The 121,717-nt window shown below is 36.3% G+C and overlaps 17 protein-coding genes and 1 long non-coding RNA gene across 25 annotated transcripts in view; 8 read left to right on the top strand and 10 right to left on the bottom strand.

Moving 5' to 3' along the window:
- Positions 1-4,138: 4,138 nt before the first annotated feature.
- On the bottom strand, positions 4,139-5,719 carry LOC117619498 (AT-hook motif nuclear-localized protein 22-like). Its single transcript, XM_034349471.1, has one exon. It carries the CDS (start codon positions 5,127-5,129, stop codon positions 4,188-4,190), a length of 942 nt encoding a protein of 313 aa, XP_034205362.1. The 5' UTR covers positions 5,130-5,719; the 3' UTR covers positions 4,139-4,187.
- Positions 5,720-16,733: 11,014 nt separating this feature from the next.
- Positions 16,734-17,871, bottom strand: LOC117617158 (probable calcium-binding protein CML23). The gene has a single exon (XM_034346436.1). It carries the CDS (start codon positions 17,547-17,549, stop codon positions 16,932-16,934), a length of 618 nt encoding a protein of 205 aa, XP_034202327.1. The 5' UTR covers positions 17,550-17,871; the 3' UTR covers positions 16,734-16,931.
- A 483-nt stretch (positions 17,872-18,354) lies between these two features.
- LOC117617315 (brefeldin A-inhibited guanine nucleotide-exchange protein 2-like) lies at positions 18,355-28,301 on the bottom strand. The gene is made up of 11 exons (XM_034346653.1): positions 26,715-28,301; positions 25,342-25,659; positions 24,783-25,128; positions 24,282-24,704; positions 23,908-24,194; positions 23,301-23,574; positions 21,538-22,037; positions 21,133-21,454; positions 20,622-21,003; positions 19,814-20,499; positions 18,355-19,270 (listed from the first exon to the last, which is right to left on the bottom strand). Exons 1-11 carry the CDS (start codon positions 27,893-27,895, stop codon positions 18,662-18,664), a joined length of 5,328 nt encoding a protein of 1,775 aa, XP_034202544.1. The 5' UTR covers positions 27,896-28,301; the 3' UTR covers positions 18,355-18,661.
- Positions 28,302-30,908: 2,607 nt separating this feature from the next.
- LOC117619008 (pentatricopeptide repeat-containing protein At1g01970) lies at positions 30,909-33,950 on the top strand. 2 transcript variants are annotated; one of them, XM_034348825.1, is made up of 3 exons: positions 30,909-31,587; positions 32,361-33,240; positions 33,431-33,950. In XM_034348825.1, the coding sequence occupies exons 1-2, from the start codon at positions 31,105-31,107 to the stop codon at positions 33,150-33,152; spliced, it is 1,275 nt and encodes a 424-aa protein (XP_034204716.1). In that variant the 5' UTR covers positions 30,909-31,104; the 3' UTR covers positions 33,153-33,240; positions 33,431-33,950. The 2 variants fall into 2 exon arrangements, with proteins under 2 accessions (XP_034204716.1, XP_034204717.1); XM_034348826.1 differs by having other exon boundaries at positions 33,336-33,447.
- An 842-nt stretch (positions 33,951-34,792) lies between these two features.
- Positions 34,793-38,115, bottom strand: LOC117620235 (LOB domain-containing protein 18). The gene is made up of 2 exons (XM_034350377.1): positions 37,477-38,115; positions 34,793-35,394 (listed from the first exon to the last, which is right to left on the bottom strand). The coding sequence occupies exons 1-2, from the start codon at positions 37,828-37,830 to the stop codon at positions 34,972-34,974; spliced, it is 777 nt and encodes a 258-aa protein (XP_034206268.1). The 5' UTR covers positions 37,831-38,115; the 3' UTR covers positions 34,793-34,971.
- A 7,536-nt stretch (positions 38,116-45,651) lies between these two features.
- On the top strand, positions 45,652-48,402 carry LOC117620236 (LOB domain-containing protein 19). Its single transcript, XM_034350378.1, has 2 exons — positions 45,652-46,071; positions 47,876-48,402. The coding sequence occupies exons 1-2, from the start codon at positions 45,751-45,753 to the stop codon at positions 48,242-48,244; spliced, it is 690 nt and encodes a 229-aa protein (XP_034206269.1). The 5' UTR covers positions 45,652-45,750; the 3' UTR covers positions 48,245-48,402.
- Positions 48,403-51,581: 3,179 nt separating this feature from the next.
- LOC117619840 lies at positions 51,582-59,408 on the bottom strand. 2 transcript variants are annotated; one of them, XR_004584628.1, is made up of 4 exons: positions 59,344-59,408; positions 53,167-53,362; positions 52,937-53,062; positions 51,582-51,832 (listed from the first exon to the last, which is right to left on the bottom strand). It is a non-coding gene; the product is annotated as an uncharacterized LOC117619840 (long non-coding RNA). The 2 variants fall into 2 exon arrangements; XR_004584627.1 differs by lacking the exon at positions 51,582-51,832 and having other exon boundaries at positions 52,297-53,062.
- LOC117619839 lies at positions 53,792-56,245 on the bottom strand. Its single transcript, XM_034349884.1, has one exon. The coding sequence runs from the start codon at positions 55,996-55,998 to the stop codon at positions 54,070-54,072; it is 1,929 nt and encodes a 642-aa protein (XP_034205775.1). The 5' UTR covers positions 55,999-56,245; the 3' UTR covers positions 53,792-54,069.
- A 1,486-nt stretch (positions 59,409-60,894) lies between the features above and the next one.
- LOC117619019 (65-kDa microtubule-associated protein 4) lies at positions 60,895-66,485 on the top strand. The gene is made up of 13 exons (XM_034348837.1): positions 60,895-61,020; positions 61,855-61,947; positions 62,102-62,299; positions 62,415-62,669; positions 63,066-63,275; positions 63,380-63,535; positions 63,671-63,830; positions 64,071-64,222; positions 64,549-64,636; positions 64,987-65,060; positions 65,181-65,255; positions 65,379-65,619; positions 65,842-66,485. The coding sequence occupies exons 2-13, from the start codon at positions 61,873-61,875 to the stop codon at positions 66,312-66,314; spliced, it is 2,157 nt and encodes a 718-aa protein (XP_034204728.1). The 5' UTR covers positions 60,895-61,020; positions 61,855-61,872; the 3' UTR covers positions 66,315-66,485.
- Positions 66,486-68,257: 1,772 nt separating this feature from the next.
- On the top strand, positions 68,258-73,832 carry LOC117618254 (AT-hook motif nuclear-localized protein 4-like). The gene is made up of 6 exons (XM_034347853.1): positions 68,258-68,387; positions 69,002-69,564; positions 71,887-71,957; positions 72,663-72,794; positions 73,124-73,279; positions 73,540-73,832. Exons 2-6 carry the CDS (start codon positions 69,045-69,047, stop codon positions 73,675-73,677), a joined length of 1,017 nt encoding a protein of 338 aa, XP_034203744.1. The 5' UTR covers positions 68,258-68,387; positions 69,002-69,044; the 3' UTR covers positions 73,678-73,832.
- Positions 73,833-82,750: 8,918 nt separating this feature from the next.
- On the bottom strand, positions 82,751-85,929 carry LOC117618847 (protein cornichon homolog 4-like). The gene is made up of 5 exons (XM_034348593.1): positions 85,660-85,929; positions 84,785-84,966; positions 83,584-83,706; positions 83,414-83,481; positions 82,751-83,041 (listed from the first exon to the last, which is right to left on the bottom strand). The coding sequence occupies exons 1-4, from the start codon at positions 85,729-85,731 to the stop codon at positions 83,448-83,450; spliced, it is 411 nt and encodes a 136-aa protein (XP_034204484.1). The 5' UTR covers positions 85,732-85,929; the 3' UTR covers positions 82,751-83,041; positions 83,414-83,447.
- A 2,007-nt stretch (positions 85,930-87,936) lies between these two features.
- Positions 87,937-90,663, top strand: LOC117618730 (proteasome subunit beta type-1). 3 transcript variants are annotated; one of them, XM_034348436.1, is made up of 7 exons: positions 87,937-88,120; positions 88,242-88,349; positions 89,420-89,501; positions 89,674-89,803; positions 89,884-90,026; positions 90,123-90,209; positions 90,298-90,663. In XM_034348436.1, the coding sequence occupies exons 1-7, from the start codon at positions 88,074-88,076 to the stop codon at positions 90,370-90,372; spliced, it is 672 nt and encodes a 223-aa protein (XP_034204327.1). In that variant the 5' UTR covers positions 87,937-88,073; the 3' UTR covers positions 90,373-90,663. The 3 variants fall into 3 exon arrangements, with proteins under 3 accessions (XP_034204327.1, XP_034204329.1, XP_034204328.1); XM_034348438.1 differs by lacking the exon at positions 88,242-88,349 and having other exon boundaries at positions 88,053-88,120; XM_034348437.1 differs by lacking the exons at positions 87,937-88,120; positions 88,242-88,349 and adding an exon at positions 89,172-89,297.
- A 147-nt stretch (positions 90,664-90,810) lies between these two features.
- Positions 90,811-92,996, bottom strand: LOC117618731. The gene is made up of 7 exons (XM_034348439.1): positions 92,760-92,996; positions 92,586-92,642; positions 92,325-92,450; positions 91,910-91,976; positions 91,666-91,758; positions 91,329-91,442; positions 90,811-91,244 (listed from the first exon to the last, which is right to left on the bottom strand). The coding sequence occupies exons 1-7, from the start codon at positions 92,903-92,905 to the stop codon at positions 91,191-91,193; spliced, it is 657 nt and encodes a 218-aa protein (XP_034204330.1). The 5' UTR covers positions 92,906-92,996; the 3' UTR covers positions 90,811-91,190.
- A 912-nt stretch (positions 92,997-93,908) lies between these two features.
- LOC117620391 (ATP-dependent DNA helicase 2 subunit KU80) lies at positions 93,909-98,648 on the top strand. Of its 2 annotated transcripts, none has more exons than XM_034350576.1 (12): positions 93,909-94,017; positions 94,337-94,429; positions 94,510-94,561; positions 94,741-94,872; positions 95,421-95,824; positions 95,904-96,190; positions 96,326-96,521; positions 96,636-96,842; positions 97,075-97,242; positions 97,337-97,651; positions 98,157-98,287; positions 98,411-98,648. In XM_034350576.1, exons 1-12 carry the CDS (start codon positions 94,003-94,005, stop codon positions 98,469-98,471), a joined length of 2,061 nt encoding a protein of 686 aa, XP_034206467.1. In that variant the 5' UTR covers positions 93,909-94,002; the 3' UTR covers positions 98,472-98,648. The 2 variants fall into 2 exon arrangements, with proteins under 2 accessions (XP_034206467.1, XP_034206468.1); XM_034350577.1 differs by having other exon boundaries at positions 93,953-94,017; positions 94,290-94,429.
- Positions 98,649-99,141: 493 nt separating this feature from the next.
- On the top strand, positions 99,142-99,787 carry LOC117620060. Its single transcript, XM_034350153.1, has 2 exons — positions 99,142-99,263; positions 99,390-99,787. The coding sequence occupies exons 1-2, from the start codon at positions 99,176-99,178 to the stop codon at positions 99,722-99,724; spliced, it is 423 nt and encodes a 140-aa protein (XP_034206044.1). The 5' UTR covers positions 99,142-99,175; the 3' UTR covers positions 99,725-99,787.
- A 532-nt stretch (positions 99,788-100,319) lies between these two features.
- Positions 100,320-105,332, bottom strand: LOC117617064 (peptidyl-prolyl cis-trans isomerase FKBP53-like). Its single transcript, XM_034346311.1, has 12 exons — positions 105,171-105,332; positions 104,716-104,789; positions 104,178-104,410; positions 103,694-103,830; positions 103,071-103,380; positions 102,452-102,679; positions 102,063-102,299; positions 101,353-101,596; positions 101,073-101,160; positions 100,952-100,993; positions 100,793-100,841; positions 100,320-100,707 (listed from the first exon to the last, which is right to left on the bottom strand). Exons 1-12 carry the CDS (start codon positions 105,181-105,183, stop codon positions 100,626-100,628), a joined length of 1,737 nt encoding a protein of 578 aa, XP_034202202.1. The 5' UTR covers positions 105,184-105,332; the 3' UTR covers positions 100,320-100,625.
- Positions 105,333-118,392: 13,060 nt separating this feature from the next.
- LOC117618253 lies at positions 118,393-118,851 on the bottom strand. Its single transcript, XM_034347852.1, has one exon. It carries the CDS (start codon positions 118,849-118,851, stop codon positions 118,393-118,395), a length of 459 nt encoding a protein of 152 aa, XP_034203743.1.
- Positions 118,852-119,684: 833 nt separating this feature from the next.
- The window catches only part of LOC117619855 (glutathione S-transferase zeta class-like), a 3,735-nt gene continuing 1,702 nt past the window's right edge, over positions 119,685-121,717 (top strand). The window contains exons 1-7 of one of the 3 annotated variants that reach the window (XM_034349905.1): positions 119,685-119,835; positions 119,929-120,028; positions 120,214-120,270; positions 120,469-120,554; positions 120,744-120,815; positions 121,119-121,172; positions 121,290-121,365. In XM_034349905.1, coding sequence (XP_034205796.1) covers positions 119,812-119,835; positions 119,929-120,028; positions 120,214-120,270; positions 120,469-120,554; positions 120,744-120,815; positions 121,119-121,172; positions 121,290-121,365 — 469 coding nt within the window. In that variant the 5' untranslated portion in view covers positions 119,685-119,811. Of the gene's footprint in view, positions 119,836-119,922; positions 120,029-120,213; positions 120,271-120,468; positions 120,555-120,743; positions 120,816-121,118; positions 121,173-121,289; positions 121,366-121,717 lie in introns of all 3 variants that reach the window. The other 2 variants (XM_034349904.1, XM_034349906.1) reach the window with 2 other exon arrangements.

Genomic DNA, 121,717 nt, shown 5'->3' with positions numbered 1-121,717 from the left:
TGGATGTGCTTCTCTATAAAATCACTTAAAACCACTTAAAGTGATTATATGGAGAAATGATTCTCCATACAAGTGATTTTGGACCTATCTGAAATCACTCGCAAATGAATCCTAATTAAGTAAATATTTAAAGGAAACTATGGAGCAAGAGAGGCGTAATTTACAAGGAACTCTTACATACAACGGGTTTATTTGTCGAAATAATCACAATAATTATGAGATTTGTATACAAGAACTTTTCATCATTGAGCATTTGAGGTTTAAAGATCTTAATGTTTTATGTAAGCAACAATTTGTCCACTTAAATTTCAAATAACTTGAAACCTTAAGTTAGAATGTGCCTTTTTTTTTTGGCAATTGGATTATTCTCTGTCCCAAGTCGCATAAAACGTAGCTCTTTTTGGCTTATAGTGCAACATATATCTTAGCTCTATAAAATTAGGGTAATTAAGGATTCTAATTTGATGCCTTGTTTACGTGGTTCAAGTCTTCTTGAAAGGCATTCCAACCTTTAAATTGTAGGACCAACCTTTAAATTATAGGACCAAACCTTAAAAATAGGAAAAAAAGACAATTCTAAAGAGCTCACATCTCTTGTAGAAGATATTGTTAAGAAAGGACATAATGTACTTTTCACGAGGTAAAGAAAAAAAAGGGTATGACTCTATACATGACACCTGGAATATTGTTCCTTAATTTTGGTAAAACAATACATGCCAAGATGTTGAGGATTATCAACACAATTATACTATACATGCTTTATTAATTCATTCCTAACTTTTTGCATGGTTAAGTATGTTGTTGGTAAATGCAGAGTAAATATTTTTTGTTTCATCATTCAATTGAGAGGATTCGGACTTGTGACATCTTCCAATATTAAAAAGAAAAATAATTCATTATATGAAATTTTGATCTCAAAAGGTTCCCATATGTGCACAATGTTAGATGGTTTCGACTTCACTATTATGTAGTAAGTTTCACATAATTGTTATTAGAGTTCACTACAACACACCCAATGTACTAAATAATTGATTCATAAGATGAGGGGTCTTCTAAGCAGACTTAAATTCTAGTTTAGTGATTTTTTATTATAGTTAATTAATGATGGGACCTAGCACCACTTTAGGGTTATGGTGAAGGCTGGGGAACCTTAACTTTAATTAAACATCATCATCATCCACAACTCCTCGTAACACATTGGAACATGTATAATTTTCTCTTTAGGAAGTGTCAATCATTAGAATATAATAACAATTCAACTGAAGACCCGCACCAATATCCATCGTTTCATGATTGATAATTTGATAGGATATGTAGATATATTTGTAAGTACATAATAATTTATCACAATTAAAATTCCAATCAAGGTAAATAGTAAGTGGGATATTATTTGTCTTTTCTTTAACACATTAAAATTCCACACTGCATAGAAACATGATTAAGGTGATGACACAACCAGGGCTTCATGATATAGAGGATTAATATTTAATACTAAACAACTATTTCCTTCTTAACATCAAGTTTCCTTTAACTTATAAGCATACCCGTTTAATATGAAGAGAGAAACATGCCCTATTGCCTTACCGATAATCTATATCAAGATTCAACACTCATCTCATCAGATGAGATCGGCTCAATTCAAGGATGTTGAACTAATTAACAATGGGGAGAGTGACCAAACTCCTTATAAACCTTTACAATATTTACTCATTTTCCAATGTGAGACAATTCTTCATATCTTCACATCAATAACCATGAACCGAACACGGGTTTACATATATGCATTCCAAGAACTTATCAAACTTAACCACTGGGATTATCATGATTGAACCAAAGGAAGGTCCTAATGCATATTTAAGTTACTATATGGATCCTAAAAGTTAAAGCTGATAGGAACTATATAGACCAATCCATATCAAAGTTAAGACAATAATAGGTGTTAAGTATCACACGTGCATGAACACAATAGAAGCAAGTAGATTCTGAAGCTATATAACGCACGTATGATATATACGAACTCTGTTGAGGCTAACGAGGAAAATAAGGTTAAAGCCTGCTGTGTTTTGGATCATGAAAAACTGCAACAGGTTGAAGGTCTTATAATTAGCTTTGATAAGCTTTTAAGGCGACGTCGAAAAGCAGAAAGCAAGAGGACAGAAACAGAATATTGACACTTTGTATACAAACTCATCAATCAGATTGTACTTTGAAGAAAGTGATGCTCGTCGTTATGAACTGGAAACGATTTATATATATATATATATATATATATATATAAATTCTCTTATGTCTACTTCCGAATGTTATTAATGTAATTTCTTCATTGTTTACAACTGCGGATGAAAGAATATATATATATAAACTTGAATTGTCTCAAGCACAGTAGACATGCATGGTCCACCTAATAATCACCCCTCAAATTGTATAAGGTTTAAATAATTTATAACGCAAATTTATACACAAACAAAACTTGCACGCACAAGGGCAAAATAAAGGCTATATATCAGCTAAGATTGTGTTGCTATACACAAATCTATAGAAAACTTCATCTTATCTATACTCGTCATATCTTAAATATTTTAAATCTATATTTGTGAGATTCGTGTACAATCTGTAAGGAATTTTGGTTATTGTTTATAGACATATATAAAAAGATGGAATACTAAATTGTGAATATTATGGAAGGACAGATTCCTCCTCTGAAGAATCTAAAGATTCCACAACCACAATCAAAGAAAAAGGCCAGTTCAAAAAGAAAATCTATATCTATATATATATATGTTTCAGTTGCACCTTGAAGAAGAAGTCCTCTTCCTTATAGATTTCTTTTGGGAATAAAATAAAAAAACCAATGTCTGCTAAAATTCATCAAACCAAGATCTAGAGGAAAAAGAAAAAGCAATAATTAAATTAGGGGAGGAAAATAAGAAGTTAAAATAAACTAAAAGTCAGGCATATATATATCTATATCTATATCTATAATGTCCACTAAGAACATGACTAGATCTTTTATGCACCAAAAATAATTAGGGCAGAGAATCTGAAAAATTGTCTAATCATGTGTAGCAGAGCTATAATGTCCACGAAGAACATGACCGGATACTCTCTTATCGATGAAGTGCAGAAATGTCCAAATAGAGAAGTAGAGATAGCTAGCTAGGGTTTCGAGGAGCATCTCAATATTTGATCGGAACATCAAGACAAAAATAAGTACTGTTTTTCGTTTTTTATGAAATTTACTGACCTCAATTTCTCTCAGCTGCTTGATTCACTCCGTTCCTTTACTTCTGAGGAGAGAGAGAGAGAGAGAGAGAGAGAGAGAGAGAGTTTAACGCTTGCTTGAGTTGAGGTCAGTTTTGTTCTGGTTGTTGCCTCGAAAAGGAGCTTTAGAGACAGAGCAGTGCACGTGTGACCCTGTATCCAATGTCCTTCTCGGTCGACCTCCATAATAAACCCTAGCTAGCTAAATCACTGAGTCAGAGATTCAGAGAGAGAGAGAGAGAGAGAACCCTATATTCTCTTGAGGAAAAGACGTTTTCACCAACCTCTTGAAACCGTCACGAACTTAAAAGTTAAAACAAACCTCTTTAATTTCCACAACATCAGTAACTGCTACAAACAATAACAATGAACACGATGATTTTTATTTTATTTTTTAAAAGAGAAGATGTAGGGAGAAGAAGAAGAGTTGTGTATTCTATACAAGCAAAACCTATAAGAAATCGAGAACAAACATTAATCTAAGAAATCCAACCACACACCAAAAAAAAAAAGAAGAAGAAAAATTGAAGGGAGACAGCAGATAGAGAGAGAGTGAAATGGAATGCCAACCTTTTTGCATAACTTGTTGATGCTTCATCTCTAAGCTAGCTACAATCACTTGAGGTGAATTGGAAGTAACTATTCCACTAGTAAAACCAAACACCCCCCCACCAAAATCCATCAAATTTTTCAATCCAAACACCCATGTAGATGAATCAATTCCATGACAACTAATCAACATCTTTAATTAACTAATTCATTAAACATCAACTAAATTTTATAAAAGAAGAAGAATCGAAAGCTGTTTAATTTGGAAAAAAAAAAAAAAAAAAGAAAGAAAAAGAAAGAGGGATCCATCCATCCGTCTTAGATTAAGAAAAATAAAAAACACAGTGAGCTTCTTTTCTTGCTTAGCGATCAGTCAGTCAATAAGGAGGGCGTGCTGTGCCCCAATATCCCTCAGCAGGCAATTGGCATGAATTTAGTAGACTTTGCGGCATCCCATGAAAAAGCGACGGTGCATTAGGATCTTGCAATAGTTGCTGTTGTTGCTGCTGAATCGACTGCTGTTGATGTTCTTGCCCACCAACCCCGGGAGACCCGAGGTGTCCGCTTCCCGGCACCTGCCCTGCGGCAGCAGGCTCCTCCTCCTCCTCCAGAGGCAGCCTCTCATAAGCTGCATTACCAAAAGACGCTGCCATGATCACCACCGGGCCCGATGCCAGGAGCGGGCCCACAACCCCTCCCCCGACCACCTGGCCCTGCACGCCGGCCAGGTATATAGTCAAACCTGAAGCAGCGGGCGGGGCAGGAGGGGGCAAAAAGGACCCGGAAAGCGACAGAATTTCAAACCTGCCGTGTAAGGTGACCACAGATCCCGGGGAGGCCGGTTGTCTTATAGTGACATTAGTGACGGTTCCGCTGCCGCTGAGGATGCAAACTCCTCTTTGCCTGCGCCTGGCAAAAGTGGAGACGCTGTCCATGATATCGCAGCCGTTGGCGACTTCCATGACGTGGGATCGGAGAGCATTGGCGCTGTCCCGGGTTATGATGATGGGGGGCTTGGCCTTGTTCTTGGAGCCCGCGGGGCGGCCCCGGGGTCTCCTCGTGATCTCGCCCTCCCCGGCACTGGTGGAGCCCAGTTCCTTACCTTCCAAGGAGGTGGTGGCGGCGGAGGTGTTCTCATCGCGATCGCGCTTGATGCCGCGGCTAATTAGGCCTCCTCCACCGCTGCTGTTCTGCTCGTCTTCAGAATTGTGGTTGTTGTGGTGGAGGTGGTGCTGGAATTGGTGGTGAGGATGTAAGTGGAGATCTCTAGAAAGAAAAGAAGGAGGCAGTGGACGCCCATGTGCTGCTACTGGATCCATATATTCGTCTATATTTTTCTTGCAAACCTAATTTTGAGCTCAGGAGCTAGCTCTCTCTAGCTCTTATATATGCAATTAAGCAAAACCCAACAACAAAAGATATTTGAGGATCGAGGGAGATAGATATGGAGGGCTTGTTCTATTTACTTTCCTTTTTTTCTTTTTTTTCCTTTACTGTCTTTTTTGGGTATTTGGTGAGGAAGAGAATGGGGCTACTAATCTTCGCCAAATTGAAAAGAAGGAAAAGGGAAAGTCTTTCTAGGGCATACCCACCAAATATTCAGCTGAAAGAGCTGAACAATCAACCATCTTTCTTCCTTGTACGAAATTACTCTTCTTCTTCTTGTTCTTCTCTTCTCATCATCATCATGTGAGTGAGTTTGCTTAACTTTGTAGTCGGTTTTGGTTAAGAATTTGGGAGGAATTAAGAAAGGAAGATAGAGAAACAAGTAAGAGAGTAGAGAAACAGAGAGAGAGAGAGAGAGAGAGAGAGAGAGAGAATTAGAGTTGTGGGATTTTGGCCATGGCCTCTCAAGGGAAGAAGGTGGTAGTGGTGTTAGTTTTAGAACTGTTGGGATTGAATGAATGAATTGAGCTTTTTGGGGTTTCGATTGATGAGAAGACTTTTGAGAGAGAGAGAGAGAGAGAGAGAGAGAGAGAGAGAGAGAGAGAGAGAGAGGCTGTTTGATTTTTGGGTTATGATGTTGGTGTGCCTTGCTGGATATAATATTTTAGGGTTAGGTCTGGAGGAATTTAATCGGATCGATGATGTGGTACCATGGATTGATGGATTGATGGGTTGATGGATGAATGAATGGTTGATGATGACACCCTCCTTCAATTAGTTTTGGTAAGACAGCGTGCGCATGGACGGTGTGTGGGTCCCACCGCCCTGCTCTTTGTCTCTTGCTCTCACTCACTCTCCCTTCCTCGGGGGGCCCCAACACCGGAGCCCCATGCTCTCCCCTAAGCTCTTTTTCTTTAGTAATTAAATTTGTCTTCTTTTGCCATGACTATGAGTCCATGGTTAATTAATTAATTATAAGCCTGCGCTCACTAGCTCATGATTTTTCTAGCGATCTTCTCTTCTTTGCTCAATCTCCTAACCTTGATTTATTGCTTAATTTTCATGTGCATATGCTCAATCTCCTAACCTTGATAACAGGCAGGCAATATATCTTTCTTCTCTCCTGCAGTCTGCATATGCCTTATTATATATATCACTAGTCTCACTCATCGATGCAGAATTTAATTAAAAACCAGGAATGAGAAACACATGCCTTCACAAAGAAACTAAGCTCATTTCTTCACCCGGTTATTTACTCCTGCTTTATTTCTCTTAACCCCTTTGTAAATTGTAAACCCAACAAAAACCTACTTCTCTCTTTAATTTTGAGCTTTTAAGACCTAATCAGTTAGCGAGTTGCAAAACTTTCAAGACATTATTTTATAGTCTATTTCGTTTATCACATGATAAACAGATATATACAAAGTGTTATGAGACTTTTAATAATTTATTCTCGGCTACAACAATACATGTATGAACTTCGAGCATAAATTAATTCATTCATTATAGCAAACTTTCCATCCGCCTACACAACCAACCAGGTGCTTTTAATTAATTAACAACTAACACCATCTAAATGTAAGCCTAATGTAAGGAAGAAAAAAAAAGGTTATAACGGAAAAGGAAGAAGACTGACTGCATGTGAGTCATGTGACACGTAATTTCTTTCACTGGAAGAAGCAGCAGCAGCAGCAGCAGGCCGGGGTGAAGTTGTCATTTCACTGCGGTTGGGGAGTCGGTCTCATGGGAAATTGAAGTGGGGCCCGCCCACGAGCAATTGGGGTCGGCGGAGGGGGAGTCAGGGCGTGTCCTACGGGCGACCCTCGTTCGTTTTGATCCTCCCTCCCTCCCCTCCATCAGTTGATGTCTTTTCAAGTTTCTGATTTTTGTGATGACGTGGCTCTCCCCGGCTCCTTCTATCTTCTCTTCCAATCCAATTATTAGTGACTTACCTAATTGATTAATGGCTTAAATGTTAAAATGATTCATATGTTTTATTTCATAGGCCAATTTAGTCTCTGTGTTATTAATTTGGCTAATTTGGTATTTCTGTTTGTATATGTTAGTTAATGTGGTCCATTCCTTTAAAAATATTAATTTTAAAAAAAATTGTAATTGATTATGAAATTTTAAATTCAAACTGAAAATTCTCTCTCTCTCTCTCTCTCTCTCTCTCTCTCTGAGACAAATCATTAAGATCATCATAGCCGGTCACCGTAAGCTTGACGGCTCTACCGCCAATTGATCATCCTGGCTGCAGCAAAAGTCGACGACATTCAGACCAATGGATCGGAGAGGAAAGAGAGATGAAGGGTGGAGTATGAGAAAATCTTAAATATAAGATAGAAGAAAATTTGCAGCAAGAAAAGAGTAGGCATCGATTCTACTAAGAACCCTTTTTTTTTCCTATAGGAATCGAGACCATTGGAGGTTGAGGTTGTGTGGGTTTTAATCATTTTAGCATTATTATTATTTGAGTTTAAAATTTTAAATTAATTTCAAATGTTCTTTTTTTAGGTTTTAACATAATTTTGACAGAAAGGATCAAATTTGTTAACAAATACAAACACAGGGACTAAATTGGCCAAATTAATAACACAAGGACTAAATTGACCGATAAGGTAAAACACAAGGACCATTTCAACATTTAAGCCTTGATTAATTACCATCAAGCCATTTTGTCGTTATTCATGCCCTTAAATGATCGGGGCATCTTATAAACCAAAACTTTCGTTAGGACAAATATTCCAACAAATTTGTACTTGCTATATAATTTCATTCAGATCTCTATTCAACATGTTTATTGAGAATTTAATATGGTACGTACATAGTAAATTTATCGAGAATTCAATATGGTAATACTAGAGTAAACATGTAAAATAATAGCATGTCATGTCATGTTGTATTCAAACTTTTGATATTTATTACATATAAAGGATAGCTTTGTTAAATGTGTTAACATACCAATAACAAAGTTGCATTACTAACCACAACTAAGTATATCAACTCATCACAAATATATACCGTCTCCGTCACCTGTATAATATTTCACTAAATCAAAGACTAATTGGTATGAAAACATATTTGTTAAGATTGTGACAATGTATCAAAAAGTAATAAAAGCAGTAACAGTGAAATCAATGGAATTTTAAGCCATTATATGATAAGCTGCATTGGAAACCATAACAGTTAAGTATAGTTACTTACTTGCATGATCTATATACAGTTAATTTATGCATGTGATTCAACATTAATTTAGGGTAGTCAATCCCAACATGTCAGCTAAAACACTAGGATATAATTGACTTTAAGATCATGAGACTTTTTGGATAAGTTCGAATTTGATGAGTTCTTTACGGTAGATTTTTGGTTAATGTGAGAATTTGAAGAAATTGGAAAGTAACCTAGCTAGTACAAGGACTTATAAAAAGTTGCCAATTAATTTTTGAGTTGAACTTAAACTTTCTTTTGTAGTATTAGAGTCAAATTTATCAACGTATGAAATCGAACGGTCATACATGTTTCATGTTTTAAATTTATTATAATATCTCTCTGTCCAAATAAACGTTTCATATAGGAATGGAATTAAATCGATGATCACAACCAACAAGAGTCGTTGATGAACAAAATTGGATTTATTTGTATAAGTTTTTTATAGGTGATCACGGCACCGTTGGATTGTTGGCATGTAGTGAGGCTCTCTCAGTTGCTGACGCAAGCGTCGAACTCAGAAACACGTGCATGGTTTTACACTTGATCGATCGCAGCTAACTTGCTTGCTTAAACTTGAATCTCTTTCGCGGAATGCAAGGAAACCAAACCTTCCAACCAAAGTCATGTCCCCATGCTTCATGCTTCTCCACATCCATACATGTCCATATATACATGGTAATGATATTCCAAATTTTTTTATTTCTTGAGGAAACAAAAAAAGAAAAGAAAAGAAAAACTATAATTGTATGCAAGATTTTTGTCTTTATGTTATAGCAAAATTGGAATGGGTTCAATCTAAATGATATCATTTTGACTGAGCTATATGGTCAGGAAAGTACATAAGTATAAAGGGTTTTTCTTTTGATGAAACATGTGTTTGTTTTTTATTTTTAATGTTTTTGGTTAGAATTAATTTTGGTTATAAATTGATGATGAATTGGGAAGCAGCTGCAGTGATGCAATTAACTTGAAAAAGTGAGGGCCATTGGAACATAAATGATATGGGAGACAGTTTGACTGCATCGTCAATGGTGCTTGGTGTAGGTTGAATGGCAAACCACAGCGTGTGGGCGTGAATGAATATGAGAGAGAGAGAGAGAGAGAGAGAGAGAGAGAGAGGCCTTTTTATGTGCTGGAGAGGTCGAATGAAATGAAAGCTCTTTGTTTGGTGTTTTGGTTTGATTTGATGTTTTGAGTGTGAGTGAGAGAGAGAGAGAGAGAGAGAGAGAGAGAGAGAGAGAGTGATCATTTTGGTGTGGGGGTGTCACTGTCTCTCACACGCGCTCAATCTTCATGAATCAATCAAACCCCCATTTCATTGCTCTATGTCACTCACACTCTTTATAAAAACAAATTTTTTTTTTTAATCATAACCTAGTTGTATCGTACGAAGATATTTAAGGTCATTTTACAATATTGGGTATTTATGTGCGAAACAAAGAGTACTAGATTTGTACTTGTGTAGGTAACTAAAAATGTGAGGGCATACTATAAATCTAGATATTAATGCAGGTTGATATTATAAACAATTTTATTGAGGATAGTCTAAACAGCGAGAGTCTACGAGAAAATGAGTTGGAATTAAGATAAGTCAAGGATTTAACTCTCTAATTCATTGAGAAATTAAAATGTATATCATATACGACCATCGCACGTATTGAGTATAGTAATAATACTACACTTCGGTTAAATATGGTAATCTCATGTATTCTAACTTTACTTTCGCCTTCACATCTCTTAATTTAATGACTAAGATTAACGGTGGCCAGAAGAATTACTCTAGCTCTATTATTTTATGGACAACATTAATGTTAGCAATCTATCAAGTCAAGCATAAAGTTATAAACACAGAACAAGCCAAATCATTTGGCAGCTCAAAGTCCACTTGAGATGCTAATACAGCAAGGAGTTGGTTAATACCAGCTAGTGATCAGTTAAACTAATTATAATTGTAGCAGATTAGTTATCTGTTAAGCTCTGGTTTGAGAGGATTAGAGAAGGGACGTTGGCTACAATATTGTGTTGGTTGAACTATTGAACGAGAAAATATGTATGTAATTAACCAGTTTTTCAGTTATTCTGAAATTCTAAATCCTTTTCAGTTTGACTTCTCAAAAAATATTTACATATATAATTAAGTTTGACTCTCTTATTTAAGAAACGATAGTGTTTTATGATGTCATATTCCACGCAAAGAATAATTCATATTAAAAGTATGTAACTTATCAGATTATCTGGAAAGAGAAAATTTGCGTATAACAAAACTTAATTATATAGTTTAATTTTTTGTCTTTCCCTACTTGTTGTTCAACTCAAACCTGCAAAAGTCTTAAAATTTCTTCATTATCTAAATTTCAAGATGGGATAAGAGATATGTGACACTGGATCCATTACTTGTCAATGTACTTTTCGTATATATGCCGATACAAGCTGTCATTCTAACCCTTAGCAAGCTTATAATGAATATCAATGTCAATCTGGTTCTACAGAGAGAGAGAGAGAGAGAGAGAGAGAGAGAGAGAGAGAGAGAGAGAATAACCAAAGAAACAGAGAAAGTTATTGGCCAAAAGAGAATCTAAATGTCTCTCCCTTTAATCAAATTCAGCCAAGTCCTCTCCTCCCACTCTTTCTCTAAGAAACACCCCTTAATATTAGAAAATTATTTGTAGTGATCTAACACCGCAAACCATCCCTCTCTTTCTCACAAGAAACAAACAGAAACTTAAAACTTTTATTTTAAAACAAACCATCGTTTTCTTGAGGCAGTCAACGGCGCATTCAGCAACACCAACTCTAAAATTGTTAGGTATTGAAACTTCAAATTAATATTCTCTTCATCTCCAGTAACCCTTCAAAGTCCATTAGCTAGATTCAAACACCTTTTCTCATGCTTCATTCACTTATTATAAGCAAGCTTCACCTGTCAAATCTTGAACTAATTTAAAATTAATCCATATTTACTTCCATGCACTTTGAAATTCAAGTTTTGGTTCATTTATATATATAAACGAACCCAGAAGCAGACACATCATAGAATGAACACTACGTATCACATCACATCACTTTAATTAAATTATATTTGCAAGTGCAGATATTAATGTTACAAATATATTTTATGTGTCAACTTTACTTCCATGATGCATATATCCTTAGTGATAATTTACTTTAAACTAATTTAAACTACAAAAATGAGGATTCAAACTCGAGTGTAGAGTGGGAAGCATATCCGCTCTAGCCAATCTGACTAAGCCCATTATCTGTGGGTAGTACCTCAATTTAAGGAATTGTTTGTGTCATAATCTTAGCTAGAGTAGCTTGGTCCTAGACCAAGATTCTTGGGTTCATACGTGAAGTGCAACCAAGTCCAAAGCAGCGTTGAGTTCACGGGGTTCATTGAACACAATCTTAAAAATTCAGAAGAAAAACAATTAAGAAACGATTTATTTGTTGAAATTGGTGAACATACATATGAATGCAAGTTAAGTTTTCAAGAAAAACATAGTCTTCCCTTAAGAGAGTAGAGTAGAAGAAATGAAAGTTAGCTTAGCTAGCTTTGGCTTTGTCGACAGTACAAAAATAATATAATTAAATATTGTGGTGCTTATCTTAATCAACTCGAACCCTTTTATTAAACTATAATTGAACCCCATTATCTAAATCCAAATAAAAAATTATGTTATTAATTATAAAGCTAATCCATAAAGAACCCTATATATGGACCACTCCAAAAAGTAATTAATTAAATAAAAAATTAGTATCACTTCCAATCTTCCATGTGAAGGGCACCTATGGGGCTTCGAATCTGCCACAATGCTGCATGTTCTCACTCTCCCACAAGCCGCTTTTCACTCGAAGTGGCTTGAGATTGTTGCATCGTTTCTTGGCCTCGATGGAATTGAAGGCCAATCCAAAGCCAATTGAGACTTTTTCGGTTAATATTAAACTGAAATTAATGGAAATTTGCATTGAGCATTGGGAATATTTTAGGGCCTAAACAGCCGAGCAAAAACTGAGGTTGCCATGTGATGTAGATGGCGATGGATTTGGAATCAATAGAAATTATTTGTGGTGGTCATCTGTTCACCTGCTTTTTTGGCCTCTTCGAAATGAATTTAAATCTAGAATTGCAATTGGCTTACAATAATGTCAACGCTCTAACTTTGTTAGGGGCTTTGATATGATTGGTTTGGTTGCTTGCTTGCTTGCTTAATTGGTAGATAGATAGGGGTTGCTTCTCTATAAACTACTATGCTCCAACAATTTTATGATTTAATACACCCTTTGTGGGGTGCTAAGTTTTGGAACCCATTTCAAAATAATGGCTTTCTTTAAAGCAACCAACTAAGAAGCATTTTGGCATATATATGGCATTTTAAGAATCAATTTGAAAAGCAAACTGAGTGAGTTAATTCAGTTGGCTAGGACAATGATTCAACTCTTTTTACATCCAAGCTCGAATTCCCCTTCTCGTGAATTAGAGTAATTTAGGCTATTACTTACTTGTATTATAAAATATAAAAAAATCAATATACATGGTTTTGTTTTGACACAATAGGCTTGGATCCAAATCTTTGGTCATTCATTACACCACCAAAATGGATTATAAGAACATTATCCACCCATGATATAAGTGAACTTTTATATTATTAACCAAATAAATTAATTGGTATATGTATATATGTATGTATATATATGTCTAAGTCAAAAAAATATGGTCTCCCACATATTTGGAAGTGCAACTAAACATTCTACCCACAAGTTTGAGATTTTGGTAAGATTAATAATTAATTAGACAATACTAGGAAGAAAAAAAAAGTAATTTATAATCTTCAGTTTAATTTAATACCCACATAAAAAATTGTCCCCATATATAATAATTCACTGAAAAATGGATAAATCAAGTTGGGATACAAAAATTATGGCTCTAGGATGTTTTGTGATCAGACCTACTAACTTAAGCTATCCAAGAACAAGAACAAAATTGTCTTGATTGACAAGCATATATATTTAATTTACTGTTTGTATGTGATGAGCAAACATACTCAAATAAATAACTGCAAGAATTATATTTATGTTGGGATTGTGGGTTACATGTCGACTGTACTAAAAAGAAGAGTTTGCCTGAACTCTGAAGATAACAGCCATCAAATCGTGACTATATTAAAATGAACAGGCAGTTTACGCCTATAAGTTTTTTGTGTATTTAAGTATCCCCAAAGCTGCAATTAGGGTTTTGTGCATGATTATATTTGCTTACTTTTATCAGTTCGAAAGTTCTAATCGGTTTTGAGAGGAGAATAAAAGAAAAAGTTTGCCCAAGATGGGAAGAGAAAAACATATATATGTCATCACATGATGAGAGAGATAGACATAAATGATCCATGTCTATCTACAAAAATAGTCCAAATCTGTCAAAAATTTTCTAGAAGAATTAGCAAATTCGGCTCCCAAGAAGTGCCAATTCGTGAGGTTAATGGACATGAAAAATGCCCAGAGGTTTTGACACAAAAGAATATCCTAGCTTTTATTTCTTCATCAAACTATCTAGGAGTTTGCTGAAGTTCAAGTTCTCAGGTCGAAATAAATGCATCAATAAGCCCCGGTCGTTCCAAAAAACCAAAAAGCCCTGGACCAACCTTACAAGTTACAACAGGTATTTCAGATCAAAATTGGCCCATCCCATGTGTACAGGCTTTATGAATGGCCTAGTGCGCTGTATTTCCTTGATATTTTTGCCCAGTCAAATTGGCCCAAATAAAATATGCATGGATTAAATTAGTGGAGTCATTCTATAGTGAGGGTTTTATCTATGGTTCTTAGGTGAGATCTTATGTATTAACCGTCATATCAGGTTAACTAATTTGATCTAACAACTAACCAATTTGATCTAACGATTAAGAGATAGGACCTCACCTAAGGGCTAAGGCCCTCACTATAGAATTCTTGTAAATTGAGTCAGTGCATAGAGTAGAACACATGGGCCAACCGTTCATTTACTGTTTCAATTCTTGCATATGAACCTCTATCCATCATGTGACAGAAAAGAAACACCTCTATCCGTTGTGTATGAACTTGAAAGAGTGGATTTTCAGGCATATATCACATGTCACTTGGAAAAATTGGGAAAGTCTTCAAATCTTTAATCTTTCACAGTAGCACAATTCTGATAGGATTTCAACTTAGGATATCTTGCCTTGAAATTTTGGAACAATTGCCTCCATGAAAAATTCGTAAAAAATCCACACAATGATCTTAATGTCTTAGTTTTCATCTCTAATTGACCTTGTGCTAAAATTCCTCCAAAATGTCGATTTTCCGTCAAACACCTTTTAAGCGCACAAAAAAGCTAAAAATAAGGAAAGTCATAATAAGCCTTTTTTAATCAATTTGTCCTTTAAAAACCAAATATGAAGGGTATAAAAATAGAATAAATAATGCACATATAAAATAGCCATAATTCAAATTTTACTAGTCCTCAAGCAAAACAAAGCATAATAACAAAGACTCAACACAAACAAGCAACTAACTTCCCAATATTATTGATCTCAGAGATAATCACCAACCGTTAGCTAACTTCCAAGAAATAAGCAACAATAACTCAAGACATTATCAAAGGGTTAACCAAACTTTAATTGAACAACTTGAAGTGTAGCATGTGAAATAGCCAACATTAATACAACCCACAATTTAAGCTTCACAAAAGTTAAATAACCAAATAAAAACATGCTTCAACTTCAAATCTCACCAAGGATATTCACTCCAATAAAAAACACTTGAAATTTGACTGGGTATTGTCACTCATATATATGTGAGAAGAATCAAAGCAATATAATGTACTCTCATAATCTAAATAAAGGCACAAGACATGGCTAAAAGATCTCATGGAAAGATATCTATAGTTTAAAATATTTAAACCATTAACCATAGTCCTTCCACACCTATTCTCCACATGATTGTGGGCGAAACTACCACTGTAGCCCAGTGAAGTTTTGGGGGTAAAAAAATATTAAACCTATATATTTGCTTTCTTTCAAATATAGCCCATTGTGTATTAACCCATTAAAGTCCAAAAAAAATTCATTTCTTTATGAATTTAGTTCCATGGCAAATAAAATACACATTAGAATAGGTACACTTTCAATTATATTGTTGAATATATTTTTATTTTGATAATATATTGTTTTTAGTTACATTTAATATGTATTTGTTTTAAGTTAAAGTTTATTGGAAATCGCAAGGAATTTGTAGCTCAAATAGTTAAGACCATTTATCGTTGTCTAAGGTTTGATTTTCCCTCCCCCAATATTACTTGTCTCCAAAGATTTTTTTTTAAAAAAAAAAATTATTGGAAATTAATCAATTGACATTGAGCTATGAACTAGTGTGGTTTATATGATTTAATATATATTTTTATTTCTACAAAGACTATAGAAATTGTAAGTACAAAACAACTGATCATTAAATTTTTAACTAATAAATATAGCTAGTCAACCCATTAAAAAATTTCTAGTTCCGCCCTTGCACATGATGAACTATACTTCTCCTTGAATCAAATAGTACTTTCACTAAAGTTATAACAGAGTTTAGAGTTATGAGTGAAACAAGAAAAGGATATAGAAAACGACAAAATCTAATGAGTTCATAGAGCTTTCCAACTTTTAATTAACAATCTTGCACTTGAGAGATACAAAATTCAAAGCACTTTTTGAACTTAAGCATATATCTTTGAACTTTCGAATCTTTCTTTTGAATACACTTGTTCAAACTTTGGGAAGTCTACACCAACATCCTCATAAAATATGGACATGCTTGTACGAATTCTTGTATTTGGCTATGTCATTTTTCTGAAGGTATTTTACATAAATTACACTTTGATTTGTATGGTGTAAAGATCCCTCGACGATATTCTTTGTAAGGTTTTTGTTTGTTCAAAAAAAAAAAATTGTCAAATGCCCTTGAAGTTGAAGAGTGGGTTTTTACTGTTAAATGGTATATTCTAGGATCTTTGGATAAGGATTCAAAAAATATGTATGACTTTGGTTGAATGAGTTTTTTGGTCATTGGTTGGCAAGTCCAAAAAAAGAAGCTGTGAACATGGTGATTAATGAAGCTAAGAAAAAACCGTATATTCTATGGTCTTATCAATTCAGGAAGAATGCCGTCTAGCATTGTTTTGTTTTTTTCTTGACACATCACACAAGATAAGAAGCAACCCAGGCTATATGCTTTCTAAAACCCTAGAAATGATTGAACAAAAGATAGAGAGGACCCACGCTACGGACAAAAATTGTGTCGAACAAGAGAGAGAGAGAGAGAGAGAGAGAGAGAGAAAATGAGAGGGCATAATAATCTGCCAAAATTTAAAGCATATCTGTTACACAATCAACCCTTTTTCTTTGGAAAAAGATTGAACTCTTTACACAAATTAGATATATGCATTCTAAAATTGATCCTGGAAATGATTGAACTCATCTTCTTTCCTGCAGCTAGCGTGACTTGATCTGACTTAATCCTATTGATCTTCAATTCACATAATTTCTTGTCATCATCAACCTAAATTCTTCAAAATCCACTGCTCCATCTCCATTCTTATCAACCCCTTTGATCATCTGTCTGCACTCTCTAAGACTGCATCTTTGGCATCCAAGGCTAACCAAAACCCTCTGCAACTCCTTGGCTGAAATTTTCCCGTTCTTATCAGTGTCAAAAATAAGAAAAGCATCCATGAGCTCAGAGTCTTCTTCCTCATTTCTACACTCACTATTCTTATTCTTATTCTTATTAATTTTCCTTGACCTATCAATATTCACAGCATTCATGAACTCTTCCAAGTCTATAAAACCATCTCCATTGCAATCCATTTCTCTCACAATTCCTTCAGCTTCCTTTGTGGCAATGGACTTCTTGTATCCAAGGCATGAGAGCACTTCACTGAGCTCAAGAGGGGAAATTTTCCCATCCCCATTTGAATCCATGACCTCAAACACTTGCTTGAATTGCTTAGAGACTTCCATGGCTGCAAAAGATGAGGTTGCAGGCACATCAAAGCTCGAAGAAAGTTTCCCTTGCTTTCTGGTTTTCCTGCACCCACTGGTTATCCTCCGCAGAGATGAGGCCAAGCAAATTCTGATACAACTCATAATGACAGAGAGTTATAGGCTTTGCAGAAAGGAAAAAAAAAAAAAAAAAGATCAGTGGTGTTGAGCAGAGCAGCAGTGAGTTGATTTTTGCATGGCTCTTTTTGAGTAGATAGCCCTGCAAGACCAAGACTTCGGCTCTTTCTTAGATCCTCATCTATGTATATGAGAGAGAGAGAGAGAGAGAGAGAGAGAGAGAGAGATTGTATGTATATCTATAGCCTATGGGGAATCGGACCAAGTCTGTTGAAGCTTTTGGGGTTTTATTAGGTCTTGCTGGGTGGATGCCAGCTGAGTTATGATTCTAGAGAAGCCGGCATATATAGCACACATCACTCTCACCGCTTTATATTACAGTCCTTGGCTTGGCTCCTGTGGTCTCCGCAAATTGAGATCTAATTATTTGACTCTGGTTCTTGTTTTGTGGCTAATCAATACGTTCATGTATTTACTCCAAGTAAAGGTAGCAGTATTAGATGATCTTACTAAAACCACTTGAACTTCTTCCCTCCCCAACTTGTTATGAAAGTCTACTAAAACGCGCCTAATCAAAGTTATCTCCATATAAAAAATCTATAATCAAAGTAATGTTTTCACAGCCGGCCACCAAAAGATGTCATGTTTAGTAATGGTTGAGACAAGTTCTCGTATCATAAAATAAATATATCCAAAGCAGAAAAACAGAGTTCCTTTTTTCTTTTTCTTTTTTCGTTTGGGGAACTGAAGAATCGAACTTTGGATCTCTTTCCAACATTGTGAAAGAGAAAGGGAATGGGCTTTCTTGAATGTATAATACGGGCAATTTTCATTTTCAGAAAAAATAGTTGGTTCTCAATTTCATTTTGTTCAAAATCGAAAAAATATATGACAGGACAGGCATACAACATCAAAACTCCTGAAGAGATGTTTAAATTCTAAATGGAGCTGTACTTCTCGGATAGACTACAGAAGGTTCACTGGCCAACCAAATCCGAAACATTGCGCTAACTCTTCATACACTATCAAACTATATTTCTGATAACGAAGAAAAGAAAAAAGAAAAAAGAAAATGAAGACTACAAGACTTGGCATCAAATTATCATACATCTCAAATTGCATGGTCCTGTCTCACCTGCTCAACACGATCGAAGCAACACAGGCCCCACCGATGAGCGCAGCATGTCACTGAGGGCAATCTGGACCTCATTTGACCCGTGTTCACAACTTATCAAGCTTGAAAGTAGGGGGAAGAATTCAGACAAGTTGTTTTCAAATGAGGTCTCTCCCAAACTACAGATAGTCTGGAGAGTTGCCACAATAAGTGGGGCGCGTTGAGCTAGTTCTCTCCGTCTCCCAGAACCTAGAGGAATTAGCCAATGGTGGTGCCCACTAGATGATTCGGATACCTTTCCAGAGCTGGCAGCTTCAATATAGAAATGTAAAACCTCCCTGCAAAGGTCCACGATGTAGGACTCAACCTCCTCCTCATCATAACCTGGAGGCCTATCCTCTACAAGATTCTGCAAGAATGTGAGGCATATTTGGTAAGATTCATTCTCAATACGCAACAGTGGAGGGTCTTGCATTTGGGTCATGGAGCCAAATTCTTGTAGCCTTGCCCGTAAAGTGGTATCAGTGTTAATCTTGTGAGCATGAGTTGCCACATCATGCAAAGCATCAAAGAGGACTAGCGTGTTTTTCGCTGAAAGGTGAGATCGATACATGGTGTAGATCTCCATCACTGCCTGCCAGATTTAATGAGAACATGCAAACTTCAGGAAACGTTATTGACATGATAACATGTAAATATTAGAAAGATGCAATTTAATTCATGTAAATACTAGTACACACTAATAGAGCGTTTTCTTTGTACTTTCGATTGACAAATCAGAATTAACAGAACCAATTTGTATCGGTTACATTTGATAATCGTACTTCACCTAGATGCACCTTCTCCCTTTTGATACAAGTGTCGGTGGGATCAATCCTCAAGAAGTGTCGGTGGATGTATGCATGGTTCCTATTGTTTGTTATTTTGTTCCCAAACAAAAAAAACTTGCTGTTTCTATAATTCAAATAACATAATTTTCTGAAGTATGTCCACAGAAAATCAAGTTCAACTAATGAAAAGAGACTAGAGTTCAGGCCAACTCAAACATAACCAACAGCTGCACATAATCAATGTGACTTGGCTTTAAGAAGCATATGAAAAACAGCATAAATACACAAGAAGTTTGATGAAGCCATATATTTGTAAAAGGAAGGTGCTTAATAATTGTAGTAGTTACCTGAATCAATAAAAGTTGAACAGCAGCTCGGCACTTAACATCAGATATGCCAGCATAAAGGTAATTTGTCCCCAGTCTCTCTGAATCATCATCAGGCCTACCAGACACAGTGGACCCTCCATTATCTTCTCTACTCAAAGCAGGTTCATGGTTTCCAATGATGCCATCTCCACTTAGAATGAAAGAAAAATCAGGAAGCGTTGAATTGGCTGCTTCTTTTAATGATGAAACCACTTCTAGCCACTTTTCATCTGAAAAGAGATCCCCTGCATTGCTCATCAATCGCACAAATGCAGCAATACCTATACCAGCTAAGCTTTGGTGAGGTCGTCTAATAAAACTGACTAGAAGCACCAAAACTTTCTTCAAAAGCGGATTAACAGTGTTATAAAATTTGACAAAAAGATCAACTACTAATTGTAGTGCCAATGTGCATGTCTCATAGAGCCAGGCATCTTGATCAAGATCGCTGATATCACCATCAATCCCTTGTCCTGGTGAACCTTCCCCAGAAGGATCAATAGCATGTCGCACATAGTCAAATATTGGAAATAGCACTGAATCAAAAACCCTTTCCCACAAAGGTAATGAGAAAAGGTGACCATGGTTACGTAAAGTTTCAAACAGCACTTGTAAGGCACTCTTCCTGATTTCAGGCCTAGGGTCAAAGCTAAGCTCGGACAAACCTGCAGAGAGACCAAAAATGAATAAAAATATTTCCCAATGTGGTTTTTAAAAAGCTTAACAACATAACCAAAACGTTTTGCAACATTACACTTATAACTACCAATTTATGCTGTATCCTTACCAGCCAGTAGAGGGAACCAGAAATAGAGATGGTCATCCTTATCTGGCATTTCGCCATTTTCTTGTTTTCCATCTTTCCCTGCTTGAGGTGAAGATGGAGAGATTTTTCCAGAAGCTTCCTTGTCCTTATTTCTTGATGAGGAACCAAGACCTCCATCTGCAAGTTTTGTAGCACAGAACCGAAGAAAAGCAATAGCATTAAGGCTAATGTCTTTGTTGAATCTACTATTGGTGAATGCAATTAGGCAATTCACGCAATCGGTAAAAGTAGTGGTTTCAGTCTCGGTAATGTATGGAAAGTAGTCTCGAATAATCTTCTCAATTATTTCGAAGGCCAAGAGTACAATGTTTTTGTGGTCATCATAAGCTGCGGTAGTGAAGACCTGAAAAGAATCAAATAGTAACAAGTATTAACAGTATGCAAGAAAAATAATTCATGAATCAAATTAATAATTATCCCCTGTAGAATAAAATATATCCCCAAAAAGAAAAGATAGGACATATTCCAGTACCATGAACATGCTCTTCCATCCAGATTTAACATTGTTGACCCGAGATAAAACCATTTGTGAGACACATCTGATGATTAATTCACGTATTTCCACTGCACTACTTTTACGCATAACAATGACAAAAGGTTTCATAAACTCATTCTGAAAATTGTAATTAGCCAACTCTTCTCGGTCCAAGAATTTCATTGACAACTGGCGTAGAGAATCCATAGCAAAAATTGCAATAGACAGGTTTTCAGAACAACCAATTGTCACGAAGAAATTGGAGAGCACATGCCAGATGCTAGACCATACAAGCCTGATGCGGTTCATGTTATAATGCCTGTTATAAGAAAACAATTGACGTCAAACTCTACAATTTTGTAACAGAAAGCAAATAAATAAGATTTGAAGGGTGATCCATACGCAATCTCAACAATCTTTGTAAGGCTGAAAACACGAGGATCAGATGCTGAGCGCAATTCTTCCATAGAAACCTTGCAAAGAGCCCTGACAAAATCTATAATCGCCTCACTGTTTAGCTTTTGACTCCGTGTGAATATGCGACTCATTTCACCAACTTGTTCTAACATGTTTAAATTAGAAACCAAATTGTTCATCTGTTCGGATGTGACCATCCCAGAAGCATTCCCACCAATACCAGCACTATCATATGAACCTCTCAACACAGCAGAAGCTGCATACTGCATCCTTCCTGGCCCCTTCTTTTTTAAAACAGGAAGGATAGTTGACTTAGCTTGTTTTGACTTTTCTGACTCATTCTGAGGAAAAGCAAAGAATGTTGCATCAGGAGGAGCACCCTCTCCCAAGAGATGTAGATGTTCAAACCGGGAAACACATGTCAAAATATGCTCCCAAGCTTCCTGTAGGTAGTTCCCATCTTCATCTGCAATTGTCACTATAGCCTATAAACAATATGACCAAATAAAACATCAGATCCATCTCAAGGCTTGAACTCCTGAGTATACTGCTGAATAGGTAAATTTCTATAGGTCAGTAAGCAGGTCATGAAATAATAGTTCTGCAATACTATTAGATGATAGCACATGATTAACATAGTGACAAACATATTACCCAGACCCCTGGGGCCCTGTCACACAATCGAAATCAGAGATGTTTTATTCACCATGTTAACATTCATTTCACACATAACTACATAAGCACATTTGCGACTCTCTAAGCACTCTTCTGCCAGTCATGCAAAGCGTCTGACTATGCACCTCCAGCTCCAAATTACAAATGTATTCCCTTCCTTTACTGATTCATTCTCGACACAGCACAGCCTCTTTATTCTAGCTAAGATACACCATTTCGCTTTTGGTTTTCAAATTTTTGTTAGATACAGAGAGTACATGGGAGAAAGGAGGGATAAAGAATGGTGGAGGAAGGGTGTTGGGAAAGAACTGACAACAAAACGAAATATACCACTCAATTTCAGAGTAGTTCATCTATTTGGAATAGAGGAGAAATACAAGTATACCATCAGTGAGCTACCATCCTATAATTGTTTCCAGAGACTTCATTTTTAGCTTTGAACAATTTTTTTTGAGAAGGTTTAGCTTTGAAACAATTCAAAGACCACAATATAAACCTATATGCCCAAGAATCACACAAGATATACCATTCAGCCTTCAATAATTAGACAATTGGCAGATCTAAAACAAGCAAGACTAGGTTAATCAAGTTTTTAGCCAACATAAGATATCATTTTCACTTGGGAAATTATTCTTACTGGATCGAAAGCAGACTGTCAAAAAATAACGGATAGACTCAGATGATAGATGATGTGAGATGTCTGTCATTGTTCAAGTCGACATATTAATTCCTCACAAACTGTTAATAGTATTTCTTTTGCATTACATATCTACAAGGACGACAGGTTAAGCATGAGAAAGCAAAACTAAAATAACTTCACACCCAAAAATTGACTCCAAAACAAAGGAAACAGAGAGACACACAATTAGGGTGGGGGAGAGGGAGAGAGAGACAGGGTGTGAGCGAGCAGTTCAAAATAGTATCGAGGTTAAAAACAACGATAAGTAACACTATATTCCCCTATAAGACTACTTTAAAACATCATCCTGATTAAGAAGGAAAAGTAACTAGTACAATATTTAAACTTTCACGTCCTGTACAGAAACTATGGTAGCGTAAAACCATATACCAACCTTAATTGCATCTATATTTTTCTGCTTGATATCAGCAGGGGAGTGGAGGGAAGTAAACTTTGCTAGTGAAGTCACAAAAGCATCTCTATGGGTCTTCATGGACATTACAGCAGTAACATGAATGGCATGACGAAAGCCTTCGAGACACAGAGAAATAACTACTTCGTCGTCACTTTGGTCAAGTGGAACACTGAATGCAGCCAGCATAGGAGCCCAGCATACCTCAACCATAAATCTAAGAATTACCACATCCGTTGCAGCATAATATACTGACCTACAAGACAGCCATACAAGTATAAACTAAGAATGAAATCTAATAGATAGTTTAGTATAGATTATGTAATGCAAGCATCATAAAGAATTCAGATTAAAATTCCTGAAAGATAATATGTCTACATGTATTTTGCACTTATTTTCACATAACTTGGTCTAGTCAAACTTCCGCTATGCCAAGCAAGGATTAACAATCCCCGGTAAAATAACTCCTAAAAACTAATAGTTAAACTCCTATGGCCTTTGAAGAAATTATGGCCTGATAAAAGAGGAATGGCAAAAGTCATTAAGGAAACCAAACATTTGATATCAGTTAAGTTCAGTTGGTTCTTACTCAGATTTGCGAGCTTTTTCTTTAAATTGTTCTTGCATATGCTTGATAAGATCATCACTGGTCTCTAATTCTTCCCCCCGTTTGCGGATCACAATATTCAAGATACTGTCCAAGCCCAAAAGCCGGTTTGGGTTCACTGACTGTATCTGCTGGGGAGCCAATTCATATTCTTTCATTTTAATCTCATTTCTTGATATTCGTTCAAACAATGACCTCAAGTACTCCTCAGGTAGATCCTTTCCATCATCTATGCCGCGATTGTTCCTTATAAAATCATCAGCTGACATCTGCACGTTTTAATGGCCAGAGAGAGAGGAAGATCTATCAGCTATCTGTTTCAATCATCTAATCAGATCAGGTATATGTGAACTCACCTTGTTCTTCACCATCGGGTTATGAGCGTCAGTATTGAGCAGTATCACCGAGTAAGCAAGGACATAGGCAGTGTCAGCACTAGTAAAAGCCTTTGGATTACATTTGCAATAGCACTCAGCAAACTTTTCCATTATTCTATCGATCTTCTGTGCCTCACCAGGCAACCTAAAGCCTTGAAGAAAGGCCCTGATTGCCTCATCAAACTCCAATCCTTGAAACTCAAAGGAATCCACATAAGCATGCATTACTTTTAGCGACAAGTCTTCTCTTTCTCCAAGGTAATCCCCAATCAAAGTCTTGTTCAAGCCAGATGCATTTTTTAGAAAAGCAGCTATCTCCTCAGGTGAATCGCCCACCTTGTTTGCATTTATAAGAAACTCAATTCCTTTCTTAGGTTTCCGATTGAAAAGAGATATACCTTCCTGCCACAAAACATACATCAGATTCCAAGTTCAAAAGCCCAAAGATGAATCTGATGGCATTCCAGACAATTTGCTTACCTGAAGTTCCAGCTTGTAAGCTCGTCGTTGCTCAATCGTCAAAGCATCAGAGGCCTCACTAGAAGCTTCAGAATGAGTGTCTGATCCTTCAACAGGCTCCTCGCTGTTCCCATTTGCCATGGGAAGACCTCCTGATTCAAGACTATTCTCAGTTGCGTCAAATTTCTTGTTAGAATGAGGATCTGGAATGCGCAACTGTTTGTTCATCCAGTCTCCAATTGACCTCAAAACACCAACCAAGCACTTCATAGCTTCAAGTTTCATGGTTGCCTCCTGTGGTGGTAATAATGTGGTGGCAACACCAGGAGGGACACCTTGGGCAGTTTTAAGAAGGCCATTAACCATCCTGGAAATATCAGGGCAAAAAGAAAAGAAGGAAAACGCAAAAACTGTTAACATAAGACCAAGTAATTCACAATGCTATGAGGGTGTGGAAACAATGCAGGACAACTGCTATCGAAATGGATGGAACTAGATATTATTATTAGTGTTCAATGCTTTAGAAATTTGAAGTATTGTATATCAGGGAGTGGAGTCTACAGGACAGAACATGACATACCTCTCAAATATGTTTGATGAATTGACATCACAATCATAATTGATGAATATGTCTACCAAGATCTGGGAATCAACACAGAGCTTCTCAAGAAACCGAAGCACTATCATCTTCTGCTGAAAATTGGGTTGCGCAACATTTTCCAAAACTCTGAGAACAATCATAGGAAAAAATACTCCAATCTCTGCTTTCAACCCAGCTCTAAATCTTGACACCAGACTAATGAAGATGGAGCAAGATAGTTGAAAAACTATCATAAGAGTTGAAGCACTGTTCTTTAACAGTGACAGACACAAGTATTGCTTAATCGCACCTAAAAACCTGTTCCACATCACAAATTCATCTTTATGGATTTCAAAGTAGGTGAAAAAAAAGCTAAATTCAAGAATATGAAGAAGACAAGTATGGAGAACGTAAGTTTTTTTCACTGAATTCAAAGCATTTTTTTCAGAGAAACAGAACTGAATTAAAAGATATGAAGTGCTTTTTTTGTTCAACAAAAGAAAAGAAAAAGAATATTAGGAGACTTTGTGAACATTATTAAAACTGCTATACCATGCACATGCACATGATCACACACCAGAAACCAAATTCGCAGAAAAGACCAACATGCACAACAGTTTGATTTGCATTGTCAGGAAACTAAACCAAGATCTATCAAACAGCAACATCCGTGGATAAACCACATTAAACATGTTTTGCACAAATGTGTCTAATCTGGGGATCCACTTCAATACCTCCAGACTTATACCAATTCATTTGCATCAGAGTGGAGGCGACATATCTGCATTATGAGTCTGCAAGCCTGGACTAAGAAGCCAAGTATCATATCTATCCACCAGCCTTAATTTGCATCCAATAACCAGTCTTAACTAAGAAGCCACCATATCTATCGACCAGCCTTACCAGCTACACATTGATATATTGTGATTCTACTACTCCTCACACCCTTGCCGTCTAAAGTTCTATGATCATGCTAAGTATCACTTTAACTTATATACTTGGGAAACCAATTTGAGAAGATTTGGCATTTTTTATTTTCATGATAAATTTTTCATACCTGTTAAACATTTACATTCCATCTCGATTTTGAGCAATATTTTCATTTGATAACAGTACTACATCAGTCTTTTTAACTGTTAATGAGATCAAATCCTCTTGCACCAACTAGGTTCACTACCAAACACTAAAGCCTACATTCCCTATATAATATATATCTCCACAAAATTGCAAACATAGCAGTCGTCATAAGTGCTGTACTTCACAAACATAACAAAATTACAACCAATGCAGCTCAAGCATGATAGATAACAGTAAACCCAAAATAGCAACATCTAAGCATAACCATTTTAGCAGGAGATGTGGTAGTGAGGTACCTTTCGCTGGTCCTAAAGACAGCACCGGCATTCTCCAACAAAATCTTCAAAAGCTCCAAAGCCACAATCTTTCCCTTCATCAACTCCGGATCTGCCAATGCCTCCTTAGGCGGAGTCTTCATGGACAGCTTACACAGAGCTCTAAACACCAAAAACGCATCTCTTCTCAACTTATTCCCAATCTGAACTTCCAAATCCTCATCTCTCTCCAATTCTCCATCCGCCAATTCACCTTTGCGGCCCTCCAGCGCGGTCTTGTACATACTAATCTCCCAGTACTTGGCATCCAACATATCCTTATCTGTTGAGTCCAACAAATCGGCAGGGTTAGTGGTCTCCACTGTGGTCGTTTCAAATGCCCCGTCGTGCCCACGAAGCGACACCTTGGTAGGCGTTGTTGGGTTCAAAACTCCATCAATGTCTGACATAATCTTGGTGATAAACCCTTGCACGAACATTGTCATCGACCCGTCCGCATCGGATTTCTCAATTGGATCCATCAGCTCGGCCACCACGATCGGATGAATCGGAACTGTCGAAGAGTCTGCCTCCATTCTTCTGAACACAATCACCAGCATCTGGATCAACGACGCCTTCGCTGTCGTCTGATTAACAACATTCTTACTTCCCAGATAGATGTCGTAGCAGGTCCTCACTATCTGAAGTAAGCAATCCCCATGAATTCGCAGCGATATCGACGTCACCGCCGACAGCAGCGTCTTCAGCACCAGAAGTTCCATCTGATCGTCCCCCAAATCGTGGCATTTGCACACGGACTCGATCAATTTAGTAAGCAACTTCGCCTCGGCGCCGCCGCCGGAGGCGTCGGCCTCACCGCGCAGGTATCCATGGGCGATAAGCTTCTGGATGCAATCGACGGCCGGATCAGCGATCTTCAGTACGCCGGAGCCGGCGGCATTGATGATGGGGCTGAGAATGGACTCGGAGTCGGCGACGGAGTACTCCTCGGAGCCTCCGTCGTGGAGAGGACCCGGCCCGGACGATTCCGGGTCGGAATTGGAGTCGGGTTTAGACTTAGATGGGTTGCTGAGCCGCTCGAGCACGGCTTTGCATTCGCTAGCGAGCTTGGCGTGCTTGCGCCATGAGGCGTTCTTGATGATCTTATCGAGGGCTGGGGCCACCACCTCCCTCAGACGGGAATCGGCTTCCGAAGAAGCCATTCCCGAGCTGGCTACGACTGGTGACTCAGTGAGCCGGATCTGGAGAAATGGCTAGGGATTTGAAGCTTCAGAGTGTGAAGCCAGCTGAGGAGGGTTCGTGACTCGGTGAGCGGGTTGAATCAGTGGCATAGAGAGCTTCACAGAGAGAAGAGATAGAGAGAGCAGTGAGAGGGAGGAGGAGGAGGAGGAGAAGTTGAGATTTGGATCGCGTTTTCTCATGGAGGGGAGGTCCAATGGTTGGATTTTTAATGACGGAAATGGCCTTGATAGCTGAGGGGAACGGCGTGGAAGGTTCGTTGAATTTGATGGGTGTTTTTGGTATTTTGTTGGACGTTTGACAAATGAGATTGATCACTCTGTTTTTAAATGCTGTTCTGTGGAAGCTCTCAGTATTCAATCCAATAAAATGTTCTGCTTTGGACTTTGAATCAAAAATTAATTTTTCCTTTTTTCTTTTTTTACTTTTTTTGTTTGCAAATTGGAAAATAAATAAATAATAATTTCTTTTTAAATAAATGAATTATCAAATCTAGGAAATATATATGAGCCGTTACTTTCAAATCTAAAATTGACACTTCTGAAAAGATAGGTGTCGAGTTCAAATCATATATGTAGATGAGAAAGGCGTTGAGCATGGTAAAAACATAATAGATTTTAGAATTTAAAAGTTTGTTACAAAGATAAAGAAACTCAAGATTTTATAAACTATTTTGCAAAAGTAAAATTTCGCAATGTGAGATCCTCAAGAACAACCGAAGCTTGTAAGGCAAGGCAAGGCATTAAATTAAATTTATTTTACTTTATTTTATCGATTTCCTATGATTGTTGATGGGCCATGAGTCAATGTCTTGCTTCTAAAATAGAAAACACATAAATTCACTTTTTTCTTTTAATTTGGATCTTGAAAATGGTGCCGTATAAGGGAAAACAAAAAACACTTACAAAAGCTTTTGTTGTAAATAAATTTCATTTCTCAGGCATAATGTAATACAATCACATCGAGTATAATTAGGGAAACAAAATATATTTTTTTTTTGGTACAAACAAAATTAAAATGAAGATTCTCTGCAGATCTTATAACCAAAAAAGTTAAAATTTAAACGATAACCAAGTGAAAGAAAATATATGGTTCCATTTATATTGTAGATTATTGAAATGCCAAAATCATTTTCTTTCATGTGGCGAGTGCTGACACTATCTTATGCTTTATTCTTTGATGTTGGCATATGTAAATTGATGGGAACATTATAGAGCAAAATTTAGAATCAAAATTAGTTATGTAATTGTAATAGTTATACACTTGTATTGTATATATCTACAACAAGACAACAAGAATGTTATGTTTTTATCATATTTACAATAAAAATTTGGGTTGCATATTTTTATAATAAAGATTGATGCTTTGCCTCTTTACATCAACTACCCTCCTCACACTTTTTTTTTTTTATAAAAAAAATGTGTAATTCACTTGATCTTGTAGTGCGTTTGGATGAGAAAATTTAAAAGTACAAAGGAATTTATAAATGATGAAAACCTTTTTTTATAAATAAATTATAGGATTGTATTCATAATTCTGTCCAAAAAGTCACTAGCCACAAATGATCATTACAATAACGAAGCTATCTAACATTAAAATTAGGACAGTGGTCAAGTAACCCTTCTCGTGTTTAGCATATTTTCTCGTTTTACATGTTTGTACTTGATTTTTGTATACAGTGTTTCTGAAATTTGAACCTTCTCATCATCTTACCTTTTGAAAAAACTACAAAAGTAGAACGATGACTTACAGAAGATGAAATTTTTTGTCTTGCGTGTCCCTAACTTATGCTACTTACCTTTTTAATTATTTCTTTATTTGTAATAACTTAATAATATTATTAGATGAATTTTTTAATTTATTTTGTGTTAATCTTGTCACTTGAGGGTTGATCCCTATTGATAGATTTTCTAGCTTCACCATTGCAAATAAGATTGCAAATCATAACAAAAAAAAAAATATAAAGTTTGAAAAAATCAAGCCATAACAATACAAATAAAACTCTCACATAATAGAGATGGAAAGCTTTCACAAATAAGAGGTGAAATTACACAGGAAACCCAAAGAGTCTCTAAAATTTATTCCAAACATGAAGATACCGCAAAAAGGATATTGGTAGCGATCTAACACCAAAACGCCTCATCCTGTGATGAGTGGAGATTATTCCATCATAAATTATGAAATTTAAAATGACAAAAATTAGTGTTCTAGAATTTATAAAATTTATTGTTTGGCTAATAGATTTAAACATGGAATTTAACGTTTATTTCCATATTTTTTTCCCACGCGGAATTTCTAAATTTCTTTATTTTGTTATTCAAATACGGGAATTATTTTATGTCAATTTAGAGATTCTAACTTTTGTCAAAATCCTAAATTTATTTCCTTTATTCAAACGTATTGTTGTAGTCTTCAACATACAAGAGTGGAGGCACCCTTTAAATATAATGAGCTACAATATTGGTGTACATTTGAGGATTTTTTATTGTTGACCATTTTAAGAATTTTGTGAACAGGTGGTTTCAATACTATTTGGTAAATTAATATTGAATACAAATGAATTTTATTTTAAGTTCATCCAAAATTTTTATATTTATGTGTTTTTGAGTTATGCGGTTGATTGTGGCATGTTTGTCACTGAGACTTTCCCAATAGTGAGAGTAAGAAGTTGCATTGATGGCTTCTTGATAGTGTGGATATTTGTCCTCCTGATTTGGACTCTTAATTTAATGGTTTGATATTTTAGAACTTAAAATTTTGTTTCTTCTAAAAATAAAATATAATACCTTACAATATAAAAACGTTGTCTGCTCATATCATAATTTAAATTAGTAACATTACATGTCAGTATGACGACGGTAACATAAAGAGAGATCTACTCTTCATAGTCTATTGGCCCATGAAAAAATAGCTGGACTTTGGACCCTAAAATCCAAGGCCTTTCTTTATAATGGGCAGAGAGCCCAACCTGCCTAACAAGCCGGGAAAGCTACTGCTGCTGGCTGTTAGATTGGCAATCGGCGAAAAATCCCAGTCTGCGACTGGACCTTTTCCTTTCTTTTGCTCCCATATCGGCCTAAATTAGCCATGGAAACCACACCTTAAACAACTAATTTTCACTCACTCTGACCCAATTCCAAAAAAAGTTGCCTTTGCTTCTTTGTTCATTTCAATGGCAGCTTGCCACATTTTTTCCATGGCCACCTATGCTTCCAACATGATTTGCTATCCACACCCAGCAAACCCAGTAATCAATGGATTGAGAAAAACCCATCACCTCCAATTCACGGGCAGCACTTTCTGGGCAATCCCAATGAGTCTCTGCCCCAATGGCCACCATTTTCACCGACCCTTAGCGGCTGCAAGCGTGGAAGAGACAGCACAGACAGAAAGTAAAGACGGGAAGCCAAGGTTTAAGTTGGATGCGGTAGACCCTGAGATTACTGAAGCCCAGAAACAAGCTATAGCTCAATTGCCATATCATATGGCCAAACGTTGTAAGGCATTGATGAGGCAGCTCATTTGCTATTCTTCTCAGAAGGGTAGTTTGTGTGAGTTATTGGCTGCTTGGGTTAGGGCTATGAAGCCTAGCAGAGCTCACTGGCTTGCGGTTCTTAAAGAATTGAGGATAAAGGATCACCCACTTTATCTTCAGGTATTATTTTTTCTTTTAATTTCTTATTATGAGTGTTTTTTTGTTTTTGGGATTTGTAATGTGTTCAAAATGTATGCTTTGAGTTTCATTGTTATAAAAGTCTAACATTGGCAGTTGTAATTGAAACCCTGAAACTTAGTCAAATGATTTCTTTCTGTAGAAGAACCCCTTTAGCATTGTAGGTGACTTCTTGTTTGAGAATCTGCTTAGGTGCCCTGTTTCTGAATTTGTGAGACTGATGGGTGAATGCTATTGAAGATGTTCCATCTCTTTCAAGATCTTATCCTCTTCCCACTTTTATTCATTACATTTTGTTGAACTCCAGTTTTCTTTGTTCATTTTGATCTGCTTGTTAGGAGCTTCTCTGGCTGTGCACGATATGTTTTATTGTCATCAACAAGTTCACTTACAAGTGTCATATTTCTGTAACTAACCTATGATGCGTATATATGAAAATTTTCTGGCTCGGATTTTGGCATTTGTTAACTGATGTTAAATAAACATGTATTGGCAAAGAAAAATGTGGGAGAGAATCTCATTTTATATTGATGAAGTTTGAGCAAATTGAAATGCCCTTTGTACTTGACATAGTTTAGTTGGAGCCAATGTATCAGACTTCTTCGAAATTTTTTAACTTCTAAAAGATACAGTTTTTGAAGGAACTTATATCATATCCTGAAATTATATGTTCCTACACTTGCAAGTGACTTTTTTTTTAAATTGGTAGCCACTTATATAACCTGAATTTCCATGGCTTATTGAACTGTTCATAGGTGGCAGAAATTGCTGTACTAGAAGAATCTTTTGAAGTCAATCTTCGTGACTATACCAAAATAATTCATGGTTATGGGAAGCAAAACCGAATTGAGGAAGCTGTTAAAACCCTTTCAAACATGAAGGCTAGGGGCTTCATATGTGATCAGGTAACTCTAACGGCCATGATTGACATGTATAGCAAGGCTGGACATGTTAAGCTGGCTGAAGAAACTTTTGAAGAAATTAAGCTCCTTGGGCAGCCATTGGATAAAAGATCGTATGGCTCAATGATCATGGCCTATATTAGAGCTGGAGTGCCTGATCAAGGAGAGAGTTTACTCATAGAAATGGATGCCCAAGAGATTTATGCTGGAAGTGAAGTTTACAAGGCATTGTTAAGAGCATACTCCATGGTTGGTGATACTGAAGGCGCTCAAAGAGTGTTCAATGCAGTTCAGCTAGCTGGTATTTCTCCAGATGCTAAGCTATGTGGACTTCTCATAAATGCATATGGTGTATCAGGTCAAAGTCAAAAGGCACGTGTTGCGTTTGAAAACATGAGGACGGCTGGTATTAGACCCACTGATAAATGTATAGCTCTAGTGTTGGCTGCTTATGAAAAGGAGAATAAACTTCAGAAGGCATTAAAATTTCTGATGGCGTTGGAGAGAGATGGTATCATGGTTGGGAAAGAAGCTGCAGAAACACTGGCGGCATGGTTTAGAAAACTAGGGGTTGTGGAAGAGGTGGATACAATCTTGAGAGAATTTGCAGAAACTGAAGCAAATTCCAGAGTTCCTGCTTCATAGGCTCCATCTCCAAGTTTTATTATCTGCAGTCACGAGGACAAGTGTCAATTTCCAAGTATATTACTCCTGGTTGCCAGGAATGATAGGGGTAAGATCTGATTATTCCTTTCTTTACATAATAATATTAGAATCACATAATATTGACATTATTTATCATATATCTGAGTTTGTTTCCCTACACAGAAATTCTATATACCGGTAGGTCCACTACAAATTAGGATGATGATTTATAGCAACCACTATCGTTTAGTAATCTGACGTCATTTGTGTGGATGCAGCATATAAAGCCCGAAGAATACGATAAACAACTCACCTCTAATCGGGTTTTGTATCTTGAATCATGAATGCTTCCAATTAAGCTTAGCTGCTTAAATCTTTTGCTCTAGTAACAATTAGATGGAATGGAATGTCATTATCCTTGGAGCTTCTTGTTTATTCTCCTCATGTGAATTGTGTATGGATCCTTCGGAAGCTCTGTTGTCTGCATTCACTGGCCTAACATACAAATTCGACCGTTAAGGTCCGTCTGGTGACGTTTATGAGTTTACTTCAAAAACAGAGGGGGGATGGAGAGCAAAAGGACGAATGCATGACATTCTTTCGGTTTTGCCTACGGAAGCACTCAAAAACCATGTTTTCTGTTTGTTGAAAAAAATATTATGAATTCTTCCCTTCTCCCTGTAATCATGATGAAACCCTTTTTTGCAAGCATGGACTTGGCTCTCCAACATGGATTCTTCATTATTGTTATTATTATTTTGCTTTATCAATGGATGTAATTGATATTCGTAGGAATGACATAATCTGAATTGGTTTGATCTTCTTTAGAACTGTGTGAGCCCAAGCAGGGCACAAGCCCAAAGAATTAGACCCATAAACAAGAAACTGAAAGCCAAACCCCGACTGGTCGACCCAACACAAAAAACCTTACTTTGCGTACCAGTGGTCTTCCGATTCCACGACTCTTTCCCTTGTAGTTACTATTGCTTGTATTTAAAATAATTATTCATTTTTTTTAAAAAAACCAAAACAAAACGCCATGAAACTATCAGTCTATGCGTATGCTACTGTTTATCAACGCCCCAAATTTTACTGAACCACTGCAAATGAGTTCTGAAAAAATTATTTTAACTATTACAAAGATTATTTTCATCTTCATGTCACGCAAAAGTACTTTCATACTCTGCAAGGCTTTACTTCCCCGATTTGGCCAATCCCATGTCCCAACAGTGAGGCAGACAATCCATGCTCCCACACCTTACTCTTAACAGACCCAATATCATTACTCTTTATCACCACTAGGCTAGCTAGGATCAATCTGCTCCTTGTCAGATTTTCACTTGAAGCTAATTACAATACATGAATTATCTCAAAAGACATAGGTGCAATTTAAGGAGAGTTATAACTTAATATATTCCTTCTTCGACGTGAAATAATTGTATTTGATCCACGTTTTCAAACATGCCTTATATTCATAGGGTAATACTAGGCACACCACATTTATATTCCACATTGTGTATAGAGAGGTGGTACACAATGTGGTATATAAATGCGATATACTTAGCATTTTCCATATTCATAGCCGTAATTTTGAATTGTCACCAAGTATTTTGAAAATGAAAGAAATGAGCAAAGTAACAAGTTAAATAAAAAAATATAGATATATAGATCAGTCATTCAAATTACTTGCCCATTGAAACAACCCTAATACTATGCTCTCCCTTGCTAGTATATATATATATATATCACATATAATCAACATGCATTTCATCAGGCAAGTACTGGTAAATCAATTGATCATCAGCTAAGTCTCAAACTCTCATTTGGAGGGAGATTGAGATGGTGAGGCTTCAGAGCACGGCAAAGACCCAGGTGATAGAGATTGGCCATGATGCCTGTGAAGGAGTTCCCGAGCCAAAGATTGAAGATCGCCGCCGCCACCACCGCCGCCGCCAGTTGATGATGAACCCGAACCGCTACTGCCTCCTCCGAACTGATGGTGGCGTGGATCATGCAGCGCCCGGTGTTGCACGACCCAAGGTTGTTGGATGACCATGGGTTCAAAAAGTGAGGACAAGTCGTATGTGGCAGGCATGGAGGAGGCAGCCAATGGAAGGTCTGAGATGGAGAGTGGAGGTGGAGTTATGATTGATGGCGGAGGAGGGGGTGGAGGTGGCGATGGAAGCTCCAATGTTGCTAAGTGGGCTTGTAAGTATGAGAGCTCGGCCTGTAGACTCACCACCTGTATGTATGTGCATTATATATATAAACAGTAAATCCCAACAAGAAAAAGAGAAGAGGGCACGAAGAATTACTTATCATCTTAATAAATTCTCAAACTATTATCATATTGTACTTACTTTTGTCCAAACACTATTATTTTTATATAAATAATGCAAATAAGTGAACAAAAAATTAAAATAAGGAACAGAAATCCCACTCAACCTAGCTAATTATCCAAACTAATCTAAAATAACTTAGATTGAATATAAAAATAAACAGATTTTACATTTTTTTTTAGTGTCTGTTTTGAGTATTTTTCCAGTAACAAAAGGACTAGATGAAGTTTGCATAATAAGGTTTCTTAGCTGGAGAAAGAATTAGGAAAATGACATATATGTGATTATATATATATATATATATATAGAGAGAGAGAGAGAGAGAGAGAGAGAGAGAGTAAGATTGATCAAATTGATAATGTATAATATTAGTGGTTTGGTTTGAGACAAATTCAAGGCTTCTTGTCTTTGTTTATACTTAAAGGGTGCTTGAACTATGTGTATCAGAACATGGGATTGCGAACAAAGAAAGGATTCTCTCACGGCAAGGGAAGAAGAATGAACAAAGTTTCTTCTGCACATATATTTGTTCTTGGGGTTGGCGAAGCCTGTTGAATTTGGATGCAGTATCATCCATGTGGTAATAAGGATAAACTAGTTTTAAGTTTTGACTGGAGCTTCAAACCATGGACTACTCTAGAATGAAATTTGGTAACCTGTCTAACATTTCCAAATAATTACCTAATTAATTTTTCTCATATCAGTTCACTCATCATAAAACCAAAACTATAAGTAGTGTAAATTAAATATACTAATTTTTCAAAATAAAAAGATCTGATAACAAAGTTAGTTCAACATATATAACATATTAAAGCATGGGATTCTTCTTTCGAGTCCTCCTTAGGTCTAAGGGGTATTCACATAAGTGTCTCATCACGTCTCTTAAAAATGAGAGACGCTCACTTTTCATATATGACTTTTACGTGAGAGAAAAATACGATTGAAATAAATGTAGCTAGTAAAACCAAGTGAAATAATGAGTTCCGGCGAGAGAGAGAGAGAACGTAATTAATGTAGCTAGTTTTTTTTTAAAATTTTAAAAAGTGATTTAACTATTTTTTTTGTATCTATGATAAAAGGATTTTTATTCACTTTTAATTAGTAAATATTAATATAATATTTCTTTAGTGGTCAAATTCATGGTAGCTAACATCAGAATATCCCATATAATTTGCTGTATATAGGTATAGGCCGCGTCCTCCTGAAACAGAAAAAAAAAATCTATATTTTCACTTCTACACTCGCAAAAAGTTGGCCATCATCAGTGAGAGAGTACTAGATCTACCTTTGAATAATTATTATTATTATAAATGTTCATCTGTACTTTTAATTCTATATTTGGTGATGTGCAGCTGGAAAATAAGGAAACCAGTTTCTGAAAATAAGATGGAACCAAAAAAAAAAAAATTGGAAAAGAAAATAAAACTCTTTCCACTTTTCCCAGGAATTACGTAGACAAAGGAAAATGAGTCTTATCGTCATCCCTAATTAATAAAAAAGATTATTGAAGAAGCAGCAAACCGACCATTTTCCTTAATACCAGCACCAAAGAAGCACAAATTGCACAGAAACCATTTGCATATAGTAACCGCCGACCACATGATTTCTTAATCAAAAGGGCCTCTAGATTTCAGTACTTGTTTCTTCCCACCACCATGTGAATGTGAATGAATGTTCCTATACATTTTATTCTTTTCCTAGTTAAGAACCGCACCAACAAATCCCATAGGCCCGCCCTACCCCAAAATACAGACCCCAATCCTGCCAACAAGCTCATGGTTTGCCCTACATTGAAGAACCCTTTTGGGTCAATGCAACTTGGAATTTATTGAAATCATTCGCCTACGGCTAACCAGAAGGAAAAGGAAAGGGTTTTGGATTCAATTAGAAAAGGGTATTAAAACTAATTTACCCAAAAAGAAAAAATAAATTATTGGTTCTTTTAAGTAAATTAATCATGCACACTCACACAGACACACACACACCTGTTGTTGAAGAGCAAATATGTGAGCAACGCAGCCGTAGACCGGATCTCTAAGCCGGGCTTGAGCCTCGTAGCATATGGTGACGACAGCGTCGAGGCGCTTGTGGACCGGGATGTGAAGAAGAAGCTTGGAGACATTGCTGGCTCCGAAGACCTTGTGCACCGCAGCAAAATGAGCAGCGCCTTGCTCCGAGTCGAAGTAGGGTGCAAATATGCAACCCAGCACACACTTCCTCCTCAAAAACTTGCACGCGCCACATGGGCCTCCTCCTCCTCCTCCTCCGCCGCTGCTACTACTTCCTCCGCCGCCACCCCCACCGCCTCCCCCGGAGCCACTAGGGTTTGTTGCATTCATTATGACGATGACCTTGATTTTGAGGTCTTGATGGTGATTTAATTAAATTGGTGGATATGATTTCCTTGTTTTGATTTAGGTTGAAGATTGTTTGGGGTTTTAGGGGGTCATGATGATGATGATGAGAGGTGGTGCCATTAATGTTTGTGAAGTGAAAAGGAGGAGGAGATTTTGGGGTTTGGTGGGGAGGGGGGTGTGGTTTTATTTTTGTTGTTATTTAGAGAGAGAGAGAGAGAAAGAGAGAGAGAGGGAAGGGATGTGGGTGATAAAAAACGCTTGTAGCTGATGAGATTGAAAGAAAGGAGACTTTAAAGCCACGCGAGAAAGCAAAGGCTTAATACATTTAGCTGTTTGCGTGAAGCAAACATACGATAAAGCCCTAGCTTTCTTTCTTTTTTCATTTCATTTCTCTCTTCCCTCCTTCCTTCCTTCCTTCCTTCCTTGGTCTCCTGAATATTATCTAACAAAATTCATGCTTCTACTTCTCTCTCTCTCTAGCTTGCCAAGCCACATATGCAATATATATATATTTTAGGGGATTTTTTTTTTGATAGTGTGTGTAGATGTAGAGTATATATGTATGTGAAATATATATATATAAAATGGGGGTGGGTTGGGTTGGTTTGTTGGGGGTGGAACAAAAAGAATGGGATTTTGGAAGGTCGAAACGTGTCGAGGGGACTGCCTATATTTGCCAGTCTGCGTGTTTTAAGCTGCGTGGAGGGCAAAAGACGCCATCTCTCTCTCTTCTCTCTCTCTCTCTCTCTCTCTCTCTCAACGTTGAAAATGACTCATTTGTTTTCCTTTTCTATATGAAAAGCCAAAAAGAAGCCTGGGTTTGAAAGTGAGACATAAATGGTGGTTTTTTTCTATTTCTTCTAGCTAGTAAAATTTAATTTCTCTTTTTACTAATTACCACTGGTTGGAAAATTACCTAATGATTGCTCGCATTTTAACTTATTATAAGCCAAGGTTTATACGCCCTAACCCTGTAAAGAAAACCAAATACGATCATTTGAGAGAGAAAGAGAGAGAGAAGCTAATAGCAATAATATAATTGTGAAAGTTGGGAATTGAAGTAGTGGTATGTGTCACTGATGACAATTGAGTGAGTGAACTGGTTAATGTGTATGATCAAATCTAATCGTATTTATACGCCATAAATAGAAAGCAATCAACCATAAATAGAAACCCATATAACATATTACATATTCAAGTAAATTATTCGACCTAACTAGCTTAGCTAACAAAATTCATTACTCTCGAGATGGAAGAAAAGAAAATGGCACGAAGATGCCTACGAAACTAAAATGGTTGATGAGTGATGAATGACGATGATTATTTTAAGGGTGATGGCAATGTGAATGATAATAACAGGATCAATATTATTTTGTTTTTTTCTTCTTCTGATAAATTGATATTTTAAACTATAGAATTCATATGCAAAGAGACGAGCGCACTACTAACTGATCTAACCCATATATGCATTATATCTTCTATTTTACCATCTTTAAACGTCATCATTAGGTCAAGTTCAAAGTCCTTATTATTAGACTTCCATTGAGGTCTTAGGTAGGATCAAATCTTATCGTTTGTCAAGAAACAAGTAAAAAAAGTATACCCAAAAACAAGCCGATCACCTTAGGAAGAAGAAAGATGTAATCTTATCCAAACACTTGCGAATAAAATCCTTCTTAAGCACCAAAAAGTTATTCCATGTGTGCACACTAGACGCCCATAAAACGTGATGTGGGGCCTAAATTTTGTATGGTGAGCTCCACGTTCTTGTATAACTGACAGACCGCACACAGGAAAAAAAAAAAAAAAAAAAGTTTGTCACCATACGTGACCTTTTGTTGTGGAAAATTTTTATGCTTGAAAATTAGTTCATTCTTTCGTCAATTACTCTTTCACTCATTGTTTCAGCTAAAATTATGTGTGAGACTGTTATTGGTGGCTCCTTACGTGTAAGGAGTAAAGCTCTACATCTAAATCTACATCATCAAAAAATGACCATAAGTATCCTTATATAAATTCTAAACACTAAACCTTAAGTCGCGTTTGGTGGCTCGACTTGTATTGAATTGGAGTTGAATTCAAGTCAGTTTTTATGAGTCTCATCTCTCTAAATGGGACTTGTAAGACACAATATGTTGAACTGTTATCCATTTTGATAAGTTCAGTCTCAGCGCACTAAACAACGGTCGTGGCGCTTTCTCATTTTAATTGAAATAGTCCAATTCAATCCCACCCACCAAATACAACCTGAGTTTACAATACTTAAACATTGAACCCAAAATGACCTAACTTCGTACATAACTAAATGCAAGATTAGAACCAAAAATTTATTAGAGGATAAAAAACGAGATAAATAAGCAAAAGTCAGATTTTTTTATAGATAAATGATATTATAAGAGGAGGATTAAATACAACATTTCGAGTACAAAAATAACTGTTTTTAACCATTTGATCATTGATCAGTTCTACATAACTCCCATTCCATGCAAATTATATTAACCTATTAACACAGTAAGCGAGGCTATCAAAGGTCAAAGCCCCAAGTTCGGTGCTCAAAAAGACCCAGCAAGAGCCAGCCGAATCTCTGGGTGCCACGTGGGCAGGAGGTGACCGAGAAAGTAACGGTCGAGTAAGAAGATGACCTCATATTCAAAGTGGGATCCACACGTCCTTCACTTGAAAAGAAAGTAACGTCCCAATTTAATTTTTCTTTTAAAGACAACTTGGATTTTAACATCCGTAAAATAAACAAATAAATAAATAAATAAATTTTCGCGTAGAAAAAATAATATAAAATTTCAATGTGATTGTATCTGCAACAGTTCGTAACGGCGCATCACCGAGCTGCTGCTCCGGTCCAATCCATGTGCTGTGAGCCTGTGATTGTGAAGAGGAGGAAAGTTCCATGAATGCCATCTGATGTTCGACACGTGTCCTGATTTTAAGGTGGTCCTACGGTTGTTGATGATCACTAGCTTACGTTGTCACAGTTGCACACAGATAGAGATGGTACATCTCCCGCGTCCTCTATCTTTTTTTTTAATTATAATTATTTGCTGGATTGTGGGAGTGCACAGGAATTACGACATTGTAGATATCTGTATATATATATGTGCTGCAATTTGTAGTGTTATTTTATGTGCCTTAAGCACCAAATCAACTTAATCAACATCATTACGTTATCAATTCAATAGTCGTAACTAGAACACTCTTTAAAAAAAAGTAAATAATTGAATAATTACAATCATATAGCTTGTTGTGAGTATATTGGCTCGTTACAAATTATTTATACACATAGATTCGTGCTTGAACATCTAGGTTGGCTTTGATCATGAAGGAAGCTCAGGCAAATAAAAGATTATTTGAAAAGGGATCACTTGTATTGCCAAAACGTTTCTAGAATGTACATTTGGAAAAAAAGTCTTTGAATAATTGCTCAAGACTGTCCCTCAATGTCTAACTAGTGTCTTGCAACGAGGCTCACCTAAACTTTTGGTAGCAGCAATGGTGCCCCACGAGTCCCCCACCCGTGCGGTCAAAACCCTCAAAATCTTAAAAATGTACGAAATATTTATGATTAATTAACACTGGCTTGGCTTTGCCACTTTAAAGTAGGAAGAAATGTGTTTTAAATTGCAGCATGTCACCCCAACATGCGGCAACTTAGCTGCTAATTAAAAGCCTAAGAGTAATTATATTTAATCAATGGAAGCGCAAAAGGGAGAATTAAAACTAGTCAAAGAAAAGATTTTTGGACCAGGCTAATCATGGAACTATTATTATTAATCAGGGTTTTAGAGTTGCATGTTAGTCAAACTACAAATGGATCCATCTGTAATATTGTTGACTAATCTGCTAATTAATTACTATTCAGCACTAATGATGATGTATTATGCTAATGTAATACAGTTGTAGAGATGTTGAAAAGGGTTTACTTTGTTGCATTCTCTTTCGGAAAGCAATTGCTAAACTCACACACACTACACATATGCTAAACTCGAACCCAAAACTTTTTCCGAAAAACAATTTTTCCAAACTACTACATAGTGGTCCTTCGCATATCTTAAATTTATTTGGGGTTATTTAGAAATTTATAGGCTAGGCTTGTGCGGCTATAGGTCTCCTTTGACTATATACTTATAGAAGTTCTAGGGAACAGATATTCTCAATTTAAAATAAAATTTTCCCTTCTTCACAACTGTCCTTGTCATTCCGTGTGAAATTTATATAAGTTCCATAAGGGATTTCCATACACCAGTCACATACCCTACGGATTTAATTATTTTCTTAATGGTCTAATTGCCCTTGCCCTAATAATCTTTTGTTGGTTTGCTCTATAATCCTGCCCGGATTTTGTGGATTGTAAAATAATGCATATAACGAGATTAATTAACCCATATATATCGATCATATGCATGTTGAGAGTTTCTCCCACATTTGGAAAATGAAATCTTGCATTTCTAGTGTTTAAAAGATTTCAAACCTCTTTTTCGATTAGTTTTGATTTTGATAATCTAATTTTATCATCGCTATGGTAGCAACTTATTAAGTTGTCATACATCGCCTTAATTCTCCTTACTATGCAAATATTTTCCCTTGTTAATATATATTTTTAAATAAAAGTAATAGTCTAAACTACAGAGGGAGAGAGGAGTTTTCACACACACTACGGTGCCATGAGAGTTCGAACATGAGACTACTGTTCTGCAAATCAAGATTCTTTTCCGCTAAGCCCATCTCCTTAAATGTTTAACTATTCATTTAAGGCTTGTCTTTGCAAAATATAAAGTAGACCAAAAATCATTGGTTTCCATCTAAAATCGATTCTCCTGCAAATCATCACATAGAGGTATGTCTCTTTCGGTTTATGTCAGACCTAAATTGTAGAAAACTTCACTTCGAAGACTGCACTCACATTGAAGTGTAAATTATCAATCAAAATGACCTTGCTAAATGTTATAGCAGTCAAGATATATAAGGATAAGGCAGTAAAAATTAGATTTATGATGATATCAATCACAATAACACCTAATTATCGGTTAATCTACTATTGAAGTTCAATTTATAAAGGTAAATACAAAGCTAGTTATCGATAAATAACTTTAACAAAAAAAACATGCACGTAACGGTGTGTATATATCCTCAGACTGAAAAAAAGAAAGTCCCAGAAAGTGACTTTCCAAATAAGAGGAGCCAAGGGACTGAAACATGATATATAATATCCTACCTCACCTCGATCGCCTTGCTTTAATGTGACATAAAGTGACCTAAGTTTGAACAAGAGCTATATATGTTTGCAATTTTGTTCAAATAAATATATGAATTCAACCAAGTCTAAATTAGAAACCAAGAACATTCATTATGCACGCAGGACAATAACTGAGCTCATATATGTGCTCTTGTTAGGTTTTTAAGGGACAGTATGTGTAAATTGTACAGTATACTGATTGACCTGAGTTGCTGTTTGGAGATAGGGAAAGGGTGTTCGTGTAGAAGAGGGAGGACGGATGAGAAGATGACAAGTGGAAGTCTGTCCCAGAGATGATAAAAAGAAAGTTGCACGTGCCATGATACGATGTATGGGTGTGTGGTTTGCTATTGATTGCTTACATCAACCTTTTTTTTTTCAACCTTGCATGGTTTTCTGTGCTGCAAAAATAAACCCATGACAGTCAGTCAGTGACTCAGAGTGTGTGTGTGTGTGTGTGTGGGTGTTATGGCTTGGCTGATGACTAAAATGACGGATTGAGTAATTTCACTGAATCACTCGCTAGCCTGCGCTTCTGCCTGTACGGTCTACCTGTCCACGTCACCATAAATGAATTTCACTTTTACCACACTCTTCTAATTCCATCACTTCAACATGGGACAGAACTGTACAAACTAGTCTCTTAACCTCGGGGTTATGTTTGCCCAAAAAAACACAAAAAATCTCGGGGTTTTGTTAAGATTAATCGTGTTTGAGTGCGTGATATTGGTACAATTGTTAATGATTGTGTGTTTTATTGTAATTTTGTAAATCTCACATGTTCTTACGCAATTGATACTAGCACAACTTTTTATTTTAATACGAGACAATTAAACTATAAGCTAGCGTTTTCAAATGAATTAAAAAACAATACCAATTTCTTAGGCATTCATGAAAATGTATGAGTCCATGTGGCATTACTGGTAGGTTTATAAGCTGAAAATTGATCACCCTCCCTAAAAAAAATTATGAGCTGAAAAGTGGATTGGAATCAGTTCGAATTTTGGCAGATTGGCAGATTAAATGTAATTGGGTTGAAACGGTATCTGTGCGTGGGCTTGGAATGATGTAGTGTGAGTGGGTTGTAACCCAGCCCAAATAATTTATTATTATTTCTTATAAGTTGAGAAGTTCTTATTATAACATAATTTCGTTGCTATAATTTGAGAAGTGCTTATTATAACTTTTCTATTGGACAAAAGACATCAGGATAAGGAATTAGCTCCAAGTTCGAATCTCATATCCTCTTTTAATCAAAACACAAGTTCACAAAAAATAAATAAAATCAAGACAGATGTCCACACACAAAACAAACGCACGAATTCTAATCATGTAAAGGATGTGTTTTGTGCCGATATATATCACCCTATATTTGTTTACCCAACCAGATCACCGTTGGGTTATGTATTGAAATATTTACCAAATATTTCACAAGAATATATTTAGGTGCACAGCTAGATTAGCAATACATTTAATGAGGTGAATGCTAGAGGCCTGCGCACCATATATCTGAATGAATGTATATAAACTTATGCAAGTAGCTAAGCTGATACCTGTTAACCGCATATGTTTTTGTTTGCTTAACGCAAACTACTCCACTTCTTTTCTGTTTTGACGTGATTTTAAAGTTTGATTCACATATCAACCTCTCTCTCTCTCTCTCTCTCTCTCCCTCTCTCTCTCTCTCTCTCTCTCTCTCTCTCTGTGACACATTAAAATAAACAGGAGAGAATTGAATATATGCCACTATGAATTGAATAAAAGCTTGTCTTATTCGTAGTATTACTTAAATTTAGGGCTGAAGTATGTCCGATTGCAAGTCATTTAAGCCAAGTTTGAAAAAATGGGAGCCTAGTAGTAATATCAACATATATATATATATATATATATATATATAATTCATGTTGTATAGGGAATATATATATACTAATTACGTCACGTATTCTAGACTACTCAAGTCATGTTAATAAATAATGTTAATAAACGAATCGAATTGTGATGTGTCATATTGTAGGTCTGGTTTGAATAGTGTTCTTCAAAGATTATCCTTATAAAAAAATCATTGAAATAAGAAATCGACTAATTACTTAATCATCGGCCTATTCTTTTTAGTACTAAATTACTTGTTCCTTTTTTTATTCGATTACAATTACATGACTACTCATTGGCCGAATTTTTTTGTTATGCAATGCATGTCTTAAAAAATAAATGATTATTATAGAGTGAGCCCAAAAGAGTGGTTTGTGCCGTACACATAGTATATGTATTTGAAAATTTCTGATATATTTTGTATTCGCATGTCTAATTACGATAACTTACAAAATTGAAGTGACAGTGGTGTTTGTTTTTTTCACTTGTCTGCATAGCAAAAGAGAAAATTTAACTGATGGAAATAAAAAAGGAACAACCAGTCCTTCTAGTGACCCACCAGCCACCACCAAAGCTTGCACAATTTGTCATCAATAAAATAAATATAAAAACATATAACAATAATCCAACCCAACCTCTCTCTCTCTCTCTCCCTCTATCATCCTCCTTTATATATACTAAGCTCTCTCTCAGACCCCACAACAACTAATTAAACTGGCCTGAAAAGAAGAAGAAGAAGAAGAAGAAACTAATATCTAGCTCTAGAGAGAGAGAGAGAGAGAGAGATGAGTGGATCATCAACAAATGGAAGCAACAACAGTGGAGGAGGAGGAGGAGGTGGAGGGCCTTGTGGTGCCTGCAAGTTTCTGAGGAGAAAATGCATAAAAGGGTGCATATTTGCTCCCTACTTCGACTCAGAGCAAGGCACGGCTCACTTTGCTGCAGTGCACAAAGTGTTTGGTGCAAGCAATGCCTCCAAGCTTCTCCTGCGCATACCACCCCACAAGAGGCTCGATGCTGTCGTCACCCTCTGCTATGAGGCTCTTGCTAGGGTTAGAGACCCTGTCTATGGCTGCGTTTCTCACATTTTCACCCTCCAACAGCAGGTCAAATCACCAGCTCCTCAAACCTTAATTAATTGATTCATGTTTCATTAATTTCTTTGGCCTTCTAAGCTCAAATTTGTTGACCATTTTATGAGATTAATTAATTGTGTGGAATCTTGAGCATGGGTCTCATGTGGGTCTCGAGTTTTTTTCTGTGAAAGTTTGGTTAGAGCTCAATTCTCACTGTTTCTTGAGATGAAATTGTTTGCTTGATCTCTTCATAGCCAGTGATATTATTGACACTCTAGATTCTAGCCACTCATTGAGGTAAGAATTTGCTGTTATTTGGAGCACATTTATCTCTCTAGCTTAACTCTCATGGGACGAACCAATTTTTATTAGAGAAAAAAATCTTAAAAGTGATAAGTAAATGTTGTACAAATGACAAATCTCGTGTCTCAAATGTAAGCGTGGTACCTATAGCTTTAGTACCCTTTGATCAATTAGTTGCAAATTGACAATTGCAAGCCACTGTCGAATCGAATTCATGGTAGTGGTGGATATTTGTACTAACATGCGCCTGGTGGGTATTTCCATCTACCTGTCATTTCTTTGACAAGTATCACTGTACATGTAATCTTAGACGTTTTTCAAGGTTTATGATTTGTAGGACTAGATCAAGACTGCGTGTTCCACAAGTTTTAAAGTCTTTGTTGCAATTTCTTTGGTGATACATATGTAGTCCATGCTAGCAAACGTGCGCCTGATTTTCTTGGTTTCTGAGTCTAATCACTTGCAAATTATTAGAGCTAGATGGGAGGGTTTGATCTGTCAAAATTACTTGGTCTTTCTTTTCCAATACAAAGTTTGTGAAAATTATGCTAAAGCTTGGAGTTTCTATTTTGTTTCACCTTCTTATTTTTCTCATGAGAGAGAGAGAGAGAGAGGGGTGGCGGCTGTGGTGTATTGGGTGGATGACTTTGGGGGTTCTTGTTGCTTGCCGGAGCTACCAAGCAAACATATTTAGTAATTCGAGAAATATTTAATACACCTGGTTTTGACTTTCTTAATCATGCATTCTCATATTATTGGTATCCCAAAGAAAACATAGATTAATGTTAATCTCTATGCATTAATATCACCTATAGATGATTATTATTGTTTCTCTTGCATGGATGATAAATTTTGGGCCCTACACTCTGTGGGTTTTGAAATATACCAAACCTTCTTCCATTAATCACAAGGAATCGCTTGATGTAGATATATATATTTATCAACACCATGTATTTTCTATTACTTTTTCATGTTTTCCTCTTTGTTTACAATGACGTCTATACAGTAATAATGTGCAGATGTTCACATAGAAAAATAACTCTATATATATATATATATATATATATATATAATCTTTTGCTTTATTTGATGACAACCTGTTGCTTTTATGGTACTAAAATCTTATTCATCATCTGTAAAAAAATTAATTAGATGGTATATATGGTGCATACACAAAATGTTCTAGAATATATATGATCACATTTCCAGTTTCCACACGTCAAAGCCATAAGATTGGAAAGATATTTAGCTTTTGCGTTCGGTAGAATTCCACAAGCCTCTCTGTTAGGTAGGTTGACTACATGAAAGTGTTGCTCCAAATGCATATGCCTCTGGTGATTAAGATAGAAGATATATATCAAACTAGTCCACGTATGTACATGTAAACCTTGCAATTTGACCTAGTTGTGTCTCTTGAACAGAAATTAAATTAAATATTAATTAATATTTTCACCTTATAACACTTTGACTACATCAATATTTACCAACAAGAAAAAAGAAAAAGTGAATTAAATCATCTTATGGTTTGCAGGTACTGAATTTGCAGGCAGAGTTAGCCTATGTTCAGGCCCGCCTTGCAACCTTGCAGCACGCGCCGCCTCCACTGCCGCTGCCTCAACTCGAATGCCCTCCTCCACCCAGAAGCCTTCACTATTCCTCGTCCCATATCAATGTGACATCATCTCCATGCTCAGAGTTTGTGCCAACTTCCAACTTGTTGACGCATTTTGATCCTTTACAAACAGTGCCACACACTGCAGAAATGACAAGTCTTTTCAACTCATTGGATCAAGAACTTATTGATGGGGAAGATCTTCAGGCATTAGCTCGAGAGTTCGTGTGTCGATACTTGCCAGGAGTGAGGTTGAACAAGCCTTCGACTTCTCATCAAAACTTCTAACTCTTGTCAACTGGTCACATCTGATCAATTTTCTTGCCGTACGTTATGGCTTTTGCAAGCAAAGATTTTGTTGCTTCTCAAGTTAATCTTGTACCTTTTTTAGATTTAAAAATGGCTGCCCACATTGCTTGTTCTATAGCTTTCTTGCAACAAACAAACCCTGCATGGTTTTTTTTTTTTTTTGGGTTGTGTTTAAACCAAAATTTCATTACAAAGTAGCTAGAAAAAAATTACAAAGGAAAAGCAGGAATGCTAGAATTAGGGAGTCCTTAATAGTCTCTGATTCCGTACAGAGCTATTATTGGACTGTTAAATTGAACCCCTCATTGTAACCACCCAGCATAATCCCTCATTAACTAAGCCTGGCTTTATATATCTCCAAAGAAGTATACTTATTAGGCCCATTCTCAATAAAAATTAAAAATAAATACTTAATAGGGCCACTCAAGCACAAAGAATTGGAACCCACCATTGCACCCATAGCCACCTATGAAAAAAACAATGCCATGGAGCTAAAGAATTATATTTGCACTGGATCTGGAAATTGAAGATATGCTGCTATCCGAACTGTAAAAAATGCTAGATGACAGCACCCTTTTCCTCTCTTCCTTACTCTAACAAGTAAGCAAGTAAACTACCTTACCGGGAGGGCAATCTTCTCCTATGAGTTTACTGCATTTGCATTTTTAAATATATTAAATTATAGATTTTTTATGATAATAATTTATATAATAATATAGTATATCATTCATGTCTCTATTTAAATATGGTTTTCATCTAATTAATCATCTTAATCTATAATCTGGCGGCATAATATACGAGACAGAAAGCCAATAGCCCATATGAAACGAGGACAGTAGTTTGCCGAAGCCCATGTTTTCTGGAAGGGAGGGAGGGACCCATGACAAAAGTATATATCTTAGTCTTTTTTTCTTTTTTTAAATAGATATAATTAAAAAAAATTAAATCAATAAATTGCTCTAATTAGCTGTACCTTAATTATTTACCAAAATAATGGAATAAACAAAATAGAATAGCTCGTGGGTTGTGTAATTTGAGAGCCCATAAATTAAGTTTAGACCTGGGCCCGGTGATCACTTCTTTAGGGTGGTGAAAATTCTAAGATCCATTTAGATGGAATTTTAAAAAATAAATAAAAATAGAGGCGATAATATATTGAGGAGAGTAACAACTTGTACAACCAAAGCATGAGACCAAGGTCAGGGGATTAGGAAGAAACATAAATATGTTAGATATAATTTATTGGATTGAATTTTGAGTGACTATATATATTATTTGTTTGGAAGTGCTTCTAAAAAGGCTAAAAGCGTTTTATGACAATCAAAAGCTCTTCTTATTCTTATAGCGTTTGACAGGAAAGTTTAGAAGTTCTTCTAGGTCATAGAAGCACTCCTAAGTGCTTTTTCAGGAAGTACTTCGATTTCTTATGAAAATTTCAACATATTTATAATAAAGCGATTTTGCTAGAAGTGCTTTTGAGAAGAAGTACTTCCTAGAGAAGTAACTCCAAATGAGAAGTATAGTTTGCTTACGTTGGATATGCAATTAATTGAGGGAAAGTATAAGGTGTTAATAAGTCCGAATGAAGAAATTTTAAGGTGTAATCGTGACACTACTACGTGGTATTACTAATTCAGGTGGTATGAGTGAACAATGTATTTAAGTTCAATTTGGAATGACTAGATACAATATATCTAAGTTGGATATGAAATTAATTGATGTTAAAAACTCATAGATTTGAATTTCCAAAATAAGCTTTAAATTAATCGGAAGAATCATAATTTTTTTAGATATACAATGTATATAAGTTGAATTTGGAATGACCAGATACAATATATCTAAGTTGGATATGAAATTAATTGATGTTAAAAACTCTTAGATTTAAATTTATAAAATAAGCTTTAAATTAATTGGAAGAATCATAAAATATTAGATATACAATGTATTAAAATTGAAATTGGAATGACTAGATACAATATATCTAAGTTGTATATGAAATGAATTGCTCTTAAAAACTCATATTTGAATTTCCAAAATAAGGTAAAAAGTTGGATATGAAATTAGTTGCTTTTAAAAACTCATAGATTTGAATTTCCAAAATAAGCTTTACCTTATTGGAGAATATAAAAATATGAGAAACAATGTATTTCAGTTGAATTTGGGATGACTATATAATCTATGTTTGGATATGATATAATTGTTGCTAAAATTTCAACACCCATTTGGATAAAATAACATAAAAGTATGAATTTGAATTCCAAAAAATGTTTGCATTAATTGGAGGTCTAAGTTTTTCACTCGAACTTGAGATGACTGGATACAATATCTAAAGTTGGATATGAAATTGCATATATGAGCTTAGTCAAGTTAGCTAGAATAAATGTGCTCATCATTCTGCACCCGAATTTGCATCCTCTTTCTGATAGTTTAAATTAGATTAAAGTAGAATATTAATTTGAGGTTTGTAGGCAGGTAATAACCGACCAAAAAAGAAAGCAAGATAATTCTAGGATCATGCATGCCCTTGCCAACAAACAGCACCTAGTATTTTCTCTGGCCAGAAAATTACAGAACACCCTTTTTATTTTCAAAATAACCCTGCTAGAACCCTGCAGCTCAACTATAAAAATAACTTGAACATCAAGCATTCCGCCATCTCCAGTTCTAATTCATTTCTGATTAAATATTTGGGTTTCCTCTGTAAGAGAGATAGAGAGATGATGGTGGTATTTCATCAGCGCTCTGAAGGCCAAGATGAAGGGGAAGATGATGAAGGCCAAGATGAAGGGGAAAACGATGCTAGAACTGTAGAGTCTAGCATGGACTTGACAATATCGAATTAGTGATTCACCAGAATAGGGAGAACAGAACCATAAGCAGAAGGAGTCACATCCATGGGGATTGATTTAGCTGGCACACATGTTAGCCGCAAATTGGTCCCTGTGAACTGGGTTTCTTCTGGTTTCTTGAGATCATGCTACATGCTACCACTTCAGAATTGGCAAAATATGAAACCAAAGAGAGTGGGGAAAGCTTTGATGAAGCATTGGAAGAAGTTGTAGCTGGTTTCAGGACCGTGTTTCACCAAACTTTGGATCTCAGATAGGTCTTTATGACTCTCAAGAGAAACATATGTTTTGATTCTCCCTTCGAGTTTCTTCGTACTTGCTTACGAGTCAAGCTACGAGTCAAGCTGCTCCAAATGCTTCAAAGGGTTGGGTATTGGGATGAATAGAATTTATTGACTTAGTTTTGGGTTATGTATTGGGATGGATAGAATCTATGGACTTGGTTTTGGGTTTTGTTATATGGATTGTTGAGTTTTGGGTTATGTTGTAAACGAAATGATAAATAAAATTGTGAGGTTTATTGATGACTAAAAAATTGAAATCCTCTTATTGAGCCATTAAAAGTGAGGCAAACCTCAAATGTTGACTATGAAGATCGAATCAGAGTGTCAAATCCACAGAAACAGGAATTTACCTTCGCATATATCTCTTCATACCAACTAGAATTCAACCTGCTTTGAAGTCAAGGCCACCATGTATAAACATCACGCACTTAATCCTGCATCCAAGACTAAATAAAATGTTGGCAACATCAACTCAGAGTCATCGTCAGTCAAACCCCAAAAACCATCAAAACCAGCTGTCTTCGTCGATGACAAGACAGCAATTAGATTATAACCCAACATTAATCTATGCCAATCTTTAAATAATAATAAAAATTGATATGATTCTCAAGATGCTTTTAGGGTTCACAATCCATCAACAGTCAGATTTGACATACGTTGGTTCACAATCCATCAACAGTCAGATTTGACATCCACAAGTAAACCGCTTCGTCGACAGTCAAATTTGAAACAACAGTCAGATTTCACACACACGCATAAACTTCTTCATCGACAGAAAAATTTGAAACGCACGAGTGGACGACTGAGCTAGCAAAAGTTACGCATAAAAGCAGGTTCTACCTTGACTGTCAATGCCCCATACAAAATACATTACCAAAATAAAAAGGTTTTGCAGAGCTCTGTTCAACCATTACAACCTTTAGCATGTTTGCATACGTGGTGGCCCAAATCTATACACAAACAAAGATATATTTCAAAACGCATGAAGTTGCAGAGCTCATCCCATGTGCACCCTAATATTTAATTACCATTAGTAACTTACCTTCACCTTTCTTTAACCTGCTCACTGAAAATTTTGCTAAAAACAAGGTATTCAAAGTTTCTTCAAGAAAACCATTGTTGACCAAATAAATAAATATTTATAGAAAGGACAATGATGGCAGCATAGTCCCAGTCCAGTCCAGTCCAGACCAGTCCACTCAAATTGTGGCAAAATTTCTGGTAGCAAATGAAATCACCTGCCATTCAACATGCCCAGAAAAACAGAGAAGTGTTGCCCTAACCAAATAAAAACTTACTGGTAATTCCAGAACAGCTAACCTGTTACTCTAGATATTCATGTATGATGATTTTAATAGTCAAAGTTTCATCTTTCTATAGATGCCAAGCCACAAAGGCGAACTCATTCTGGTTGCCAACATGTTATCTATGTAACTTGGCAGAGCATGTGTAGCCAATCCCACATTCTAATTTCTAACACAGGACAAAAAGGAAAGATAATAACCAAATATGGAACCTACAAGAAGTGATAAACATACCTATTTGCATAGGAACTCAATATCTGCACTATAAATCTCCAGGATCATAGCTAGGACAAAAGCCTCTCTTCATAAGCAGCTATCACTTAACTCTCTCAAAGACCAACATCTTCAAATCCTCATATACTAGCAAACCATAGAACAGAGGCAGATAAGGAATGCATGGAATGTCACTGTATAACCAATTCGCAAACAAAAGGTGGGGCAAGAAAATTCAAGTTCTCTCTTACCAATCATATCAAGATTTTCATGTATGATTTGTCTATTTGAGAATAGGTAACCTGGTAGATTCACTAAGTTTCCCATTTCCTATATGGAGGCACAGTGGACCATCAGAAACTGAGGGCCATCATCCATGGGGCAATTAGCAGATACAGATATGTGATGCATACAAAGGGAGTAATAAAAAGGTATGTATGTAAATACCTGACAAAATCAGCAAACAAAAAGAACACCATTTAAATGATCAAGAAGCATGCAGAACCACTTTCCAGCACTAAACAAGTTCCAGAATATATTCAAACCATTCCACAAAATATATGAAATTTCGGATTGAAAACCACAAAGTTGCAAAATTGTCAGTATACTTGATACATCACAGAAGCGAGCACCTATATCTTCCATACAATTTGATACAAGGAAATTACAGCTGTATAACCTTCATAATAAATCACACAAATTAGCAAACTTGCACAAAGTGTGAGTGTTTAAATGCGTGGAACATACAGGTGCAGTATGTAGAGTTCTTTCAGAATTTAGGGGACTACAAAGAAGCACCAAAAAAGAGAAAGCCAAGGCACATTGCAAAAAGCAAAAAATCCCATAACAGAAGTTGAAAAACGATTACACAGGGTATAGAGAAACTTCAACAAAAGCCGATATGCATTGTAAAAACGAACCAATCTGAAAATTCTGAATGCCCAGAACATGGTTAACAAATAGTTCTGAATAAGTTATGTGCAGAGAAGCCCAATTGGCTATACTTTACAAGCAACACAAGGTAAAGGAACCTACAAGTCTGTTTGAGGCTCCAATCTTCTGTATACATACATGTACAACCCACTTCCGGCTTGAGAAAGGGACAATATACACCCATAACTATGTTAGAAAGGCTTAACCAGTTCTTCAAGAGACTAAACAATCTCCCCATTCCTGAATGCACTATCCCCACAATCTGCACCTGGGTCCAATCCACAAGGAGAATCAAACCATTTAGAACTCCCTTGATAGAAGCTATCAACCTGTATACCAACAAGACCTACATCTCCTGCTATACCCTCATCATGTCTTAAGGACTTGGTTAGTTTAGTATCCTCGCAATTAAGGATGCTCTTCTCATCAAAGTCACTGCATCTCAACCACTTTTCTGGCTTGCAAGGGTCACCTATCAGATCCTTCGGACTCCTACAGTCTGCCCTCAGCTGTTCCCAGGGGACAGCATCCCCAAGAGTTCGCCCAAAACTGTCTTCATCATCCTCGATCAAATCAGCGTCCTTGCCATCTCCATATAAACGTTCGTGATGGTGATCACTCCAATGTGCCAAATCGTTATCCCCGACCAAAATATCATCTGCAAGCGTCTTGTCTGGTAGCAAATCCATTGGCTTCGAAGTCTCCTCTCCTATTTGTCTAACTTTATTCACAAGATCAAACAAATCCCGAGACACTGAACCCAAAAGCTCTTGCGGCAATTTCACAATTTTCTCTTCCAACTGCCCAACTTCAGCTCTCAATTCCTGCACCTGCTGCAAAACCAAAAACTGCATGTCCCCTTCGTCCTTCCCCAACAGCCCAAACCCATCATTGTCCAATTCCTCACTCACACCGTACACAGTATCCTGATCCATCAAAAGCCCACCTTTGTGCCCCACAACTCGATGCATAATCCTTGCATTCCCATCCAACGGACCTGGCTCATGCCCTGAATGCACAGCATACAGCTTAAACACCGCCATCCCCTCTTCCTGATACACAAAAGTCTTGTCCTTCTCATTGTAATTCGCAATTGGAACAATGGCCCTAATTCGAAACCCGCAGCCACACCTTTTAGAAGCATAGGGCTCCCTCTTCAAAATCTTCGACTTCTTAGCTGCAGGCTCCCCTGCCCTATGACAAGCATAGTCCTTAACCTCAGCCATAAAGGGCTTGTACCTAATATACTTCTGCCTTATACACAACACCACCTTATGCTTAGCAGCCAATTGCTGAAGCCTAGTGGGCACCTCTTTAGCAGGCACATCAAAGGACTCAGTATACTCAAAACGCCGCCTTTTGCTCCTCCCGGAGAGGCCCGAATTCTCCGAGGAGCACACAGGGCAAGCAGCAACACAAACCCTAATGTAACTCTCAGGAATGCCATAAAACTTAGCACCTACAGTCCAAACCTGCTTAATTCTATCAATGGTTTCCTTCAACGCCAAGTGTTTCAAGTCAGTGTCGCTATGAAAACTCATAACAATGTCCTGCCACTGATTAATGTGCGAAACAAATTGCTGGTTGTTGTTCTTGAAACACAAGAATTCGTTACCGTTTTGGTCGACATGGGCGGCGAGCTTATCCTGGATGCGCTTCCATGCGGTGACGTAAGCGGTGTCCTCGTTGCGGTCCTTCCAGACGACCCGCCAGGACTTGAGAACGGGTCGAGGCGTGGCGGCCCGGATCTCGGCCGGGTTGGCGAGGCGGCCCTCGATAAGGCACTTGATCATGAGGGAATGGGACTCCGGGTTGAAGGTGTAGAACTGGGTCGAGATGTGGGGCTCCGGGGAGATGTAAAAGGGTTGGGATTTCGGGTCGGAATTGGGGTCGGGGCGGTTGGGGTTAGGGTTTGGGACGTCGTCGTTTTCGTCGGAGGAGTGAGAAGGGGAGGAGGAGGATGAGCGGAAGAGGTCGATTTCGGGAAGAGGGGGAAAGACGGGGTCGTCGAGGACGACGTCGTCGGGGTTGAGGGAAATCGACGGCGGAGATTGCATGATCTGGGAAGGTGGTGGCCCCAGATCATGGTGGTGGTGATGGTGGTGATGGAAATGATGGTGGAAGAGATCTTCTGTCTTGTGAGGATTCATGGGATTGATTGAAGAAGAAGAAGAAGAGGACAAATACTATTTTACTCTCTCCTCCTCTCTAATGTTTTTTTGCTTCTCTTTGTTTTTCTTTTTTTTCTTTTTTTCTTCGGAAAGGTTTTGTTGTTGTTGATTTTGGTGATGTTTTGGGTTGTTTTTCTCTTTCCTGACAAATTTGGGGGCACAGAGGGGTTTGTCTCCTCAAAGTCTCATCCCCAGGACCCCTCTATATGCCTCACTGTCTCTCTCTCTATCTCTCTCTCTCTCTCTCTCTCTCTATCTCTCTCTCTCCTACTTTTTCGTCTTTTTTTTTTCCTTTTTTTAAAATTTAAATTTTTGGGTTCTTTTTGAAGTTTAAATATTTATTACGTTGATTGGTTTGTCTTCTCTGTGTTGTTGAATTGTATTTTTCTTTAATTCTTCAGAGTAGTTTCAGTGTTTGAAGGCTTTTTTGGTTCTTGATTTTAGTAAACCGACTTCACACACCAAGAGACAAACAAAACAAGGATTGAGCTACAACGCAAGCAAGATGAGAGAGAGGGAAAATGTTGGTACCTCTTGGCTTAGCATTGTGAAAGCTTAAGGGGTTTCTTCTGCAATGGTTGCTTTGATCCTTTACTCATTATGTGTCATGTTGATATGAAGATTTAGGACAACGACTTTGTGCAACTCGAAGTAATACAAATTGATAAGAGAACAATGTATTCAAACCAAATTTCTTCAAAATTTTAATTTAATTGGCTCACAATGAGTATATCACGAAGCCGTTTGTTTAAAGTTTTATGAGCTTGGAAATTGATATAAAATTGCACTCTCATGTTTGGTAAATACAATACAATATCTAACTCATGGGTATGATGAACTTCTCATGCTTACCTTGGGAAACTTTTTTCCCCCACTTGGGGAAGTATTTAATGCAATTTTTAGGACTAACTTAACCATGTTATAATTTTTAAAGAGTGTTGTTATTTTCACCCTCTCTGTCCTATTTTCCCACCCATTTCTCACCCATCATGTAAATTTGAAAAAACACAATCCTATCTTTTCACTCAACAATATTCCTAAAATACCTTTTAATTATTAATTGAAACACAAAGGGTTCATTAGGCTCCTCCCCATAGCCAACAAACACCCAACATTCACCTAGCCCCTTCCCAATCTTTAGAGAACTCTCTCAATTTTCCTTGTAGCTACAAGGCCACTTGCCCCAAGGTAGCGACAACACACAAAATTACGGATGCAAATGGCAAGAGGAATGCGAAGGATCAAGTTGGGTTCACAAGGCCTGGGATGTATAGGCATGTCTGCCACTAACCTTGAATTTGCTTCTAAATAATTGCTCTAAATTTTTATCCATTATCTTTGGCCCCGTTTGGTTCATGTGAGGCTTGAGAATGGGAAATCAATTACTTTCTTATGTTTGATAAGTCCATGCATGAGAAATGGTTGGCTGACACATGAGAAAGTATGGGGGAAAGTGAAACCTTCCTCCCCCATTGGGTTCTATTTTCCTTCCTCATGGGAAAGTTTGGGAAAATGAGCCAACATTAAATGCATATTTTTCATGACCATTTTGTCCTCAATAACAATTTAGAATTACAATATAGCATTAAATGCATAATTTTTTTTATATGATTTCATGTGGGTATAATTGGAAAATTAAACAAACTTTGGTTTATATTCCTATGCAAACCAAATATGTGAAAGGAAATAAAGTGGTTTTTCCTTATTACTTTCCCAGCATTACCAAACATGTTAAATGAATCTTCCATTTCTCATCCTTTGGGAAAGACATGAGAAATTATTTTCCATCAAATTTTTTTTGCAAACCAAAAGGGGCATTTGGGTTTGTTTGGGATGTGAAATTGGATGAGTTTATGATGAACTGAATTGGTTTTTTTTTTTTTTTTTAAATTTAAAGAATTTGGAGTTGTTTGTATTGTTGAATGGGATAAACTAATGATGAAGTGAATTTCAAGATTTTGTGAATTTAATATTTTGAATTGAAATAAGGGTGGCTCTGCTGTACAAGAAGGAAATAGAGAAAAAAGAAGAGGGAGAGAGGTGGGTCAGAGAAGGTGGCTGGGGTGAGAGAGGGAGAGAGGAGTTGTTGGACTACGAGATTTTTATTTTTAGTTTTAAAATTTAAAATTATTTTTAAAGAATTGGCGGGTTATGAGTTGAGGTTTTTTTTTCTAGTTTTTAAAAATCATTTTATAAAGGGGTAAATTTGTCTTTAAAATTTTAAAGATAAGGTGCGTGGAGAAATATGATAGGGATGGAAATAACAGTACTATTTTTAAATACTATTTTTTTACCGTTAAATGTTTTTCATATTAATAAATTTTAATAATAAAAAATCAAGGGTATTGTTGGAAAACTAAGGGCTCGTTTGGTAGTGATTCTAGATAGGTCATAATCACATTTGGGGAGAATCATCTCCAATGTACTTCATATATAATCACTTTAAGTGATTTTATGGAGAAACACATGGGAATGATTATATAGAGAATTTTCTCCATATAAGTGATTATTGGCCTATCCAAAATCATTCCCAAACAAGCCCTAAACAACTTTTCATTCGTAACACTACACAAACCAAACATGAGAATGTGAGAAAATGACATTTTCTATTCCTAGCATTCCCAAACATGGGAATGAACACCCTCTATTCCCATCTCGTGTGATCAGACATGGGAATTTCATTCCCGAAAAGTTTAATTTGTGAACTAATTTCAATGTTGAAACAAGTATCAAGTTAGAATGACAATTACCCAAGCAATCCACCATTATTCCAAATCTAAAATGTCCTTCGTTCCCTCTAATTTATGGTGAAACGCTTTGTTGTAATTTTATAAATTCCACTTTTTACCTAATTTGCACATAAAATTCCTAATTTTTAACAAGTAAAATTCAATCACAATCAAATCATGAACCAAATAGAATTTCAAATCCTTATTTAGGGTGAGTTTTAGCATACAAGTGCCAAAATCCCACATGTAGTGTTTGAAAAAAAAAACACAAATAAGATTTGAAGGTCACAAAAGCACAAATATGCAAAAAACATAAAATGTTGTTTGTAATATACTTATAACAAAGCACTTCACGTAGTAACACTCAAGTCAACTCAAATTTCAAAAACAAATATTCAAACAAAATTGAAGCAAATCTCAAATCATCCACCACATTCCAATCTAACAAATATATGCAACTCAAACTAAGGAAAAACAATCACTAGATCTATACACAATCAATATAGATTCAATTATTGTATATAAATAATCCTCAATAAATCTAATTTAATGAAATCATTCATTCAAATACTGTATACAATTCGAAGTTTCGTACCTTTTCTTAGTGAGATCGAAGCTATGAGAGGGTGGAGAAAAAAATTCGGGAGTGAGAGATTCATAGATCTGAAAATCAGACAGCGATAGATTGAGCGAAAATCTAGAAAAGCCGAAAGGTCTACTTGTTTTGAAAGTGAGAAAAGGAAATACATATATATAGGAAAGGAAAACAAAATGATGAGCTATTAGGGTTTCTAAGGTATTTAGGTAATTTTCTTTAAACATTTCTTGCGAGAAAAATCTAGAGGACGAAGCACGTGCCCTTCCGTCCTCAAGTCACTTTGCCGTTAGATTTTTTTTTTTCTTCTTCCTATGTTTCTAAAGAAGCCAAATTGGCCACCGAATTATAAATTGCGGTTAGTTTGGTTTTGTTATAAAATTTTATTTTGTGTGCGCTAAAACTTAACTAAGTAGCTCATATTGGTTTGTCTTCAACGGTTATTAATGATTTTTTTATTCTATTATACATAAGCGATAGTTTATGCTATTCTAAATTAATCTAATTTATAAGGGAGATTTACAATAAGGTGGGCTCATTGTTATGACCAACTGACTTAACCCGCATATGCGTTATTAATGATTGATGTCTTGAGATTGTAGTATGGATTGTATTATCAATATTTTCAATATTTAACAACACTCTTGGTATTAAATACAAAAATGGTTTTCGTTCCAAAAAGATATGAAAATGTTTAGGTTATGGGTCCATGGTATGTGGTATGGAGTTTGGTCGGAGAGTATTGAGTCGTAGTTTTGGTATCCCGACTCTTGTTCTCAAGTTTTTGGCTCGGTTATGAGTGTTAAATATTGGGTCTAGATCCGTTGTCTAGAGTTAGGGTGCTTGGTCTACGGTCATGATTCTCGAATCTCAAATCAGGCTTGGAGTTTATGACCCATGTCTTGACTCTAAAGTCCGAGTTCCAAGTTTCACCAGAGTCTCAAAATCGGGTGTTTGAATATTTTTAAAAACAACATTTTGAAATTTATCTACGTGTGCCTTTCAGTACAAGTCAAATTTTTTGGGACCAGTTATTAGAAAGACACAATATGCTACTAGATTTTCCATTACAAATTGGATAAAGTTTTGAAATAGAGAAATATAAATGGAAGTTATGATTTAAATTTGATGCAATTACGATATAATAAAAGTAGTATTTCTTATTTCAATGTCAAAAGAAATATCAAGTTCGAGTGACTTTTTTCTTTTTCTTCGTTTTTAATTAATAAATAAAAATTTGCAGCAAAGCCATGTAATAATTGTAAAATTTGAAATTCAAATATACTCCTTTTTGGGCCCAAATTTAGTTCCACGAATCCCATGCAATCCCACTAACGAAGACAGCAGCAATACCATCAATCAAATGATCAAATCCACAACCTTTTAATCAGTCCCCCAACGCTCCTCTTCAATCAGTACATCCTCCGTTACGCCACGTCAGCCGGGACAACACGAAACGACGACGTCTAGAAACCAGACCCTACCATTTGCTTTTGCTCTTCCCAATATAACGCTCCGTTCCTTCCTTCTCTCGCACGCGAAACTCGCGCTCTCAGCCAAAAATTCAAGCGTTACACTCAGACGAACGCTTCACACTTGTTAGGGCTTCGCATTTGCATTTTCTTGGAGCCATTCTCAAATCTTATCTGACCGACTGGAAAGTTCCACAGCGGTAAGGTCCGTTTTCTTCCTTGTGCTCTGTTTGTTTCCCCAGAAAACTGGCTGGGAAAATGCATGACTTGTCAACACTCCACTCCCTCAAATTCAGTGCATTGACTTAATTTGTATTTTCGTTTCTTTTTTTTGAAGCAAAAGTTGTAATTGGATTCTATGTATTTCTATTTTTGGTAGTTTCTCGGGAAACAAACAAAAGATGGATGGAAAATTGTCACTCGTTCTTACTATTTGTCTTTGTGCTGGCTTATCTGTCAGTTGTGTTGACGTGTCATTTGAGTTTCTGGGCTTATTACATGTCATTTTATGCTTATCTGTTTATGCGCGCTGTTTTGAATTTTCATAAATTTTCAATTAAAAGTTATGATGTAATTGTAATTAGACGTGAAATGAAGATGTTATTTTTTGGTGTGTCAATGAAGATTGGTTGCTGAAGAAAAATCTATTGGTTATACAATGTGCCAAACTAAATTTTATCAAACGATTTACTCATAATTTCTATAATTTCAAGTGTCTGTAAGACCAAAGAAGATTGGAAACCAACTACATTGGATTTACTCACGAAGAAAACCGTCATTTGAACTAATCATGTAGGTTTTTGAATTTAGAGATCCGTCATTGAACCGATTAAATGGGATTGGATTGGATTGGATTCTGAACACCCTTGTCAAATGTTAATGTGTTTTTGGTCATTTGAAAGCTGCAAAAAGCACTCAATAGGTCCTGTAATTTTATTTTGTATTTGTTTTCCGGATTTTTCTTCTTTTTATAACTGAATGATTGATTAGAAACCTGTTAGTTTGGCTGTGAATTCTCATAATTTTTTGCCATTTACAGTGAGGTTGCTGCTTCACCATGTTCAATCAGCGTAGCAGTAATCAGTTTGTGCATTTGGAAACAAAGTTTGAGTTTTTGCTGCAGGAACTGCAGGTTTTCCATATTCCCTTGATAATAATTTAATTATGAATAACATTTTATGCTTCTCTTGTTTTTCAAGTTCAACTTTGTTAGACATTATTTGGTATTCAGGATGGTAGAATTTCTATTTTTGTGTTTTTCTTCACTTTGATGTTTTTGAAATCAGAAAATATGGGATGAAGTTGGAGTGCCTGATGTCGAAAGGGATACAATGATTCTAACGATCGAACAAGAGTGTATGGAGGTATTTAGGACCAAAGTTGATGACGCCAAAAAGTGTAAAGCTCTACTGCAGCAAGAAATTGCTAGTTATGAAGCAGAGCTTGTAGACATATGTTCTGCATTGGGTGAACAACCACCACATGTAAGTCTTCTCTAGACTAAAGACATGATCCTGTGCATTTCTGCTCTCTTTTTTCTGTTTCGAAGAAGAAATTTGAGTTGGTTGGGGACCTTTACATCTTTTTTCTTGTCCACAGTTTGATCAAAATGCCAGTGGAAGTTTGAAGAAAAAGCTTGAAACCATTATCCCACAACTGGGGGACATGAAGATGCGGGAGGTTGAAAGAAGGGACGAATTCTTTGTTGTCTTAGATCAATTACAGAAAATCTCGATTCAAATATGCAGATTTACAGAGGATAGTCTGTACAAAATGGTGGTGGAAGAGACCGACTTGTCCTTGAAGAGGCTAGAAGAACTGCGTAGACAGTTGCTTGACTATCAAGATGAGAAGGTTTTGTTTCCTCGTTAAATTCTGTAACACATTTACTCTTGTTGTCACTACTGGTGAATCCATGCGTAGCTGGAAGTAGTTCTGCATTGCATTTTTGTTTATTGAACTATTTCATGAAAAAACCAGTGGTTATGCTGAGATTTAGTAGTAATTCAGGGAAAGCTAGGTGAGGTGTACTGATGAAATATTTGAGGGAAACCAGTGTCTGAGTAACGATGAAGATTATAAAAAATAAGAGGCATTTTTCTATTGAGTTTGGTCTAGTGCAATCTATCACAACTTCCTTGATGATTTTGTGATGATAAACTCAGATGTGAAGTGATTGGATCTTTTTCCTCGGAATGAAGTTGCAGAGCCATTTGACTATTTTTTTTTGTTTATTCATATCACCTGCAGAGAAACCGTGTGAATCTGGTAATGGACCACCTGAACATACTAAACTCACTGTGCTTGGTTCTTGGTATGGATTTTAAGCACACAATTCATGAAATCCACCCCACCTTGGACGATTCTGAGGGAGAAAAAGATGTAACCAATAACACAGTAGATAGTTTGGGTAATTTGATACAAAGGCTGAGAAAGGTCAAGAGACAGAGATGGCAGACGGTAAGTATGCCAGTAAGGCAGTTCTTGTATTTTTCATTTTGCACAATATTTTTATTATCACTCTTACCTTCTGTTAGCCTTTCTAACCCTTGCATTTGTAATAGCTTCAAAATCATGCAAGTGCCCTTTTGGAGATGTGGAATCTGATGGATACACCCATACAGCAGCAAACTAAATTTCAGAATGTAACTAGGCATATAGCTGCTTCAGAATCCGAAATCACTGAGCCTAACATGCTTTCTACAGACTTTCTAAATCAAGTGAGTATGTCATTTTTAATTTAGAGCACTTCGAGCTGGAAATATTTTGTTTTGCATTTTCTATCTATTCTGTTGCAAAGTTCTTGTGGGGAGCCGAAATATGGTTGGCTAAATTTACGAACTTTCTTTCTGCAGGTTGAGGAAGAAGTGTCAAGGTTGCAGCAGCTCAAATCAAGTAAACTGAAAGAGATTTTTCAGAAAAAGAGGCTGGAACTAGAGGAGATATGCAGGCAGTCGCACATGGTCACAGAAACATTGAGTGCAATGGAATACTCAAATGAAGCTTTAGAGTCTGGTAATTTCTTTTCTTTTGTTATTACCCTTGATATTTCTGTTTATTTATCACTACGACAAATATTAGCAATGCCATCCTATTAACGGTGAAGTACTACCTTATCAAAGTCATTTGGTAGCACACTGAATTATAAATTTCTGATGTCTAAGGAATGTCCTTTCTTGTGGAAGTCTTACGATTTGATTTATAAATCGCAGAAGAAAATTCAAAGACCTCTAATTAGCTTTTAGCGTTTTTCAGGAACTGTGGACCCTGCATGTCTGTTGGAGCAAATTGAGCTCCAAATCACAAGGGCTAAAGAGGAAGCTTTAAGCAGGAAAGAAATACTAGAAAAGTTTGAGAAGTGGTTGGCCGCATGTCAAGAAGAATGCTGGCTAGAGGAGTACAACAGGGTTGAACATTCTATTCTCTCTGGAACAATCTGTTTTTCCATCTACCATATTGAGATTGCCCTTTCTATTTTATTTATAATAAAAAAATATTTCCAGATTAATCAAAGAAATACTTTTTAATTTCACCATATATTTCCCATGAGGGGAATTCTTTAACAAGGAATAATGATGAAAGATTCAGGATCATGTAATGCCTGTAAATGCATTAACTTGGCTCTATCACGTATTGAGTTCTTGAGCAAGGACAATGCTTATGGATAGATGGATGATGTAGCTCATTTTTTCCCCATCTCACATCATTACCCCAATGTATTGTGGGATTTCAGGATGATAATCGCTATAATGCAGGAAGAGGTGCACATCTTACTTTGAAACGTGCAGAGAAAGCTCGTGCCCTGGTGAACAAAATTCCTGGTAAAAACTCGTTTCGATGACCTGTTGTAATTAGTTTGTGATTCATTTAAATTACAGTTTGGAGACAAGGAATGATGTATGTGTTTGAGTTGAAATCTTGTATGCCTTTCCAATCGTGTATCAAAATACCAGTTGTTTCATGGCACATGACCCACTCACATAGCAATATAGAGGGAAGGAGTGAGAATTTCTTACATGCAGCTATTAGTATTAATCTACTACCATGACCCAGCAAGGGTATGGCAGTGCAAGAGATACAATTATGTGTTATGGAAAATTAAAAAATTAAAAAAAAATTTCACTTTGCTCTATTTTGTAAGTTTCTTTGTTTTGAATTGTATGTGGAGCAGGACTGGTGGAAGCATTGACTTCAAAAACCACAGCTTGGGAAAGAGAAAGAGGACTTGAATTCTTATATGATGGTGTAAGCAATATCTACGTCAAACCTTGATTTGGTGAAGTTTTATCCAACCATATGTTGGTCGTATCCACATTTCTGTTGATTATCAAAATTGTTTTCCATGATATATGTTGCGTTGTGTAGGGCCAACTTTTATCAATGCTCACAGAGTACAGCACCCTAAGGCAGGAGAAAGAGCAAGAAAAGCAGAGACAGAGAGTATGAACCTTTCTCCTATTCCATGAGTCTTAATTAGATAATATATATATATATATATATATATATATATATTTGAAAGCATGCTCCTCTTCAACCAGTTCTTATATTGCTTTTCTATCCTAGGATATGAAAAGATTTCAGGGGCAGGTGCTAGCAGAGCAAGAAGTACTTTATGGCTCAAGGCGTAGTCCATCCAAGAGTGGAAAGAAAGCTTCCAATAGAAAAATGTCCCTTGGTGGGGCATTAATTCGAAACCAAAATTTTGAAAAAGCTACTCCTCTTGTACGCCCTACTAAGATGGGTAACTGTCTGAATCGAAGTAGCTCTCACCAGCGATACGGTGGAGTGGACGCTCCGTCCTCTGGTATTTTTCAACATTAGCTTCGAACTTTGAGCTGTTGTTTTCTTTTAATTTAAAAGAAGACTTGCACTATTCGTATTATATGAAAATGGTGTCTAAAATTGTGCAATGATTGGAAAATGTAGGTGCGACTGGTTTTTTGGATAGGTGTTTTAAGTCATTTTTCACAACTTATTCAACATCATTGTATGCCCCAGTTTATGAGTCGTCATAAATTTAATGCAGGAAGGAGAATCTCAGAGATTTCTGGTCATTCAGTAAAGAAGCATCCATCCAGTGCTGGAAAGGCTCTTGAATTGGACTCTCCGTTGATTCGGAAACCCCTCTCTCCTGTCTTATCTGAAGTGTCAACTAAGGTCAACATTGCAAATTTCCAAGAGGGTCAGAAGACACAACAGAAGACAAACATGCAAGCAGCACATCTTTTCAGTGAGATGCCAATCATGACACCTTCCAAGCCAGTATTCGTCGGTGATGAAGAGAATAGAACGCCAAAGACAATGCCAATTCCAGTGCCTCTCACTCCTAAAACAATGTCGGTTCAAATGCTGACAGCCACAACGCCAGCTACACCTTTCACTTCTGGTGCTTACAAGGTTGAGAAATCTAGTCAACCTGTTGAGTACTCGTTTGAGGAGGTGAGAGCTGGTTTCATTCATGCTAAATCGTATCGTCACGATGCAAGTTTGACAAACTAGCAATTAGGTATGAACTCAGTAGTAAGTGAATAAACTCTATTGGTCTGCAATATGAAAAGAATTTGACACTATGTTTTGAAGGGTCCTGGAGGCATGTTTCCTTATAGAAAGGTGATGCCTTTGTATTTCATGCCTTATGATGGTTGAATAGAAAGTAGTTGAATTTCACCACATGCCCTTGTAGCCAAAATGCTCCATTTTCGCTACATTTTTCAAGCAAGAACAAACTGTTGTTACGCACTTTGTATGGAAGGTGAGGAGAGAAATGAGAATAATTTCAATGTCCAATTCGACTAGGCTCAAAATAATATCCATGTTTCATAGAGAATCAAGTTTAACATGACACCTCGCAATTTGATTAGTTTCAAAAGAAATGATGTCTTGCGACCCTTTCATACATTATCATAGCTTATTGCCAAATAAGGGACTCACTTTTTTTTACCTTACCATCACAGAGAATAATATGGAGGACATTTTAAACGGTAGAGGATGGTATGGCAGAGAGATGTACAAAGATCTCTATTTTCACCTTATCAATTCCATACCATTTTAACCACTGCTTATGAATTTACGAGTTGTATGTTGTTTTGTGTCCTTGGTATTAAATTTCTATATCGTTTTGTACCCGATTTGTTTGGTATTAAGTTTTCATAATCAATGCTTAAGAACGTACGAGTTGTTGGTTTGTTTTGTGCCCGATTCGTTTGGTATTAAGCTTCCATATTATTTTAACAAACACTTAGGAATGTAGAGTTGTAGGTTCATTTGGTATCAAGTTTTCATACCATTCTTATGAACATACGAGTTGTAGGTTCATTTTGTACCTGAGTTGTTTGGTATTAATTTTTCATACCATTCTTATATATGTACGAGTTGCAGGTTCATTTTGTACTTGAGTTGTTTGGTATTAAATTTCCATACCATTCTTATGAATGTACGAGTTGTAGGTTCATTTTGTATCCAAGTTGTTTGGTATTAAGTTTCCATACAATTTTAAGTTTAACCAATGTTTAGTATCAAGTTTTCATACCATGTTAACCAATGCTTAGGAACGTACAAGTTGTAGGCTCATTTTGTACTCGAGTTGTTTGCATGTTCATTTTATACGTGATTCGTTTAGTAGGAAGTTTCTATACCATTTTAACCAACGCTTATAAACATATGACTGCTTATATATATATATATATATATAAAAGATTATTAGTGCGCCACATTTTCATACCAAATCATGATAAGAACAGAATAATTTTTATTTCCACTAATTTGTCGCTGGTTTGGTGAATTTTTTAATTTAAAAATCTATTTATTTTACCAAGTGAAAATTCAATTGGCTTAGAAAAAAGCCCCTGGTTTTACTTACAGCAGTTAACTAGCGGTTCCACTGCTCATATGCTTCCTTCCTCGGTCACTCATATCCACGTGCCATCCAGCGTATCCAATCACATAAATTCTAACCGTCGGATATATCACCCTCACCGGCATGTGACGTAATCCCCACCAACTCCACCAGGGTATCCAATCTGCAATTTACATTTTCAGTGACTTTTTCGTAATTTAATTCTGAACCAGGGGCATATTAAACGGTTAAACTTTTTTTTTTCCAGCTTTAAATGGAAAAAATAAATAAAAAAGGCATTTATTTTCTTTCCTCTGATTGCACACGCCTGTGATTATATTTACCATAATAGCCATTTGACATCCAATTTGTCCCGGACGTGAAAATTTCCTTCACTAAATTTTATTTTATCGGACTTAGCAAAATAGCAACAAATACTCAAATGCATAAAAAATATTTTTATCTTTGTATTTTCCTTATTTTTGTATTATAAATAGTATTTACACTCACGCTATCTTTCTCTTGCTTTTCACAATTCGGACAGTTTCCTCAAAACCCCCGCTGCGGTTTTCAAAATTTTTATTTTCTCGTAAGCCAAACAGTAGTTTCCTTTTTCTTTTAATCGTATTTGCTTGTGTACTTTTTATTTTTTTTCTTCAGCATTTTGTTTGTTCATTGAATGAGTGAAGTGTGGCATTTGAGTGATTGCTCAAGGAGAGTAAGAATTGAAGTGTCAGGTGCATTTTTGAATTTTTAATTCTAGATTTTGTGCTCGAAGTTTTGATCTTTTTGTTTGTTTTGTATGTGCTTACCAGTTTTTGAGTAGCATGATTTGATCTTCACTGTATTTTTCCTCATTTTTTTCAACTAATATTTTATTGGTTTTCTTGATCTTTGAATGTTTGGAAAAAAAAAAAAAAAAAAAGAAGCTAACTTTTCACCTGAAATCTTGTCTTTTCCAATTTTTATTTAAAGAAAATGAAAACTTTTTGGTTGTGGGTTCAAAGTTTTAGATGTTGGAAAGATAAAAAAAAGCTTTGTATTTACTATTATTATATATATATATATATGCATTTATATATTTTTATTATAAAATGTAGGGCCTGAAGTCATTTTCTGGTCAATTTTTTTTGACGGAATTAGTGTTTTGACTTGACACAGTTGTTTTATTGTTTACGAAATTTTTAGTGTGGTTTCTGTTTCAGCTGGTTTTTAGATCGCCAAAGCTCGAAGGAGATATTTAGTCATCGTCTTCCCAAATGAACTTTGGGGTTTTGTTTTGAATTGTTCATTCTGTTTGTTTCATTTGTTTTTTTTTGTTTCTTACTTTTTCATGGCCTCTTTGTGGCAGTTGCAGATAGGTTTTCAGGTTTCGGTTGATCGCTGGTTTAAGCATGGAGGCAAAAGAAGGGATGAGTTCAGGAGTTAGGGTGGGAGGAGTTGAAGCTCCATCGGCTTATCATGGGGCTCTGAATGCCGAAAACCCTACCCGGGTTGCAGGAATGCCTGTAGCAGACGTATCAGCGACGTATGTGGGAGTTGATGGGGCTAGAGTGGTAAGAGCTGAAGCTCCATCGGCTTATCATGGGGCTCCGAAGACCGAAGACCCTACCCAGGTTGCAGGAATGCCTCCAGCAAAAGTAGCAGAGACGAATGTGGGAGATGATGGGGCTACTGTGAAGAGGAAGCGGGGCAGACCAAGGAAATATGGCCCTGGCGGGACGGTGACAATGGCAATGTCACAAATGCCAGGTTCACCACCTGCTTCGGGTACCGGTGTCAACTTATCTTCGGGTGTAAGGGGAAGGGGAAGGGGGAGGGGGAGGGGGAGGGGAAGGGGGAGAGGGTGGGGGAGGGGACGGTCTGATGGTTCAAATGCCAAGCAGCGTGAGGCACCGGCAATGGAATCGGGTGGTGAGTGTTTTAACCATTTCCGTATTTACTAATTTGCATCTTATAGCATGCTGTAATGGTTTGAGAATCAAGCGCTTTCGTGAGAAAAATAAGATATAATAAATGTGGTACGAGTTCTCGATTGCAAAGTTTGATGGTTTGGATTCACTTTTGATCAGCATTAATAGTTTGTTCTGTTTTCGTATAGTGGAACTGCCTCTCAGACTTAGAAGATTTTGTGTTAATACTCTTGGATTTTTGAACTTGTCCTCAGTTTGTGTAGTTCTTTATAGAATTCATCCTATAAAATACTATGTGGGACCTTGTTATGGGATGGATGCTCTTGTTCAAATTTGGAAGTGTAATGCTGGTGCTATGAATAGAAAAGTGGCCTCAATTAGGTAAAATTGGTCTTCCTGTTCTTTATAAAGGAGACATACAAGATACTCTAAGATGGTAGAAATTGAATAAAGCATTAGATCTTAAAAAGACGCAATAATTTTCGACAGAGGATGCTCATCCTGATTTAGTTAAGGAGAATATCAGCATTTTAGAGTATAATAGGAGTTGTGAGAAGTTCTGTTTCTTTTTTTGTTTGACCTCCAAATAATTTTGAACAAAATTCAATATTTCATTCAGAGTTTATCAAACTCTAACCCTCTAGCAGTTCTTGTTTAATGCACACAATGGGACTGCCAGATTGCCTTCCTATCAGGTGTCAGCCAAACTTTGGTCTATTGTAGGATGTTATTCTTGCTGTATAGGTTACTGCTAGAGGTTTTTCATGGAGTCTACGTAACAAAGCGTAGTTTTCGGACTTCTAAATTTGTTTCACAGAAAATCTGAGGTGTAGCAGCTAATCATAGCCCAAATCCACTCAGCATGTCTTTCTTCCTTTTGGATTGCTATGATATATAAGCTTTTCCACTTATTTCGACACCTACACACAAAAGACTATTTGCCTTTATTATCTACACCATCATCAAGCCTTCACCTCAGCCCCCTTTACCCATCGTTCATCTCCCACCATAAACCGATCATCATTATCTAGCTTTCCTTTTGTATTGTTTTCCCAAAAAGATCTCAACAAGGATCTTCTTGTCCCAATCCCAACCGTTCCATTTCATCTTCTTCTCGCTCAGTTTTCTCTTAGCCACTTTATTGCTCACTATATACCCCTCACTCGCTACCCAAGGTACCAACAATGCCCCTCATCAACCTAAACCTATAACCTCATCAAGTTTTAGTAATTCATTTTAACCTCTTCCCCCAAATCTAAACCCTCCTCACTACCCTTTCTCCTGTCATTCAGCCAGGGGGTTGAAATTCGTGTAACTGGTTGTGTTTATGTCGTATCATTCTGTGTATCTGTCAAATACTAGTCAACCCTAACACGACCTATTTAATCACTTGTGTCGAATGATGCAATACTAAACCCAACTGTTTGTTATTTATGTTAGCAGCTCTTGTCATATTCATGTTCATGTTAAGTTATGGTCCAACCCGAACCAGCCAACTTCGTTTTGAGTTTGATTCGTGTAAAAAATTGCCACCCTAGATTCAGCCCCCATGCTAAACTGGCCACCCTAATATATTTTTATTTCCTTGTGCATGATGTTTTCCTTTTGTGTACGGTGCTTTCCTTTTGTACTTTTCCCCACAAATTTAAATAGAGATCCTCTTGTTCCAGTCCCAATTGTGCCGTTTCATCATCTTCTTAGTTCTGTCTCACATACTCACAAGATAAAAATTGTTTCTTTTGAATCCAAATTTTTTGGGTTTAAGGGAATTAGACAGAGAGAATAAATAATGGGATCATTGAACAGTGAAGAGGAGGTGGAACAGATGGGAGATGAGTCAAATGAGTCCACATCTTATGTGCCCCATCTTGAAGGTTTCATTCATGATCACTCATTTTCTTGTTTACTTTTGAAATTGTAATTTCAATTGGTCTGTCTAGTTTTGTTTGGTTGCTTATGAAGATTGGGAAAAGACATTTCTTTGCGGAACCTTTTCTTCTTTTCTTCTTACGTTGTAATTCCAATTGGTCTGTCCAGTTTTGGTTGGTTGCTCACAAAGTGTGGGAAGACTCAATTCTTAGCTGAAATTTTTGTGCATATTAATTTTTCCATTTTGTCTTTCTTACATCACCTTGAGTGGCTTCTTTTCAAGATTGAGAGAGTGATTATATCGGTTGTGATTATTTTTAAGAATCTTGTGCCCACTGATCGTGAAAAGCAACTCCATCATATTTTACTGCAAACATTATGGAAATGAATAATTATAAAATTCTATTTTTAATTCAGATTATGAATTTGATCTTCTATGATTTTTAATTTGTAGGGGACTGGAGTGTAGTCGTGACTCCATCTACAGATTATACGCCCCATGTCATCACTGCCGAACCTGGTGAGGTAAAATGTAGCGTCATTTACTGATTGTAGAGTTTTCTTATTTGTACTTCTGGTTTGATCACTGTCTGTCCTTGACATGAATTTGACCCTGGTTGATCCATAAAAATTCACCGAATGTAGAAAAGTATCACAAGGATTAGCAAGAACTCTGACGGTAAAGTTTTCTGCGTTATTTAGAAACATTCTATGTGTCTGTGGGTCACCACCATGTGTGCGTTCCCATGCCTTTTGAGTATCGGTTTCCGCATTTTAGTATTACATTTAGTATGATCGATGAAATCAGTAATATTTCAATGTATAGACATTAATCTAAAATAATTTGTTGGCCCACAGCCTAATGACTTTAACTTTGGGGAACGATTGTTCTACTTGTTGGGCTCTCTGGAGAGATGTCCACACCTAAAAGTTTTAAGAACATTAATAATAAATCACCAAGTTCATCTAGGTCTCAGAGGTTCTATTTGGAAGAAAGGGTCTTTTTAAATTCTTTGCAAGTATTTTTTGTTTCAAATCCTTACTCTAAATTGATGACAAGAAGTTGCTTCTGAAAATTTAAAAAACTGCGTGTTTGGTCAATATGCAACTCTGTTCATATACTTGATATGTTTATTTGCTTCCCTAGGTTGTTTTTCTCTATCTCAAACCAAATTAATGTTGTTTAACCCCCTCTTATTTCTTTGTTCTCTTTTGTTTCTTGGGTTTAAGGATCTTACATTCAAGATTATATCAGTAGCTGAACAAGGGCCAAGAGCCATTTGGATTATATCTGCAAACGGAGCAGTTTCCAATGTTAGACTGCGTCGACCTGATACTGATGAGGGCAGTATAACACTTGAGGTCTGCCACTCATTCCATTTCAAGACGTATATTGTGGGGGGGGTGTGTGAGTGTGTATTTTGCATCTTTGCTTGAGCACGAAAATCCTATTCATTGGTAAGCACAAATGTATACTTACTAACTGGGTTTGACTGCAAAGCTGATATTCCTATTTTGGTAAAGTATTTTTCTTTTTGCATAAATGTCAATGGTTGGATTTTGATACAATGGTTAGTCAGTATGAAATTTTGTTTTGAACATGATGGTACTAAAATATGCAGTGGGGAAATTTGTCTTGTTCGTATTGGAGACTTCTGTTTTTCTAAGATCTATTGCTAATTTTCTTGCAGGGTGTATTTGAGATAGCTCATTTATCTGGATCGTTTATGTTCTACGACAATCGAGGAACAATGAGCGGCGGCTTGAGTGTCTCTCTGTCAGGTCCTAATGGTTCTTGTATAGGTGGAGCTGTTTGTGGATCCTTGATTGCTGCCGGTCATGTCCAGGTGAGGCTTTTCTCATATTTGTTTATTGTGTGTGTGCGCGCGCGCGTTTTACACCTCTGTAAGATAGGAGCTGTTAGGATGTGAGAGATTTTTAAGGTCTTCTAGACAACGCACATAAAAGATAACCAACATACTGTGTCCAAGTAGATTGTAAAATTAACCGAAGTTTGGCCTGACAAAAATGTAGCTTTCAAGTATCGACATATAACTTTTGCTTTGATAAACCAGTATCTCTTACCTTCTATCTTTGAGCGTGTCAGGTTGTTGTTGGCAGTTTCGTACCTGGCAAGCCAGATGTGTTACCAAAGGAGGTGACGAACCAAAACTCGGGTGAGCCACATCCAAACCTCGGATCTTCGCCTCCTGGCCAAAGTGAAAACCGGGCACCTGCTTCCTAGGATAGTTAACTAGTTTGATTTTCCTCCTGTTGCTGTTGTAAGCAAAGGGATTTGTTATGGGAATAATTGGAACCAATATGCCTATTTATTACTGGGTTTGTGATGGTTTTCCTTCAACTTTTATCTAGTCTAGATTTTTAAGGTCTTTTGGTAAATATCGTTTTACAATATTGCAGTTTCATTTATGGTGTGTTTACTAATCATGAATCGGAATTCTCATCAAGAATTGAATTCCACATATGGAGGATTCCTGCGTTTACTTCACATTAAGGAATTGAAAAGTAAGTGGGGGTTCATACAAAATTAGGAATTGAATTCTTGATTTTGGAGGAATTCAATTCTTGGGTGGGATGTGGTATTTTAATTCCCGGATAACTAATCCATTAGGGATTCATCTTTTTACTTATTATATCCTCACACAATTTTTAAAATTCTAAATTTGCCAGCTACTTTAATCCAACAACAAGAATATTTTAGTAATTAGTACTACTCCTATCAATTCCAATAGGAATCCGGAATTTAACTTCCCTCAATCTATATAGTTTAGTAAACAACTTCAATAGGAATTTGTAATCTAATTTTCCTCAATCCAACTCCTCCTCAATACAATTCATCTTCAATTCAATTCTTTCTAATCAAATTACGGATTAGTAAACATGCTATTAGTGTTGGTGATTTTTGTTTACTAAAAAGAAAGAACTTAATTGTCTTTCACAGGAAAATGAATTTTAGTAAGAGAAGACTTCAAATAATCTTAATCTATTTGCTCTAAATCTTGGTGGGACCCGAATAAGATAAGCAACAACCGACCTTGAACCGTGGATATTGTTGTTTTCTAATTTGCAAGAGGACCCACTGTAGAATTTTCGATCATACTTGTTGAAGTGTCAGAAGGTACTAGCTATAGCCAGACCTTCTGGTTAGTCTGAGAAACTGTTGTACAGAATTTTCCTCCTATGAAACCTCCAAGTATTTTACTTACTTTGGCCCTGGTTGACCATAACAGCTACATCCAAGCAAGGCATTTCTAGTCTTTGTGCAAAGCAAGCTGCTTTCCAGAAGAAAAGAAAAGAAAAAAAAAAAACAATTAAGTGAGCCAGGAGTTAAGCTTGATACATTCAAAATCGTCTAACAATATAACATATCAAATTATTAAATTATTAGATCTAGATCTGAAAGCATATATTGTACGTTCTCCGAGTGGTACTTTGTTGTTACGGAGGTTGTCGGCTCAAATCCTATTGTTTTTCAAAGTAAAAGAAAATTCTAATGTATTTCTTATAGAGCTGTAAGTGTTTAGTCATAAGGACAGGTTTAATTTTTCATGATTATTGACGCTTCCCGAGCCCCACATACCTCTCAAATAAGAGGATTAACTGAGAAGCTGCACCTCCTAAATCATTGGAGTAAATTTTATTTCATGTAATCATAAACAAAGACCTCATCAATAGTTCATATATATATATATATATATATATTTTATCATATAATTAATCACTTTTTTGTTTGCTCAAAATTCTCACTCTCTTAATTTATTTTCCTTACATGCATCATGCATGTCGTGGACCACTATCTTGATCTTACTTCTTGTATAGATTTCCACCAAACACTCAATTAATTTATATTATTCTTTCTGAATATTCTACTACCGTATTTGACCTTCTTCATTGTTGCCCAAAAGAAAGGAAGCTGAGAAATTTCTCAGTACTCATACTAAAGCTTAGCCTTGTGGACAAAGGATAGGTATATAGAATGCCACGTAGACATGTAATCTTCCAGAAGTAGACTTTCTGCAAAGTTTCTCAGAAAACTTCTGCACTATTATTTAATGGTAAAAGTTCTCAACTGGGCTACAAAAAGAAGCCTTACTGGTATATTTTTTCTACACGAAGGGTATGAAGGCAGTTTCCGTACCAGCACTACGCGTTCTTTTTCTCTTTTGTCTTGCAACCCCTCTCATCTTTTTGATTTCCTTCTCATTGTCCCTACCAGATTCTAAGCGTCACAACTTTCTTCTTTCCACCTACGAATTTATCGTGGTGGCCAAGTCGAATCGCGTGGCAGTGTTCTTCATGTTTAATGTCATCATTGTCACACTTGTGCTAGGGAGTTTCAGTCCATCCAGAGAAGATCTTGAGTGGTATGAGATGGAAAACAATACGAAAAAAGAAGCGTCGAATGACGAAGATTGGTGTTGTGATGATAGTGATTGTGACGAGGGTTATGGATATTATGGCTCTGATGGTTATGATGAGGATGAAGATGATGATGGCAGTGAAGATGATATCAACAGTGAAGAGTTTTTTGGTGAAGAGATAGATACTGACTTGGAGAGGAGAACTGAGGATTTCATAGCCAAAGTCACAAGGAAATGGAGAGAGGAGTTGCTTCATGAGAAGCTCATGTTCATGACTGCTATAGACTCACAACCATCCAGCTCTAGCTAGCCCTAGCCCTCTAGGGTTCATATTCAAGGCTAGCTCAATGTGAAAACTTCTATCTTATTTTCTCACCAAAATTAAGAAAAACATTATAAAAAAAAGCCTTGTACTTTTTTTTTTTTTTTGTAATTTGGCTTTTTCATCTTTAATTTTTCTCCCCCTTCATCAAAATTTTAGTTGTGGGATGATGAAGTCGGGGTTTCATTAGTCTCTTGATAGTTCTGTGTTTTTGTAAGGACACTGTTGGGACTCATTTGGTGATGATGTGTGAATACATACTTGTGTTGTATTATAATGTTGAGGAATAATAATAAATTGTTAGAATATTATGCCTGAGGTAATATTACTCTAGTTAAATTCTGTGTCTTCATTTTGGGACATATATAATTCTCATGACAAAATTTTCTATTAATTTGCTTATGGGAAACTTTCCTCATAAGAAAGCTGGAGATATGTGCTGCTTGGGGAGAAATATTTTTTTATTTTATAAAAATATAATATTAAGCAAACAGTTGGGGGACACTTTGCATTTCCAGTTGCCTTTAGGTGGTAAATGTGCTGAGGTGTGAACATTCAGAATTGCTACTAAGTCAGCACATATATCATCAAGGTGTCATCAAGGCCACACTTTAATTTTTTACTGAAATTATCAACTCCATAGTCATCAACCAAGGGCATTTAGTGCTGTGGCACTTGATGATTAGTGTTCATGTAGGAAGAGATATAGATGTCATTGGTCAAGAATGAAAAAGTAGTTAGAATGACTTTTGTTCACGTCGACATGTTATGTTGTGAGAATGTAAATACCAATAATTATGGATAATAATAAATTGAATACATAAGAACGCACTACCAAATGTATGTCATGATGATGAGCTAGCAGGCAACCCAATTCGGATTGATGGGTATATATTGAGCATAAATAGTCTGTCTAAATGTGGAATTTCCACATAAAGTGACAAAAGGCTCCAAATAGAAATAAATAGCTAGAGATTTCAAAGTTTTATATCATATATATCCTCAAGGTGTCAGCAGATCATCAAGGTGTAAACATTTCCTACTGAAAATACCTACTCCAAAGTCATCAACAAAAACATTTGCCTTTTATTTTCAAATCTTTAATGAAACAAGGTCTTTAGTTGTTGAGTCTTGAAGAAATATGGCATTCAGTATATGCTTGATGATTGGAGTTCATGTTGGAAGAGAGATATATATGTGTCACTGTGTGTGTGTGCATATGACATAATATATATATATATATATATATATATGTCATTGTCACTGGTCTAGAATTAAGAAGTACCTAGTATGACTTATCCACTGCTTGTTGACGTTTCCAAATGAAAACTATGAAATGCAGTTATCTAGGGGCCCGTTTGATAACCGTTTCAATTTTAGTTTTTAATTTTTGTGCTAGAGTATAATGGAAAATGAGAGTGAGAATGGAAGTGAGGATGAGATTGAGAGAGAGAGGATGAGAGGGGAGGATGAAAGGGACGAGTAACATAAGTGAAAATAATTTGAAATAGATTTCAGTTTTTAGTTTTTATTTTCACTTTTGTTACTCCTCTCTTCCATCCTCTCCTCTCATCTTCCCTCTCAATCCCATCTCCACTCACATTCTCACTTTCATTCTCCCTCTTTTTCTTCTATACTCTAGTACAACAAATAAAAACTAAAAACTAAAATTAAAAACTAAAATCTAATATTAAAATGGTTATTAAACAGTCCCTAAATTTGATATTTCATCTTGTCAAATAGTTTGGCATGCGATGTATAAATGGAAATTGTTAATTATGTGTGGGTTTGCAATTTGCAAGTTGTCTATGGCCAGTAGTTAACCAAACTGATACGTAATATACAAGTTTCTTTCTATTCACATTTCAACCTCAGTCCAATTTAATGGCTTCCATGCCTGTCTTTCTCAAATTAATTTATTTAGTTGAGAGCTAGTATAAACTCAAACAAGTCAAGTGTACGCAAGAAGACCCTACCAAATGGACGTCACGTGGTTTACTATTTGCTAGTTGTCTCTGCCAGCAGTCAACCAAATAGATAGGTAATATACAAGTTTCTTTCTATTCACATTTCAACCTCAGTCCAATTTAATGGACTCCATGCCTGTGTTTCTCAAATTAGTTCGTTGAAGAGTATAAACTCAAACAAGTCCTCCAACAAGCACAATAAAATCATCACATGATGAAACTTCAAACCCACCAACCAATTCCTATTCCAGACAGAGACTGGGAAAGAAGGTGTATTATTACAAAGATATGAGTAGTGTCTGACTTTTTCGAAACCATTCTTAGGGATATGATCGCCATTTTGATCTAGGGTTCGTCCAGTAGAATAATCTTAGGAAACTATATCTTCCCTAGGGTTTCGAAAACTCATATTTTGTAGATTTTGAATACCCATGAGAAAACTATACTCAAAACTAATTTGTAATTCGTAATTATCAAACATAGGAATGTTAAAAGCACTTTTTAAGAATTGCTAAACAATACCTTAGTTTGGAGGAACTTGTATCTCTTGTGGTTGTGAGCCGAGAGTTCAAATCGTTCCTTCACTCTTTAGACTCCTTTGTGACGAAAAATACTTTCTTAATTTTCATTCTGCTAAGCATATAGGGTCTCTGCTTCGCACAGTTTGTAGTATCCATAGAATAGGAATATGATTTGAAGTGTCAATTTCTACGGTTTTAACCCAATCTTAAGCCTGACTCGAAGTAAAATCAGGTAATTAATTTCATCATTTATTTATATATTTTCCTTTTTAGTAATAATTACGTTTAATATCATAGAAGATTCTAACCTACCAAACACCTAGCCGAACCGTACCAACAAAACAGAGGAAATTGTCAAAGAAAAAAAATGAACGGACTATTTCTACCATTTTCCATTGTTGCTAACCATAACGGGGTCAACGTTAGCTAACTTTATATATTCTTTGCATTTTGCAACTAGATGCAAAAGTCTACGCCAATGCCAAAGTTTCTAGGGCAATAGAGGAATATTTATCTCATAGAAACAAACAGATCAATAGTGGCGTGAAGTCTAAGTAAGTATGAGAAGAATTGTAAACTCATACTCATATGAGGCTTTTGATTTTTGTGAGTGATTAAAGATGAGACGAATTCTAAACTCAAACTTATACAAAGTTTTTGATTTTTGTGAGCGATTATACGAATTTAGAGGTATTCAATAAGAAAATAGGTTGTAGGGAGTTTCTTCCTTGCCTAAACCAAATTAGGAGGCATAATTGATAAATCCATAAATTACACATTTAGGTACTCTTTATACTTAGTTTTTGTAGGAGAATTTGATTTAAAAATGACATATTACTTTATTTTCTCAATTTTCAGCTTTCTGGAGCAAGTAATTGGTTTTAATGGAAATAAGACTTTTTGGTGGAGTTTTAGTACAAGACTACTTGGAGATGAAAGCTAAGATCTTGAAGATGATTGTGAAATTTTTGTAGAATTTTTGGAGCAGCTAATCAGAGCAGTCTTTGAAGTTAAGTCAGCATAAGGTGCAATCCAGTCAAAAATGTGCTAATGTGGAAGAATGATTATTTGAAGACTTTTCTGGTTTTTCCTCAAGGCGTGCCATATATGGTTGGAAATATAAGACAAAGACCTACAATTTACATATTTTTCCCAACTTTTCTTAGAGGAGGAATGGTTCCAAATGTGCGTGCAAAGTAACTAATGTGTTATCCCAATCAAAGTAGGAAGAGGAGTCAATTACTTACCCATTTTGGATTTATGTTTTCATTAGGTTTTTCTTTATTTTTGGGCTGTTGGAAAAGCCCAAGTAAGGTAGGAATAGACGTGTGGTGTTTTATTTAAGCTTGAGAAACAACTCATTTGGGAGGACGCAAAGACTGGGAGAAATTGGAGACGTTAGAAGAGTACCACAATTGGCTAAGTTTTATTGTTTCTTCCTTATGTTTTTGTTTATGTTGAATTATATGATTATGTGTATTGGGGTCTTTTTCTGTCGGAAGGCTTGTTCGAGCTTATTCATTCTTGGACCGTCATAGAATGGTGAATCAGGCCTTCGTTGCTCCTTTTTCTGAGTTAGCAAGAACTAGGCCCAAAGCATCCTGAGGGAGAAGCAAGTCCTAGGGGAGTACTCTGTTGTTCTTCCATCGGCTGTGTGTTTTGTGTTGACGTTTCCAACAACTCTAAAAATGGGTGAAGATGATTTGCGGATGTTGAACTGAGATTATATGAGCTTGGCAGGAGAGCTTGGAGTATGGGAGCTAAAGACCCACAAGTTTAGCAAATGAGAATGCTTGTGCTTGGCTTGGTGTTTGATATACTTAAGTTTGGGTATTGAGAATTTATTGTTTGAAGCTATGACTATGATGGTTTGATTGTTTGGCTGTTATGGTTGTTGGGATGCTTATAGCAGTCAAATGAATAGGGTTTCAAAGAGCATGACTGAGGAAAGAAAAGCTTAAGACTTTGAAGGCTATGATGTTTGTGACTATGATTCTAGAGATATTTATGAGTTCTAGAGGTGAGAGGATGAATGAGTAGCTTGAGCTTATGCTTGAGGTGAGGCTTTATGGAGAAGATTAAGGATTTCAAGGATGAGAAAGTAGGAGACATGGTTGTGATGGCTGCTGGCAGCTTGCAGTAGCCGAGAGAATGGGTCGATGGTCACTGGATGCTTGCAGCAGTTAAGAGAAAGATGAGTTCTCATGGTTGCTGGGAGGCTTGCAGCAACCAAGAGGAGTTGGTTTTGCTTGGGCAATGCCTCCCAATTTATAGAAGGTGAAGGCTCTCTTTGGTTTTCAATAGATAAAAGGAAGTGTTGGAGCTAGTTTATTTCCAATGATAAAAGGGAGCATTGGGACATTCTTATTTTCAGCAGGTAAAGCTAGGCATTGAAAAATTACTATTTCCTATAGGTAAAAGGAAGTGTTGGAATTGACTTGTTTCCAACGGGTAATAGGGAGCATTGAGACATTCTTATTTCCAACAAGTAAAGTCAGGCATTGGAAAATGACTATTTCCTATGGGTAAAGGAAGTGCTTGAAGAATATCTTATTTGCTCACCCACATTGGAGAACTCCAAGTAATGGGTTTGGACTTTGGTGCTCCTAAGTAGTAGCCCAAGGTCTCTATTATCCAAGAGCTTCCGTGGGCCTTATGGACCTCCATAACCTTCCACACCACAATCTCTCGTGCAAGCCCCATAAACCACGTAACTTGGGTTCATGTGAGCTTGGTAGGTGATTGACATAGGAAAATGTATTAGCGTGACATGGAGTTATTTGACATGTGCTTGGAATGCTTGGGCATGTGTTACCGTGACTTGGTCTTTTGTGACTGAGCTTAGTGACATATCGAAATTTAAAGGACTAGGTTTTTGGCATGACATGGATGCTAATAGAATTTGTATAAAAGCTTGCGTATATATTTATTTTGCCAAATTAATTCCCAAAAATATAATTGGAATTAATTCATTACCAATTTATTTCCTATTGTGTACGTCATTTTGGATTTTAAATGTTTTTGGGCTTGTCATGACTTTTTGGGCCTCAACAATGTGTAACTAATTTTCTTTTGCTAGGGCATGATGTAACCCTAGTATGATAATCTCGTTTTCTTATTTTACCTATCTATTGATTGACATTTGATGTTGGATTCTTAATTACTGTGCTTAATAAGTTGGTTGATTATCTTGATGCTTGATCACCGTCTAGACTTTTAATTGAGTTAATCGGATGCAAATTAGAGTAAATACCATACTTAATTTGAGGCTTGCTTCTTGTGATTAGGATTTGTAATTCGTCTAGGGTAAATACCATACTCCTAGGGTTTACATGCTGGTTGGAGGTTTTCATTGATCTTAATGAGTTTCTATGTGTTGATATTTGACTTAAATACCATATGCGAATTACATGTAGGAATATATGAGTTAGCCTAAATACCATAGGTAATTCATGAAAAAGGAAAACTAAGCGGCGACATCAAATGTTTAGTTAATAGGTAGGTGAATAAGAGGCTAGATCGGATTACTAGTGGTGAATTCATTGTCCTAGTGCTTTTATCAATTTGAACTTCTCATCCTTGTGTTTCGTGACATTCTACTTGTTTTGTCTTTTAATTTCGTTGTTAATTAAATCATTCTTTCAAAAACCCCTTTTGTGTTTACGTGAATATACTACGTGTTTAATTTCTTGTTTATATAATTAGAGTAGTTAAAGTATTTTGTGAAGTAAATTAGATTAGACTAATTGAAAGTTGAACTCAATCCTTTGAAAATAACCTCATATTTGCCATACTATATTACGATTGACCTTATGAAAATAACCTCATATTTGCCATACTATATTACGATTGACCTTGTGCACTTGCGAGTAATAATTAATCCATGAATGAGTACACAAGATCCACCTGAATTCGTAATACTCAACTTTACGAAACAGTGAAAACATCTGGAAGCATAGCAGTAAAGAAAATATTTGTTCACAGATAAGCTACAACTACTTGCATTCTAGTTGTGAAATTTGCAGGGTCTAATTTGTTAGTGAAACTAAATACAACTTTTTATTTACAAGAGGCCGTGACAAGGAGAGGACAAAGGTACTTTGCCAACTTGTTTTTAGCGTGCAAATAAGAGGGAAGAAAATTGATCGCATTGCAAATTAGAATGGAACTGTTGAAGGAATATAGGGCAGAGCCATATGCAACCACTTCTAGCTTATGCTGCTTCACAATGTGATCAGAGAAAATTTACCGATAAAATGGGACGAATGCAAGCATATGCATACATATAAGTGGAGTATCTGTGACACTACAAACACAGAAAATTAAATGACAAATCAGGTGCCGAAACCGAGCTGCATTTGCACAAGTCCTGATTCATATCCACTCATGTCTGTCTCTCGGGCTCCATCGTAGAAACCTGGAATTAGCCAAAGTAATTAGTATCATCCTGGAAAAATGACGTACCTGATACCAAGACCACACCAACCAAGGAAAGCTCAATACACGGCATGCATTCGATAACAAAAGTTGACTCTTACAAAATAAGAGATTACAATGTTGACCTAAATATAAAAAGATTGCTTACTTGGGAAATTTAGCATTATGGTTTGGTGAAACGGACGCGATACTTATGAACAAATTAGATGATCATACAATATCCACTTCTTCCTTCCTAAAGACTCAAGTATAAATAATTGACTTGCAACATGCAAACAAACACAATGGCCTAACTTATGTATGGTTCTCAACTGCAACACATAACAGCAATTAAAGAGTAACATAAACTTACAGTGTGCAGGCTTGGTGGGAGCAACAATGCCTGGTTAATCATATTCATCTCCAATGCTCCAAAGCAACCTAAATCACATTTACATGAAAGGAACATTTAATTTCACCCAAGTGCTTAAAAAGAGCAAAAAACAATTTACTAAGGCTGTGACAACATTCTTATCACAATACCAGAATAGAGAAAGGATGAATAGGACCAAAAGATAGCCAATCTTGAAAAACCGTTTCTTTTTCTCCCAGCTCAGCTGGTTATATATTTCAGTCACATCTACCAAGTGTCGTCTTGTCATGTACCTGATCATACAAATCATATCAGAAATTATGGCACCTAAGGAGGTTTGCTGTATGAAAATATTCTTCTTCTAATCATAAAAAGCAATACAATTCTGTTCTTGATCAATTGTTCCTGAGCTAAGAACAAAAAGAACTTCTGCTAACTTACAAATTAGACAATTCCAAGTTTAACTTTACATGTTTCATTAAAAGATAATGAAAAATACAGTGCATACAGGAATATCTGTGTAACCTCCTAAAGCATTCAATATAATTTGCAATGCAAAGTATAATCTAACATGCTGCCTCCCAGACACCATTGTGCATTTAGTTAAGTACTAACATCTTGGTATGTGCCTAATAGCCTATACATTGCATAGGCTTCTGTTCAACACACACACACACACACATGGGGAGAGGGAGGGAGGGAGCAGAGAGAGAATGGACATTGCGGTGGAGTGAGGATATTTAAAAGCAACAATTTTTGTTATCTGGTGAAATGTGATATATTTTGTTAAAGCAGAATTCGAAATTCCCAAACTGCCTCGCAGTCAATTGGCACTTCATGGTAAGGATCAAAATTATCCTAGACAGAGAAAATGCAAAAAAGATACGAGTAGTCAGCCTTCAATGTAATTCTTTCATATTAGAACTAAGACTTCTAAAGATCCAGATTTCACCAAAAGTAGTTCAAGTTGATAACTTGGCCATATATCCATGACAATAAAACCAAATTATAGTTGAGTATAAATTTCTTATCCCAACTAGTTAATCACATGTAAACCAGGTTACAGAGACAAACCAGAATGCTACGGTCATTTGATTGTAACAACCATTCTCTTACACTGTTCAGTTGACAAAGTTATACTATAATCCTATTCAAGTGAACCGAAGTACTTCTCTACAATATGAATTTTCTTCATAACCACCATGAGTGATGAGATTAGAGGGGATGGAAGTATCATATTGGTGTCAAATAAGCTCACTCTATATTCATAAATAATTTGTTTACACCGTACCATACAAATTACACAGAGGTCATGATTTATAAAATTCTAGACACAGCAATATTTGAGTAATGGATAAGAAAGAAACTTACAAATTCACATTATAATATAGGTGCGGCAGAGCCAATAAAAGCATAAACCAATGTCGCGCTAGAAGAAGAATGAGGCACAAAACTCCTTGAATAATAAATTCTGGCAAAATAACATTGTTTATCCGAGATGATGAATCATATGGGTTGATGTAATCGAATTCGAGGTCCACCAAGCACACAAGCTGCATCCAACATTTGCAGTGGTCATATATCTAAGGATTTCAGGAACCACTTCTAAATAACCAGATTCACCAGACAATGTAAGACCATTTCTGTGACTTAACTATCTATGGCTTGTAGGATCTACTATACAAAAATAGGCCTGACGGCCACTTTAGGCCAAAAACAAGTTCACCTTCATTAACTAGATTTCTGCAAAAAATTTAGACAATATTCTTTTCATTATCAAAAAGCTTAAACATAGAATTGGGATGCATGACTACAAATTCAAACACTTATTTATTCATTTACAAATTTAGCAACAAAAGGTAAAACCTTTCTACAAATTTTGCAAACAAATAAACGCAACTCGGGTCTCTATAACATACTTTCTTTACATTAAAGGGAAACAGAGTTTGGGGACTGTCAAAAGAACAAATCAAAAACCGAGTCTTGCAAAAAAGAAAAAAAAATCTCGTGTTCAAAGAGACAAAAAGCTCCAAATTCATGGAAAAAGTTCATGAAAATACCGAAAATCATATGCGCACAGATACTTGATTTTGAAAAAAAAAAAAAAAACCCATTACATTATAAACATAAAATAACAAACCCAGATGGGCCTAGGTTGTGAATCAAGCATTCAACACTGCTATAAGCCTATAGAACTTGATGCATGTTTTGAAAAACAAAAGGGCATACAATTAAGAAAGAATTACCTGATAACCCAGAATGCATAACAGAGCTAGAATGAAGAAGAAACTCAACAGCCATGTCCACAGCATCTCCATAACCGATCACCTCTCTCTCTCAGTGCGTGTATCTCTCTGTTTGTTTTCTCCCCTTTTTGTGCGTTCCTGTTTTCTGCGCTTTGGTCTTCTCTCAGTTTCTGGCCTTTTTCACAAAAATAAATTTAAATAAGCTTTTGTTGTTTTGCTTTGCAGTCAGAAACCAGCTTCTGGTGACGCCAACCAAGTATTTGAGTTCTACCATGCTTTGGCTAGCTCTATTATTTTATTATTTTGCTATTATTTAGAATATATATATATATATACATTTCCAATTTTCTGATAAATAAAATAATAATTATATGCTCTATAAAATTTTATGTTTTAATCAAAATTAATGAGTCAAACGTTGAATGGTTCGTAGCTGACTGACTAGTGGCGAGCTTCCAGCAATCATATAAAGTTATAAATATTCAACTGACCACAAAATTAAAGATTAAAGATTCGAAATAAATTAAAATGGAATTGGAGAAATGTCATACATTGCCAAAGAAGAGGGAGCCGCGCGGCAATAAATAGTATAGCCGGGCGGTTATACCTTATAAATATAATATATTTAAAAGGTATAGACGTATATTTATTTAAAAGGTACAGACGCTGCGTCTATACCGGGGTCATTTTTTAATTTCTCTAACAAATAGTATAGCCGCATGGCTATACTGGTTTTTTTTCTTTTAAATTAATTTTTTTACCTGATATTTGTTTATCGATATAAGTAGTTTAGAGCATTATTCATTACTATTACGCCAATACTCGAGTCTCTATTATCTCCTTTTGATTTTTGATTTTTTCAAAATTATTACCCGTATAAGGAATTTAGTATTTTTCACTCAATACATGGAAGTAAAAATCACTTAAAAAATGTCAGCTAGAATTACACATTCACTCATAAAACATACTTGGTTATGTTTGGTCCTAAATAAGGCCAAAAGTAACTAGCTCAAAGTTAAAGCTCAAAACCTGGTTTAACTTCATCCATAATCTTCCTAAAAACCTTCTGGATCAGAAACCTTCCTATAGGAAATGATAGTTTAACTTGCCTCAGGAAATCCTTCCCTTGCTTCACTAGTCCCATATAATTGAGTTTCATATCCCAAAAACCACAACAACAAAAAAGAAGAAGCAATTATCAAGAATTACAACTAGACTTACATGCCTGTTGGGGAGGATCCACCTCAATTGCCTTATCAAATTCTGCTACAGACCCTAAAACATCACCTTTTTTTTTTTTTGGGTCAAGACTGAAACTTTATTCCAAGGCCGGAAGGACAAAAGGGCTTACAAATAAAGAAAGAAAGCAAAACTGAAAGCCTTTCAATTGAATCCATACAACCCAGCAAAGAAAAACTTTCAACCCAAAACAAAAAGAAACTTAAGGAGGACATGGGAGTCCATCCGAGACCAGAACTTGCACCAGAGACAATGGTGGTCGTGAGACCCAGCTTTCCAGCTCCATAGCTCTAACTCCAATCATGGCTGCCTCATGAGCGGCTCGATTTAAATCTCTATGCACCCAGCTCCACCGAACCTCATGCATAGACCCACAGATTCTGTGAAGCTGAAACATCACCCTTAACAAATAACAAAGTTGTAAACTTTTAATGCCAAACTATAAGAACATGTCAAATGACAAGAGAAATTTAGAAAACAACATTGACTGTGACAAGGAACAGATTTCATACATGCCTAAAGAGTACCATTCCACGTCGAATCGCGACAATGGCTTCGTGGGCATTGTTACCGCTAGTTAAGGCATCCCCCCAGATGCCATAAACTGAAGGGAGGAATACTCTTTTGGTGCTAAAGAATTGAGAGTTAGTGCGAGTTTTGAATGAAAATGGCGGTGGCTGGGTTCTGTAGTTGTGAATTGTTGAAGTAAATGTGCCAAAGAAGAGAGAGCTGTTACGGGTTTTGAATGAAAGTGAAGGGAAGGTTAGGAATGGTGTGATATACTGTGAGGTTTTTTTATTTAATTTTTGTAATAAATAGTATAGCCGAGCGGATACCTGGGCCTCTTTTTTATTTTTTTAATGAATAGTATAGCCGCACGGCTATACCCGGGTCCAAAAGTTCTATGTGTAAACAGAAATTTCAGCCCGGTCCAAGCTAGGCCCAATTTACTCACCAATACTACGACTCCACCAATATCAATATGTATGATATGGGCCTCACTATCCCTCATTTTCCAAACGACGTCGTAACCCCATTTATTTCTTGAAGCAAAAGACACCGAGCGATCTGAGAGAATAAAATTGAAGAAGGCGTACCCAGAGCTCACTTTGCACTTTAGCTCCAGCTCCACGCCCTAAATTTGCTCCTCTCTCACTGACCCAGACGGATTCACCATGACCAAGCAGCATGCTAACTGGTCCCCCTACGACAACAATGGCGGGTACTGTCTCTTTCCCTCTCTTTGTGTAAACGTATCTATTCATGTATTTCTGTATATATATGAATTAATGATTGTTTTTCCTTTTTTTGTGGGTATTTTTTCGTTTCTGTGATGATCGCAGATCCTGTGTCGCTATTGCGGGAGCCAATTACTGTGTGATTGCGGCCGATACTCGGATGTCGACTGGTTACAGTATTCTCACCCGCGACTATTCTAAGATCTGCAAATTGTACTCACCCAAAAACCCTCTTACATATATCAGAGATTTTTCAGAAATTTCGATATACATATATATATGTATATATTTCTCTGTGTGTGTTGGAGAGTTAAAGTCTTGATTATTAAAGGCTGTCTTTTGCTGTATCTGAGCAACTGCTTTTAGGGGTTTTTTTTTTTTTTCTTTTTTCTTTTTGCATTTTTAGGTTTTCTCTGGTTTTATTTCGTTTCTGGTTTGGGTTTATTCTAATTATCACTGGGGTTAGATTGTATTTTCATTATGTCTCTGCTATTTAACCAAAAAAATAAAAAGCTAGTTGGTTAGGCACATTGGATTTAGTTTATGGCGTTATTTTGTTCATAACCTTGGAAATGTACCCTTTATTACGGGGTTTTTTCTTGAAATGCTTGCAGTTTTACTGCTAATCATTTTTATGATCACTTATTGTATTTGATAGAGAAGCTTAGTAATATCTAAATTAATAGTTTCCAAATAACTTTTAAAATTGATATATTTGTGTTTCCCACAGGGGGTTTAAGTTTAGGAAACAAAGTTTGAGAGGAGGCATAAATCATCAATTGCAATTGGGTTGTACATTTGGCATTTTGACCAATCCGTATGAGCATCACTTTAGTTGTGACCAGTATCTTCTTCAACTAATGATCACTTGCTCCAGTAGGATGTTCCTGTAAACTAATATCATTTAGGATTTAAAGCTGTTAGAAACATAATAAATTGGTTGCCTGGGTTGTTTCAAGTTATGAAGCAAAAAAACATTTTTGTTATCATTTTTAGTTACTTAGAACAAAGCCTGCTCAGTGTGTTTTTTTTTTTTTCACCATGGACATGAGCTTAGTTTGTTTGATTCAAGGTTAAATTATTGCAGATAGAGATGTGATGATAGCTGATGTTCTTAATGAATGACAGAAGATACTTGATAGCTTACATCAGCCCTTTAAAGTAATCTTGCTGATATAATGTAGCAATCTTTATGTAGATGAAGAGAGAGTTTCTGTTGTTCATCAGAGTTCCTAGATGATGATGTTGGGTCTTATGTAATGTTTTGTCTTCTGAACTTGCAGAGCAGACAAAGCTGTATTAGCCTCGTCTGGTTTTCAAGCTGATGTGAAAGCGTTGCAAAAGCATTTGGCTGCTAAGCACTTGGTGAAGCTTTAAACACCTATTCCAATACTTTTCTTTTTTCATGTACTTATTTTGTCTGTAACAAATGGTGTTTGGATGTTTGCAATCGTAAATAGGCTGTATTTATTTGACACAAAATAAATTGAGGTATGTTCTGGAACTGATGGCTTTTCTTTTTGTCAAATTTTCCCAGATCTATCAGCATCAACATAACAAACAAATGAGCTGCCCTGCAATGGCTCAACTACTTTCCAACACCCTTTACTACAAACGCTTCTTTCCCTACTATGCTTTCAATGTTTTGGGTGGTTTAGATAGTGAAGGTAAATATTAGAGTTTAGAAGATTTGGCTGTCTGTTGAGACTCTTTCTGCTAACAAGTCATTTTAATTCTTAATCTATAGGTAAGGGCTGTGTCTTCACATATGATGCTGTTGGTTCCTACGAGAGGGTTGGATATAGCTCCCAAGGTTCCGGGTCTACACTCATCATACCCTTTTTAGATAATCAGTTGAAGTCACCTAGCCCTCTCTTATTGCCTGCCGTGGTTTGCTCTTGACTTTGATTACTTCTAATTTACCTAATTGGTTCATATTATTGTTTATTTGTTACTAACCTTTTCTACAATATATGACATGTTCAGGATGCCGTTACACCACTTTCTGAAGCAGAGGCAATAGATTTGGTTAAAACTGTTTTTGCATCAGCAACAGAGAGAGATATATACACTGTAAGTTTTTGGTCCCTTGCATATTTGTCCATTTTTATATCAAGCTCATCTGCACCTCTTTCTTTAACGTGTTCTGGATGTCTTACAGGGTGACAGGCTTGAAATTGTCGTTCTAAATGCTGATGGCACTCGGTATGAGTACATGGAACTGAGGAAAGATTGATGCCTACCCCGGACCATGCTGCCGGTTTTGACCAGAGCTGAAAATGTTATCTATTCCAGGTCTCTGTGAGGTCATATCTCGAAATGGCTTGTTTATTACGTTGCAAAGTTTCAGTTTGTACTCAACTTCCCCTATTACAGTGAAACATTTAAAGCAGTAAACAGTCGAGAACCATTTCTGTACTGATATTTTCTTTGTGAACAAAGTAAGTTATCCACCCCTGCACCATTTCTTTTATTCCCTGACCTGTATTGGCTTGGAGTTCAATTGTTTGAGATTTTCTTTTGTTCTCATCAGCCATTTACATGATTTAGAAACTTGCATATGTGCTCCGCATAAAATCTCCTGCTCAAACCTTTGGTATTTTCTGTTTTGTTTTCATTAAGTGATGTGAGATGCAACTGGGAAACAAAAGATCGCATAAAAAAAAAAACTGGGAAACAAAATATGTATCTCCAATATCAATATTTGGATTTTAAGAATCCCTACCGAGTTGTGTACAAGTTAAATCCAATGTTTAATATGATTGAGATGAGTTTTTTTTCTTGAACCAACACACTTTACTCAAGACTTGTTTCTAGTTTGCCATCACGATGCAAGCAAAATCTGTTAGCCGACTAACGTCGACTGTTTCAACTCATCTTTGGAACCTGCCGGAGGTTTCGAATTTTTATGTTTCAGTCTTCAATACAAAAAATCATTAAATGATTGCAGTTGCCTAATTTGAAAATCTGGGTTCAATCTTGATCTATCTGCATGACCACTGAGCCAATGTTTGATTGCATGTGATCTTATTGCATGACAGCAAAGTGTGTCTCTCAAAAGCTGTCCTTGGAAGCCCAACCTTTCTTCTCTAACTCTTGCCGCAACGCCTGTCATAAAGTCTGGAAATCAGTTTAAGTTGTTTGTTGAATGTAGAGTTGGTTGTAAAAATTAAGATTGCTTGTAGTTTTCACCTTGATTCTCTTTCTGTTAAAGTCAAAATCAAAGCTCCCTAACCGGGATGCAGATCGATACTCCACTAATGAGTCTTTGCCCGGTGGGAACCAAAACTCAACATCATCCACAAACTGCATGAATATAAGAAAATCAACATGTTATTATTCTTCTGTCTTGCGATTGCTCATGCATTTAGGTGACTAACAATCATTGATTGACGACTATTAATCAACTACATTCTTGTACGCCTGGATGATTGATAGTCGTTAACGAATGTGGGTTCTAACATAAATCTACATTGATCAACGACCATTAGTCGTCCACACACACATTGAGGTTATGAGTCACACCTACCCCTAGGATGGGACCTTCGTATTCCACTCGCACATAATCATTTTTTATCTCCATAATCCGCGGCGTGAACTTGTCCGGCTTTGTTGATTTAATCTGCAAAACAAACATTTCAGAATTGATCTTTGCTGATAAAAGTCCAATGGCCATAAATCATTGGATTTTAAGTTGCCATAGATGATAAGGACGCAAACATGTTTGAAATGCTTTTTACCAAGGACGCAAACATGTTTGAAATGCTTTTTACCACTTGGAGAAGTTCCTCCATAGCCACTTCTCTGTTGACTGGCTTCTTCCTACCCCCGTTGTAGTTCCTGTAATAGAAGGAAGGAAAAAAAAACCACATGCAACACATTTTACTTAAAATGGTCGGTGGTGGGAGGGGAAATTTTGAACACGAGGTCATTGGCTTTGGCTCCCACATGGGCCATGGCCCTCCTCCTTTACAAGCTTAGTGGCTTACAGCCTTCCTTCTTTGACCCTCGATTTTGTCAAAGTTCCACTATGTCATCATTCCATGGATTTGGGTTTGTGACACCACCAACCAATCCCAGTGGTGATAGAAGATAATAAAATAAACAAATGAAGTTGGTAAAGCTTCTGAAAATCTGAATCCATCTCCCTAATCAATCTAAGAAAGAGAGAGAGAAGAAGAAGCATACCAAGGTGGGGCATAATGGATAAGGTCAGAGACATTCTCAGAGGTTGATATGCAATTCTTAGTAGCTGGACAAAGTGCCAAAGCCTGTTGATTTTTCTGCACCCCAAGATAATCTGGCTTTTTACCACTGCACCCACCCATCAAAATTATTCCACCAAAATCATAACAATTAATTATAGTGAGTCCAAAAATGTCATGAGGTTGAGGGAGAGATAAGATTGAAGCATAAAAAAGAGTTGAAATGAATGCAGAGGACAAGTACCTGAAGTTGAAGATGGCTCCTACCACTGCCAATTCGCTGCTCCTTAGTATTATTTCCCTTCAAATTTTTCAATGCAATGTTTCTGTTAGACAATTTGGTTTAAAAAAAAACCATGCGGGTTTTGTGTGTGTGTGTGTGTGAGAGAGAGAGAGAGAGAGAGAGAGAGATAAGCACCTTCGACCAATTGGGTCACTGGGTTTTTGGTCATTTTGCTGCTGCTGCTGAGAAACTAGGATATGGGGAGTGGTGAAACTTCTGTAAGCTTTGTTGTAATTCTTGTAGTTATAGGAGGAGCTTGTTGGGTAAGCCATGGAAGCCATTGTTTTTTGGTCTGTCTCTCTCTCTTGTTCTGTTGAAGTCTCTGTTTCTTTGTGCCCTGCCTCTGTGTGTTTGCAACTGCAATCTTGAGCGTCTGTGTTATGCCTCTTTTATCATCACATGTTTCACTTTTGCTTTTATTTCTTTCTAAACTCTTCTTGGGTCCTAATGTGGGCTTTGAAAGTGGGTTAGGGGCTTTCTGGGTTGGAGGGTGCATGTGGGCTTTGAGTCTCTACTTAGACCTTCTTTCAATTGGTTTCGAACTGTCATTATCTTACTAACACTTTCGGAATCAAAATATGAGTGGAGCAAAGGGCATGTAACTCAAGTAGTTAACACAATTTATCCGTGCACTCGAGGTTATAGGTTCAATTCCCTCACCCTAATATTAATTATATTAAATATATATATATATATGAGTGGAGCACGTAAGAAATCAAGAATCACACTCATGAATTTTCAGAAATATAAATTTATAATTCAAGATAAACTTCCACTTTTCCTCATAATGAAATCATTACATTTGGTGATCATTAAGGTACTCATCGAATAAGTAGATTTACATGATGCATATGGTTTGTAAATGAGTGCTATTAAACAAACTCTAAAATTTACTTTAAGATGGACATTTCAATTAAGAGGTGAGTCGTGATAATCTTTCCTATTTATAAAACCAAATATTAGTAAATAAATAAGGAATATAATGAAATAAATAAGGAATATAATGAGTTTTTCATTGGCACTTCAACCTAATTCAAATTCATGATATAATGATGCCAATTTAAATTTTTTTAAATAACGTCTTGAGTTGAAATTTTATGAACTCCAATTGTATGTTTTACATTTTTAGATTTGATAATGCCAACTATTAAATTTTGATTAAGGATAGGTGGTCTGGGTCATCAAAATCCTTATTTGATTGATATAAAGGGCTTGAATATAATAATCAAATTTTTGTGGGGCCACGAAGTAATTTTGGCAATTTCATTTCCCAACCCAAAAGCGGGAAGAAGAAAGAACATCACAGTCACACAGCAACATTCAGACCATTTGAAACAAAACCCAACTTCCGCGACAAGCTTTACCAATTCCCTCTTCAATGGCTCGAAACAAGGTAACAAAGCTCTTAACTTTTCTTCTTTCTGATTTATTCTTCAAGTAAAAGCTCTTCTTCTTCCTTCCACTGTCTAAAATACTCTTCTATTTTTTTTTATTTTTAAATTATTATTTTTATTGTTTCAATTTGGTTTGGGCTGTTTGGGTTCTGAAGGTTTCAAATAGAAGACCATTAACTACGATATGTCAAAATCAAATGATACACTGTATTGCTATCTGTACAGGGTTTAGGGTTTTAAGGCTGCTTAAATTTGGGTAACTTCTTTTCAGGTTTTTTATATTCAAGCTAACAATATTGGTCATGTATTCGGGATTAGGACGCCATGGTTTTGTTGATCGATGTCAGTCCATCAATGCACAAAGCTCTTCCAGAGATAGAAAAAGTTTGCTCTATGCTAGCAGAGAAGAAGGTGAGTGGTTGGTGGTTTTATTGTAATGCTGCTTTTACAATGTTAATCGAATTTTGTTAATCCCCATTTTGTTTTTGCAGCTGATTTACAGCAAATATGATGAAGTAGCAGTAGTTTTGTTTGGAACAGAAGGTACCCTTTAGCTTTGTATGAAATAAGTTACAGCAATTACAATGTTAAATGATTATACTTAATTTGTCTGTGATTTCTGGTTGCTATCTGCATTTCAGTAATTCCATTGTATTATAATTTAAATCTTTAGTAGCTTTCGGAGGAGCATTACTCATTAATGGTGCTATTTGATCTCTCAGAAACTGAAAATGAACTAACAAAGGAAGTGGGTGGATATGAGCATGTGGTGGTTTTACAAAATATCAAAGTAGTTGATGGGCAACTTGTTGAAACTCTACAACAACTCCCACGAGGAACTCATGATGGTGATTGTATCCTTTATTGTTCTAGTGCAACAGCCTAGTGTGTGAAACTTTCATGATTGTGATTTCTTTTTGGCCTGCACCTTCTGCATAAAATATTTCCATTCTTACTCCTTTTGGATTCAAAAGGTTGAGACTTTTTTCCTGAACTTAGTCTCACAGTCCTTCCAATTGCAATTTATTTGATTTAAGGTCGAAATTTTTTTTATAAGAGTTTTACATATGAACTTTTTACATAATTACACACTAATAAGTATTGGCTATTTATATACTGGATTGCTTGAATTTTGTATATAGAAACGTGTGTGAGTATGGTTGCAATTTTCATTTATTCTGTCAGAAGGCAATCTCTCTCTCTCTCTCTCTCTCTCTCTCTCTCTCTCTCTCTCTAGTTTGATGAAGTTTTTGGTCATTCTCATATGAATATAAATCTTTTGATCTAATTGTGTAAGAAATTGCTTCAGTAAGGAAATTGGTCCTGTATAAGCAGAAACATAATTTACAAGTGCTTGATTATTTGCTCATTTTCATATCTTTGGCCTTGACCTTGTTGGTAGTTCTTGATGCTATAATTGTTGGGATGGATATGCTGATAAAGAAATATGGAGAAACATACAAAGGAAAGAAACGTCTTTGTCTGCTTACTAATGCACAATTCCCTATTAAATATCCGCTAGAAGGAACTAAAGAAGATCAAGTCAGCACCATTGCTGAACACATGAATACACATGGTATGAGAATGGAAAGTATAGTTGTAAGAGGAAGTCTTACTGGGGAAGCAAATAAAAGCGTAATGGATGAGAATGATAATCTATTGGGTATATTTTCAAAGAAGACATGTGCGAAGTTAGTGCATGTTGAGAGTCCAACTTCATTGCTAGGTGCTCTCAGAACTCGGAAAATATCTCCAGTTACAATATTCAGGGGTGATCTTGAGCTTAGCCCCAAAATGAAGATTAAGGTGAGCTCTCCTATGTTTTGTCAAAGTAAATTCAATCATACATCTTCTTACCTTATTGTACATAATTATTGATAATCAGGTATGGGTTTACAAGAAAACATCGGAAGAGAAGTTTCCCACTCTGAAGAAATATTCTGATAAAGCGCCTCCAACTGATAAATTTGCCACACATGAAGTCAAAGTGGACTTTGAGTACAAAAGTGTTGAAGATCCTAGTAAAGTTGTACCTCCAGATCAGAGGATTAAAGGTTATCGTTATGGCCCTCAAGTTATTCCCATATCCTCTGCTGAATGGGATGCTGTCAAGTTCAAACCAGAAAAAGGTGTGAAGCTTCTGGGATTTTCTGATGCTAAAAACATAATGCGGTAAACTTGTATCTGCTTTAATTTGAATTTAACCATATGGTTTCGTTTTTGAATATCAATTCAAATGACAATGTTTTGATCTTTTTTCTTCCTTTTTTGGGGGGGTTGTCTGCCCTATGCTTACATACATCATAGACACTATTACATGAAAGATGTCAATGTTTTCATCCCTGAACCGGGTAATACAAGAGCCATTCTTGCTGTTTCTGCCCTAGCAAGAGCTATGCAAGATATGAATAAGGTGGCAATTTTGCGTTGTGTTTGGAGACAAGGACAAGGGAATGTTGTTGTTGGGGTCTTGACACCTAATGTCTCTGACAATGATAATATTGTGAGTCTCAAGTCCCTATATGCAGTTGAACAGACTGCTGTATTGAAGTACTTTTGCTTTTCATGGTTCCCTAATACCTATTAATTCAGCATGGATTATTGTTATTATTGGCAGCCTGATTCATTTTACTTCAATGTGCTCCCTTTTGCTGAGGATGTTCGAGAATTTCAATTCCCTTCTTTCAATAACTTTCCAGCATCATGGCAACCAAATGAACAACAGCAAGAGGCTGCAGATGACTTTGTCAGGATGTTTGATCTTGCACCACCTGGCAAAGAAGAGGCTCTGCCACCTGGCTTAACTCCAAATCCTGTTCTTGAGGTAATCAGTCATGCAATTTTGTCCATCTTCAGGTTCCTTGTTTCCTCCATGATAATTTCTACATAGCATTAAAGGCCACAAATTAAGATGTTTTGAAGAGTTTCTAAAAGCCAAATCTTCAAAAAGCTTATTTAAAGTGATAATATGTTCCGGTCTTCCTGATGTCGTTTCCCTTGGTACTGCTTTATTGTTTTCAATTGACATTCATTGCAGATTTTATAATTTTTTTCAGCGCTTTTATCGTCATCTCGAGTTGAAATCAAGGCACCCAGATGCAGCTGTGCCTCCACTCGATGAAACTCTCAGGATGATTACTGAACCTGATAAAGAGTTGCTTTCTCAAAACGGATCTGTTCTTGATGTATGTCGCAGCCGTTTTGAAGTCAAAGAGAATCCAAAGGTCATTACTCATTGTCGTGCAGGCAGTCTATCTTTTATATTCCTTTGGCAATCCTATAACAGAAATTCAAGTTTTATGTGTAACTGATTTGCAGCTGAAGAAATCAAGTAGGCGATTTTTACGAGACAAGCCAACTGGGTCAAATGAGGGTCATGCTGACATTTCTGATGAACCTAACTCCAGCGAATATACTTCTGCTGTTAAGGTTGAGAAAGTTGGGGATGCTACTCCTGTCCAGGATTTTGAAGCTATGATCAATCGTAGAGATAGCCCACAGTGGGTTGGCAAAGCAATTAAGGATATGAAAAACAAAATACACGACTTAGTAGAGGACTCTTATGAAGGGGATAATTATCCCAAGGCACTGGAATGCTTAATTGCCCTCCGCAAGGGTTGCATCCTAGAGCAAGTATGTCCCTCCCTCTTTCTCTCTCTCTCTCTCTTCAATGTTAAATAAATGCGAAACTGGAGCAAGTCTTTTTTGTGCTTCCATGATTATCCTTTATTATTTTATTTACTTATTCATTTTTCCTTTTTTTTTTCTTCTTCTTAAATTTTGTGAAAAAAGGACCTTTCCTCTCTCCCCATAAAAGAAAATTTGCTTGGCTCCTTGTGAGTAATGAGTAAGTTAATCTTACAAAATGAGGTGGATAAATCACAATTTGACGCATATCTACTTAGAAGGAGAATGACTTATTTTGAAAAAAGAAAAGGAAAATGAAGACGTATCAATTTGTGATTTACCCACCTCAGCTTGTAATGAGGAGTGGCTCCTTCTGACACTTCACAATTTAAACTTAAGTTGTTTTAAATTCATACTCAGTGTCATTTTAGTTTACTTGTACTGGTGTACTTTGACAGCTGTGGCTTACCTGACAATTGCATATTAACCTCAGAAAGTTTGTCCTCTGCAGGAACCGAAACAGTTCAATGATTTTCTGCGCACTCTGTGTATATTCTGCCAGGAGAAAGCCCTCGGCAGTTTCTGTGAATTTCTTGCATCCAAAGAGCTCACCTTGATTTCAAAGACAGAAGCTATAGACAGGTTTCGCACCCTTATGCTCTTTCCGGTTCTTCAAGTGCTTGTTTTCAAGTCAATCGTATCTTTCTCATTTCTTACAGCAGTCATTTATTTGATTTTTTTTTTCCCTATATGTTCCCAATGCAGTGAAGTTACGGATGATGAAGCTAGGAATTTTCTGGTCAAATCAGAGCCAAAGATGGAATGAGTGCTTGAGTGCTTTAATTGGTGTCTTGTGGCTATTTGGCGAGAGTTGCATCAATGTACAGAACCCAAATTTTGTTTCAAGATGTGGGGTTTGATCTGTAAATATCTTGGAAGTACGAAATGTGGAAACATGAACATGTTATGTTTTGTTAAGCACGGTTTGGCTCACTTTAATTAAGTTTCACTGTATCTTTGGTTTGCTTAATGCACTAGGAGAAATTAACCCTAATTTTTCTTTTCCTCCTAAAACATATTGATGGAAGGCTTAGATTACAGTTTGATAGAATTACATAAAAAATTTCGGGTATAGAGTATATGGTTTAGGGTTGACTATTGATTTGACAAAATTTAAATCTGGGTGCCAAATACAGACAGTTTATGCAATTAAAGATTTTTATAATTTCCAAATCAATAAACCCATTGACTCATAACATTTAAGCCAAGCTTTCCTCTTTTTTGTTTTCTTCTCCTTCACAAATAAAGAAAAACAGAAATTAATTAAGTTTTCAACCCCATAATTTTCAGGAAAGTATGATGAGTTCTTTCTTTCCTTGTTGGTCATGGATAGAGAATCAATGGTGCACCTATAAAAGAGTGTTATCCCCTTCTTTCTCTCTGTCCTTCCCTTCCATTCCAAGTAGTGTGTTTTGAGTGTTAAGGTCATCCATGACTTTCACAAAAGTTGCAGTCATCTTTTTCTTCTTGATGGCAATGGGTCTTCGTCACTACTCCTCCATAGGCGAAGATTCTTTCGAAAATAAGAACTTAATTACTTCTTCTGATAATACTCTCGGTAACTTGTTTATTCTGAGTCTTTCTTTATTGTCTTTTAGTTAAATGTTTTTGTCTTTGATTTTGGATCAAGTGTGCAAAATATTATTTATGTTCATCAAGTAATTAATTAATTATCCACATGCAGACGATGCATGCAACAACGAAAACCCTCACATAGAGCAAGTGATCCAAGATCCCAAGACATCCATGGCAAATGATCAAAACTCTTCTGGTTGGGAAGATGAAGAGATTGAAGTCAACAAAAAGTCAACAGATCCAAGCACAAGCAATGGAGCTTCACATCTTCAGGACCAAGTTTTCAGCACTTCTAATGGCAATGCAGTAGGACCTGAGATGATTATCATTCTTGCGCTTGTAACCATCTTTGGTGGTCTCTATTTCTTTGCTCCCTATGTCCTTCTCGTAGCGGTAATTTTTGGTTTTGGATTTATAGTTTTTGTATCGATGAATTCAAGATAATCTGGTTTTCCATCATCTAGGTTTTTCTTAGGGTTTTAGGGTGAGGAGGGAAGGTAGAGTAAAACTGCACCATTTTGTCATCCTTTTTTCTTTCCAATGTGAAACATTTGAGACAACTAACATTCTGTTCTCCTCCAAGCTTCACTTCTATATGGAAGAACACAACACTGGAGTAAACTATGGCAGACAAATATGAGACGAAAATTGATTGGTGAATTGTGGAAATGATTAAATAGGGTTTCTGACAAAAAAGAAAAGATTAAATAGGGTTAAAAGAAATTTGACAGCTTCAAAACAAGAAAACCAATCCCTTGCACCAGTAAGAAAATTTTAATACAAAATTAATTATTACTTTCGAACCAAATTTTTTTTTTTTTTTTTTTACCGACACCCAGAAAATTTAGTTAGCTTATTACTAATTACGAATATTGCATATAGAAATTTCACTTTTTATTTTCCTTCTAATATATGATCTGATATTGGGCCGATTGCCTAATTAATGAAATGATAATGATACACCATGATTAGGCAGGTAAGCAAAATCACACTCTCGTTAAATGGCTGGTTCCATTCCACAGCCTGCTGCTCAACAACATAGAATGTTTCGGTTGTAATTTCTCTGGCAGTGTATTGATCCAAAAACCTTTTACATTTGGGTGTGTGGTTCAGTGAAGATTAAGAACCCAAAAGGAGAGAACAAAACAAAATGATTTAAGGTCACAAAAGCCAGCTTTCAATCACAAAGCCTTGAGGGTGTTCCCACAAGTTGGCATTTGAAAACTATACTGAGCTACTTTGCTACTCCCGCCATTCTTTTGCATTTGTTGAGGGGGAGAAAAATTACAAAATTTGCACAAAGAAAAAAACAAAAGCCGGTATCGGAGGCAGTAGAATCGATCACTCAACGAACTTTCAGTAATTCAACATCGTATACCAGCCATGCGTTTGGTGGCACGTCTTTACCATCTCCATTGCTCCCAAAGCTGCCAGCATTTAGAGCAAGTAGTGAGTTTGTAAAGAAAGAAATGTACAAAAGGAAATCAGTTAGCTGACGTTCTAAAGACATACCCCATTGGTGGTGGGATAACAAGTCTTCTTTTCTCGCCAACTCGCATACCTGAGAATCATGCATGCATCACAAGAGTTTTGAAATAACGAAATAAAAAGCAATTATAATTATTCAACAAAAGACCAAGTTACAAAATACAAATCAAGTTACATAATTACCATCAAGACCAACATCCCAGCCGTCTATAACTTTTCCCTGACCTGCAAGAAGCAACAGTTGTAAATACAAAGCAGAACAATTTTTTGGTAAAAAGTACGACTTTATCTCATCAGTAATTACCTAAGCGAAACTTGGAAGGAGCACTGCCAACAGTTGAGTCAATTACTCTTCCATTCTCTTTCAACTTGCCAACATAGTGAACGCAGATCTGAAACCAAACAGAGCTACTACAATCAACATTCCGTTAATCCTTCACTTTAATTTTGCTCTTGAAGAAATGTTCAGAGTAAAGAATATTATTCTAAGCTACCATTATGCATTGGAAGGTTAGATACAAACAAACAAATTTAAAATCAGAATCAGAATGAAATAGATCAACTACGGATTCAAATAGACGTGCCTTTTTCCCTGAAGTGGCAATTTTCCCGTCTGGTTTTCCCGCTTCTAACTCCTCAATACTCAATCCACTTGGGAAGGTCCTAAGTTGAGATGGCTTGGCATCAGCGTTCTCTTCTGCCACCAAGGGAGGTACATATGTGTTCACAGCTTCCCCATGTGCTTGGGTTTTACTTTTTTTCTTCTTTTTAACTTTCTTCTCATCAGATTGACCATCAACAAATCTATCTGAATAATGGCCAGAACTCCTGGAAAAATGGACAGACAATTTTATACTTAATCATGGGATAGCTATTGTAAAATCACACATAAACAGATATATGGCCTGAAAATTGCATAGATAATGGAATTGAGTGCCGTAGGGAGATGTTTAACTTGCCCATGCTTTCCCACACAGGAGATAATAATGGACAATACATATTTGATCAATAGAAATTGCATTCCTTTTGACAGATGAAAAATGTGTCTACACTCAGGAGCGCAAATGCATTCCTGACTGCACGTGTGCATATGCAAAAGGCCTGATATGGATGTGCATATTATAATTACACAATCCATTTCTTTGGTCTTGTCCTGTCATGCTATTTCCAAGATCAAGGTAAAAGGGATGAGAAGAAAATATCTTGTGAGATTGAGATACACCTGGGGCAAAAGTTCCATATCTTGGCATACTTTAATATCAAAAGCAAAAAACAACATAACAGTACTACTCACCCATCCTTGGCCGACTTCTGATTTTGTTCACTTCTCACTGGCAGATCTTGGCACATGTCACCCTTTGACTCATCCTGCTGGCCTTTATCCTCTTTGACAACATTATCAGGGTTAGTGCTGACAACCTCACATGTTTTCTCCTCCACCCTCTTCCTCCTTTTCTTTTTTGGTCTTTCACCATATTCGGGGACGACCTCTGTTAAAGGCTTCGAGAAATTATCTGGCACTTTAGCTTTGCTGCTTGGGCATATCAATAATATAAAGAAAATCAAGACCAAGAAACATCAATGTCAGTAAATTCCCCAACTGCAAGACATAGTATGCACACTACAAAGTATCAGGACACGAGAATGTATATATTCGAGGCAAAGGAAGCAAAAAGGACTCACCTATTGTTGGACACCTTCAGCTCTTGTCCATCTTCCACACACAAATTCTGGGTCCTATTGTCAGCTCTTGCCTCATCTTTCTGGGCTTCATCCTCTTTTTCAAGTAGACCAGCTTCAAGTGATTTCTCCTCCTTTGGCCGTTCTTTCCTTTTTCTCTTTGGTGTTCCACCATTTTCAGGGCCTACTTCAGAAGAAGGTGACACTGGATCTACTGGAAGGTCAAATTGCCTGCATTTAAATTTGGCAATCAAGATGACGAACAAGGATCAATAACTCAATTTGGCAATCTAGATGTCAGACAAGCTACTACCCGAGCTAGCATATGATTTAGAAGATATCAATGCCAGCATTAAAGGTAAATTGCAATATAATTTGGTTCTTTAAGCTTCATTTATCATGCTGTAATACAGAAAATCTCAGAATATTGGTAGTTGATGTTTTTTTTTCAATATTTCTTCTTGTGTTCAATTTGCATAACAATAAACACTAACAAGCTATAAGAGCTAATAAATTTACCTAATTTAATAAATATGAGTGCACAAACTTAGTTTGTGATAGAGGGATCACTCTCTTAAACAAGTGAAGTCGCCATGATTATCTTGTTAAGCAGGACAAATACCTTTTCGACTGACCACCTACATCCACATCATCACCATCTTTGATTGATTCAGTAGCATTAAAGACACCATCCTCTGTCTTCTTGCTGCTGGTATCAACGGTTCTCTTCTCAACTTTTTCTTCCACTTCCTCTGTTGTGCTCTTTGAAGCGGATTTTGTCTTCAAAGAGGCAATCGGACATCTGTCTTCATCTTCACTTTCCATTTCTGACTCACTCAGTTGGTACATCTTTCTAAGTCGTCTGCAGCCGCCCTTCCCATTCTGAGGTTTCTTCTTATTCGAAACCTCCTCTGGATAACCAGAACCAGAATCTACAAATACAGATGGAGCAAATATCTCAGAATAAGATTGCAAAAATTCATCAATGATGCATCTTTATGAGGACATTGACTTAAAAAAAGAGAAAAACTAAAGATGCAAGCCAGTAAGCTGAGCAAATGTGACGCAGAGACCAAAAATGGTGAAATATTCCTCTCAACTCAATGTAGATGAACATGAGTATGTTGTCTACAACAAACACCAAAATAATGCCGTAGAGCCACTGCCACTGACCACACTTTAAAACTCATGCATGCTACAATTTGTAGTGGGAAAATTCAAAGCAAATATTTTGGTAACGCATACCTCCACTATCAGAAACAGGAGAAGATGGGTAAACTTCTGGGTCATCGTCATCAATAAAACTATCATCATACTTATCTTCTTCACTGTTAACGGATCTCTGTGTTTCTGAGTCAGCAATATCTTCCCCATAGGATTCTCTTGGCATCATAGTAAAGGGAAAAGAAAGAGAATCTCATATGAACCAGACAATGAAAAATGCCCATAACTTGCAACAACAAAAAAAGTTCATAACACAAAACCATCTAGTTTTGCTTCGAAAACTGGGGAAAAAAAAAACCTCATCAACTGAAAAAAAAAAAAAAAACTGGTCCCCATTTGTTGGAAACCGAAAAAAAAAGGCAACAAATCCTATAATTATTTTCTTTTCCTGTCTCAGTAACTAATTAGGCAGTACTGCAGTAAAAACATAGAACTTTTGACCAAAATATTAAGTAGATAAAAAAAATAAAGGTCTAAACAGTAACCCAACTCAACAAAAGGATACGAATTATCATCTAAATTGCGATGCCGATGACCACCAAGATAGTAGCCAGAGAGGTGAACACTCCGAGGACCAATTACTGAGAAGATGACTTCTTCAGACTCCTCAAATTCCACATTTATTTGCAATGATTCAGCCTTCTCAGGAAACAATGAGCACAGGTAAACTGGACTCTTGTTTCCTACATTACACTGAAGTATGCTTTTTTTGGTTGCTGTCCCAGTCCCCAATGTTGCCTGTGTATAGTAATATGTACATACATTATTATTTATATTATTGACCCAAACAATTAAAACCAAGTTCAGGATACCTCAAAATCAAAACCTATTCAACTTTCACACCACATATATACAATTGGAACTAAATTCTAGTACAAAGTTAACCTAACCCACAAAAAGGCAGGGTTTCTATTAAAAAAATTCCTAGAAAATGAACCATAGGCATCATCACAAAACCCATCTTTGGTAAATTCCCAGCATAAAAAGTTGAAAGAATTTTAAAAACAAAGGAAACCAAGAACTCATTCTATTAAATGCATTACCACTGAAATGTGAAGCCGTCCTTTCAAGCCATCAAAGATATGAGCGAAAGGCTTTCCGGGTTTCACTTCAGTTCCTGCAACAATCAATAACCACACATAAGACTGAAAACCCAGTGGAACATTATTGAAGAAAGTCTATTGTTATGTGGAACATTATTGAAGAAAGTCTATTGCTACGTGGAATATTATTGAAGAGAACCCAGTGCAACAATCAAAACCACACATATGATTGAAAAACCAAAAGATTACTAAAAATTTAAAATTGGGAAAAAATAATTATAAAATTCAATTTCTTGAGACCTGAAAGAACCAAATAGCCTTCAACCAATTCATCATAGTTCACAAGATTCATTCTTTTGTACTTCCATGTTTTTCTTTGACATAGTTTCAGAAATCAAGAGGCTCATTTCTTTCATTTTCATTTTTGTTTTTCGAAAAAAAGAAGGTTAACTCACCCCAGAACGCCATTTGTGTTTGGCAGAGAAAACAGTAAGAGCTCGCTTAGAGAATTTTCATAAAACCCTAGAAGAAACCGATTGCTGCTTCTCTGTTCTTAAACCCTGCTGAGAAGTGAAAAGCGTCTTCCTTTCTTTATTTCTCTTTTATTTTTTGGGTCTGAAGAAGTGAAACCCTCTATTTAAAGCCCAGTAGAATAGAAAATTTGGAAAGTCCAAATATTTCACGGTGGTGCCTGTTGTGGGACCCCTGTTGTTGACATGGCAAGTCCTAATAGGACATTACCTCAGTAATGGGTGATTGAAGCACACACCGCAGCGCGGGAGCCGAGTAACGCTCCAAATTAGTTTTTCTTTTTTTTGGTCAGAAAATTAGTTTTAGACTTTGCCCGATAAAAAAAATTATGAGAAACGCGAATTTATTTTTTGAACAAAAACGATAAATCTTTCAATAATATTAGGTGAACAAATTTAGTAGATACCAATGCGGTGTTAGTTGGATTGATTCATTTTTTTGATGTGCTCTCAAATGGTCTTGAATTCAAACCCTCACAATACTGTGTGTATGAATTTTCCTCCTCCTCTTTTTAATTTTGGCAACCACAAAAAAAAAAAAGATAAATAAATAAATTCAATGAATATAGCAGTGATTGAAGTTCACATCCTTGACCTTGACCAAAAAAAGTAATTTATCATACAAATATTAATATAAGTTTAAGATATTTCAAACACTCGTTCTCTTGTAATGTAATTAATTAAGAGTGTTGATATGAGTATGAACGATGTATCAATTACATATTGACAATTATAAAGTCAAAATATTGATAGTATCAATAATATTGATGACATGTAACATTCACAATCATGTTCTCTATTTTTTAGTTAAAATTTAACTTAAAATACACCAAAACTATTTTAGGAGTTCTCTATAAAATTTCAACTTCAATTATACTTTCTAATTTAAGGAGTCATAAATGCTATAATTATTTTTTAATTCAACATAAATGGTCCATCTCTATAATAATAATAATAATAATAATAATAATAATAATAATATATATGTGGAAATATTAATTACATATTTAAAATATTCATTAAATTATAAGGAGACACTAGGAGTCCATTTCTCTCTATTGTAGGAGCTAGATAGGGCGCATAGTTGGAGGTGAGTTTTCTCACTTTCTCCCTAAATTTAATTTAATGAGGTGGTTAAGGAGTCCATTGCGGATGCGCTTAACCTTAAAAATATATATCACACTAGTAAAGTAATTAGAGCAAATAGTAATTGGGATCATTTATGCTCTAATTCCTTTACATGAGGGAGTGTAAAGAGCTTGACATTGTGTGGTTTATGGTTGGATCCATATTTCAGGTCATACTTGAATATATTTGCCTATAAGTAGAATTCTAGGCAATATTTTTGATTTAGATGTGTTTTATTTTCTTGCATTTTGTAGAACCACCTACTTAGGTGTTAGGACAAAAGTAAGAACAAGTGTGAAACAATATAGATGCGATTGAGAAAGACAAAAGTAAACAAACATACAACAACACAAGAATTTGTTGACGAGGTTCACTCAATATGAGCTACGTCCTAGAGTTGCTAGAAATACGAAAACCCATTTAAAATATATTAAAAACCTTGCAGCCACTAGGAGTCTTTGTGCAAACCGACCTTTGCTCATCTTTTTGTTGTTGTTGCTTGCTTCCTTCGCTTCCCTACATCAAAATGGTGAGCCAAAAACACAACAAGGCTCATTTTCAACTATATCCCAGAGGAGGAAGATGAACCAAAACAACATGTCATTCAGTGTAAGAAGAAAAGGGCAATGACTTTTCACCAAATGGTGTATGTCTATGCAGAGAATCCATAGTGTGCACCTTTCATTTTGAAGGTGAAAGAGGATGAGACCCATCTGAAGGACAACACAACCGATTCAAGTTGTGTCCTATGATGAGGGTGGATCTTGGACAAGCCCAAGATCCCAACCCTGTAATTTGTCATTCATTACTTTGGGTCATAGAATCTTTATTGATGATGGTCGAATGTATTGGAAGACTTCCTCTTTTACCAATGACAATATAATTAGCCAAGACATTGAAGCTTCTACCTTTCATTAGCTACCACTTATACCCAGTGAGTTGAATCCCCAAATCATAAGAATTGGGCTTGATTTCCAAAAGAAGTTAGCAATTTGTGACAATTAGAACCATGTTAAACACAAGTTTGTTGTGATGCTTCTTGTGCAAAAAGAACATTTGAGTTGGGAATGGACCCCCTATACAGTCTTCAAGGCTAAAATTGCTTTCTTTACTCCACTTGTGTTCTTTGGGAGCAACAATAGAGTCTACATGCTCTTCCTAAAAAACAAAGAGGCTATCGTCCAATTTCACTTACCAATGGCAGAAAAGGATGTCAAGGCTATAGTCTGCTCATGAGGATTCAACCCTGCTCCCCCCACCCCTGCCCCTAATTGTCTACATTGAATATTTGTGTTGAATTTTACTGCTGTTTTTATAGGGTCTGCTTCTTATATTGTTGTTCATCTTCCTAGAGTGTAATTGCAACACATGGTTGTTATAGGATCATAGGATGCTTATGTTTCATTTTCTAATTGCTGTTTTGCAGCACGTAGTTGCTAATATATGACTCGAATTCATAGGCTGCTCACGTTTCCTCATGTAAATGTTCTTTGCAAGTCATTGTTGCTATATGAGTCTTGTATTCAAATTCAAATCTTAATAACTGAAAATTCTTTCCTTTGATGCACTTGTTTCATTTTGCAATGTGAATCGTCAATCATGAACATGTATGAGTTTTAGACTGTATATCAGAGTCTTATATTGCTTTCGATCCACGCACTCCTTGAAAATTCGATATTGTGGTTGCTTTGTTTACCAATTATTATTTATTGTTACATTATTGTTGCCTTGTTTCTTGCAGTTATATCATGTTGTTGACTAGGATAGAAAGCCTCTAAGTAAACAGAACCTTGAGGTTATTGTACCGCCATTTGTTGCTGTTTTGAGGACTTGGTTCTGGGAGTGGTCTTTTAAGGAAGTTGAGGTTTTACCACAAAACCAATTGGCAATGGGGGAGAGTAGCCCAACTCTTTATAAGCACTTGCAAGGTTTTCTAACTTTCCAATATGGGACTTTTTACCTTCACATTCTCACATGCATTTGCACGTGTGGCGAATTTTGAAGCCTAACACATGAATAACACATATAGGGTGACGTGGAGCACGTGTGGCCGTTGGACTTTCACTTGTGGGCTAACCTGGCTCTGATACCATGAAGGAAGTTGAGGTTTCACCCCAAAATTAATTGGCAATGGGGGGAGTGGCCCAACTCATTATAAGCCCTTGAAAGGTTTTCTAACTTTCCAATGTGGGACTTTTTACCTTTACATTCTCACATGCCTACACGTGTGGTGACTTTTCAAGCCTAACACATTAATAACACATCTTAGGTGACAAGGAGCACGTCTGGCTATTAGACTTTCATAAGTGGGCTAACCTAGCTCTGATACTATGAAGGAAGTTGAAGTTCCACCCCAAAACCAATTAGCTATGGGGGGGAGTAGCCCAACTCCTTGTAAGCCATTGCAAGGTTTTCTAACTTTCCAATGTTGGACTTTTTACCTTCACATTCTTACAGTTCCAAAGTTGTGGCAATGACTACATCCACACATTAGTGAACTGCTGGTGACTTGGAGTGTAGTTGGTTCAAATGTTTGTGACATTAAGCTCTTAATTGCTTGGCCCAACTCCTTTTGCTTGTCTGTAATAAACACTCAACCAGCCCCACTTATTGTAATGTCAACATCCTTGAAGAATAACTTTAAAAATTAGGTCCATATAACTCTTCTTTCAGTTTATGCAATTGTATATGCTATTACATCATTGTTGTCATCAATCTCAGCAACACTTAGTATTTGACATGGGTGGGGCCCCTTAATGTGTGCCCCATCAAACCTAACTATTGTCTTGCACCCATTTATGAACTCTTTTCTTAACTGAGCAAGACATATGTAAATCCCCAAAAAAATGAGATCATTCCCTCGCAATGAAGTCTTCACAAGAATTGTGCTTCCTGGATTTTGCTTCTTCAATTTCTCACATTAATCCCACAGCCGAGCATATTGATTGCAATACTCCATTCTATCATGTCTTTAGCTTGTTGCTTAGCCTTGTATACTTGATCCCTAGAGATATCTAGGCAACCGTTTTTCCTAACTAATTACATGAAATCAGGCACTGACATCTTCAGATTTAACCTCAGTTCCCCATCAAACCTATCTGCCAACCAACTTGATGTGGCAAACCTACTTGTCTGATCTCTACCACAAGTGTGGGTTGGACTGTAGGTCTTAACCCTCACTGTAGGTCATTTGCCAACCAATGAAGCAAAAAGTAGCCGTGGACAAGCCTAATTCAAATCCTCTTCCTCGGCCTTATCTTTTTTTGGGTCACATCCTCAACCTTGTCTTTTTGTTGTTGTTGTTAAATCCTTAATTGACTCTTCATTTCCTTTGGGTGCATCATCACAAACAAGTCTCACCATATAAGGCTCATTCTTCAAGTACTTTATTTTTTTTACCATATGCAATACTATAATATCTAATAGCTTGTCTACAATCCTGAATTGTAGGAAATTTCATCCCTATATGGAATTTTGGATCCAATAAATCATGCTCCTTATTGTATTGCTTGAACTTTGGAGCTTTAAGTTCCCTTTTCCTACCTTCTTCTTCAACCTCTTTTCCTTCACTCAGACTTTCAAAATCATCTGTGTCATACTCATCAGTCTCAACCTCACCTAGTTATTTTTTATCACCAACTTTCTCAATTACCACATAGCTATGAAAGGCATTGTCATCTTCCTCGTCAGTTTGTTCAAAATCAGTTTCTCTATATTCTATATCTTCTTCTTCCTCACCATCTTCAACTTTTTCTCCATTACCCTCAATATCTTGCTCAACATATTCAGCATCACCATTTCCTCCCTCATACTCTTCTTCTTGTTCTTCCAACCTCACATCTTCAACATCAACATACTCCCTCACATCTTCTTCTTCAACATCTGATTCATACTCCCCCACATCTTCAACCTCAACATCTGCATCTTTGAACTCAGTATTTGAGTTAGGTAAGAAAACTGCTTCACTTTCATATGGGGTCAACTACTATCTTCTCATATAGGTATAAGGCAAAAATGTGTTTACTTTTAACCAAATTAATGGCTGCCAAATAATCTGTCTTCTTTTAACTGAACCCAACCCCTTGTCCTATGTTTGAAATGGTTAGTTAACATTATTCAAGTCATATCCAAAGTGTACAACATAACTATATAACTCCATCATAGAGGCCTCATCTGCATCCTGACCGTCAATCCAATGCACATTACCCCCATATACATGGAGGCCTGATCTGCATCTTGACTATCATCTTATGCATACATTGTGATCAACCACACGACAAATGTAAGACCACTATCACATGCTTAATTGTTTTATGTCCTTACAATACGATATCAAACCCAGACAAAAAAAATCAAAGAAAAGAAAGAAGAGAAAAGATAAAGGAATCACACAAAAGAGAAAAGGAGAAAAAGTCACTTACCGTAAAAAGGAGCTTCCCCACCATCTCTGACTTTCAAAGGCATCTTTGTAGCAGTCGCCCTCTCTCAACCCAACCTAGTGTCTAACCACAATCGCACCTTTCTGACTTTTCTCCACCCCAAATATACGATCTTTTTGGGTATGAAGTCTAAATCCTTAACTATATCGAATTTTTGAGTTGCATCCCTAATTTGATTTGGGGATTCTAAAGGAGATGGATATGATTTGGCTTTGATATGGATCCCACTCATGTGAGGTCCAAATTGCCCTCCAAAATTTGTCCCACGTGATACTCACGTGTCAATTTTGACGAAACTTTGGATGGAATAATAAAAAATCTAAAGGTAAGGGTGAAATTAGAGAATTCATTTATGGAATGAGTGTGGTTCTTTGAGATTATGTTTACCATTTTAGATTATGTTGAAACTTTGGTTAAAACTATTTTTATCATGTTGGTTTAAAATATTTTAAGACTTTGGTTTGGAATTTTGGAGAAGTGTTAAGACTTTATTAGTTTGGAATTTGTTGAACATTGGCCTAGAATTAATTATTTGGGTACTGTTTATGTGTGATACTTATGAGTATTGCTTGTGTTTTATGTGCCTTTATGCTTTTTCAGTTTTATCTTCAGATTTGTTTTAATCTTTATAGTTTTAATGTTAAAATCTATATAGTTTTGTCTTCATATTTGTTTTAACTTATGAGTATTGCTTGTGTTACAATGTTATATGTGCACTTTAGATTTTTTGTGTGGTTATTAATGGAGATGGAAGAAGTAGATGAAGTACTATGGAATGAAGAAATCGAGGAAGAAGAGGAAATGGACAACGAAGAATTAGAGAAACATGATTCTGAAACCATTAAGATATTGTTGATGGCAACAGAAGCAGGGTTGCACAATTTTCTCCGCAAGGAGAGTTGTTCTAATGAATTTCCTATTGAAGAAGATAACGAGCATTCAGCATCGTCATCATCACCAGAAAATGAGGGAAATAATTATGACCAAGTTTTTCAAACCCAAGAACAACAACGCGAGAATGCTAATTACCAATGGAGGGTTGGGATATCTTCAGATATGTGGAGAGATGCTATGAATGGCGGGAGCCAAAGATGAGCAATGAAGTAGATACTTATTCGTTTTATGCATTTAGAATTATAGTTTACTTATCTTTTTTTTTTACATGAAATTACTTTTATGTTTTTACTTTTGCGCATTTTTCATAAACATGCAGACATAAATCCTTATTTGGTTGCACATTTGAACAAAATAGATGCCTTTTTTTGTTTTTTTTTCCTTTGGATATATATGGTTTGGAAGTTCTTTACAAAATGTTTTTGTAAATGTACTTTTCTCTTTTGAAAATCTAGAAAAACGATAAACAGCCCAAAAAAAATAATTTAGAACTCTAATAAACTTTTTTAAAATCTATAATAAAACTCAAACAAACACCATTAAAATCAATCTAGGAATTTAATCAAACTCTTTGTGGAGTTGATAGAAATCAATTGAAATATATTGAACTTTATAAACTTTATAACTCCATTCAACTCTTTTAAAATCTTAATTGAATACACCTCTCTTAGTTCGGATGCTAAATTGGTAAATTTTTTAGTTCGGGGGTAAGTTGGATTAGGTTGATAGTTGGTAAATGGTTAAATGGAATTAACACAACAAAGGTAAGTACTTCAGTGGTCCCAGGTCAGGTTTGCAGCATGGAGGTACTAGCTTTATTTAAATATTCAAATGACCATATTGCCCTTCGAATTGATTTTGCCCATATATTTCACCCGAAAGAAAAGGAACAAATAAAGATAATCCGTATATGTTATGAAACCAAAGAATTGAGGAGAGAATTTAGGAGCAGAGAATTCTTGTTCTCTCTTCAGTATTATCTGTATATCACAATTACAATGAGGGGTGAACCCTTTTGTAGGCAAAGCCCCATGTGGTGGGCTCCACCTTATCATTTACAACACTCCCCCTTGGAGACCACAAATGATACGGAATATGCCTCGTTAAAAACCTTGCCAGTAAAAACCCAGTGGGACAAAAACTGGTCGAAGGGAAAAAGAGTACATAACCATGTGTAACATAAAATTCTGTGTATATTGACATGCGTGCGACACTGCCTCGTTAAAACCTTGCCAGGAAAAACCCAGTGGGATAAAAACCTGGACGAAGGAAAAAGAGTACAGTGTGTAAAGGTCTTTATTGACAGCACGCTCCCCCTGATGCTTGGCAAAATATCTTTAAGCCATACTGTTGATCAGCTTTCTGAATATCATAGTTGACACTGCTTCTGTGAGTCAATAGTGTATGAAGGTCTTTATTAATACCACGCTCTCCCTGATGAATATCTCCCCCTGAAAACTTCATGACTAGCTTTTTCCAGTAAGCGACCATAGAGATTTCCAGAGTCCGCATATCTAATAACACTTGGGCTATTTATAAGTTCACTCAAAAATATGCCCGTATATGGTGTTATGCTTAGATAGCATCAAATATGCCTCACATCATCCCAAAATGATGGTGATGGAGTTGAGCTCTATCTGGAAAATATGATGTCCGGTCCAATATACTTCCGGAAAATCCTTAAAGTGTCCAACGGATAATCCTCATAAAAATACTTCAATACTTTCTTAGTATAAGCAAGAATCTCATTGGCATAATGCTCGATCTTTAAGTCAAGACAAATATTTCTTGAACTCTTCAGAAGCTTTAATGTGTTGCAAACACATTATAATCAATGTACTCACTGAGGCAATTTATGCACATTAGTATTGAGTACAGATTTTGTGCTTCAGGCACATGTCATTCAGGGACTTGCTTCATGCAATTTCAATCCTTTCAAGGATTTTGTTTAAAGGGATTAAACTTTATGACACATTATATAGCTTTAACCCAGCTATTTATACATCTTTAGGGAATCGCTTCTGGTGATATGCTCCGTGCATTTAATAACCCTTAAAGATAACATGTTGGTCTCCGTAAATGTGCAATAAAGGGGCACAATTGAATCTATAAATATGGAGAAAACCCAACATTCCTTGTTTATGCCAAAAAAACATTGTGTCATACAAAGTAGGTATATTCCCTTTTATTCCGAACACCCAAGTATAACTTTCAATATTAACATCTTTTTGGGTTCGTACTGTGGGTTTGTTCTTTCACGTTCATTCTCATCTATAATGGAATTGCCTCATTCCATTTTGGCCAATGATATTGTCGACATTTAATAATTGAACGTGGTTCCAATCAACACAGCCCATTGATGATTTGAGTAGCTACTCCAAAATCAAAATTTGTCATTCATCAATTCATGATCCCACCATTCTCATGTGCATGCGCATGCATCAATTATAAGCATTTCTTTGCTTTTGGGTACCCAAGCCACTTCAGGGGGCTTTTATTATGTGAGAATGTGGATTATAACCTCCAATGGAGCGTTATTTTATAGTAGGGCGTGGATAATCTCCATTTAGGGAGTTGGAACATTTAGAACCCATATATCTATCATGCTGCAGGCATGCCACAGATTAATACATACATGTCAATTAATTTCTGGGACCTTAACCCATATTATGGGACTTTAACCCATACAATTTGCTACGCATTAGGCGTGCACAATATCAATATTGACATGTCAAAGGATTGTCCTTTCGGGACTTCAATCCACATCATTTGCTACGCAACAGGCGTGCATCATATTGATCACTGCTATACCCATATTTTGTTCTTATGGGACTTTAATCTGTGCAGTGTATTATCAATGTATCCAACTTGCAATCTGTAAAATTTGCATTAATAATTCATGGATACATACAAGCCATTCTTTTGGAACGGACTTATCTCCCCATTTGGTTACCTTTCAAGATAAAATATCAAATAAGTATATAAGCATAAAATAACACAAGTATTGCTTACATCCTTAGGTGGGAGAAACTTTTCTCAAGTATCATTCAAACTTGTATCGGCCCAGCAAATATAATGTAGTGCTTGATGATCTAGTTATATCCTGCAAGAGCAAAAATCACAATTCTTTTGCCTCTGTCAAAACAAATAACCCTCAGAGTTAGGATCACTTCATGGATTCTTTCTTCAGATGTTCATTCTAAAGAAATAAAATCTCTTATGAACAGAGAGTTACAAAAAGAGAAAAAATGCAAAAAATTGTGATATTGATTGCAAGATAAGGTAAGCAATCAGGGAAGGAAGCTGGTGGGAGCAGACAACAAGCTCAGCAATCAAGGAAGGAAGCTGGTGGGAGCAGACAACAAGCTCTCATTTCTCCTAGTCTAGAAGGACCTCAGGAGATTAGAGCATAAGGTCGCCTTCACAGTTCCCTGATGTAGCGGAAACGTGATCAGGGATAGTCTCGCTTCCTGAATGGATGATCAGAGATAGTCTTGCTTCTCGGGCATATTGAGTGCTTACTGATAAGAAAAACAAGTAGATATCGCATCACTAGGTATGGAGAAAACTGGATGTCTTCTGCAAAGAAAATTTCGTTAGTAACACATTTATACACAAATACAATGAATAGGTAGAACCGGTGAATTTCAAATTAACCATAGGAAAATTGCGAGATTCTCGGGATACTTTTGAAAAAGTAGCTCCGTGAAATCCGTAAAGCAAGATCGGCTTTGACGAAAATAATACTTGAAAACGCCGAAAGTGCCGACAGGCATTATTAGAGGCCACGTGAAGTTTTGGACTCTGGGAAAGAAAAAGATAATATGGGGATTCGAGAAGATATTGGGATCCTGGAAATGTTGCCACATTTTCGTCTATAGATATTGCCTTTGCAAAACTTGATTGGAGCAACTGCGTTTCAACTCAACTTCCTTCATTTTCTGAAACTTTAGTTTTTGTAAGACTTTCTTGAAACCTTCTTAAAATGGCTTCCTCTTCTTCCTGCCCAAATTATTTCAATTTAAATGATGCTCCCACAACAACCAGTGACGCCAAAGTTTGGCGTCCATCCTTTGTATCCCAAAATCGTCATCTCACAGTTAATGATTCTGTGATGATGAATGATGCTACTGCTGTCATAGTAGCTAGGAATTTCATTATTCCAATGGATGAAATGTTGTTGACAGGGAGGTCTGAGGAAGAGGCTATTGATGACTCAATGGCTTTTAGCATTCAGAGTGCTGCTTCTGTTTCTAACATGGCTGATCGTTTGCGTGCTAGAGCAAACGAGGTTCAGAGGCTAACAACTGAAAATTCGTCTCTTCAAAGAATGCTTCATGAGTCTCAACAGGAGGTTGAGAAACTTAAAGGAGAGAATAATTCCTTGTTGAAACTGGTGAGTTCGTACTCCGTTGATACACTGAGAAGGCTAGACATGCTGCAGGTCTCCAATGAAAGAATTTTGGGAGACCATGAGAGGCTCATGGCTAAGCTTAAGAGGCGCCGTCCTCTTCCTTCAGAGGCTTCCAGAACATAATGTAATTTTATAGATTTTACAGGGCCTGCACCTTCATTGCAGGTGGAAAAAATCTATCTGTTGTATGCTCCTTTCCTGTTATAATAATTGCGCACATTCTTAAACTTGCACCTGTGGTTTTTACGTCTTTTCAAAATGACGGTTTGGAACCTTGTGCCTTATAGGTTCAAATAACCACATCGACTCTCCCAAATTTCATATTTCAACGCATGGTAGCCCGGAACTTTTGGCCTGGGCTAAACACAAACTCAGAATTTATTTGCCCTTTTCAAATGGACATGAAATATGAATTGAGTAAAAGCCACGATAATATCGCAATATAGTAGTGAAGAGCATTAACTACTATATACCCACAACTTCAAGTTCAGGATCTCTCATATATTTGGATCCATGGGCTTCCGGCCCAGATATAACAAAATATGTGGGGAGCCTCAATTCATCATTTGAGGTTTATACTGATATTATCCATTTCACGGTGTATTTTTAACAACCGGAATTCACAAAATATATTTCTTCCTTGAGGTGTCGATTATAACAAAATCGAACTTTATTAAATTCATCATTCTCTTATGCCAAAGAAATATGTGGTGTACCACAATTTGCAATAATACCTCAAAGGTTGTCCATTTAACTGTTGGAACTTTAGGTTCTCAACACTGTTAGATTTTGAACTTCAGGCCAAAATCACATATTCTCTCAATCCCCTTAGATTTTGAACTTCGGGCCAAAATCACATATTCTCATGGTATGGACATTTTTACAATTTTTTGTACATATTTCGGGACTTCAAGCCCTTACATAATTGTCCATATTTTGAGGAACTTCTGGCATCTCATTTAATTGCTCATCCATGAGTTTAAGGAACTGCAGGTTCCCTTTTGTATATAGTGACGGTTTACCCAAAATGGTTAATATTTATGTATACGTCACTATTCATATATCCGGTACTATTCATCAAGTCATGAATACGTATCTATTCATGTGTACAGTACATTTGCCAGTACAGTTATCATCCATGTGTACGGCACTATGAACCAATACGGTACTGTTACATCATTAAGGAACCCCAGGTCCTTATTTACATGTCAGGGATCAAGGACCCTCAAGTCCAATCACATGTTTACAAATATAGTACCGGAGAGACTGCCAGCTCTCATATTAATATCATCATCAAGGATCTTCAAGTCCTGATGTAATTGTATGATGAGGATCAAGGAACTTCTGGTCCTGATTTGCATACTGTAAAAACTCATCATACAACACAATTAATCCATAAAATAAATTGCTGGTAAATAAATTACTGGTATGGACGATAAACCCGCACCATACTTTAAATAAATGTAAATGTGCGGTAAAATAAATTCATAAATTAAATTGCTTGCTGTATGGACGTTAATCCCGCACCATACCTTAAATAAAATTAAATGTGCGGTAAAGTAAATTCATAAATTAAATTGCTTGCTGTATGGACGTTAATCCCGCACCATACCTTAAATAAAATTAAATGTGCGGTAAAGTAAATTCATAAAGTATGAGGGTTAATTCCACATCATACTTTAAGTAAAAGTAAATTTGCGATAAAGTAAACGTGCTTGTATGGGCACTAATTCTGCCCCATACATTTAAATAAAAGTAAAGGCGTGGACGATAAACCCGCACCACCCTTTTAAATAGATACTGTTGTATGGGTAATAAACCTACACCATACAGTAAATAATGTGCAGTAAAGTAATTTCATAAAGTATGAGGGTTAATTCCACATCATACTTTAAGTAAAAGTAAATTTGCGATATAGTAAACGTGCCTGTATGGGCACTAATTCTGCTCCATACATTTAAATAAAATAAATGTGGAAATAAAATCACCACTAAAAATGTAAGAGGTGAAACCATCCATAATATTATATAAATTATTATACTATATGTCCTTATATTAATATATAATAAGAAAAGTAAGAAAAGTGATTAGTGGAATATCACGCATGCTCCAGGCTTTCAAATCAATTGCCTTTATCCTATCCCCAAGCCAATTATTTTCTTATTATTATAATATATTAAACCAAAGTAGCTTTCCAACGTAGTTTTGTACAGGTTTGAATCCATGCCCCTCCTTTTCCACTGCTACCACTGTACCTGCACCAATTGGCTTATTAAATACTGTAGAGAAATAATAAAGTAATAGAAAGCATAAGGGGCAGAGGGCTTATTGGATTTTTCTTTCTTTCGGTGGGTTTGCTGTTCTCAAAACAGGCTTTAGCACTTCTCTTGGGGTCAGTAGCAGAGAACACAGTGTAAACTAGCACAAAGGTCCCAATAATCTCAGCACCCAACCCAACTCCTTTGCTGTAGCCTTGACTGAGCTCATTGGCTCCACCGCCCACCTCCATTATTGGCTTTCTCCCATATTCCTCATTTTTTCTTTTGTTCTCTCTGTTTTCACATATGTTTGTGAAGTGATTGGTACAGTCATCCACTACATCATCGAAGTTTTTGACATAGCCTTCAAGGCCTGCTGATTTTCCATGGCCTTCATAGTCAATCCCATATAAGGCAAAGCCTGCTTTGGCAAGCCTGATTGCAATACGGTTCATGGTGATGCTGCATTCCATGGCGTATCCATGACAGATGAAGATTAAGGCCTTGGGTGTGGTGTTTTTTTTTTTTTTTTTGGGAGCCATCTGCATGTGAAAAGCTTCAAGCCTCGAGAATTTAAGATCAACTCCTCTTCATATTTGACACCTTCCATATCAGAGGCCATGATGTGTGTTAAGAGTGCTTGATATCAGGAAGAATGCTAAGAGTATGAGTGAGAGAAATATATGCCAGATTCAGATGGAAGTTGGCAACTAGAGAGAAGTATTGGGAAGTTGATATTTGTTTATATAGAAAACTCTGGCTTTGCCTGTCCTGGCTAGGATAGGAGAGAGAGAGAGAGAGAGAGAGAGAGAGAGAGAGAGAGAGAGAGAGAGGAAACCAGAAGCAGAGAGAAAAAGAGTGAATGAAGTAGAAGAAGAAGCAGCCATGGCTATGTTTTTCTTTGTGTTTGTTTGGCTGGGTTTCATCAGAGAATTCAGCTGGTATTGTTAAAGCGAATTCGTGCTGATAACGTGTTATGAAACCAAAGAATTGAGGAGAGAATTTAGGAGCAGAGAATTGTTGTTCTCTCTTCAGTATTATCTGTATATCACAATTACAATGAGGGGTGAATCCTTTTGTAGGCAAAGCCCCATGTGGTGGGCTCCACCTTATCATTTACAACAGTATAAACCTTTTCCAAAACTTGTGGGGTTTGATTGTAATTATGCCAAACCACAGAGGGTCTAAATGAAATTCTACTGCAAAATTACACATTGAGATCGGGGGGGAAATTTATTTATTTATTTTTTTTTGGGCCAAGAGGAGAATAACTATAAAACATTACTTACCAAAAACAAATATAGCTAATAATTTAATAAACATAGACAGCTCATCGGAAAAGGAAAACAGTCGCAGTAAATCAAAGTTTGACTGACTCATCTGATTCCGAGATTTCAGACTTTACTGTTGAAAGCTTTCAGACAAGCAGCGCCATGGAAGCCAGCAGCGAGCAGCAGGTACCACTACATTTTCAATTTTTATTTCCATTTCTCTTTTATTTATTTATGTATGAATGAATTTATTGGTTTCTAATTTTGGTGAAGAAAAAGTCGGAAAATTCATCATCGTCTTCCTCTTCAAAGCTCCTGCTCTACTCCTACTGGCAGAGCTCCTGCTCTTGGCGCGTCCGCTTCGCTCTAAGTCTTAAAGGTTTTATTTTGCTTTTATATAGGACTTTTAGTTTGTTTCTGTCAATTTTTTATTTATAAGAAATTAAAAATCATGATTAATTTCACTGAAGTTTAGGGAAATTTGTTTTTGTTGGTCTGAAATATTAATTCAATTCAATTTACTTGTTTTTGGTTTTGTTCATTTGTTGTTAATTGAATGTATAGGACTTCCGTACGAGTACAAACCAGTGAACATAAGAAAAGGAGAGCAGTTCAGTCCAGGTGGGTTTGAAGCGATGTTGTGCTTATTACAAGCCATTCATGTTCTATATATGTTGTTAGACGGTTAATTTGAATCTTCTGATTTGGTGGATGCTTATTCAACATGTAGTAATGATTCACAATTTGACAACATAATATATCGTGCCTATGTTTCCAACAGTTGATAAGCTAAGCCTTGTTTTTATCTGTGAGTTGCAGACTTTAAGCGTTTGAATCCTCTTCATTTTGTTCCGGTGTTGGTCGATGGTGGCATAGTCGTTTCAGACTCCTACGCAATATTACAGGTTAGTGTAATTTGTTGGAAACTGAATTATTTCGTTCATGTGATCTGCAGCCAAGTTACCATAGACCTGAAGGCCTTTCATTAGGTTCTACTTCATATTTGACCATCATTGTATAGTTTGTGAAGGTTTTACTTATGTCTCTTTTGTTTTGTTATCTGAGTACAATGTCTTCTTGTGATTCTCAATTAGTATCTGGAGGACAAGTATCCACAGAGACCATTGTTGCCTGCTGACCCTCGGCTAAAAGCTCTTAATCTCCAGGTAAGTTGGTCCTAAATGTGAAGTCCTTATCAAATTTAAAGAATTTGGTATAAAAAATTTCTCAACTAAAAATTGACTAGCAAACAAGTCTCTCATGGGGTCAAAAGCCCCTATTTTTTTAAAAAAAATTTCTGGTTTGCATGTCCTTTTTTCTTTTCTTCAATTAAAGCATGTCGCAGGCTGATGTAAATCACTTTTTTTGTTATGGTAATGAGAAAGGTGAAGCCTCTATAGAAGTTAAGATTGAATTCTTCATGGACTTAGTTTTTTTGCTGAGTTGCCAATTAGTGAATATTGTCACAGGCTGCAAGCATTATCAACTCTAATATACAGCCTCTTCACATGTTGTCGGTGCTGGTATATTCTGTTTCTTTGTACTGCATATATAAAATGAAATTTGGTTTTACATTCGTACCTATGTAATCATCCTTGATTTTGTATTTACATATACTCTATTATCATTTGTTTGTGTAGAAACATCTTGAGGAAAAGGTTGGTCCTGAAGAGTCACTATCATTTGCTCAGTCGAATATAGAAAAAGGCTTACTCGGTGAGTGATTATCTGCATGCACATGTTCATTCCTTTAATTATAAATTCTCTGCATGTACTACTTATTAGGAGAAGCTTTCACCATGAAGTGGAGTTTGGTCGTATCTCGTAGCCTTGTTGTGTAACATATTCTAATTTCTAAATGTGCTTCTCTACTGGTTTTGCATGAGAAAGATTATACTCATTGTTTATTTGAAATTTTCTTACACATGCATAATAAAAGTGCACACTAATACAGAAGTGAGGGAAAAGAAGAGATAGTCCCGATTTTATGTCATCTGTGCTATGCATGATTTCAGATGAAGTCATCCACATATTATAGCTACCTTGATGATCTTAGAGTAAGGTAAGA

Source organism: Prunus dulcis, chromosome 2 (genome assembly GCF_902201215.1).
Source record: "Prunus dulcis chromosome 2, ALMONDv2, whole genome shotgun sequence".
In the NCBI taxonomy this organism is placed as follows: domain Eukaryota; kingdom Viridiplantae; phylum Streptophyta; class Magnoliopsida; order Rosales; family Rosaceae; genus Prunus; species Prunus dulcis.
The sequence above is the reverse complement of the archived record's forward strand: the minus strand, read 5'-3'. Positions and strand labels throughout refer to the sequence as shown.

Excerpts from the sequence above, each read along its gene's own strand:
- LOC117619498 (XM_034349471.1), bottom strand. The coding sequence starts at position 5,129 with ATGGATCCAGTAGCAGCACATGGGCGTCCACTGCCTCCTTCTTTTCTT.
- LOC117617158 (XM_034346436.1), bottom strand. The coding sequence starts at position 17,549 with ATGAGTTGTATCAGAATTTGCTTGGCCTCATCTCTGCGGAGGATAACC.
- LOC117617315 (XM_034346653.1), bottom strand. The coding sequence starts at position 27,895 with ATGGCTTCTTCGGAAGCCGATTCCCGTCTGAGGGAGGTGGTGGCCCCA. Across the intron at positions 24,705-24,782 it reads CTTACAAGCTGGAACTTCAG|GAAGGTATATCTCTTTTCAA; the intron begins GTAAGCAAATTG and ends GTTTTGTGGCAG. Across the intron at positions 20,500-20,621 it reads CTGGTTCCCTCTACTGGCTG|GTTTGTCCGAGCTTAGCTTT; the intron begins GTAAGGATACAG and ends GTCTCTCTGCAG.
- LOC117619008 (XM_034348825.1), top strand. The coding sequence starts at position 31,105 with ATGGCAGCTTGCCACATTTTTTCCATGGCCACCTATGCTTCCAACATG. Across the intron at positions 31,588-32,360 it reads ATCACCCACTTTATCTTCAG|GTGGCAGAAATTGCTGTACT; the intron begins GTATTATTTTTT and ends AACTGTTCATAG.
- LOC117620235 (XM_034350377.1), bottom strand. The coding sequence starts at position 37,830 with ATGAATGCAACAAACCCTAGTGGCTCCGGGGGAGGCGGTGGGGGTGGC. Across the intron at positions 35,395-37,476 it reads TATTTGCTCTTCAACAACAG|GTGGTGAGTCTACAGGCCGA; the intron begins GTGTGTGTGTGT and ends ACATACATACAG.
- LOC117620236 (XM_034350378.1), top strand. The coding sequence starts at position 45,751 with ATGAGTGGATCATCAACAAATGGAAGCAACAACAGTGGAGGAGGAGGA. Across the intron at positions 46,072-47,875 it reads TTTTCACCCTCCAACAGCAG|GTACTGAATTTGCAGGCAGA; the intron begins GTCAAATCACCA and ends TATGGTTTGCAG.
- LOC117619839 (XM_034349884.1), bottom strand. The coding sequence starts at position 55,998 with ATGAATCCTCACAAGACAGAAGATCTCTTCCACCATCATTTCCATCAC.
- LOC117619019 (XM_034348837.1), top strand. The coding sequence starts at position 61,873 with ATGTTCAATCAGCGTAGCAGTAATCAGTTTGTGCATTTGGAAACAAAG. Across the intron at positions 61,948-62,101 it reads TTTTGCTGCAGGAACTGCAG|AAAATATGGGATGAAGTTGG; the intron begins GTTTTCCATATT and ends TTTTGAAATCAG. Across the intron at positions 65,256-65,378 it reads AAGAAAAGCAGAGACAGAGA|GATATGAAAAGATTTCAGGG; the intron begins GTATGAACCTTT and ends TTTCTATCCTAG.
- LOC117618254 (XM_034347853.1), top strand. The coding sequence starts at position 69,045 with ATGGAGGCAAAAGAAGGGATGAGTTCAGGAGTTAGGGTGGGAGGAGTT. Across the intron at positions 71,958-72,662 it reads TCACTGCCGAACCTGGTGAG|GATCTTACATTCAAGATTAT; the intron begins GTAAAATGTAGC and ends CTTGGGTTTAAG. Across the intron at positions 73,280-73,539 it reads TTGCTGCCGGTCATGTCCAG|GTTGTTGTTGGCAGTTTCGT; the intron begins GTGAGGCTTTTC and ends TGAGCGTGTCAG.
- LOC117618847 (XM_034348593.1), bottom strand. The coding sequence starts at position 85,731 with ATGGAGATGCTGTGGACATGGCTGTTGAGTTTCTTCTTCATTCTAGCT. Across the intron at positions 84,967-85,659 it reads TATGCATTCTGGGTTATCAG|CTTGTGTGCTTGGTGGACCT; the intron begins GTAATTCTTTCT and ends TGTTGGATGCAG. Across the intron at positions 83,482-83,583 it reads TTCATCCTTTCTCTATTCTG|GTTGCTTTGGAGCATTGGAG; the intron begins GTATTGTGATAA and ends AATGTGATTTAG.
- LOC117618730 (XM_034348436.1), top strand. The coding sequence starts at position 88,074 with ATGACCAAGCAGCATGCTAACTGGTCCCCCTACGACAACAATGGCGG. Across the intron at positions 89,804-89,883 it reads GGGTGGTTTAGATAGTGAAG|GTAAGGGCTGTGTCTTCACA; the intron begins GTAAATATTAGA and ends CTTAATCTATAG. Across the intron at positions 90,027-90,122 it reads CTCTCTTATTGCCTGCCGTG|GATGCCGTTACACCACTTTC; the intron begins GTTTGCTCTTGA and ends TGACATGTTCAG.
- LOC117618731 (XM_034348439.1), bottom strand. The coding sequence starts at position 92,905 with ATGGCTTCCATGGCTTACCCAACAAGCTCCTCCTATAACTACAAGAAT. Across the intron at positions 91,759-91,909 it reads TGGAGGAACTTCTCCAAGTG|ATTAAATCAACAAAGCCGGA; the intron begins GTAAAAAGCATT and ends TTTGTTTTGCAG. Across the intron at positions 91,245-91,328 it reads TTAACAGAAAGAGAATCAAG|GCGTTGCGGCAAGAGTTAGA; the intron begins GTGAAAACTACA and ends ACTTTATGACAG.
- LOC117620391 (XM_034350576.1), top strand. Across the intron at positions 94,430-94,509 it reads CTATGCTAGCAGAGAAGAAG|CTGATTTACAGCAAATATGA; the intron begins GTGAGTGGTTGG and ends TTGTTTTTGCAG. Across the intron at positions 94,873-95,420 it reads AGGAACTCATGATGGTGATT|TTCTTGATGCTATAATTGTT; the intron begins GTATCCTTTATT and ends CCTTGTTGGTAG.
- LOC117620060 (XM_034350153.1), top strand. The coding sequence starts at position 99,176 with ATGGCAATGGGTCTTCGTCACTACTCCTCCATAGGCGAAGATTCTTTC. Across the intron at positions 99,264-99,389 it reads TTCTTCTGATAATACTCTCG|ACGATGCATGCAACAACGAA; the intron begins GTAACTTGTTTA and ends ATCCACATGCAG.
- LOC117617064 (XM_034346311.1), bottom strand. Across the intron at positions 101,597-102,062 it reads CAGAAGTCGGCCAAGGATGG|GAGTTCTGGCCATTATTCAG; the intron begins GTGAGTAGTACT and ends CCATTTTTCCAG. Across the intron at positions 100,842-100,951 it reads CTGGGATGTTGGTCTTGATG|GTATGCGAGTTGGCGAGAAA; the intron begins GTAATTATGTAA and ends CATGATTCTCAG.
- LOC117618253 (XM_034347852.1), bottom strand. The coding sequence starts at position 118,851 with ATGGAATGCAGCATCACCATGAACCGTATTGCAATCAGGCTTGCCAAA.